General features: G+C 36.9%; 1 protein-coding gene and 1 non-coding gene across 7 annotated transcripts; both read right to left on the reverse strand.

The window, feature by feature from the left end:
* Window positions 1–35,282: 35,282 nt before the first annotated feature.
* On the reverse strand, window positions 35,283–112,045 carry LOC131064111 (diacylglycerol kinase 1). Of its 6 annotated transcripts, none has more exons than XM_057998135.2 (11): window positions 111,888–112,031; window positions 111,527–111,583; window positions 111,333–111,452; window positions 110,673–110,860; window positions 107,583–109,190; window positions 75,787–76,165; window positions 75,608–75,684; window positions 70,345–70,464; window positions 70,092–70,256; window positions 61,339–61,476; window positions 35,283–35,812 (listed from the first exon to the last, which is right to left on the reverse strand). In XM_057998135.2, the coding sequence occupies exons 5-11, from the start codon at window positions 108,729–108,731 to the stop codon at window positions 35,663–35,665; spliced, it is 2,178 nt and encodes a 725-aa protein (XP_057854118.2). In that variant the 5' UTR covers window positions 108,732–109,190; window positions 110,673–110,860; window positions 111,333–111,452; window positions 111,527–111,583; window positions 111,888–112,031; the 3' UTR covers window positions 35,283–35,662. The 6 variants fall into 6 exon arrangements, with proteins under 6 accessions (XP_057854118.2, XP_057854121.2, XP_057854116.2 ...); XM_057998138.2 differs by lacking the exon at window positions 111,888–112,031 and adding an exon at window positions 111,720–111,870; XM_057998133.2 differs by lacking the exon at window positions 111,333–111,452.
* TRNAV-AAC (transfer RNA valine (anticodon AAC)) lies at window positions 103,731–103,802 on the reverse strand. Its single transcript has one exon. It is a non-coding gene; the product is annotated as a tRNA-Val (tRNA).
* Window positions 112,046–144,179: the final 32,134 nt, after the last annotated feature.

Consider the following 144,179-nt stretch of genomic DNA (forward strand, 5'->3'; position numbering starts at 1 on the left):
ATCCCACACAATGCAAGATTGGATTCTAAATGTGTGTCAAGGGTTAAGACAGCAAGGCTACCCTCTTTTGTAAAGAATGTGGATAGAATGATTAAGCTAGGAATGCATAGAAAGTGAGAAAGATTCGCTTATAAACTGAGATAGGGATATAGGATGAAGCTGCGGACCTAGAATTAGCAGTAAAATGTCGATACGACGCTATCCTGCAAATTTGAGCAAAAGTTGACGGGACGATGGCGCCCGGCGTGCACACGGTCCTCCGAAAAATCCACGAAATGAAGGGGGATCTGTTCATCTCTGCACAAGGATTCCAAATCTTCAATTTCAGCCGCGTACCTGCAACCTACACATAGAAAAGCGAAGACGGTTGGGGGGTTAGGGATTAGGGGTTTGCCTTTAGGTCAAACCCCGGTTTTGGAATTAACCAAGAAATGAGAAATGTTGTAAATGTAAATGTCTGTAATGTAAAACAAGTACTAATACCTTGTTGTAAGGATGTTTGTATCCTTATGTGCGAAGGTATAGATGTTGTTGTATGTTGTATGTTGTAGTAGTATGTAGTAAGTGATCTCCTCTTCAATGGTTGAATCCTTGTCTTGAATGCAACACTTAGCCTTGAATGGAGACTTAGAATGATCAATTGCTTGAAAGAATGCTTGAATGCTTGAATGTTTGAATATCGCTTTCCATGTCTTGTACACATATGTCCTTCCTCTTTTCATCTTTTCAAATGAGAGAGGAAAATGTAGTTTATATACTTATCAATTAGGGCTAAAAGACTGATTTTCCCGACCTTAAGCCGACCAGGAAACAATATTTTCCAATTTGCAAACAAAAAGACCCGAAGTCCCATAAGAGACCGGGCCCAAAATAGGGTCAGGGACCAGGGCGCTGGGCGCCATGGTCCTGGGGGACCAGGGCACTCGGCGCCCTGGTCCTGAAGGACCAGGGCGCTAGGCGCTCTGGTCCCACCTCCCGGGACAGCAGGGTGCAAAGGAGGTTCAGGCCAGGGTGCTTGAAAAATGCAGTTTTTGGTGTCGTGGACAAGTTTTGGGGTCTCCATTTAGGTTCCGTGTTGCGTCGCCATCATGAAGACCGAAATGCAGTCGAAATTGCAAGTGTCACAATTTTAGGACGCTACATTTAGCCCCCACTTTAGCGGGAGTATGTATGCTCATACTTCCGGTAAAGTACAAGGAAACAACATTGAAAGACTTTTACCACGTCAAGGAGGCAAGACACACCAAGCCCCCAGTGGACTAAGGATCTTACGACTTTGATTGACAAAGTAAAAGGGAGGATCACGAGGGAGAACCATGACTGTCAATAGTAAGGTTCCCTCACTATGAGTCATGCAAGAAAAATACCAAAAATTTTCAAGGCAAAGCTACGTTCGCCAAGAAATTTTCAAGTATCCTGAAGGGATAGACAGGGTGTATGATCCCTATGTTAAAGTGATCGTACACGCCTCAATGGGGGTGATTGTTTTAATGTAGTGATACACATAAGAAATGAGAAAGGAGCATGTTATCACAAAGATTTAGCCCCCAAGTGTGAGATAAACCCAAGGATAATAGACACAAAACACAAAGCACGAGGTGACTTCACTTTCCTCGGGGTCAGCATGCTGTATGATAATTCATGTATATATATCATATGTATGTATGCATAATTGTTCTTCATTCCCCAATCAAGGAAGGTCACCTAGAAGAAGGGAACACATGTGTCTTTTGATTCAACATGAGAGAGACCAAAGAGATCTCAATGCTTTGCATCATCCTCAAGTAGACAACACTAAGGACAGCAAATAGAAGAATGAGAATAACATATAGAAGAAGTAACACAAGAGGAGGAGAGAATCTACTATGCTAATGTAACTAGTCTAGCACGTCATCTACCCCCCGATCTTGCTAATCAATGTTTTGGGAAGGCAGGGAACACGCTAGAGGAGGAACATCCAACATAGCAGATGGAGCTATCACAAGATCCAAACAAGGGCTATGTTCATGTTCCAAGCAACATTGTTCTTGTCTAGGAGCTAGGATAAGTGCTTTAGAAAATTCGTTAGATAAATGGTTATCAATATCAACAAGTTCATATTCACTATCAAAAGCAAGAGGAGTAACATGTTCATCATGAATAACATTTTCATCTATAGCATCATCAAGATTTATAAAAATAGGATCTTTAACCCGTATAGGATCAAGACCATCATGCATCTTATGTTTAGGGGATTTTGGAGAAAATGGCATAATGCTTGTTGAAGGTGTTTTTGGAGATTGCAAAGTTTGAGAAGTAGCTGCTTGAGCTCTAAGACGACGCTTTCGTCGACGTTCACGTGCAGAATGATTTCATCTAGTCTTAGTAGGAAGTGGAGAAGATTGAGGAGGAGGAATGTTCTCATCCTTATCACTTGGGTGTTTAGGTTGTGGTCTCTTAGGCTAGATAATAGGAGAAGAAGAAGGTCTCTTCTCTCTATAAAAGGAAGGAGGAGGAACTGCTCCATATAAAGGAGGAATTCTTGGTTTAGGAAGAAGACCAAGTCCATCATGACGAGGAGGTATAGGTCTATTTTTAGAAGATTTATTAGGCATAGACATAGTCACATCCATAGGGATGGGTTGGGAATCTTCTTGAGGAAAGATATTAGTTTTATCTTTCAAAGGAAGAACTTCCTTCTCAAGAACGATAGGAATATCAAGTTTGGGTGTTCTAGGTTCACTTAAAGATAGGATCATATCTGTTTTCCACTTTTGATAAGATTTGAAAGATGATCACTTCGTGGAGGAAGGGATTGGAATTGTTTAGGCCAAAAGTAATCAATAGGAACGCTAGAAGTTCTTTCAGCTGGTTTAAAGAGACTATGATTGACAGTAACAACTTCACCATTATGGGGAAATTTCAAACACTTATGTATAGGAGAAGCAATAGCTTTCATGGAAGATAGCCAAGGATAGCCAAGCTTCACACGAAATTGTTCGGATGAAGGAATAATAGCAAAGTTCACATCAAGGGATTTGTTATGGACCTCAATAGGTAATGTAATAGAACCAATTGCAAGAGAAGAAAATGCATCAAATAATTTCACAACCACATCTATTTTTTCATAGATCACTTGATTCAATTGCAAAGTAAAAAGAAATTCTTCAGTAATAACATTAACCATGCACGAAGGATCAATAAGCACTCCATGGCAAGGTGTATTCTTAACTTTTGCAACTATGTATAAAGGACCATCGGGTGCCCTGATAGTTTCACTAGAATCAAATGTGATGGAAGGTTCTTTAGGGTTTTCTTGTTGCTCTACAAAGTTAATCACATTCGGAGTCATAGACACAAGACCATCACATGAGAGAGAGGAATCATTAGTCTCAATCGCATTGGAGGTATGAGAAGGTAATGGATCAGTAAAAATCTGAAGATTTTGGTTAGGAGGAGCTACAGATGTATTGCCTTTATCATTCACTCCAGAGACAGAGATAGTATTATTATCAATCAAATCTTGAATTTTACCCTTTAAAGAAAAACATTTTTCAGTATCATGCCCAGGCTGACGATGAAATTGACAAAAAGATTTTTTATCAAAATAAGGTGAAGTAATCTTTGCAGGATCTATTTGCCTTATAGGAGGAAGAGTAAGCACATTTTGTTCCAATAACTTATTCATAATACTATGCAATGATTCATTCAACGGAGTATACTTTCTTTCTTTCTTGAAAAACTTAGAAATAGGAGGCACACCTGATGCTGCATTCACAATGTATTTGATGATGTTTTCATTGAATTTGATGGAATCTCTGTTTGGTTTAAACTTTCCAAATAGTTGTTGACTGCTATCACCCTTATCACTCGGAGCCATAGGATGTGATTGTTCCATTTGACTCACAGTCAGTTGATAATTGTGAAGAGTTGCACACAACTGTTGGAAAGAATTAAACTCAGAAAACAGAAGTTTGTCTCGAATATCTTTTTGTAAATTAGAAATAAAGATTCTTTGAATATCATTGTCAGGCACTGGAAAAGAAATTTGAGCATACAAATGCTTATATCTACCAATGAAATCAGTCACTTTTTCTTTAACACCTTGTTTACAATGCATTAAATCAATCAAAGTAACTTTAGGACTTATATTGTTTTGAAATTGTTGAATGAAAGCATTTGCAAGTTGTTCAAAAGAAGTAATAGAATAAGAAGGCAACGAGCAATACCATTGTAGGGCTTTGTCTCTTAATGTTCTAGTAAACAGTTTTGCAAGCAAACTTTGGTCATAAGCAAAATCAGTACATATTGTTTGAAAAGTCTTAACATGTGTTAGAGGATCACCTTTACCATTATAAAGCTCCAAATGCGGGATTTCAACATGTTTAGGAGGGATAGCTCGAACAATGTCAAGAGAAAGTGGGCTCGCAACATCAAATGTGGGCACACTAAACTTAGATTGATTCATAGAGGCAATTTGTTGCTGTAAAGAAGAGACAGTTTGTGCAAGATTGTTAATGGTCGCTTCAGTCGAAGAATTCATATTGGATGTGTTAGATTGAGATGGAGGTGTTATGTTATTGAAAGAAGGTAAAGAGTAAGGTGGCGGGACACTATGATAGTTAGTCATAGGAGATGATTGGACAGGAGGAACACTACAAGGAGGAATGGAATGGTTGAATGAATTGCCCCCTTGCGTCATGTTCATTTGTGGAGATATAATAGGAACACTCATTGAAGGAATGAATGAAGAAGTTGGATTGAATGAAGGAAGAGGGTTAATTGAAGAGGAAGGATTGCCCCCATGACTGGTAATCATAGGCAGAATGTCTTGTATAGAAGTAGTCATTATGTTTGATGTAAAAGTAGGTATGCTAGCAATAGAAGTTGTCAAAGGAATAGAATGATTAACTTGTGTAGGAGGTTGTGTATAACCTAAAGTTTCAGCACAACTCTTCATAGGCATCACATTCGAATCCACAATGTGTGCAATACCACGCAAAATATCAATTCCATTCTTATCACTTTGAAGCATATGTTTTAGACCCTCAATTAAAGGAAGAGCTTGACTATCGGGGTATTCTTGAGACATCCATTGTCGAAAATTGTCAAATTGATTATCCAATTTCGCAAGTTGTTCTACAGAAACCTCATGGAGAGCTTCTTCATCATTAGGAGGATTAGAGGAATTACCCATGTCCTCGTTAAAAAGGCTATTCAAATTAGGTTCCATCTCCTCAGTAATTAAACCTTGGAATGACTTAATTCTAAGGCTTCGTCTAACAGGAATGGTGTAAGTAGGGCTTATTGTTGTAAAACTCATGCACTAGAAAGGGAGAGAAGATTTTGAATTTAGAGGTAGCAAATTTCAGTAAAATCAGCCAATCTCCTAGATTTAAGCTGTTAAATGCAATTACGACAGTCTCCCGAAATTTCAAAAAAAATGTTTGGGACCGTGGCGCTCGGAGTGCACACGGTCCCTACAAATTTTTTTGAAATTTGCAGGGATGAAAGTTATGATGATTTTAGAGCTAATCTGAAAAAATTGAGTGATTTTACAATCTGTAGATAGGCCAAATTAAAGTTGCAATTTCAAAATTGAACCCTACCAAGATTGTCGAAAAATGCAAAATTTGAATTTTGAAAAAGAGAGGGAAACTGAAATTTTGAATTTTATGATTTTAGAGGGAATACCAAAGGCAATGCAAGTTTTGAAATTTAAAAGTTGACTCAATTTCACGCAAAATTCAATTTTGAAAGCGGAAATCAAAGTTGTTGTAATTAAGCACTTAATTTCAAAAGTCACAAATTGCAAGAATTTGAATAAAGCACTGAAATTTCGAATGAATGCAAACACACTTTTCAGATTTATGATAGTAAGAACACAATTTTGACACAAAATTTCAATTTCAACAATTTTTGAATGATTAGAAGCCCTAAACCAAGCAATCACAAGACCAACTTTGACTGTAATTTTGAAAGTGTTATAATTGATAAAATCAGCCAAAATTCTGGATTTTAGCAGAAAAATACAGTAAGATCTAGCTCCCGAAATTTCGGAAAAAAATGTCGGGGACGATGGCGCTCGGAGTGCACACGGTCCTCGCAACTTTTTTCCAAATTTTCAGGGATGAAAGATATTGTGATTTTATTGCGGAATCCAAAGTTACAGCTGATTTGGAGATCTTTTGATCAGTGAAATTGTCGGACAAAGGTTGAATCAAGAGGGTTTCAAAAATTAGGGTTTTGACACTTAACCACTTAATTTTCAAAATTAAAGCGCAAATATGAATTGATAATTTGTAATAAAAGGGCAGATCTGAAGCAAGCATTAACAATTAAACATTTCACAAGTTCAATTTTCAAAAAGAAAATTTAGGATTTTTATGCAATTTAACCTCTAAAATTTTGCAAAAGATCAAACATGGAAATGTAATCAAGGAATCAAATTTTCAAATCTAACCATGAATAATCAGAAAGGATGTTCATGTCGGGTTCACCAAAATGTAAAGCGGAAAATAATCGAACCCTAGTTGCTCTCCCCTCTTCTAACTCCAAGGAGAGAGAAGGGAGGTTGCTAGGGTTGATGGTTTTCACTTAAGGAGACTTTACATTCAAAAGAGGGGTTGAAACCCACAAGATCCAATCCCACACAATGCAAGATTGGATTCTAAATGTGTTTCAAGGGTTAAGACAGCAAGGCTACCCTCTTTTGTAAAGAATGTGGATAGAATGATTAAGCTAGGAATGCATAGAAAGTGAGAAAGATTCGCTTATAAACTGAGATAGGGATATAGGATGAAGCTGCAAACCTGGAATTAGCAGTAAAATGTCGATACGGCGCTGTCCTGCAAATTTGAGCAAAAGTTGACGGGACGATGGCGCCCGGCGTGCACACGGTCCTCCGAAAAATCCACGAAACGAAGGGGGATCTGTTCGTCTCTGCACAAGGATTCCAAATCTTCAATTTCAGCCGCGTACCTGCAACCTACACATAGAAAAGCGAAGACGATTGGGGGGTTAGGGATTAGGGGTTTGCCTTTAGGTCAAACCCCGGTTTTGGAATTAACCAAGAAATGAGAAATGCTGTAAATGTAAATGTCTGTAATGTAAAACAAGTACTAATACCTTGTTGTAAGGATGTTTGTATCCTTATGTGCGAAGGTATAGATGTTGTTGTATGTTGTATGTTGTAGTAGTATGTAGTAAGTGATCTCCTCTTCAATGGTTGAATCCTTGTCTTGAATGCAACACTTAGCCTTGAATGGAGACTTAGAATGATCAATTGCTTGAAAGAATGCTTGAATGCTTGAATGTTTGAATATCACTTTCCACATCTTGTACACATATGTCCTTCCTCTTTTCATCTTTTCAAATGAGAGAGGAAAATGTAGTTTATATACTTATCAATTAGGGCTAAAAGACTGATTTTCCCGACCTTAAGCCGATCGGGAAACAATATTTTCCAATTTGCAAACAAAAAGACCCGAAGTCCCATAAGAGACCGGGCCCAAAATAGGTCCAGGGACCAGGGCGCTGGGCGCTCTGGTCCCACCTCCCGGGACAGCAGGGTGCAAAGGAGGTTCAGGCCAGGGTGCTTGAAAAATGCTGTTTTTGGTGTCGTGGACAAGTTTCAGGGTCTCCATTCAGGTTCCGTGTTGCGTCGCCATCGTGAAGACCGAAATGCAATCGAAATTGCAAGTGTCACAATTTTAGGACGCTACACCTCCTTTGTTTTTGTGATAACTCAAAGCTCTATACTGAGTAAAAGCTCTGTTGTTAAAAGGATCTTTATCGAACTCATTGGATTTTTCTTGAAGATATAGACGCATATGATGCAAGAAGGCTCTATGTGAGACAAGAATTTGTCTATTGAGATAGAAAAATTTCCTTCTTTTGATAAAAGCCTTTGAACTCAATGGTCTTCTCTTCAAATTGACATGTTGATGAAGATTCCTTTTTCTCAATATTTGAAGGATGGTCATAGAATTTGATATTTTGTTTGCACTTTGTTTGATGTTTATTTGTTGGTCAAATGTTTGATGGAAAATTGTGTTGGATGAATACTTGGTTTGAATTGGTCTTGAATTTCTTTGACAAGAAAACAGAGCAAGCACACAAACACAATAATTTTGCCTCAAAAGGCACAAATAGGTGTGGGTCTAAATCAACCCAATCTTTGAAATTTTTGACCCCTTTTCAAAAAAAATTGTATGTTTTTTCCAAAAGCCTGAAGTCGGCTCAATTTATCACTAGTCTGACACAAAACAAAGACACTTCAAACACACTTTATCCCTAAGGTCAAATGGCCAGTTGCAATAAATTCACCCCACATCTTGATATTTCTTCAACTTTGGTACTACATATCTTATGAATCTCATCATAGTAGGTAAGAATGTGATATACTAAGTCTTGTGCAAGCATAATAGATAGATGATCCCTATGATGGGGGAGTCACCACTTTTATCAAGCTACAAGTAGCCTTTCAAAAAGACTTGTTTCTACTCAAGGAAATATGTATGGTGAGTATCTTGGGAGCAAAACCATCTATCCTCTTGCATTGAACTTCTCGCAAATATCCTCAATCAATAGAACGGGTGGGCTTCTATATAAAAAAGTGTCTAGTAATGTTCGATGTTTTTGGATATAAGTTCATTCTGTGGTGACTCACTTAAGAGCCTTGTAACTTGCGGTGGGGCCCATATGTCCTTTCGACAAGTTACACTATAGGAATAGCTATACCCAAGGCTACAGCTTGTGCTCACACCTAATTTCTATAGCGGCTCGAAGGATTTACCACACGAGTTCGTTCCCAAGAGTGATGTGTCTCTTGCCAGGCCTCTCTTAAAAAGATAGAATTTTGAGTGTTACTCACTTTTTTCTTGAACCTAGGACCATGAAAACCAAGGGAGAGGATAGTGTGTGTTAGAATTAGGACCACTCGACAAACTTTTTTTTGCACAAGTATGTCAAACACTAAAAACACTTGTTCATTTTAACCAAATTATAGCAATGTGATCTAAAAGCTATTTGGAGATGTTGCTCCAACAAAAATGGTGTTCTTTTTAACTTCAAGGCAAAATGTTATGTAATCTAGGAACTTGAAATCCATGTCAACTGAATTTGAAACACATTTTGCTGTGAAGTAAATCGCTTTGAAAACAAAAACTTTAACAAATTGGGGGTTCTTTTTAACTTGCACAAATGAAGTGTTGATTGTGAATTTTAGCTTGATGCAAGAAATAAAATTTGTTGTCTTTTTTTAAAACCCAAAACGAAATGAATCCTAACTTGCAAGAAAAAAAAAGTAAATTTGTTGGGTTTGAGTTTGTGGTTCTTTTTATTTTGACAAGTGAGATTCCTTTTAAACCCAAATTTAAAAGATGTGATTCATTTTAGGACCCAAAAGGAAATGTGAAGTTAATTATTTTAAGCTAAAATAGAAAGTGAATTCATTTTAAACCCAACTTTAAAATACAAAGTTAGTAAAAAATAATTTTGCTTCCTAATCTAACTCTTAAAAATCTTGCAATGGGGTTAGTCAAAAACCTACACAAAAAAGCAATTAATCAATGAAAAAGGATTTTTTGGTGGGCTTCTACAAGCCTAAATGTTTTTAACTTTTCAGTTACAAAAAGGATTTTACAACTCTCTATTACAATAGTGCCACTCTGTGTGAAAACAGAAGTGCTATTTAACACAAAAGCGCTATATTAATGACAAAAGCGCTAAACTAAATACAAATGCACTACAAGAAAGATAAACGTACTAAAAGACTTATTGGAGTTGACAAAATACAACACCACAGGAGCCCAAATGATCTCTACAAGCTGAAAAACCTATTACAAGGAGAAGCAAGGAAGCAAATCACAGAAGAAAGAAATACACAGAAAATATGCTAAAAAAGAGAGCTCAATATTCACAAAAAGTGTAATGTAATAATCCTTCTTCTTACAATGAAAAGAAAGAACTCAACCTTTAATAGGTCAAGAAACCCTAAAAGGGAAAACCTAGGTTTGCACATAATAATTAATAAAAGAATTAATTATTATGCACCTAAAGTTAGCTTAAGTGTAAAAGAGATAAAGGGAAGTTAAATAATTAAACAAATATTATTTAATTAATCAAGTAAATACCCGAATACTCTAACACCCCCCCTTAAGCTACACTTGGGGAGAATCTAAAACCTATAACAGCTACTGAAAGCAGGAAAGATGGGTCCCAGCAACAAGGCCTAATCAAGTACCCAAACACAATGAAATCTCTATGAACTAGAGAAATAGAGAAAACCACATGGGAAAAAACTCTACTCCAAAAAGAGATGGAAAAGAACATCACTGAAGCATGAATAACCTAGAAACACTATCGAAGAATAACTATTGATCTGAAGAACCTCCACTGAAATAGAACAAGACCAGGTAGAGAAGATTGTAATCTGTATGAGTGCCCTCAAATGACACTACTCGAATCAGAAGGCAAACAAGGCAAACAATTGAAATCAAAGATACAGATGGCATGAAAACATCAAAGCCTGAAGAGCTGATCAATCAAACCATGGAAGCATTAGAACCAACAGGACAAACCTCCCCATAATATTGAAGAGGGAGAGGGACAGGTACACTGAAAAGAACAACCAACAAGAACTGCACAACGAAGAACCAGGAATATCAAGGGTGCAAAGAAAGTACATAGTGTCGTGGAAGGAACACTCACTTGACACACATCCTGAGGCGAATTTCATGGAAGGAACACTCACTGGACAACGGGAGATGGAAAAAAAGGAAAACATCAACCCCCTCATGGCACTTTATAAGCAGTGCATGTACAATAAGGCACAAGATATGCATGATCCCAAGTAAACAATGCATGATGGCACTTTATCTCAGTGTGTTTGCATAAATACAATGCTACAATGATACTAAGACTGGAAAGAGAAAGGAGAACCAAAATAGAGACATCCTACTCAAAGAAGAGATCTCAAGACCTAAAACAACCAAGATATCCACCAGAGTGTTGAAAAGAAAAAAAAATTGAATAAAACATTCTTGGAGCAGAATCTAGAAATAAAACTCATATGGTTGGAAAGTACAGTACAAGCTTTCCAACGATATCAAGTTTTTGAAAAGCGGAGTTCGGATGCTCATTCTATGGCTCCCGGAATGCAAAAATGAGACCCTACTTTGACTGAAAAAAAACACAGTCAAACAGCAAAATTGGAAAAAAAATACCAACCTGACGAGGTCCGGCTCAGAACCAGCTTTCCGACTCCTATTCATTTTCAAAAAAAATGACTTCGTATGCCCAAGATATGACCCAAAAACCAAACCCCCCTTCAAAACAAAAGGAAGGGGTAGTCTGGTGGCTGGGCGGGCAGAGGTTGCCAGTGGGGGCGGCCTGGTGGAGCCCCGGTGGCCGGGTGGTGGGTTTCGGTGATCAGGAGGTGGAGCTAGGGCAGCCGGCGGGCTGGGTGGCGATTACCAGCGGCGGCAAGGAGCTGCGAAGAGCGATGACCGACTGGGAGCTACAGACAGCAGAGGCCAGAGCCGACGACGACCACAGGAAGGCCGATGGCGGCGGGGAGCAGCAGGGAGGCCGGCGGGAGGCGTGGTGGCAAGGGCCGCAAGGAGGCCAGCGGGGGCCGGAGGGGGCCGAAAGGCAAGGGCCGACAGGGGCAGGGGGTCGGAGGACGGTGGTACAGGGCCCAAGGCAGTCGGATCTGCGGCAGCGGCAGGATCAGGGGGCCCCACGGTACCCTACATACCATAGGGAACCCCCCCAAAATGTTTTTTGACAAAAAAAAATTGTGAAAACCCTTGCTTTTTTTTCCCTTGTGCTTTTGATTTTTTTTCTTAAGATTTTTGTAAAAAATCAAAATCCAACCTGCATGTCATAAAAAGGCAAAAAAAATTTCTTGGATTGCATGCCAAGGTCATACAGCGTGGATCTGGAGAAAAAATACTCCCAGAGGCTCAGGAACCAAGAAAAGGTCAAGTTTTATATGATTATAGGGTTTTTCAGGCCTTCTGAGCACGACGGTGAGGTCCGTTTAGGCCCAAAGTGCTTAGAAAAAAAGGCCTATTCCTAAGTACAAAAAAAACTTCCTGAAACCCCAGATCTGCTTCCAATGCAAAAATTGTCAAAACAAGAACAAGTAGCTACAGATATGAAGCTCTGATACCATATTGGAGTTGAGAAATGCAACACCACAGGAGCCCAAATGATCTCTGCAAGCTGAAAAACCTGTTACAAGGAGAAGCAAGGAAGAAAATCATAGAAGAAAGAAATACATAGAAAATATGCTCAAAAAGAGAGTGTTCAATATTCACAAAAAGTGTAATGTAATAATCCTTCTTCTTACAATGAAAAGAAAGAACTCAACCTTTAATAGGTCAAGAAACCCTAAAAGGGAAAACCTAGGTTTGCACATAATAATTAATAAAAGAATTAATTATTATGCACCTAAAGTTAGCTTAAGTGTAAAAGAGATAAAGGGAATTTAAATAGTTAAACAAATATTATTTAATTAATCAAGTAAATACCCAAATACTCTAACAAGACTTTGTCAAACAGAATAAAATTATGTCAAACAGAGAGATCAAAAGTACTAAAACTAGGTACAATAGTGCTATTTAATGGTCAATAGTGCCATTTGGAAGACAATAGCGCTATTCTGGTGAACAATAGCACTAAATCACCAACTTTTGAAGGCACTAGAGCATAATCAATAGCGCTAAAGCACGACCTGTGTGTCAATTAAAACAAAAAAGTTAGTAGTTTATCAAAATCGATCAAAAGGTTGCGTGTTCGATTCATGTCGGGTTCACCAAATGATGCTCTACAAAAAGGATGATAGTAAGACACACAAACACAAGGAGCAATTCAAACGTTAGTGTTAGTGTCAGAAATCATAAATGAAAGACTATCATAAACAACCATATCAAGAGAGATACCAAACATAAAATGGAAAGCTTAACAAAAAGAAGGAATGCAATGAAACATCCTCAAATGCCCTCCAACATAATTGTAGTTGCTCCTCCCTTGTTCCTCTCCTCTCCAAGTTCCAAATGAGTCTAGCTCTTAGTAGATTTTTGCACTATTCTAGATGTCTTATGGAGATTCAAGATTGAAAATGATTAATTATGCCAATGCAAGTGTAAAACAAGCTAAATATGAGATGTTATTTAATTAACTAATGTTAATTTTAGCCAAAAGACAAATGTAGATTATGCTAAAATGCTCTCCTAAATTCACTATAACTTAGATACATGCAATATTTATGTATCTAGATTATGAAGAAATGAGCTCCTATTTATAGGAAAAATGGAGCAATGGATGGTTGAGATTGAGTAATCTCAACAAGGGTCAGGATTCATGGGTTTATGATCCATGTGAGGGCTTTCAATCCAATCCTAAGATGACAAATATCAACATGAGATGACTTGAGAGGAGATGGAAGAATCATTAAATACTTGAGATGACTTGAGGGTTACCTTAGGAGTTAAGGTTTAAGTTGGGTTGAATGAATAAAGCCTTTATCCAATGAATAATGTCTTTATCCAATGGATAAAATCTTGTGCAAGAGTTAGTGGGAATAACCATGGTCAAAGCAATGAATGCTTGAGGAGACACATGGGTTACATGGAGGTTGAGTTAGAGGTTAAGCCTCTAACCATTTGGGCAAGTGGAATTAACCATAAATGGTTATGTAAGAGCCATTAATGGTCATGTAAGAGCCATTAGTGGTTTGGAAGACTTTAGGGGTTAGCTTGTTGAACACATAAAGCATTAAATGTTTTTCAAAGACTTTGGAGGCTTTGAGAAGTGACTTCAAGTTGCTTAGGAATGTGACAATATTTAGGAGATGGATTAGGCTAATTAGAAAGGGTTAGAAGAACTTAGAAAGTGGTTAGAAGAGTCTAGAAGGGGATTTAGGATTGCAAGTGGGTTTGAGTGTGGCTTAATGAATTAATTTAAATAAATTGAATAATTTATTTAACTAATAGGAGAAGGGGTTGGAGATGAATTAATTTTAAATATTAATTAAATTAACTGATTATTGAAGGTTAAATAATCAAATAAATAGTAAATATTCATTTAATTAAGTGGACAGAATTATGTGACTACACAAACATTTATTTTGTTACACCATAAATATAAAAAAACACTAGATAAGGATAACACATGTGTAGGCTTAATCTCCATTCAAATTTCAGGACATAACTCCTAAGCACTAGCAAATGCAAATTATTGCCAATTACTAAAATAATCTCACTATCAAGGTAGATACACCAAACACTCTTAAACAAACTTTGGAATATTTCCATCAACTTGAATAGATGCATCATGATACTATAGACTTATCCCAAATAATTTTGTAGTCATATCAATTAATCGTATTGCTACAACTTAAATTGTTCCAACATGACAAGATGGTAACATAATTTTTTCATCATTCCAAATGCTACAAAAGTAATCAACATGTCTAATAACCAATGTCCAACAATCTCCCTCAATGATAACACTACTTTGACATCAATGACAACACATGTGCAAAAATCTCCCCCTTTGTCATTCATGGCAAACAACAAAATATTATTGGCACATTTACACAAATTTGATAAATCTGATATGTCAAGATTAGGAAATCCCTCTAATTGAAACAACTTGAATTCTACTTACTCTCACTCATATTCAAATAATTTATAGCATTTTGAGTTCATTTCTCCCCCTTTGACATCAATGCCAAAGCCCAACTCAAGTATGTTGGTGATGGATGAATTATGAATAAACATGATATGTAGAAAAATATAGAGCACGTGTAATTTGGAATCCTTTAGCAACTGTTCTTGATTCTATTGAACTTAAACATAAATCATCGCAACTCCATAAACCTTGAATGCTACATCATTCTCATCCTCTTCTTCATGATCACTTTATCATATATTAATTAGTTAAACACTTGGTGATAAACCTATTACAAATGTCTGTTTATCTTGAAGTCTTTGACATTACAAGGATGACCCTATATCTTAGGTTGACTTTGTTAAATTACAAAACTCATTAATAGATATTTAATATTTTTTAACTTGTTAGGGCACACAACAAATACCAAATATTATTTATTCAAATTATGAAGTTTAACAACCCTAACGAACTATAAGTCACAATGTAGATCAAATAAAGAAACATATGCTACTTGAATCAAAAGAAACAAGAGAGCAATATAAACAAGAAAAAATATTCAACTTTAAGAATTTATTTTTCTCATTCATCTGCATTCTACTATGAAAATTATACCATTTTTTTCATTATCTGGTACTTAGCATTCTATAAGAAACTTATATATGAAAAAAATTATTAGCGAGAGATAAATAAAGGTAAATGTTAAAGCTAATAAGATTTGTACAAAATAATTAGGATATACATATACTTCATCACATAGTAAACGTATTTACAAAATTATAATTCGATGGGTTAAAAATGTGATATAACTCCAACAAAAAATAATTAAGGAAAACTATTTCCAAGAAAATATCTCAAATAATCTAAATCTTCATATATTTTTTTTGATTTGGGATCAACTAAGCTTTGAGAGTAGGTCAACATTGATCCCATGCCCCAATACATTTATCAAGGGGATCCACCCCCACTTAAAAAATGTAAATAATCATAACTATTATGTTGGTTTTGTGTACTACATTTTGTTGTTATTGCTAAAAGTTGTTAATTGTTTATTATTTAGCCTAGTTCATTCACACACACTTCACAATCTCAAGGTCATTGCAACAAATGAACATTAGTCAAAGTGTTTAGCTCTCCTATTAGGGTTATAGCTAAACCTTATTCATGTTCCAATGATATGCCATGGATATTTAAGATCTTAGTTTGTATTCTTAAGTTGGAATCCCAAATTCAACATATGAGATAGTACTTATACTCTTACAATTAATTAATTGTGTTTCAACTAGCTTAGAAAGGAATATATATAATACAAACTCAAGAGCACTAAAAGAAAAAGGAAAAATTGACTTATTTATACAATATATGGATATAGAAACTAACGTAAATAATGTTTGCCAACATAAATAATGTTTGCCATTTTGTCATTGATGTCACTGGTCGGTTGTTGAAATTCAAAGTTATTGAAGCTTCAATTGTATTGCTTGTCTACCTTGTTGCTTGAGTTGCTTGAGCTCCTTGTTTTTTTACTTAAGTTGATCAGTTTCTTAGGCATGTTTATGTTGGTTGTTGGTGACAAATTTAAGTTGATCGGTTTCATAGGCATGTTTATGTTGGTTGTTGGTGACAAATTTAAGTTCTTAGTAATATTATTGCCAAGTCTTGTATGCTTTGTTTTGGAGTTGTAATTTTTTTGGGATGTTTCTACATAGGTGGCAAGTGGTATCGTAGCATATGCAATAGAGTCTTGCCTTCCAGTAGTTGTTTGTCACATGGTTCAATTTAAATGTATGTTTTTCTCTCTACGTGAAATTTTCTTGGCAGTTATCTCTTCTCAATCTGAGAAAGTTCAACTCTCCTAACATGTTCTAGAGTTTGTGACACATATTAAACTTCAAGATATTTTTAACACATGGTTCTCTAATTTATTCTTTTTGCTGAGAGAGTCGTGGGAGTTACGACATTCCTGGATGATTGTGTCTCATCTTCTCTACTCAGACTTGATTCATTTTAGCTTCATTTTTTGGGAGACTTCTTTATATGTTCGTTGGGAGTGTTATCATTTTTCTTCTTCACTGTTTTTATTTGGTCGAAATTTATTTCTTGAGTCGGTATGATTCTATTATATTATAAATCATTTCTTAATGATTGTTTTGCATGGTGTTTTTTACAGGATAGAAATTATCTTTGCATTATCGGTGGGAAGAGTGATAGTTTTCTTTGTTGGAGTATCGCTTCTTTTCTTGCAGATGTTGGTTGTAAAAAACATATCTTCAAATGATATGTGTTGATTGTATTTTGTGAAGATTTTTTAACGTTTGCTGAAATTATTCTCTCTTTATCATTTTTATTTATGATGTATTTTTTTGAAAAGTATATGAGAGAGTTGAGGTGTTTTCTTGTTTTTTTTAAATGAAGAAGATGACAGTGAACGGGTTTTTGGTTCATATAGATGGATATCTTTTGGGGGATGTGATGAATTTGGATATATATCTTCTTCACTTTTGTTTTGGACCTGGATCTAGGACATTTTTTGAGTTGTGTAAGAATGAGGATGGAAACAGTTTTCAATGAGCAGTTGTACATGAAGAATACTAGATGTGAAAGTTGGTATACCGCTTATAATAATTAGTCATTGGTGTGCTGAAAAAGAAAGATAGTTTGCATTACTTCAAAATGATATAGTTATAGTTCATTTGAAATATGGGATTGATAAGATTTTTCTAAGAAGTTTTGGAGTATATATACTGAAGGGTAGTAAATGACATTTTTGAGTATAAACTTGATTCGGAATAGCAGTAATAATTGGTCTTGTGTTCATGGCTAGACTGAGGTTGGTGCCTTAGCTTATTGGAGTTGGTGCTTTTGTCATACAGAGTTGGTGCTCTATTTTGTAATTCAAGTCGGTGCATATTGGGTTGGTACCCTTTTGTTTGAATGAAATCTCTTGATGACATAATTTTTTACCTGAAAAGGGTTTTCCACAAGATAGTCTATGTATCTTTGTAATTTGTGTTCATCTCTTTTCAATTGGCTCAATTTGTTTAAAAAAAAAAAATTGAAATGTTGATTCACCACTCCCCTCCCCCCACTCTCAGTATTTTTGTATTGGTTTTCAATTGGTATCAAAGCATGATACCTTCTATTAAATCCTAAAATTTTGAAGGATTGGTCTTATTAAAAAGATGAGTGCTCTTAAAGGGCTTGCAACAAATAGAGCTCCTTTGTTCAATGGCTTGAACTTTTCTTTTTGGATTGTTCAAATGAAGACCTATCTTATGTCGTTTGGCTTTGATGTTTGGATGAGTGTAATAAATGGTTACATTGTTCCTTCTAGACCTCCTACGAATGCAAATGGAAAGGAGTTTGAGAGTAATGCTAAAGTCATGAATGCAATACTATGTGGCTTATCTAAATCTGAATTTGTGAAGGTTATGCACTATGAAACAACACATACTATGTGGCAAAAACTTCAAAATGCTTTTGAAGGAGATGAAAAAGTTAAGAATACTAAACTTCAAACCCACAGAATGCAATTTGAAAGTCTTAGAATGCGGGAAGAAGAAAATGTAGTTGGTTATTTTTTAAGAGTTGATGAAGTGGTAAACTCTTTAAAGGGTTTAGGAGAAGAGATTGAAAATAAGATTGTTGTACCAAATATTTTGTGTTCGCTACCTCTTAGATTTGATGCTAAAGTTTGAGCTATTGAAGAAATAGCTAAATTTGATAAGTTGATAGTTGGCAAGCTATATGGTATGCTAACTGCTTATGAAATGAGAGCAAATGTTTAAATTGTCTTCAAAGCTTCAAAGAAGGGTAAAGAAAAAGAACATGTATCCTATGAAAGCTCTAAAGAAGAATCAAATTGTGAAGTGGCCCATTTTGTGTGAAAAAAAAAGAAGTTATGGGAAGTATAAGGGCAAACTGCCCTTAAAATGTTTTAACTAAGGAAATATAGGACACTTTGCATCAAAGTGTCCATATGAGAAGGAAGAGGACAATAACTATGAGAAAAAATTTAAATATAAAAATAAGAAGTATGTGTGGAAAGGAAAGAAATCTCAAATTTTGAAAGGGAGTTGTTGTTCTAAAGAGGGAAGTAGTTCATCTGATGCAAGTGGAGAAAATTCCTTGAATGATAATATTCATTTCATGGCTCTTGAAGACACCCTTCTTGAAAATAAAGAAGAAGAAGATTTCTTTGATGAAGAAGAGGTTGAAGTTGATTTGGAACAAGAACTTACAAGTGCTCTAAATGAGATTAAGAAGTTGAGAAAGAAAAATCAAAATTTAAAGTTACTGCTACAAAAAGAAGGTAACAAAACTATTGAAAAATCTCTTGCATTAGAGGTTGTTGAAAAGATGATTGTTGATTTGAATGTTTAGATTGCAGAAGCAAAAAAATAGAAGAAGATCTTAGAAGATAGCTTAAAGATAAAGAACAAAATTGCTAGAAGCTCGAAGCTGAAGTTGTTTCTTTGAAAAAGCTAGATAAATCTACAAAGTTGTTGAATCATGAAAACGCTTATCAAGAGTGTACTATGTCTTTGGATTGCTTGTTAAATTCACAAAAGCAATCTCTTGATAAAAGTGGAGTTGGCCATGAAGAAGGTCAATGCTCAAAATCTACAAAAATAGAACATCATAAGTTTGATGCTAATAACACAAGAGATTCAATCTCTAAAAACAAAAATATTGTCTTTTATTTTGGTCGTAAAGCCATAAAATGTAGAGTGTTTGTTAGGAGAGATTTTAGTTTTGTAAACAAAAATTCATTTTCTCCTCTAAAGAACTATAATGTTATTTGTTATATATGCAATAACTTTGGTCATACTGCAAAAGTGTGTAAAAGTGGCATGGCAGATTTCTCTAAGAAGGATGATACAAAGGAAAAAGAAAAGGAGAGCACTAAAGCGTGGAGGAAAAAGGAGAAGCAAAGTACATAAACGTCCTTGGTTGTCCAAATTTCTTTCTTGCTGTAAAGCGGAAAATCGCGATCGAACCCTAGTTGCTCTCCCCTCTTCCAACTCCAAGGAGAGAGAAGGGAGATTCACTAGGGTTGATGGTTTTCACTTAGGGGAGAGACTTTACATTCAAAAGAGGGGTTGAAACCCACAAGATCCAATCCCACACAATGCAAGATTGGATGCTAAATGTGTTTCAAGGGTTAAGAAAGCAAGGCTACCCTCTTTTGTAAAGAATGTGCATAGAAGAATTAAGCTAGGAATGCATAGAAAGTGAGAAAGATTCACTTATAAACTGAGATAGGGATATAGGATGAAGATGCGGACCTGGAATTAGCAGTAAAATGTCGATACGGCGCTGTCCTGCAAATTTGAGCAAAAGTTGTCGAGACGGTGGTGCCCGAGCGCCACGGTCCTCCGAAAAATCCGCGAAACGAAGGGGGATCTGTTCGTCTCTGTACAAGGATTTCAGATCTTCAATTTCAGCCGCATACCTGCAACCTACACACAGAAAAACGAAGACGATTAGGGGGTTAGGGATTAGGGGTTTGCCTTTAGGTCAAACCCCGGTTTTGGAATTAACCAAGAAATGAGCAATGTTGTAAATGTAAATGTCTGTAATGTAAAACAAGTACTAATACCTTGTTGTAAGGATGTTTGTATCCTTATGTGCGAAGGTATAGATGTTGTATGTTGTATGTTGTAGTAGTATGTAGTAAGTGATCTCCTCTTCAATGGTTGAATCCTTGTCTTGAATGCAACACTTAGCCTTGAATGGAGACTTAGAAGGAATGCTTGAATGCTTGAATGCTTGAATGCTTGAATGTTTGAATCTTGCTTTCGCCTTTTTCCATCTACCCACATGAGAGAGGAAAATGTAGTTTATATACTTGTCAATTAGGGTTAATAGACTGATTTTCCCGACCTTAGGCCGACCAGTAAAGATAATTTTCCAATTTGCAAACATAAAGACCCGAAGTCCAAAAGAGACCGGGCCCAAAATAGGACCCAGGGACCAGGGCGTTGGGCGCCATGGTCCTGGGGGACCAGGATGCTGGGCGCCCTAGTCCTGAAGGACCAGGGCGATGGGCGCTCTGGTCCCACCTCCCGAGACAGCAGGGTGCAAAGGAGGTTCAGGCCAGGGTGCAAGAAAATGCAGTTTTTGGTGTCATAAGCAAGTTTCGGGGTCTCCATTCAGGTTGCGTGTTGCGTCGCCATCGTGAAGACCGAAATGCAGTCGAAATTGCAAGTGTCGCAATTTTAAGACGCTACATTTAGCCCCCACTTTAGCGGGAGTATGTATGCTCATACTTCCGGTAAAGTACAAGGAAACAACATTGAAAAACTTTCACCACGTCAAGGAGGCAAGACACACCAAGCCCCCAGTGGACTAAGGATCTTACGACTTCGATTGACAAAGTAAAAGGGAAGATCACGAGGGAGAACCATGACTGTCAGTAGTAAGGTTCCCTCACTATGAGTCATGCAAGAAAGATATCAAAAATTTTCAAGGCAAGGCTAAATTTGTCAAGAAATTTTCAAGTATCTTGAAAGGATAGACAGCGTGTATGCCCCCCTACGTTAAAGCGATCGCACACGCCTCAACGGAGGTGATTGTTTTAACGTAGTGATACACATAAGAAATGAGAAAGGAAAGGAGCACGTTATCGCAAGGATTTAGCCCCCAAGTGTGAGATAAACCCAAGGATAATAGACACAAAACACAAAGCACAAGGTAACTTCGCTTTCCTCGGGGTCAGTATGTTGTATGATAATTCATGTATATCATATGTATGTATGCATAATTGTTCTTCATTCCCCAATCAAGGAAGGTCACCTAGAAGAAGGGAACACATGTGTCTTTTGAGTCAACATGAGAGAGACCAAAAGAGATCTCAATGCTTTGCATCGTCCTCAAGTAGACAACACTAAGGACAACAAATAGAAGAATGAGAATAACATATAGAAGAAGTAACACAAGAGAGGAGGAGAGAATCTGCTATGCTAATGTAACTAGTCTAGCACGTCATCTACCCCCCGATCTTGCTGATCAATGTTTCGGGAAGGCAGGGAACATGCTAGAGGAGGAACATTCAACACAGCAGATGGAGCTATCACAAGATCCAAACAAGGGCTATGTTCATGTTCCGAGCCACATTGTTCTTGTCTAGGAGCTAGGATAAGTGCTTTAGAAAATTTATTAGATAAATGGTTATCAATATCAACAAGTTCATATTCACTATCAGAAGCAAGAGAAGTAACATTTTCATCATGAATAACATTTTCATCTATAGCATCATCAAGATTTATAAAAATAGGGTCTTTAATTCGCACAGGATCAAGACCATCATGCATCTTATGTTTTGGAGATTTCGGAGAAAATGGAATAATGCTTGTTGAAGGTGTTTTTGGAGATTGCAAAGTTTGAGAAGCAGCTGTCTGAGCTCTAAGACGATGCTTTCGTTGGCGTTCACGTGCAGAACGATTTCGTCTAGTCTTAGTAGGAAGATTAGGAGATTGAGGAGGAGGAATGTTCTCATCCTTATCACTTGGGTGTTTAGGTTGTGGTCTCTTAGGCTGGATAATAGGAGAAGAAGAAGGTCTCTTCTCTCTATAGAAGGAAGGAGGAGGGACTGCTCGATACAAAGGAGGAATATTTGGTTTAGGAAGAAGACCATGTCCATCATGACGAGGAGGTATAGGTCTACTCTTAGAAGGTTTATTAGGCATAGACATAATCACATCCATGGGAACGGGTTGGGAATCTTCTTGAGGAAAGATATTAGTTTTATCTTTCAAAGGAAAAACTTCCTTCTCAAGAATGATAGGAATATCAAGTTTAGGTGTTCTAGGTTCACTTAGAGATAAGATCATATCTGTTTTCCACTTTTGATAAGATTTGAAAAGATGATCACTTTGCGGAGGAAGAGATTGGAATTGTTTAGGCCAAAAGTAATAAAGAGGAACACTAGAGGTTCTTTCAGCTGGTTTAAAGAGACTATGATTGACAGTAACAACTTCACCATTACGGGGAAATTTCAAACACTTATGAATAGGAGAAGCAATAGCTTTCATGGAAGATAGCCCAGGATAGCCAAGCTTCACACGAAATTGTTCGGAAGATGGAATAATAGCAAAGTTCACATCAAGGGATTTGTTATGGACCTCAATAGGCAATGTAATAGAACCAATTGTAGGAGAAGCAAATGCATCAAATAGTTTCACAACCACATTTGTTTTGTCATAAATCACTTGATTCAATTGCAAAGTAAAAAGAAATTCTTCAGTAATAACATTAACCATGCACGAAGGATCAATAAGCACTCCACGGCAAGTTGTATTCTTGACTTTTGCAACTATGTATAAAGGACCATCAGGTGCCCTAATGGTTTCACTGGAATCAAATGTGATGGAAGGTTCTTTAGGGTTTTCTTGCTGCTCTACAAAGTTAATCACATTCGGAGTCATAGACACAAGACCATCAGATGAGAGAGAGGAATCATTAGCCTCAATTGCATTAGAGGTATGAGAAGGTAATGGATCAATGAAAATCTGAAGATTTTGATTAGGAGGAGCTACAGATGTATTGCCTTTATCATTCACTCCAGAAACAGAAATAGTATTGTTATCAATCAAATCTTGAATTTTACCCTTTAAAGAAAAACATTTTTCAGTATCATGCCCAGGCTGACGATGAAATTGACAAAAAGATTTGTTATCAAAATAAGGTGAAGTAATCTTTGCAGGATCAATTTGCCTTATAGGAGGAAGAGTAAGCACATTTTGTTCCAATAACTTATTCATAATACTATGCAATGATTCATTAAAAGGAGTAAACTTTCTTTCTTTCTTGAAAAACTTAGAAATAGGAGACACACCTGATGCTGCATTCACATTGTTGTTGATGATGTTTTCATTGAATTTGATGGAATCTCTGTTCGGTTTAAACTTCCCAAATGGTTGTTGACTGCTATCACCCTTATCACTCGGAGCCATAGGATGTGATTGTTCCATTTGACTCACAGTCAGTTGATAATTGTGAAGAGTTGCACACAACTGTTGGAAAGAAGTAAACTCAGAAAACAGAAGTTTGTCTCGAATATCTTTTTGTAAATTAAAATAAAGATTCTTTGAATATCATTGTCAGGCACTGGAAAAGAAATTTGAGCATACAAATGCTTATATCTACCCATGAAATTAGTCACTTTTTCTTTAACACCTTGTTTACAATGCATTAAATCAATCAAAGTAACTTTAGGACTTATATTGTTTTGAAATTGTTGAATGAAAGCATTTGCAAGTTGTTCGAAAGAAGTAATAGAATAAGAAGGCAACGAGCAATACCATTGTAGGGCTTTGTCTCTTAGTGTTCTAGTGAACAGTTTTGCAAGCAACCTTTGGTCATAGGCAAAATCAGTACATATTGTTTGAAAAGTTTTAACATGTGTTAGAGGATCACCTTTACCATTATAAAGCTCCAAATGCGGGATTTCAACATGTTTAGGAGGGATAGCTCGAACAATGTCAAGAGAAAGTGGGCTCGCAACATCAAATGTGGGCACACTAAACTTAGATTGATTCATAGAGGCAATTTGTTGCTGTAAAGAAGAGACAGTTTGTGCAAGATTGTTAATGGTCGCTTCAATCGAAGAATTCATATTAGATGTGTTAGATTGAGATGGAGGTGTTATGTTATTGAAAGAAGGTAAAGAGTAAGGTGGTGGGACTCTATGATAATTAGTCATAGGAGATGATTGGACAGGAGGAACACTACAAGGAGGAATGGAATGATTGAATGAATTGCCCCCTTGCATCATGTTCATTTGTGGAGATATAATAGGGACACTCATTGAAGGAATGAATGAAGAAGTCGGATTAAATGAAGGAAGAGGGTTAATTGAAGAAGAAGGGTTGCCCCCATGACTGGTGATCACAGGAGGAATGTCTTGTGTAGAAGTAGCCATTATGTTTGATGTAAAGGTAGGTATGCTAGCAATAGAAGTCATCAAAGGAATAGAATGATTGACTTGAGTAGGAGGTTGTGTATAACCCAAATTTTCAGCACAACTCTTCATAGGCATCACATTCGAATCCATAATGTGTGCAATACCATGCAAAATATCAATTCCCTTCTTATCACTTTGAAGCATACGTTTTAGACCCTCAATTAAAGGAAGAGCTTGACTATCAGGGTATTCTTGAGACATCCATTGTCGAAAATCGTCAAATTGGTTATCCAATTTCGAAAGTTGTTCTTCAGAAACCTCATGGAGAGCTTCTTCATCATTAGGAGGATTAGAGGAATTACCCATGTCCTCATTAAAAAGGCTATTCAAATTAGGTTCCATCTCCTCAGTAGTTAAACCTCGAAAAGACTTAATTCTACGGCTTCGTCTAACGGGAATAGTGTAAGTAGGGCTTATTGTTGTAAAACTCATGCACTAGAGAGAGAGAGAGAAAGTTTTGAATTTAGAGGTAGCAATTTTCAATAAAATCAGCCAATCTTCTGGATTTAAGCTGTTAAATACAATCAGGACAATCTCCCGAAATTTCAGAAAAAATGTCAGGGACCGTGGCGCTTCGGAGTGCACACGGTCCCAGCAACTTTTTTCGAAATTCGCAGGGATGAAAGTTATGATGATTTTAGAGCTAATCTGAAAAAATTGAGTGATTTTACGATCTATAGATAGGCCAAATTAAAGTTGCAATCTCGAAATTGAACCCTACCAAGATTGTCGAAAAATGCAAAAATTTGAATTTTGAAAAAGAGAGGGAAACTGAAATTTTGAATGTTATGATTTTAGAGGGAATGTCAAGAGCAATGCAAATTTTGAAATTTAAAAATTGACTTCAATTTTGAAAGCAGAAATTAAAGTTGTTGTAATTAAGCACCTAATTTCAAAAGTCACAAATTGCAAAAATTTGAATAAAGCACTGAAATTTCAAATGAATGCAAACACACTTTTCAGATTTAGGACAGTAAGAACACAATTTTGACAGAAAATTTCAATTTCGATGATTTTTGAATGTTTAGAAGCCTTAATCCAAGCAATCACAAGACCAACTTTGACTGTAATTTTGAAGATGTTAAAATTGATAAAATCAGCCAAAATTCTGGATTTAGCAGGAAAATACAGTAAGATCTAGCTCCCAAAATTTTGGAAAAAATGTCGGGGACGATGGCGCTCGGAGTGCACACGATCCTCGCAACTTTTTTCCAAATTTTCAGGGATGAAAGATATTGTGATTTTATTGCGGAATCCAAAGTTACAGCTGATTTGGAAATGTTTTGATCAGTGAAATTGTCGGACAAAGGTTGAATCAAGAGGGTTTCAAAAATTAGGGTTTTGACACTTAACCACTTAATTTTCAAAATCAAAGCACAAATATGAATTGACAATTTGTAATAGAAGGGCAGATCTGAAACAAGCATTAACAATTAAACATTTCACAAGTTTAATTACTTAAAAAGAAAATTTAGGGTTTTTATGCAATTAACCTCTAAAATTTTGCAAAAGATCAAAAATGGAAATGTAATCAAGGAATCCAATTTTCAGATCTAACTATGAATAATCAGAAAGGATGTTCACGTCGGGTTCACCAAAATGTAAAGCGAAAAATCGCGATCGAACCCTAGTTGCTCTCCCCTCTTCCAACTCCAAGGAGAGAGAAGGGAGATTCACTAGGGTTGATGGTTTTCACTTAGGGGAGAGACTTTACATTCAAAAGAGGGGTTGAAACCCACAAGATCCAATCCCACACAATGCAAGATTGGATGCTAAATGTGTTTCAAGGGTTAAGAAAGCAAGGCTACCCTCTTTTGTAAAGAATGTGCATAGAAGAATTAAGCTAGGAATGCATAGAAAGTGAGAAAGAATCACTTATAAACTGAGATAGGGATATAGGATGAAGCTGCGGACCTGGAATTAGCAGTAAAATGTCGATACGGCGCTGTCCTACAAATTTGAGCAAAAGTCACCGGGACAGTGGCGCCCGAGCGCCACGGTCCTCCGAAAAATCAGCGAAACGAAGGGGGATCTGTTCGTCTCTGTACAAGGATTCCAGATCTTCAATTTCAGCCGCGTACCTGCAACCTACACATAGAAAAGCGAAGACGATTGGGGGGTTAGGGATTAGGGGTTTGCCTTTAGGTCAAACCCCGGTTTTGGAATTAACCAAGAAATGAGCAATGTTGTAAATGTAAATGTCTGTAATGTAAAACAAGTACTAATACCTTGCTGTAAGGATGTTTGTATCCTTATGTGCGAAGGTATAGATGTTGTATGTTGTATGTTGTAGTAGTATGTAGTAAGTGATCTCCTCTTCAATGGTTGAATCCTTGTCTTGAATGCAACACTTAGCCTTGAATGGAGACTTAGAAGGAATGCTTGAATGCTTGAATGCTTGAATGTTTGAATCTTGCTTTCGCCTTTTTTCCATCTACCCAAATGAGAGAGGAAAATGTAGTTTATATACTTGTCAATTAGGGTTAATAGACTGATTTTCCCGACCTTAGGCCGACCAGGAAAGATAATTTTCCAATTTGCAAACATAAAGACCCGAAGTCCAAAAGAGACCGGGCCCAAAATAGGACCCAGGGACCAGGGCGCTGGGCGCCATGGTCCTGGGGGACCAGGGCGCTGGGCGCCCTAGTCCTGAAGGACCAGGGCGTTGGGCGCTCTGGTCCCACCTCCCGGGACAGCAGGGTGCAAAGGAGGTTCAGGCCAGGGTGCAAGAAAATGCAGTTTTTGGTGTCATAAGCAAGTTTCGGGGTCTCCATTCAGGTTGCGTGTTGCGTCGCCATCGTGAAGACCGAAATGCAGTCGAAATTGCAAGTGTCACAATTTTAAGACGCTACACTTGCATAGAATGAAAAGGATATATGGCATGTTGATAGTGGTTGTTCCAGACATATGACTAGAGATAAGAGAAAAAATTATCTCTTAAAAGGATAAATGGAGGTAAAGTTAGATTTGGTGGTAATTCTTCTGCAAGAGTTGTGGATTAAGGTACACTTGTTTGAAATGATGGTAAAACCAAGGGTGAAAATATTTTGTATGTTGAAGGGTTAAAGCATAATATTTTGAGTGTTAGCCAACTGTGTGATTAAAGATATAACTTGGTTTTCAATTCAAACTGTTGTGTCATTAGTAAAAATGGAAAGCATGTTGCTAATGCAAGTAGAGCTGCTAATAATTTGTATATTCTTGGTGTTACTAATGGTGAGCAGTGTTGTTTGAGTCATTTAAATGAAGTCTGGTTATGGCATAGATGATTTGGGCATATGAACTTTGACAATCTGATTCAAATCAGCAAAAAGGAAGCTATTAGAGACATGCCACCACTTGCAAAGCCTTTAGATATTGTCTACAAAGATTGTCAGATGGGTAAAAAAACTAGAGCAAGTTTCAAGTCCAAGGAATTATCCAGTACTAGACCTCTAGAGCTCATACATAAGATTTGTGTGGTCTTAGAAGGATTGAAAGTCTACAAAGTGAGAAATACTACATGCTTTTGATTGATAACTATTCATGTATGACATGGGTGACTTTATTTAAAGAAAAAGAAGAGGCATTAGAGAAGTTTAAATCTTTCAAATCTCTAGTTGAAAATTAATTAGACTTGAAAATAAAATGCTATGTTCTGATAGTGGAGAAGAATTTAATTCTAATGAGTTTATCATTTTTTGTGAGAAAAGTGGTATTAAAAGATAGTTCTCAACAACTAGAACACCTCAACAAAATGGTGTTGTTGATAGAGAAAATAGATTAGTCCAAGAAATGGCTCGAAGTATGATGAATGAGTCAAAGGTAAGAGACACTTTTTGGAGAGAAGCAATTCATACTGTTGTCTACATTTAGAACAAAAGAATGATAAGAGCAAAGGACAATAAAACACCATATGAAATGTGGAAAGGTAAGCCTACTACTATAAATTACTTTAGAGTTTTTGGTAGTCCATGTTATATCAAAAGAGAAGAAGACAGCCTAGGTAAATTTGATGCTAGGGCAGATGAAGGTATCTTTTTGGTCTATTCTTCTAAAAGCAAGACTTATAAATGCTTCAATAAGAGGTTACATAAAACTGTAGAAAGTGTCAATGTAAAAATTCATGAGATTACTAACACTTGTGACAAGCATGAGAATGGTGATAATAGTGTGTGTGGGAAATGTGGGTGACATAAACATAAAAGTCCGATTCCAAAGTGTCCACACACCAATGGGACTCTTGGTACAAGTTATGGGAGCTATATTGAATAGGTCAACTTCCCAAGGGGTGTTCCATTGTTCTCTATCTCATAGGATCCCTGAAATGTCTTTGCTCTCAGATCACTGAGCAAAGTGACTTAGGAATGACAAATCCAAGAACGAGTGATGTTTGCTTATAAGTATGAATGCATTCCTACAACATATATGATATTTGAAACTGGAATGATTCAAACTAGTATGAATATGATGCTATGATAAAGATTAGTAATCCTATTCTAATAATATATACTAGTCTAACATGGATATGCTTATGACATTAAAATGCTTCTAATGTTTAATGTGTTTTAACAAAGAGAGGCTTGATGCTTAGTAAAATGACTGTAAATTAGATGCATGAAACTTGGATATCTCAAAATGAGAGAATGAGAGCTCTATTTATAGGAAAAATAGGGCAATGGATAGTCAAGATTGGATAATCTTAACAAGGGCCAGGATTGAAAGTTATCAATCCATGTTCACAATTCTCACCAATGAAATGGTGACAATTTTCAACAAGAGGTTGCTTGAGAGGAGATGAAAGAAACATTAAATGCTTGAGAAGACATGAAGGTTACCTTAGGAGGTAAGGGTTAAGGTTAGGTTAGGGTCTTCCATTGGATAAAGCATTTACCCAAGGGGTAAACTCTTGTGCAAGGGTTAATAGGATAACCAAGGTTAAAGCCATAAATGATTGATGAGACCGTTGGGTTAGATGGGGGTTGAGTTAGAGAGAAAGTCTCTAATCATGCAAGAAGGTTGAGTTAACCATTAATGGTTATGTAAGAGTCTTTAATGGTTTGGAAGACTTTGAGGGTTAACTTGTTGAGGACATAAAGCCTTTAATGGTTATTGAAGACTTTGAGGGTTTGAGAAGTGACTTCCCTTTGCTTAGGGATGTGACAATAATTAGGAGATGGATTAGGCTAAATTGGAAGGGATTAGAAGAATTTACAAGGGGATTTAGGAGGCAAGTGGGAGATGTAGGAAAATGCAAGTGGATGAAGGAGGATTTTAATTAAAATAAATTCCTTTATTTCAACAAAAATAGAAGCAACTTGCATAAATACAAGGGATTAAAATAAATAAATTAGATTTATTTATTTGCAAGGATCAATTTAATTAAATGTAAATTTAATTAAAAAGGGAGAAAGGGGAATTAATTAAATAAAGTGATTTATTTTATCAAAGGTTAGGAAAGTCTTAGGTGAACTTAATTACATAAATTGAGTAATTCATTTAATTAAATAGAGGAATGAGGTTAAAATGAATATTAAATATTCACTTACGAAAGTGGTCAAATTTATACGTCTACAAATAGTACTCAAAAGGAAATAATAGATGGTGTTGTTAAACCTTCTTTCTCTCATGTACAAAATGGGACAGCAAGTGGTAATGCAAAGAATACTTCAAAAAATGATCAATCAGAGGTAATGTAAACACCTCTTGTCCAAGTATTAAGCTTGGGACAGCAAGTACTCTTTCTGAAAATGAATCTGAAATTGATCATGGTAAGACTACTTCAAATACTCCTAAGTTTGTGCAAAGGAATCATCTTGTTGATCAAATCTTACCTGAGATTAGAAATATAGCAACTAGAAGAAATGTAAATTATTATGAAGATGGGGATATTTCTTTGTTGTCCATGTTTAAACCTAAGTGTTTTGAAGATGCAACTGAAGATAAATTTTGGGTAACTGCCATGAAAGAAGAGGTTGATCAAATACAGAAGAGTGAAACATGGGAACTTGTGCCTAGACCCGAGGATAAGAACATAATAGGCACAAAATGGGTTTTTAGAAACAAATTAAATGAAGAAGGTCAAGTAGTAAGGAACAAAGCAAGACTTGTTTGCAAAGGGAATGCATAGGTGGAAGGTAATGATTTTGATGAGACCTTTTCTCTAGTTCCGCATCTAGAGGAAATTAGAATGCTTTTTAGCTTTTGCTTCTTTCAAAGGTCTCAAAACTTTTCAAATGGATGTCAAATCTTCTTTTCTTAATGGAAATCTGAATGAAGAGGTGCATATAGAACAACCTGATGGATTTGTTTTGTCAGAAAATCATGACTATGTGTGTAAACTGAAAAAGGCACTTTATGGGCTTAAACAAGCCCTATGTGCTTGGTATGACAGGTTAGATAAGAATCTACAACAACAAGACTTTAAAAGAGGAATGGTAGAAAGCAACCTTTATGTGAAAGAAGAAGGTAAACATATTTTGGTTGTAGCGGTCTATGTAGATGATCTAATTTTTTATAGTGAATGTGTAGATATGTGCAAAGATTTTCTTGCTAACATGAAGAAGGAATTTGAAATGTCAATGTTGAGTGAGTTATCCTTCTTTCTGAGACTACAAATTCTCCAATCTGAAAAATGTATCTTTCTCTCTCAAACCAAGTATATTAGGGAGATGTTGAAGAGATTTAGAATGGAAGATTGAAATCCTGTAAGTACACCTATGGTAACAAGTTGCAAACTTAGTAAAGATAATAAGCCTCCTAATGTGAATCAAACTTATTATAGACATATGGTAGGCGGTATGTTATATATTACAGCCACTAGACCTGACATTATGCAAGTTGTTGGCTATGTTGCTAGAATTTAGGCTACACCAAAGGATAATCATGTTCAATATATAAAGAGGATCTTTAAATATCTTAAGGGTACAATGGATTTTGGTTTATGGTACCCTAAAGGTAGAGACTTTACACTCATAGCTTTTACTGATGTAGATTGGAGAGGTTCAATTGATGGCAGAAAGAGCACAAGTGGCGGTGCTTTCTTCCTTGGAAGTTGTCTGGTTGCTTGGTTAAGTAAAAAAAACCTTATATTTCTTTACCCACAATAGAAGCGGAGTATATTGTAGCTATATCATGTTGCACTTAAATACTTTGGATGAAGAAAACATTAAAAGATATAAAGGTTGAGTATGCACCCCATTTCCATTTTTGTGATAATACGAGTGCTAAAAATATTTCAAAAAATCCAATTTTGCACTCTAGGACTAAGCATATTCCTCTGAAATATCATTTTTTAAGAGAACAAGTTACTAATCAACAAGTCAAGTTGGAAAATGTAACCTCTAAATAACAGATTGTAGATGTGTTTACTAAGCCACTACCAAAAGAGACATTTGTGTTCTTAAGGCAGAAGCTCGGCGTTCTTTCACTCCATCACTAAATTGCAGATTGAAATCAAGGGGAGTGCTTATTCTTACATTTTATGTCCTGATTCAGGTTTTCTGATTGGTTTCAGATATGCAGATTTGTCTTAGTCATTGATGTCAAAGGGAGAGTGTTAAGACGGGGAGTTTTTTTTGTTCAGTTTGGGTTGCCATCAATGATAAAGGGGGAGATTGTTGTTATTTTGTCATTGATGTCACTAGTCAGTTGTTGAAATTCAGAGTTATTGAAGCTTCAATTGTGTTGCTTGTCTACCTGGTTGTTTGAGCTGCTTGAGCTCCTTGTTTGTTTACTTAAGTTGGTTGGCTACTTAGGCCTGTTTATTTTGGCTATCAGTGACAAATCTGACTAAGTGCTTAGTCATGGTATTTGCCAAGTCTTGTTTGCTTTGTTTGCTTTGTTTTGGAGCTATAATTTTTTGGATGTTTCTACATAGGTCGCTTGGTATCGTGGCATATGCAATAGAGTTTTACCTTTCCGCAGGTGTTTGTCACATGGTTCAATTGAAACATATGTTTTCTCTCTACGTGAAGTTTTCTTGGTAGTTAACTCTTCTCAATCTAAGAAAGTTCGACTTTCCTAGCATGTTTTGAAAGTTTGTGACACGTATTTATTTTCAAGATGTTTTTAATGCATGGTTCTCTGATTTATTCCTTTTGTTGAGAGAGCCATCGGAGTTATGGCATTCCTGGATGATTGTCTCGTCTTCTCTACTCAGACGTGATTCATTTTACCTTCATTTTTCTTGGGACTTCTTTATATGTTCATTGGGAGTCTTATCGTTTTTTTTCTTCATTGTTCTTATTGGGCTGAAATTTATTTATGGAGCCAGCATGATTCTATTCAATTTTTTCTCGGCAAGGTGGCTCTGCATAAGACGTTTCTTAATGATTGTTATGTATGGGCTTTTCTAAAGGATAGAAGTTATCTTTGCATTGTCGTTGGTGGGAAGAGTGACGATTTTCTTTGTTGGAGTATCACTTCCTTTCTTGCATATGTTGGTTGTAAAAAACGTATCTTCAGATGATATGCTTGTTGATTGTATTTTGTAAAGATTTTTTAAAGCTGCTATAAAAATTATGATCTCTCTCTCATTTTTATTTACGGTATATTTTTCTGAAAAACGTATGAGAGAGTTGTGGCGTTTTCTTGTTTTCTAAAAAAACAAAGAAGATGACAATGGACAGTTTTTTGGTTCATATAAAGATGGATATCTTTTTGGGTATGTGATGAAGTCGGATATATGTTTTCTTCTCTTTTGTTTTGGAGCTGGATCTGGGTCGTTTTTTGAGTTGTGTAAGAACGAGGATGCAAACAATTTTGAATTATCAAGTGTGCATGAAGAATACTAGATGTGAAAGTTGATATACTGGTTATAATAATTAGTCATTGGTGTACTGAAAAAGAAAGACGGTTTGTATTACTTCAAAATGATATAGTTACAGTTCATTTGAAATATGGGATTGATTAGGTATCTTTGAGAATCTATGAATGCATGTACTGGAGTATATATTGTGAAGGGTAGCAGATGACCTTTTTAAGTATAAGCTTGATTCAGATTAGTAGTAATGATTTGTTTTGTGTTCATGGCTAGATTGAGGTTGGTGCCTTAAAGTCTTTCAAATACTGATTCACCTCCCTTCCCCTTTCAATATTTCTGTATTGGTTTTCAAATAAATTATTTGTATTTTTCAAATGATTTTTAAATTTTAGTTGTATACATAATTTGGATTTTTGTATATCTATTTGTAACCTCATGTTATATTTGCTACAAATTTTGATATGATGATTGCTCTTTAAAAAATTTAAAACATATACAGATTTCTTATTCCAAATAATATCTACTAGTTTCAAACTATAATCTCGCACATCAAACAAAAAATAATATATCTTATATCAAAATTAAATTTAAAAAATAATAGATAATTTAATATTCTTAAAACAAAATTAATAATTAATAAATTTTATTTAAAATTAATTTTAAACAACAAAATAAATAACCTCTAATTTTAAATTAGAGCTTAAAATGCATTCACTTCAACACACATAATCAAAATTAAAAAGTTAAAACTTTCGATCATTTGACGAGAATATATATTATAGAATTACAATGATAGTTATACTAAAACATGAAATGTGAAAAGTTTATTTTTTGGACTGGTACTTCTAGTGATATATCGTACGTGCCAATTCAATTATTTGATCAACTATATAAAGTAAAACATGTATGAATAAAACATTTGAATTTCAAATATAATTATAATTATATAAAAACAAAAAGATTTTTTCTTTGTTAATTTTTATTTGATTAAATGTTTTATTATAGTAACAATTACCATTGTAAATGATGTAAATATTTGGAAATGTTTTCTTATCGTATATTATTAGATCGCAACTTTTAATTGCAAGAAGAAATCACACTTAGAATTAATTGATAATGAAAGGATTACAATCAATAGTGTCTTAATGCATAGTTTGTAACTGTTTATTGAAATTTTAAATGTTGCCTTGTTTCCTCATAGGGGAAAGATCCTCATTTTTGGTTACTTCTAAAGATGCCCCTCATAATTGTGCAATCTCTATCAGTATATCCAATCTAGATGCCTATGATGTTCTATCAAGTTGCTAAACATACAACATTGTAAGTTTTTGCCAAGGACAAGAGTCTGGAGAGATCGAACATCATTTATCTTCCTCTCATTTATTATGTTGGTTGGTTGATGTTCTTTTGATTATCATTATTGGAAAACTTCAACTTGCACAATTCATTTTTCTAATCAATGTTGAGGTTTGTTAATCGTGTGGAGGTAAAGTCATATTAAACCCGTGTCTAATTAAATAAAAAAATATTGTTTCAAAATCACTTTCTTTATTTTATAATCAATAGTATTTGTAATAAGCTCAAAAAGTGTGAAGATTACTATTATTTTGAGCTAATTATATGGTATATTAAATATTTGCAAATACTTTACTAATAATGGATTCAATAGTGTTGGATATCAATTGATACTATGCATATATCAATAATGTTTTGTAACATATTGTTTACAAATTCAAAATGAGTTGGATTCAATAGCCCTGCATTATAATGTAAAGCATATAGTATGTGCATAAGGATTTGCAGCATTGAATAAAGCAATCGAAGAAACTCAGAAATGTATGCCTACCTTCTTGCTTGTGCTATCACATGGCATTGAATTCTACCAAATTGAATGCTGAAGTAAAATTAAGATTTGTTCAAGTGACTTACATTTGAGATTTAATAATAACTGTTTACAAATATCAAAATTGCTTTTAAAAGTGGCTTCTAGTTCTGAAGCTGGATGTAGAATATGCAGTTCAGATACAATGGCTTTATAAAGCCTGAACTCTAATGATATTGTCACTGCTATACAGTCACGTATATTCCCATATACATAGTTTAAAAAATCATTCTGGCCAATAACAATTACATCTTTCTCAAAATTAAGATTGCAAAACTTCTATAAACTCTGACAAATAAATGAGCACCTTTTCAGTCAAAAATGTGTAACGGGCATGATGGATCTTCAAAAACAATTTCTGGGACTAACATCACAATAAAATTGCCATCAAACATCAGCACCATATCAGCTATGTTAAACGCAGAGCCATTTCTTGGAGAAGAACTCTTTTTTGTGCAGCATTAATTACACCTCCACATTCAGCATTCTCAAGCACCTCCGCCACAATTGCTGCCGCATGACCCAGAGGCTCCTCAGCAATCCTTTTCAACATGAAAGCCTTCACAAAATTAAACAAACGAAATCAACCTTCTGTTGTAGCCCAGAATACATGCATTAAAAAACATTAAATACATAATAGATGTGTAAAAACCTTTACAAACAGTAACAACTAAAAATGCCAATAAAATGGGGGTTCTTCCCATTGTGTGTTGGTTAAGCGGTGGTGTTGTTCTGACCACCAAGGTTCAAACCCCTACTGGGCTATTGTGATTGCATGACTTGTGCCTTCACCAATCCAATGTGCCCGCGGGTTTGAGCCTTTACATTGTTATATGGAGATGAGGTCCCCCGTTTGTGACCAATTGGTTCATAGCTCCGGGTCAAAAGCACTTCACGTGGAGCCAGAGGGCCCCTGTTTGTGACCTCATTGATTCATAGCTCCGGGTCAAAGTGTTTCACATGGAGCCAGATGGTGTGTCATGCCAGTGTCACTGGTCACATTAAAAAGTTTACCGGGCACTTGTTTAAAAAAAATGTCAATAAAACAACCCTTAATGTTTAATGTCATTAATGAGTCAGAGAAGAATTGGAATCCTTGGGGTGATCGATGGGGGCAAAAAATAGATTTTAAACTTCTGTTAGAAACCTTGAATTTGCTGAGCTTTGCAGCCCTTTACAAAGCTACATTTCACCGTAAGTACAGGCATTTTATCCTCTTCTATAGCTGTAAACTCTGCTCTTATCAGAGTGAAGAACCAATGATTAAATTGAAATTAAAAATTATCTCTTGCTTTCAGTACTGATGCTAAAAAAGGTAGTTCTTTGTGTTATGGTAAATCGATGTTGTATTAAACAATGGGGTCTCCTTAAATAGAAAAATACAATAAACGAAATAATCGTTAACTGAAGCCAGAAATAGAAACTAACTAATCTAACTAAGACAACTAGATGACCATTAACGAAACAATACATTATTCTAATACTTTGTTACACTTCCCTATCAATGAAGCTTCTTCAAGCCACAAGAAAGACTTTGAAAACCAATTAATCTAGAAGGCGGTAATTCTGCACTTTACTTCAATGCTGCTTAGAATCTTACAAATGATTAGCACTGCCTCTGAAGGCTGCTTCAAATCAGTTGTTCTCCTGCAATAAGGGCCCTGGCACTGACATTTGGTCCTCTTTTAAAGATTTCTGCACCTGGTGGAACTGAATCCTCCTCTTATGTAGTTATTAGTGCTCATGCTCATGCTCCACTATCAGGACTCCAACAGCACATTTTGTGTGTTAAAAACCTCAAATCACCTCAAAAGACAATCGCTGACTCTAGAGGATATCAATAAATTCCAATCTCCCTAATGCTGCAATTTATTAATGTGCTTCAGCCAAACAAACTTGGAAAAGGTCATCAGATTGAAATTAGGCCTTCTATCTTGTCTCTTGAAGCTTCTTTGTTGTAGAGTTTAATTCTGGGAAAAAGAAAACGAAAATCCATAATGAAACACCCTTGATTTTTTTTAAGTTACCAGATTAATCATGATATCATGGTCTTCTAAAATTTATTCAGCTACTTGTTCTAAATTCAATCCCAGTACCGACTAGAGTTGTTAAAACTCCATTTTGTTTTTAGAGGAAAAGACACCTAAATCTCATTTGAAGTCACAGAGAAAATTTACCTCCATAGTGGAGTTCTAGGAGTAATACTATATCCAAAAGTATTGAAAGGAATTTAAACGAAGCGAGTTATGAAGGAGATAATCCTTGGCTTGTTTTAAAACCAGCCCATGAAATACTGGAATACCTTCTTCAGGTGTGTAAAGTGCAGAACCTATGAATATATTGCTGCCACCTTTCCATCAAGGTAGTTAGGCTCGCATACACCTAAAGTCTAGCATGAGGTAAGAAGACCTTAGGATTCAGATTTGATTTGAACAAAGAAAAAGGATAAAGAAAGCTTCCAAAAAGGTAAATGAAGGGATGGGCAATCAATATTCAAGAAGACCAAAAAGATTTGTTGTTTCAACACCAGCGTTAAATCTACAGGAATGTGAAATTAAAGGACTCTGATCCAACTAACATCTAGCATGAGGTAAGAAGGCCTGAGGATTCGGATTTGATTTGAACGAAGAAAAAGGATAAAGAAAGCTTTCAAAAATGTAAATGAAGGGATGAGCAATCACCATTCAAGAAGATATAAAAGAATTGTTGTTTCAACACCAGCGTTAAATCTACAGGAATGTGAATTTAAAGGACTTTGATCCAACTAACAAGGAATGATGACAGCTAAGAAGGAATCAGAATAAAAAAAGATGAGAGAAAACTTTCACTTGTCATGACTACTACTTATCAAAAGCTTCTGTTCAACATGATAAGACTAATGTTTGCTCCTCAAAGGCAAATGCCAATTTTCTTTTTTTTTAAATGTAACTCAATTGATGAGGATGTTGCTATATTCCTTAATTCGCCATCCACAAAGGTTCAAATCCCCTCATGGTGCAATTATAAGGGATGAGACCAAGATCATGCCCAAGTGATTTCGGTGAAATGGATGCCTCTCAGTCCTCTCTTAGCCAGAGACATATCAGCTTAGACTCATTCTCACAATACCAACCAGTTGCAAGGATAAATTAACGTTACCTAGCAAAACAATATGGAGAAACATTTTGAAAGCCAATAGTTTTTACTTTCTCTTTTTTTATTGAGAAATGTGAGAGGATTGCAAGGAGTCTATCAGAAAAGGCAGAATTGATAGCATCTGAACCTGTGCTCCATGAAGCATGACTTCACATCTTTATCTAAGTGCTGAATTCAGATTAAAACCAGCAGAAAACATCTCAGCAAAAGGACATTGAAAATTAAAAATGTGAATCACTTGGCATTACCAATTATGTAAAAACCTATGTTACCCCGAGTTTTTGGGATGGGGATGGCAGGACGAGTTTCTGGGACGGCAATTTTTTTTGTCAATTTTGGGGACAGTGGGGGGACGGCAAAAGGGACGGCCATATAAAATATAGGGAAAATTTAAATTTTCATATGAAAAATAGATAAAGCATGTATATACACATTATATTCATATGAAAACATGGATAAAGCAGCTATATGTACATTATAAACCTTAATATACCACATTTGTGTTCAGAATTCATTGTCAATACTCGTTATACATTCATGATTCAGAATTCATTGTCAATACTCAATATGCATTCATAATTGAAAATTCATTGTCAATATGCCAGCATTTATTTGATTTGCTGAAAATTTGATTGCTTTGCTTAAACAATTATCGCCGGAAATAATTGTTTTTATTGCCAGTATCGCATATCCTTCCCTTTTAAATATATGAATATCATATGGTAAGAGATGAAATATTTATATCTTTCCCTTTTAAAGTTTTAAATATATCATATAGTCAAACATGAAATATGGCAACGATATGAATTATCACATAGTCAAGACTTATACTAATAATTTAATATCGTTGCCTTTTAAATTTTTAATAATGTTGTTATATGGAGCCTAATTAGACTTGGAAGTTAAATTTTCCCCACTTTTATTGGTGCAATCTATTAGCCATTTGGTGGAATTGATTATGTGTTGCATTGATGTTTTGTCATTGATGTCAACACTAGCCGTTTGGATGCTTTACCGGCACCCTTCTGGTCCCGGTAGGTTGAGTGGTTTCTCGTTAAAAAGGATCCGGCATGATCCGCTAGACTCCGGTATAGTTTGGTGATAGAATTGGCTTGTTCATGATACTGATGCTCATATTTGGAAAGTTGGTTTTGATCTGATGATCGGATGCTATCCTGCTTGCCTAGAAGCTTGGTTTATGGTTTCGGCGAGGGTTTCACCAACAGATATTTTGAATATCTTTGATGAATTGCATAAGTGGTGTTGGTGCAGCTTCTGGTGGAGTTTCAGGATGCTGTTGGTGATCATGTTCAAGACATGGCGGATGGAGATCATTGTTGTAGCGTGTGGGCCTATACTGGGTCCCGGTTGATCTAGGTTATGGATCGGCATTAATGTAACTTGTGGATAGGACCTATTGGTGTATTTCTGGGATGTCATATGTGTTGGATATTATTTGTTTGGCCTTAAGCCGACATGGTTTGTAATTATGTAATCGGTTTATTATATGGTGGCCGACCTAATTGTTTATGGTTGAGGGTTTGTATATATAGATGTAAGATCTCATTATAGATCATCATGGTTATTGTTAGAGGTCATGGTCAAGGAATGTAATGTACGAATAATGTAATATCATTCAGGAAGAGGAGTTGGTCGATCATTGGAGATCGAATTGGGTTTATGTAAGAACATTTAGTCCTCTGGTATTAAGCTTAACCGGAACTGTAATCAGGCATAGGAGATGCTATCTTTTGCAGTTCAACACTTCTCCGAATTGTAGTCTGGATTTCTATGTAATCAGTGAAGCTCCTTTTGTGATGAGCAGTGTGCTCTAGGCTGTGGGTAGGCTTCCCACCGTGGTTTTTCCCTTTACCGGGTTTTCTACGTATAAATCTTGGTGTCATGTGGATGGTTTTTATTCTATGATTATTGTTTATGCTTAATTGGTTTATCTGCTATTCCGGTATCAATGTTTTGGGTTCCGGTATTAAAGTTTAAACTGCTAATGGTTCCGGTAATCCGTGACAACTAATTCACCCACCTCCACCCCCCCAATCAGTTGTCTTCCAATTATTTGAACTGTCTAACAATTGGTATCAGAGCTTTGGTCCTCTCTACAGAAAGCTTAACTGCTTGAGGAAGATTCTATCGCTACTAACAATTCAAGTTCATACAGTTCTTCTGGAGCTATCTTTCAAAGGGGTATTCTGAGGCTTGATGGAACAAACTACACAGTATGGAAAATTCGGATGGAGAATCATCTGAGATGTCTTGGCAAGGAGATTTGGGAGATCACACAGAATGGTGTCACACCCTATAATCTGAGATCTAACAATCTTCCTCCGGCAAACCTGGACAAGGAGCTTGAGAATGATTGTAGAGCAAGAGAAGCCCTCTTGTGTGCACTTTCGGATTAGCAAATAATGGGATTAACCAACAAATTATCTGGAAAGGCTATATGGGATAAGTTGGAGACACTTAATGAAGGTGACCCTACAGTGAAGATTGTTAAACTTGATGGTTACCAGGTGAGATATGAAAACCTGAAGATGGAAGAAGATGAAAGAATTACTGCATTCATGGAAAGGGTAAATGAGATTGTTATGAGAATTCAATGTTGCGGTGGAACTCTGAGTGAAAATGAAATTGTTTCTAAAGTCTTGAGAGCCCTACCACCAGCTTACAAAATGAAGGCTACTGCTATTAATGAGTTGAGAACATTGGCTAATACATCTGTCAACAGAGATACTTTGGTTGGGAAACTATCTGTTTTTTAGCTTGAAGAATTTGGACCGTTCTGGAGCTGTGAAGACTGAACCTCTTTTCATGCATCTACATCTGCAACCGGTAAGCAAGACTAGAAAGCTTTGTATGCAAAGGAATTAGAAGATATGAAGAGAGAAGATGATGAGTTTGAGCAACTTGAAGCACTATTTGCTAGAAGAGTACCTAAAGGACCGATAGGAAGTAAGTATGAAGGAAAAGCACCTTTTAAATGTTTTGCATGTAATAAGATCGGTCATTTTGCATCTAGATGTCTTGAAAGAAATTTGAAATTTGGAGAAAGAGTTAGAAGATCATTTAAGCCTAACCTTGGATATCAGAACAAATATAAATACAAGAAAAACAAAAACAAATCATGCTACATAGTGGATGAGGAAGGCATTGATGATTCTGATGATGAACCGTCAGAAGACTCTACTAGTGGATCCGGCAATGGAAAGGAATGGGTGTTCCTGACTATCAAGGAAGATGATTCGGCATTGGAAGACAAGGCACTTGCTGCTAAAATTGAAGACAAGGATGAATGGGTAATTGACAGTGGTTGTTCACATCATATGACTGGAGATAAAGGGAAGTTTCTGTCTTTGCACGAATTTGATGGTGGTCTAGTTAGATTTGGAGATGACAAAGCATGTATGATCAAAGGAAAATGAGCTATATCATTGGATGGTAAGAACAATACTGACAATGTTTATTATGTTGAAGGTTTGAGGCATAATCTTTTGAATGTAGGACAATTGGTAGATAAGGGATTTCAATTACAGTTCAAGGATGGAAAATGCAAATCATTAATAGATTTGGCTTTGGAGATTGCAACTGGTACACAGACAAAAGGTAATATATTTCATTTGAACTCCGGTGAGAAGACATGTTTGATTACATAGATTGATGAGAGTTGGCTATGGCATAAAAGGCTATGTCATGTGAATTTTGATTGCATTGTGAAGATCGGTTCGACTAAGGCGGTTAGGGATATACCTAAGATTATGAAGCCCTATAATCCGGTATGTAAAGAATGTCAAATGGGTAAACAGGTCAGAACCTCTTTTAGGAGTATACAAGATAAATCAAATGATGTTCTTGATCTTATTCATACTGATTTGTGTGGCCCTGCTAGAGTTAAAAGTTTTCAAGGTGATAGACATTTCATGCTACTCATTGATGATTATTCTAAAATGATGTGGGTCACTTTTCTTAAAGAAAAATCTGAACCATTTGAAAAGTTTAAAATCTTTAAGGCTAAAGTGGAAAATAAGAAAGGATTGAAAATTAAATGTATGAGATCAGATCATGGTGGAGAATTCACATCCAGTGAGTTTAATAACTTTGGTGACAAGCATGGTACAAGAAGACAATTTTCTACTCCTTGGACACCTCAGCAAAATGGAGTTGTGGAAAAGAAAAACAGAACTATCTTGGATGCTACTAGAACAATGATGATGGAAGCTAGTCTACCTCATATCTACTAGAGAGAAGCAGTGAGTATAGCGGTTTTTACATTCAACAGAGTACATATCAAAGGAGAAACCGGTAAGACACCTTATGAATTATGGTTTGGCAATACTCCTACAGTTAAGTATTTCAGAATTTTTGGTCGTAAATGTTATATCAAGAGAGATGATATCATTGGGAAATTTGATCCTAGATGTGATGAAAGCATATTTCTTTGTTATTCTAATGAAAGCAAAGCATATAGATGTTATAACAAGAGATTGTTGAGAATTGTGGAGAGTGTTAATGTCAAAGTAGATAAGCAAAACAAAAGTCAAATCAGAGTTTATGGGAAGGAACCGGTAGTGGAAATGATTATATCTGAACCGGTAGCACCTTTACCGGAACAGAGAGTTGAACCAGTTACTCCGACAATATCAGAGAATTCTACAATAACAGAAAAACAGAGAAAAGGAACAGAAAGTCAGAAGATTCCTAGGTATGTGAGATTCAATCATTCAGAAGATCAAATCATTGGGGATAAGAGCAATGGAGTGATGACAAGAAGAAGACTGACAACTAATGAGGTATGTTTAATTTCACAAGTTGAACCGGTATCAATAATTGAGGTATGTAAAGATGAATATTGGTTGAAAGCTATGGAAGAAGAATTAGATCAGATTGAGAAAAATAACACATGGATCTTGGTTCCTTGGCCTAAAAATAAAAATGTTATTGGAACTAAATAGATTTTTAGGAATAAATTGAATAAAGATGGTCAAGTTATAAGGAATAAGGCTAGATTGGTTTGTAAAGGATATTCTCAGAAGGAAGGAATTGATTATGGAGAGACTTTTGCACCTGTAGCTAGGATTGAAGCTATAAGACTATTTCTTGCCTATGCTGCTTATAAAAACTACAAGGTTTATCAGATGGATGTTAAATGTGCATTTTTGAATGGGGATCTTGATGAGAAAGTTTATATTGAACAACTTGATGGTTTTTCACTATCAATTGACACGGATATGGTTTGCAAGTTAAGGAAAGCTTTATATGGATTGAAACAAGCACCTAGAGCTTGGTATGCAAAGTTGGATAAATATCTTTTGAAGCTTGGTTTTACTAAAGGAAGTGTTGACAGTAATTTGGATTACAAAATTACTGATGATGGTATTCTGATTATTGAAGTATTTGTTGATGATATCATTTTTGGAGAAGAAAAATTGTGCATGGAATTTGCTAACAACATGAAGAATGAATTTGAGATGACCACGATTGGTGAAATGAAATTTTTCTTAGGTTTGCAAATTACTCAAACTGACAAAGGTATTTTTATCTATCAAACTAAATATGCTAAGGAATTATTGAAGAAATTTGGTATGGGAAATTCTAAACCGGTAAGTACTCCTATAGTTACAAGTGAGAAATTGACAAGAAAAGATGTTTCTGCACCGGTAAATCCTACAAGGTACAAGTCTATGATTGGAGGTCTGCTTTATTTAACTCAAACTAGGCCTGACATTATGAATGTTGTTTGTATTGTTTCAAGATTTCAGAGTGATCCTAGACAAAATCATGAGACTGCGATGAAAAGGATTTTTAGATACTTGCAAGGTACATCAAAATATGGATTGTGGTACCCTAAGGATGATAACTTTACTTTATGTGCATATACAGATGCTGATTGGGCTGGAGATGTTGATGACGGGAAAAGCACTTCCGATGGAGCTTTCTTTCTTGGAAAGAAGTTGGTTTCATGTATCAGCAAGAAATAGTCATGTACTTCTTTATCTACTGTTGAAGCTGAGTATGTTGTTGTTGCTACTAACTGTACACAAGTTTTATGGATGAAGCAAATGTTAAAGGATATAAAAGTGGATTGTAATGCACCAGTAGTTATTCACTATGATAACTCTATCGCTATTGATATATCAAAGAATCTAGAATTTCATTCTAAAACAAAGCACATATCTATCAAGTATAACTTTTTGAAGGAGAAGGTGGAAGCAAATGAAGTTAGATTGGTTTATGTGAGCACTAAAGAGAAAATTGCAGATATTTTCACTAAACCTTTGCCCAAGGAATCATTTGAGTACCTAAGAGACAGATTGGGAGTTTCTACCCCTCCAGTAGAGACTTGATTGATGCAGTTTGGCATTAGTCTGGCATGCATTATCAGAGATACTATTCATTCTGGCACTGATGTAGGATGCTACTGCTCAGGGGGAGTAGTCAGCTTAGTGATTTAGTGGTTTATGTTTTTGCTTTGATATTTTTGTCAAATTTCTAGCATTGATGTCAAAGGGGGAGTGATATTGATATAAAAAAGAAAGTGAAAAAGAAAAAGTTAAGGGAGAGTGATTGTTGAATTCAGAGCTTTACAGAGATATTATTCATAGGGGGAGTTTGGTCTTTATTTTGTAGAGCTATATGTGGGAGATTGTTGGCTATCTTCCATTGGGGGAGACTTGTTTGGCATTTATTGGTACTTAGATGTTTTCCACATCTAATGTTGCCATCAATGCCAAAAGGAGAGATTGTTGGACATTTGGTGGAATTGATTATGTGTTGCATTGATGTTTTGTCATTGATGCCAACACTAGCTGTTTGGGTAGACTCTGATATAGTTTGGTGATGGAATTGGCTTGTTTATGATACTCATGCTCATATTTGGAGAGTTGGTTTTGATCTGGTGATCGAATGCTATCCTACTTGCCTAGAAGCTTGGTTTCTGGTTCCGACGAGGGTTTCACCGCAGAGCTTTTGGTGGAGATCATTGACGAATTGCATAAGTGGTGTTGGTGCAGCTTCTGGTGGAGTTTCAGGATGTTGTTGGTGATTATGTTCGAGACTTGGCAGATGGAGATCATTGTTGTAGCGTGTGGACCTATACTAGGTACCGGTTGATCTAAGTTATGGACCGGCATTAATGTAACGTGTGGATAGGAACTATTTATGTATTTCCAGGATGTCTTATGCATAGATGACACACTCGCAGAAAACTTGGCGAGTGACAAAAACTCGCCGAGTTTACCTGGCGAGTAGTAATGACTTCTACTCACCAGGAAAACTCACAGAGTTTTTAGCGAAAACTCGCAGAGTTTTTAGCAAAAACTCACCCGCGTTAGCATAACAGCTGAAAACGGCAAAAAATACATGCATTTTTTGTTTTTTGATATGGTTTTGGGCTGAGAAGGGGGAAACTCACTTGGAAGGGCCACGCCGAGAGCCCACTATGCCCTTAAGTAATCGCCGAGTTTTTTGCTCTGTCCGTCAGGATTCATATATGGAATATAACATTTAAGTATAAGAAAGAAGAAACATTTCTTATACTTTAAGTTATATTCCATATATATTGTCAGGATGTTTGAGAGTGGTTTTGGACCTCCAGGAGTTATAATGCAAAATCTAGTTTTTGGAGGATTCTTCAGTTTTCCAGACTTAAGTCAAATTTCAGGATCCTTCGGCGATGCCCCTTGACCCCAACTTGGGGGCGCTGCCCCCAAACCCCCGTCGAAAAATATAGGGGAAAACTACGCTAATGGAAGTAGGGAAAATTTAACCTCTGAATCTAATTAGGCTCCATATAACAACATAATTAGCATTGAAGAAATCTTGGTATTATACATTTTAGAGTTGAAAGTTTGAAACTATGAGTATGAATGATGAAATTTCAAATATGATGAAAGTTTGAAACTAGTTTTCGCTAGAGCTGGGAAGAGGAAGTTGTATTTACTTTTGGTTTTACAAAAACTATTTACTATTTTGCTTCCAGCGATCAGCATTTCTCATGAGGATGCGATTTTGTAGACACTTATTTTTTATTAAAATTAAGCATGTTTTTACGTTGCCGAGTTTTTCGCCGAGTTTTCACCGAGTTCTTTTCTCAGGGGCTTGGCGAATCGAGCCGAGTCGCGAGTAGTTCAACTATGGTCTTATGTGTTGGCTATTATTTGTTTGGCCTTAGGCCGACATGGTTTGTAATTATGTAATCGGTTTATTATCTGGTGGTCGACCTATTTGTTTATGGTCGAGGGTTTGTATATATAGATGTAAGATCTCATTGTAGATCATCATGGTTATTGTTAGAGGTCATGGTCAAGAAATGTAATGTACGAATAATGCAATATCATTCAAGCAAAGGAGTTGCTCGATCATTGGAGATCGAATTGGGTTTATGTAAGAAGATTTAGTCCTCTGGTATTGAGCTTAACCGGAACTGTACTCAAGCATAGGAGATGCTATCTTTTGTAGTTCAACACTTCTTCGGATTGTAGTCTAGATTTCTATGTATTCAGTGAGGCTCCTTTTGTGATGAGCAGTGTGCTCTAGGTTGTTGGCCTTCCTACAAGTGCAGGCCCCTCAATTGTAATTCACATACTACAGAAGTATTATTTGACTGCGGGTAGGGTTCCCACCGTGGTTTTTCCCTTTACCGGGTTTTCCACGTATAAATCTTGGTGTCATGTGGATGGTATTTATTTTGTGATTATTGTTTATGCTTAATTGGTTTATTTGCTATTCCAGTATTAATGTTTTGGGTTCCGGTATTAAAGTTTAAACTGCTAATGGTTCCGGTAATCTGTGACAACTGATTCACCCCCCCTCTCAGTTGTCTTCCGATTATTTGAACTATCTAACACAATCTCCAGCCAAATTATTCAACGAGGTTTTGGGAGCAGCGCCCTTGGCATGCTCCCTGTCACGGTACAAGGCGGGGTCGAGGCGCAGCGCCCCTGTGAGGGTTTTTGGGGGCAGCACCCCCAATAGCTCAAATGACTTATATTATTTTATTTGCATTTAATTGATTCCAGGCAAATAATTTGGGGCCAACATTACGAAAAAGATAATTTAAAAATATGACATTTTTTAATGTTTTTAACTAACCCCAGCCGTCCCCGGGATAGATTGGGGACGTCCCAGCTGTCCCCCATCCCCGGGGCATACGGACGTCCCCCATGGCTGGGGAAAAGGTCCCCCCATTTCCGGGACATCCCCAGCAAATTCCCACATTTTGGGGACGGGGGAGAAACATCTCCTGGGCTGTCCCCAAGTCCCCAACACGTCCCTGAGACCGGAACGGGGGTTTTCAAGCCGGGGACACGTCCCCGTATTACGTAGGTAAAAACGCTTAAAGAGACCCTCGATACTTTGAATGTGAATCTTCTAAGTGAGGGCAAACCTAAAAATGTGGATCACTTAGCAAAACCAATTATATCACAAGGTTCTAAGAAGCCCTGAATCCATTGAATGTGTTTTCAGCAACTTGGATTTGGGGACAGAGAAGAATCTTCAACTACAGATCACCATTCATTGTTCTCACTACCCATTTTCCCACAACTCAGTGCCTTGAGTTATCATGTTAGATTTCACTATACCCTATTAAATCTTGTCATTGTGCAGATATATCAGTTCTAGCCAAAGAATGAATTTCACGGTTCACCCACCTTGCTTGCTCCAACAGAAGCTTTTGAGGACCTTCAGCAATTTAGAGGCCAAATGTGATGGGAAAATGCAGGAGAAAAAGCAAATATACCACACTACAAGAATTTCATTAATAATTGTAACCTTCCAGGTAAAAAGGACATTAGAGCTACAACCTTAAACCTTCTTCTCAACTATAGTCATTATCAACATGCATTAATAATAAAAAGCTGCCTCATAGATGGGATACCAATTAATAAATAATTAGCCCTTGATTTGTAGATTTCCACCTTTGATTTAGCTAACATTGGAGGCCCATCTTGACTGGAAGGAAAACCTCATGTTTTTCTCTATTGAATACCACTCCAATGGTCCCCAAAAACAAGTAAGAGGCTGCAGTACTCTTATAGGTCTGTACAGATACCATAAAGCCCCATACAAGAAAGACACTTGTTTGGTACATATTAGATATTTTCATGTTTGTGAAGCTATTCTTTTATTTTCAAATGTCTGACCCAGAATTTCTTCATCAATTGATCTCCCCTTAAATGGTGTCCTCAGTCTGATTCCTCTGTTTAATAGCTTTAAGTATTCACCTTGTGTTCTCAGTTCTAAGTTCTAACGATGGGAACATTTAGGATTCACTAGGACAGAAATCTCAATCAAATACATAATAAGGACTCCGGCATGTTCAAAATGTATTGTCCCTTCTCAAATGACAGGCCTTAAGAAGTCAAATTCTAGCCTTTATTATTCCAGAGGCTAGAATAAATGAATAATAAGAGGGAATAATTAAAGATTATTAAGAGTAGCCCAAAAAGCTATAGTTGAAATAATAATTATTATAATCTTTTGTTGAGGTTCATTAAAAAGCAGTGAACCACGGGGACGCGTCCCCCGCCTTTTTGGGTGCGTCCCCCCGTCAGAGACGTCTCGGGGACGGGGGGACGGGGACGCGACGTCCCCCATCGTCCCGCCACCGCCACCCAAACGCCGTCGGGACGTGGAGACGTCCCCGCGTCTCCCAGGGAGACGTGGAGACGTCTGGGCGTCTCCGTGGGAGACGCCTAGGCGTCTCCCCGTCCCTCAAGAGACGTCCAGGCGTCTCTCGAGGGACGGGGAGACACCCAGGCGTCTCCCGCGTTCCCATGCGAAAAAAGACAGTTTTTTTATTTTTTTAAGTTTTTTTATAACATGTGCTTTTTTGGGGGGGGTTAAGGGGTAACCCTAATTGGACGTGGGCCCCACCCTACCCCCCAAAACAACACAAAAGCATGTTTATTTTGGATTTCACTCTCATTTTGGAAAACTGATTTTTTTTCCAGCAACTTGAAGAGGAGGAAATACTTGAAGAAGATTGATTGAAGGGGTGAGAAAAGTGACTGCAAGCGTGATAGGAGCTAGAAGAAGCAAGAAGAAGAGGAAGAAGAAGATTCTTCTACATTTTGGAGAGATTTTTCAAGCACAAGGTAGGGTTTTTCAACTTCTTCTTTTTTTTTTTTGTTTTACTTTCTGATTTTCATTGTTCTATGTCATTTTTGGTTTTTTTTTCCCTATTCATCTCAAGACTCAAAATGAGATTTGATGTTGAATCTTGAGGGCAAAATGATTCATCATTTTGCCCTCAAGATTCAACATCAAATCTCATTTTGAGATGAATAGGAAAAAAATTTAAAAATATATTGTTAAACAAGGCTGATTTTATTTTTATTTTTATTTTTATTTTGTGAAATGCAGTGTCAATTTGAAAATTTCACAATGAGCTCCCAAGGGACGAGTGAAGATAACATGGAAATCCATTCTCATAGTGAGAATGATTCAGAATATGAACCTGAAAATGAGGGGGTGACCATGGGGCTGATCCTGGAGCCCAATCTAGTTCTATGGCAAGTGCAGCAGCTAGTACAGGTTGCCCTTCAGAGTTGTTGGCACCATATGCTAGGGGTCATTTTCATCCTAAGTCTCCTCTAAAACAGTTTGCTTCACAAATATCAGTACAAGGCACTGCATCACATTCAAGTGGGGGAACAAGGAAGTGGAAGTGCAATATTTGTGACAGAGAATGGTTCGGTAGCATTAGCAGGGTGAATGCACACTTTCTATTTTGGAGAGGAAAAGGCGTGAAACATTGTAAGTTTTTGGAGGAACCCGAAAATATACAGTACAGAATTGAGTTTAACAGGCTTTGGGGGGTTCCAGATGACACAAATATTTCAATGCCTACTACTTTGTCTGCTAGGGCATCACTTCACGACAGCCAGAATGTGCCAGTGCCACATACTTCTCATGCTTCGCAGGCGGGAGGAATGATGTTTGGATCTCCATCTACTTCCACTTCTACTGCTGCCAGGGCTGGGAAACGTAGGTTGCATACACCACAGAGCAACCTATTGTGACCATTTCACACATCGCCCCATTAAAATGGGGACCCCCTCTTTTTGCTCGGTTTTGCCTGTCCTTCTCTCTGCTTTTAGGGTTTTGGGTAAGTGAGCGAGTCGTCTGGACTAGGGTTAAGCCTTAGGGTTTCCATTTTGATGTTTTTAAGCCAGAGTCCAGTCCATTTTGAATGATTATTTAGCATTCCTCCCGAAGGTTGCAATTTGTGAAATAGGGTGAATCTGTCAGGATGTCGAGTGAGTCTGTCTAGGTTTAGTCGGAATTTTGAAAGCAAGTCCAGATTTTGCCTAAGTGTTAATGATGGAATTTTGAAATTTTGTCCGATTGAATTTTTGACCAAATTTTGGAAGTTTTGATAATTGATCCCTGGCCTTGGAGATAACCTAATTTTGCCTTGTGAAGTGACTGAGAGCCTAAATTCTTGATATTTTGGCCTATAGAGGTAAAATCGCTCCTGTCCCTCTGTCAGGGACCAGGGCGAAATTGGTATTTTATGCATCTTGGTTATTAACTTGTTTCATTTGTCTTGTGCAGGGTCGCCAGGAGATGCAGTTGAACATAAATTGGAGGTTTTGAAGATTTTGAGACTCAAAGATGGCAAGTTTTTCAAGGTTTAAGGTCAAATCGCTCCTATCCCTTAGCCAGGGACCAGGGCGAAATGGCCTACTTAGGGCATTTTTGGCCTTAGTTGATCAAATTGAAGCATCAAGGATGCAATAAGGGATGAAATCAACATAATGGAGCGCTCAGACTTAGTCGTTTGCAATGAAAAGTTGAACATTTGCCCTTAAGGACAAAAATCGCTCCTGTCCCTCACTGAAGGACCAGAGCTTGTTTCTCAAAGTTGCACCGTCTTTGCAGGACCAAGATAATTTTTGGATTGGAAGAGATCAAGGAGGGCATCTTTTGTCCATTGAATATAATTTGAAGTAATTTGCAAACAAGGAAATGTGCTAAAATGACAAAATCGCTCCTGTCCCTCACTAAAGGACCGGAGCTTGAAATCCAAGATCACCTTATCCTTGCAAGATTTGAATGATTTCGCGATGTGAGAAGAACAAGTAGAGTACGCTTTATCCGTTGAATATAACTTGAAAGGGCCACCATGGAGAAAATCGACCCAAGAAGTCAAGTTCGCTCCTGTCCCTCTCCCAGGGACCAGAGCGATTTTCTTAAAAGGCAAGTTTTTGGCAAAGGTGAAGTGAGTTTTAAGTTTGAGGCAAATAAAAGAAGGCGTAACCACTCTATTGAAGATAATTTTGAAGATTGCTAAGAGCAAGTGAAACTTATTTTGCCCAAGGCGCTCCTGTCCCTCACCCAGGGACCAGAGCGATTTCCTCATAAGGCAAATTTCTCGCAAAGTTAAAACGAGTTTCATGTTGGAGATGAGTGAAGGGGAGCATAATGAATCCATTGAAGATAGTTTTAAACGTTGGCAAAGAATGATTGAGCCTATAATTGCCAGATCGCTCCTGTCCTTCAGTCAAGGACCAGGGCGAAATTTAGATTCTCAAGTCTTTTCCTTCGAGTTTAGGTGAATCCAAGCCAAGGCACAAGGTGGCGAAGATGTTGGAAATGCTTCGAAGAAAAGTGAAGTTACAAAGACCACGAAAGGTGATGAGAAATGGCCAGAGCGCTCCTATCCCTCTCCAAGGGACCAGAGCGAAATCTTCAAAAAGACATAAAATGCTTGCATTGCAAAGTACTATTTCTTGCATCCAGGACTCAAGGTGGAAGGGAAAATGATATCCTACGTTTACAAAGCAATTTAAGGTTGATATGATCAAGGATTAGTACAAAGAACAAAAGTTCGCTCCTGTCCTTCAGTCAAGGACCAAGGCGATATTCATTAAAACAATCATTTCCTTCCTAGACCACGCCAAGGCAAAGTTACACAAGATCGAAGATGTCTTTAGGAAGATGGTGAACAAGGAGTTAACGTCAGAAGTCGACAATTTTGAGCTCAAATACAAAGTTCGCTCCTATCCCTCACCAAGGGACCAGGGTGAAAATCACTTGAATATCGAGTTTGCTTTACAAAGGACGAGTTAAACATGCGCAAGACAAACAAGGATGATCACTCCTTACCCTGCAAATTGATTTGATGATTTAAAAGACAAAGACCAAGGAAGAAAAGCAAAAATCGCTCCTGTCCTTCAATCAAGGACCAGGGCGAAAATGGTTCAAAGAGGCATTCGTTCAAAAGATCAAATAGATCAAGCTCAAGGTTCCCAATTAAAATGCCAATTTGGACGTAAAGGAAGTGACTTTGAACGTGAAAATCGATCCAAAATGCATGGGTGCTCCTGTCCCTCTCCCAGGGACCAGAGCGATATTGGTTAATGTCCCAAATTCCTCCAATGGTTAGGCGCCAATATTTTCGAATTGCATTAAATGCTAAAATTCGATAAAACTTGAAATATTTAATTAAATTGGCATTTAAAATAGCACATAAGGCATTTAATTAATTAATTTAGCCTTTTTTAAAATCGAAACTATTAATTATGAAGGCGTTTAAATTAATTAATTATTAAATTAAATAAAAAAGAGAGTGCTTGGGTTCTATTTTAATGTTTATTTCCAAAAGTCGGCCTCCTTTTTATTTAAATTTTGTTATTATTTGCCTTATTTCAAAGTCGGCCTATGGGCAAGTAAAGAGGTGAGCGCCTATATAAGAAGGGGTACCTTGAAGCATTTTAAATCATCATTTAATCATTCATTCACATGCGATTTTGGAGAAGCAATAGAGGGAGCGAATTTTAATCCAAGGAAGAGTGCGAATTTTACTAGTGGTGGGAAGTGGAGCGAATTTTCCCTCAAGCGTTGAAGATCCCAAAGGTGGTGGAGTTAATAAGGAAGGCGCATTTGCTAGAACAAGCTCACGTTGAAGACTTCAATCTTCGTTTTGCCTAGGCGAACTTCCTTAATTTTACGTTCTTTCTTAGAGTTAGCTCTCAAAGTGAGGTATGGCGAAGATTCCCCTTGTCCAATTTTGAATTTTAAAAATCGTCCTAGTCTCAATCTTGAATTTTGAATTTTGAAATTTTGAATTTCCAGTATCTCAATCGTATTTAGGAAATGATAACTCAAAGACTTATCATGAGGTTTCCTAAATTCAATCTTTAATCTAATCTATACTTCTATATTGCAAAATCTATTACTTATTAGTTATTATGAAATGTTGTGTAGGTGTTACGATGGCGACCCCGAAGGCAGGAGCATCTACCAGTCGTCCAGCTCTCTTGAGGGAAGATCAAAAGAATGAAGAATCGGAGACCAAGATCGTGTCGAAATGGAGCAACATTGGAGATACCAACTTAGGAAACTTCAGTACGAAGAAGTTTCGAGAGGTCCCTTACATTGGCAAACCATCACCTGTTGCAAGAAGAATAATTGAAAGTGGCATCATTAAGGCGGCCGGCTTCCCTCCAGCAATCCAGTGCCATGAATTGATGATCGAGTGTGCTTGCCATTATGATCCAGAGTCAAGATCGATCGTGTCCAAGGAGGGAAACACTTTGGCTTACCTTTCAGAGGAGGCTATAAGTGAATCTTTCCATCTTCTGGAGCATAGAGATATGATCTACAAAAGCTTAGAAGGAGCCAGGTCCATGTACGAAGATGATCCAGACACTTGCCTAAGCATCATCAATAAGAATTGGTTACTCAAGAGTCGTCCTCGCCTGAGCAAGATTCCAAACACACCACATAGGATCGACTTCCAGGAGGAGTACAGAGATTTAATAACACTACTCAACCGAGTCACAGGGGCTCCTCAAACCTTCTATTTTGAGAAGTGGATGTTCTACTTCATCCAAGTGATAGTTCAGGGAAAAGGAACAATTCATTGGGCTAGAATGATTAGCCATTGCTTGGACGTACAGTTAAGGAGACTGAAGGCTACCAAGTCCTTCCACATGAGTTCATACATCATATATGCCTTGATCAGGAGCTTTGAATATGCAGGACTACCTCACAGAGGAGTGATTGGAAGAGGGCCCGGGGAGGTCAGAGTTTGTGATTCCTATGTTCACTTGCATCATCCGCCAGGAAGTGACTACAAGTTAGTCAATGATACCTTCACTATGAACATCACTAGGACATTGCAAGGCGGAATTCACAATCGGCTATCTCAGGATGCACAAGAGCTTGTAAAGAGGTACGGTGCTTGGTTTATCCAATTTTCGAAATTTACATATATTAGAGTTCATGGATGTCCTTCACCTCCATACATGTTGCCGAGATATCCGACAGACAAAATAGTGTTACTTGAGGTAACTAGACAGTTGGCAGCTTATGCAAAGGCATTCAGACACAGACATGGAAATGGAGTTCCTATGCCTATCATATTAGGGAATTCAGTTGAGGTATGTCCTAATGCTCTAGCCATGGATGATGCAGAGAAGGAGTTAGCTTTATATTCATTTTCATTCTTTGCCATGAGAGAGAGCTTTGATCCTTATGGGTATATAGAGGAGACAGTCGGTAGAAAATACAAGCATGAGTTTCAGATAGAAGACTTTGTGATGAATCTCTCAGATGATCTTGAAGTGAAAAGAAAGATGCATTCCAGATTGCCTTTAGACTTCATCAGGAAATGCAAAATTTACAGAGTGGCCGACCAAGCTCAGGACAGTGGCAGACATCTCCAATCATCTTATGACCGAGAAAGCAAAGCAGTGAGGCTAGATTGGAATGAACTCGAGATTGTGGATCTAGATGCTTTGATGGCTCCAGTTTTGTCTTGTACTCGCAGATGGGTTGATGTGCAACATCAAAAGTTGAGAGAGCAGGGCATATCTATGACTTTTATTTTGGAGGAAAGACCAGCAGAAGGAGGAGAAAGTGTAAGTGAAGGTAATCCTAATCCCAGAAGCACAAGTGAAGGCAACCTTCGAAGCGTAAGTGAGGGTAATCCTCATCCTAGAGGATCAAAGAGGAAAGAGAGACCTGAGAAAAGAGAGTCCTCCAAGAAGAAGCAAGAGGCCAACCGAGATCGTTCATCCGACACATCTTCTCGACGAGAGAAGAGGGCACTTGAAATGGAGGAGTCTATGGAATCAATGGTACAGAACGATAAACAGGAAGAAGGACAGGCACCTCAAAGATCACCAAGTCGATCTCTCCAAGTTAATGAGCTACATGAAGACAAGAACGATAACGAAGTGACATCTCCTCTCAGAGAAGAAGAAACGTTGCCTAAGGAGATACAGGTTAGAGAAACAAGATCTGCCATCCCAGATTGGTTAAAGGAGAGACTAACAAGGGTGATTGTGATCGAGGACGAAGATAAAGTGATTGATTTAGAGAGCCTTGTTGGAAATTCTCAGGAAGTGACAGAAAAGAGGAAGGCTACTAAGATGTCCAAGATGATCAGAGATGAGACAGGATCCAGGAAGTTGCAGATAGCTACACCGGCAGTGGACAAGTATGAAGGTGAGATCCTCGCAGAGGAATATGATGTAGAGACATTTGAGCTTGGTCCATTCACAGCCGAGCAGACACTGGATGAGGCCACCGATTCGTTTGAAGCACTAAAAGACAAGCTTAGGGAAAAAATGGAGAAAAATAGAAAGCTTGAGAGAGAGGTCGGTGCATGGAGAGGTTACTTTAGCCATCTCAATCAGCCTTTGGGACGTCAGGATCCAGCAGTATCTCCTGTGCAGGCACTTCCCCTTGAATCAGTTGGTGAGGCAGAGAGAGTCAGGAGTTTGGTCCAGCTTATGAGCTCTTGGATTGACAAATCCCATACAGTTGCTATTGAATTTGCAACAAGAATGATGCAGACCATTCACCGAGCTATCCAGGTTCTTGAGATCATCCACAACCTAATGATAACGGTAGCTGCCTTTGCTCATACTAAAGATGTTATCATTCCTGTCCTGCAAGTAATCAGACAAACATCAAGGAAGGTCCTAGCACAAGAAAAGATAGTGGATGGAGGACCGCATAGTTTACTTCAGTGGTCAACCTTACCCCAGATGAAGGAGGTTCTCTTCGAGGACATTAGTACCAAATGCAATCATGTTGAGGAGGTCATCCATCCGATCCAGGATAGAGTGTTTGAGGTATTATGTACTATTCTTGGCAGGAGGATCGAAGTTGAGACAGATGTGGATTTACAAGAATTGGAAGAAAGGGTCAAGGTCATCTTTTGCAAAGATGCGAATGTTATCACAGATGAGCAACAGGACCAGATGTTTGCTACTATGCCCCTGATCGAGAAGATCAAAGAACTTGAACCTGAATGGGACGCTGCTCTTCTCAAGGCTTTCGATCAGGTCATCCACTTGGAGGAACGAATGAGGAATCTTCCCGAGATTCCAATTGCTGAGATCGAAGGAATCGTATCTAGATTCATTGCATATGCTAAAAAGGAGCATTGGAAAGGGAATAAGATTCTAGAAGAAAGGTTGTTATAGATGACATGGCACCTTAATTGTCATTGGTCTATGTTTCCTAGATTTTTGTGCCAAATTTAATATTTGGCTATGCATTTAATATTGTTCAATAAAAGGGGAACTATTTGTAATAAACCCTAATTAGGGTTTAGGTGTCATAATCTTGGCCATTGATCTTCTTTCTGATCTGGACCGTTCATTGTAATTGAGGATGCTATATATACCCTCACTCCTTTTCCTTTTGTCATGAGATATTAGAGAATTAGAGAGAGATTAGAGATTAGCAATTAGATAAGAGCAAATTACTTTGTAGCAAGATTGAGCTTTGAAGAAGGAATTTCAAACAATTGTTGTTTATGATGGCTTTGAGATCAATAAAATATTGAAGTTATGGTGTTTTATTGCAATTCTTGTGGTTATCTTCATGGTTGTTTACTTTCTTGAATCATTCTCAGTCAAAGTAATGTTTAAGTTTGAAGGACTAAGTGTTGGGCTTGATCTTTGGTGAGATTCACTTTCCAAACCACTAGCTTCTTGCTGATTGTAGGAACGCCTTGCGTGGTCAACTGGAGAAACTTGAATAACCTAAACCTTCAATCGTCATTGAACTTTGGATATGTGCCTTTGTGGTAGTATCTATGATCCTTGATGAATTGAAAGATCATTTGTTACCTTAGAAGATCGCATCAATTTCAGTTGAGTTGTTATTTTATGGCAATATTGAAGTTGGTAGAATCTTGCCAAGTCCTGTCCACATTAAGTCATTCTTAGGATTAGATTAGAATTTATCTCTTGCAAGCCCTACTCTTTTGATCTTTTTTGAGAATTTGTTAGTATAGGAAATTCTATTTCGGAAACGTAAGGCCCCTTGATGAAACAGCAATCACAACGACCACTGGTGCTTATCCACACGTAGAGACCCTACATAAAAGAACATTGGAGTCACCCTAATTGATCCTTTTTTGCGACATCTTCAGCAATCAGAGACTTTATTCAAAAGAGGATAAGGTACCCTTGGGTATTTTATTCTGTGTATGATTGCGTACAAAATACACGTCAACACAACCCCATTGCTGATATGTTTAATGTGCAGCTGAGAGATGAGATAGATGAATCCATTGGCAATTTCTTCTTTGCCAATGGCATTCCATTTCATGTTACACGGTCTCCATATTATAGGAAGATGATGGATATGGTGGCCAAGGGAGGACCATCTTATGTGCCACCAGGGGAGACGAAAATGAGGACCTCGATCTTGGATAAAAGCTATTCCAAGATCAATATTTTGATGGAGAAGATGAAGGCATGTTGGGCGGCATCGGGGTGCAGCATAGTTATGGATGGGTGGACGAACATTAGCCATCGTCCACTCATCAACGTCATGGTCACATGTGCAGAGGGCCCATACTTCCTTAGAGTAGTTGATTGTACAGGGCATCGTAAAGATGCTGATTTCCAGTTTCAGGTCCTCAGGGAGGCTATTGAGGAGGTTGGGCCACAAAATGTGGACCAAGTAGTGACAGATGCAGCCTATGTGTGTAGAGCAGCAGGGAGACTCGTTGAGGCAGCCTATAGACACATTTGGTGGACCCCATGTTGTGTGCATGCCATGAACAATGCACTCAAGGACATGGGGAAGATTGACTGGATTAGAGGAGTGGTCACCGATGCGAGAAATGTGCAGATGTTTATCTGCAACCACCACACTTCACATGCACTCTTCAGGACCTTCGCGAAGGAGGAGTTCTTGAAACCAGTTGAGACTAGATATGCATCCTATTTCATTCTCTTGGAGAGAATGATTGAGTTGCAAGAGGCATTGCAACTCATGGTTATGACTAATGAGTGGAATAGGTGGGCTGAGGCCAAGATAGAGCAGGGGAGAAGGGTGAAGGAGATAGTGAAGAGTGATGTGTTTTGGACTGATGCGAAATACATTGTCTCCATCATTTCTCCAATATTCCAGGTGATCAGATATGGGGATGGGGATGCACCTAACCTTGGAGAGGTGTATGAGTGCATTGACTCTATGCTTGACCAGATGAGGGTTGTTGTGCGAGTGAAGGACCCCTCTCTAGCATTCTACAATGAGCAAATTCGGCCTATCATTCAGAGTAGATGGGACAAGTTGAACACTCCTTTGCATATGGCTGCCTTTGCCTTGAATCCTAAGTGGTACAAGGCTAGACCGGGTGGAATGACACCGATTGAGGATGATGAGGTGAAGGCGGGTTTCTTTAGGTGCATAGAGAAGATGTTTGATTCCAGAGATGCCGACACAATGCGCACTGAGTGGGGAAGATTTGCCACTCTTAGAGGTTATTCAGATGCGGCAAAGATGGATATAGACACTATGGCACAGGAGGACCCACTTTTGTGGTGGACTTGTCATGGCCCGAAATCTTTGACCACCACTCTAGCCATCTGTCTGCTATCCCAGGTTTCCAGTTCTTCAGCTGCTGAGAGGAACTGGTCTACATATAGCTTCATCCACTCTCTTAAGAGGAACAGACTTACCTCTAAGAGAGCAGAGAAGCTTGTGGTTGTACACAGTGCTTTGCGTCTCATTGACCGCAAGACACTTATGTACAAGGAGAGTCCAGCAGCATGATGGGATGTAGAGCCAGAGGAGCCTTCACAGATTGATGAGGATGATCCTACCACTTCAGATGCAGGGCTAGTTGGTGTGAGCTTGAGGGACCTTGATCCTCAGGAGTCCAGCAGTTCCAGTGAGGAGGAGTTCGCAGATGATTAGAGGCCTCCATTAGCTACAGTTTGAGTTTTCACTTTTCAGTTTTGTCATTTTGTATTTGACTCGTCTCTTTTGTAATGCTATTGCTACACGTATTTGTATTTGGCTACTCATTGTAATGATGAATCATGTAATCATCTTTATTATTATAGACTTTGCAATGGCATCAGATATTCATATTTTTCGTTTTCCTTTTTCGATATTCATATGATAGAAATGAGAAATCTCCAATTTGACAATTTCATTTGTCAAATTTTATTTACTTTTAGCAATTAGTTACATATCACTAATCTAAGTAATCTTGGTATTTCCTATAGTTTCATTTGAAATCTAATTCTTATACTGTTATACATCTTTTCAAAACTAGTTTTTCAAGTACTATATGTATATATATGAGCACCACCACCCCACCACCCCCCCGCCGCCGTCCCCCCCGCTGTCCCCCAATTTAGGCCCTTGGTCCCCCCGTCCCGGAAACGCGTCCCCCTCGTCCCCCCGTCCCCAACGCCCGTGGAACACTGTTAAAAAGGGGCTACTTTTAATAACAACATTAAATGACTAGGTGGGCACCATGGTGGGATATTTAATAATTATTAACTATTCATTAAATGCCTAAGTCGACTCAAAAAGAATTATCTAGAAGCATCAATTTCTGGAAGGTTCATTTGCACATTATAAAAAGGGGTTTGATGTTATTGTTCTGCATTATGATGAAGATCTGTTTTCTCCATTGATTAGCAGTGATCTGCAAGTCAGCTTTTGCACAGGACAAAACCCCTGTATTGTCTGGTCTGGACGGAACGCAAGCCCAGTGGAGGCATATTTCATGGTGAAATCAAGCAAGGAAGGCTGTGACTCATGATATAAGGTTAGCGCTGTGAGAATAAGGAGAGTTTACAGCGATTTTGGCATTCATTCCTCAAACCCAGATAATGCATTCCACAGTCTGAGAACAACCATCAGAACGGCAGCAATTATCAGCTTCAATTGCAGATAATCAGACTGGTGCAGGCAGAAATAACTCAATCACAGCTGTAATATTGAGGGTCTGGTATAAATCGCCAGGGATTGAAGTCTTCCAGGGGCTGCGATCTCTTTACCAGCATCATCTGCATGCCTAGGATTGAAATTCTTGAGTGTCTGCAACAGCAACTCTGTCTGGGAGAATATATATATATATATAGCGAAATACTTTTTCTTGTAAGTTTCTGAGTTTGTATTGGGTGGTTTGAAATGATAGGTGGCATGTAATGGTTCAATCCCCAAGCTTAAAATACAATATATATATATATATATAAATCTTGTTAGAAATCTTTAAAAAAAAGTTCCAGTATTACCAGTTCAAGTGTGTTAAATATTGCTTAAAATTCTTCATAAACAAATTCCTTGTTTTCTTAAATAAATTGGCAAAGGATATTGCACAAAAGGGCACAAGTATACAATACTCCCTCATTATTATTCAAATGTAATTTGTAAATGTAATAAACAATGCTGCCTGGCTTTTTTGGAGGCCCTTTGTGAAACTTTAACTAAGTACCAAATATATTTACGGGTTTGCAATAAATTCTTACAAAAAATTTATGAACCCAAAAGTAGGACCAACTCTAAGTGGGCATCATATATATGATGCCCAGCTATTGATTCAGTTTGTTTTTGCATTTTTCAGGAGCAAATATGGGTTATAAAACATCAATCTTTGGTTATACAGTATGTGATACCCCAAAATAAGGGATATAAAATCTTTTAAAAAGAAAGATATACCTGTCCATGATGTGCTATTTCTAAAATACAGGGTGGTTGAACCCATGGCTCTCCATCAATCTGCACAGGAAAAGAAGAAAATGTGTGGATCCTGATCAGCCGCCCCTGTGCAAGCCTCCGTGCACGAGAAAGACCCACCTGTGACATAAACATCGATATTTTTTATATAAGACCAAAACCTTCATCATCAGATGTGAGTGCACATCACTGATCAATCAAAATCAAGTAACAAAAGTAACATGCAGCAGATTACCAGACATTAAGCAATTGCGTCATGTCCCCTTTTCAAAGTGAAATTATCTAGGAGACCCAAATTTATCTAAGAGACCCATAACCCATTTCCTATTTACCATAGGCTAAGGGTTAAAGCTAGGGAAATAAATTAATAATAATATTTGAGTGGTCCAGTAACACTATTTTATAATTTTAATAAAGGGACGACTTAGTTACTATTAAGGGAATTATATTTGAGTGGTCCAGTAACATTATTTTATAATAAAGGGTCGACTTAAGTACTATTATTATTTCTTGAATGTGGGCCTAATGAAATATTAAATTAAAGAAGTATTTTTGACCACCTTCAGAAATTATTTTAGGTGGGAAAGCATAAATGAAATTTAAAGGGGTAAATATTTAATTTTTAAGGAAAAAAGGTATCCATTTTGTTATTGTTATCAAACCCTATCTTAGAGCTTGGGCATTTTGTTCATTTCCACACTGGAGGATGAAAATCCTTTTGGTTTCCAGTTGACGTAGTTGCACTCAAGATTCATATTTGTGTAGAAAGGTTATAGCATAGTTGACTACTCTCCAAAAAGAGTCATATTTGTGCAGAAAGGTTATCCGTTATAGTATTCCAGTTACAGATTATAGTTGGGATTTTCAATAAGCTTGAAGATTTCATATATTTAGTTCAGAGAGATTTCAGAAGATTAAATTCTCTTACTATTTTGGAGGCAAATTCGAATGTTATTGTTGGCTGTACCAATCAATACTCCTAGCCGTACAAGCTCGTTGCTGCAGCTGTACCAAATGTTGTTGCTTATATCTTCTATAAAGGGACTACAATATATTTTAGAGTTTACTTCCTTAAATCTTGCTTTGCTGTACAGCATAGGGAAATAGTATTATTGCTGTATTTGGCTGGCGTACACATCAAGGGATCTATTAGTGTGTCTTGACCACCATACTCTGTAAAGAAAGACGATACCTTCATAAGAAGTTGATGATATGTAATGAGCAACCATACCTTATTGCTTGCTAGCTGTCATACCAATTTGGGATAAAAAGGGGGTCGCCACTTATTTAGACCTCCTTTCATTGGTTGTTGATTTCATCTTCTTAAATGGTCATAGGCCAAACTGAAACCTTGGCAGATATCTTAATCCTGTATGTGTATTCAGACTCATAGTAGCTCATTATCAACAATATATATATATATATATATATATATAGATTGATTTGATAAAATAACATAGTCAAAAAGCATAAGATAGAAAAGAGGGTGGAACCAGGATTCCAACACAACAAATGGCATGAAAATTAGAAATCGCAAGACCAAGTTGAAAAGATTTGAATAAGTACTTAAAAATGAGGGTAAAATATTTTACTAAATTTAGCTTTCAAAATTTGCGCAGGTAAAATATTTTACTAAATTTAGCTTTCAAAATTTGGGCAATCAAACATGACGTTGATATTGCTGGTGGAAAATTGATATATATATTACAACCTTTATAAAAGCATTTTTTTTCCCACATTATCAACCTATTTGGAGCCATTGCAAGCAAGTAATCAACTAAAGACACACAGTTTTCATCAGTTGGTTGATAAGTTGGCTTAAAGTTGAAAAGCTTTTGGAGAGAAAATAATCTAACCATGGGGGAGAAAACATTGACTACATCTGTGTGTGTGTGTAGAGAGAGAGAGAGAAGAGAGAGAGAGAGAGATTGGAGTGGATCAAGTTTCCACTATAAAACATTTATTGCCATTTGCCTAATTCCTAGAAAGGATTGGAGTGTTGCTTAAATTATATGCAGCCTTAATCTATTTCAAGAATATCATTATGGGATTTCTCCCAGGGCAGCAGCGAACATGTTTTGTCATTTTGGTTCAGGGTATTTGACCATTTTATGCAATTAAAATTTAAGAGCATATGGGCTGAGAGGATTTGTTCCACTGTTGGCGATTATTGAGGGCTTGTTGTTATATTGCAGCTCATGGGAAGTATTTTATGGCCAACCATCTAGGAGTTTTATATCTTAAGTTGAGCTTGCAGGTAATGATTGTTTTAGAGCAATGGTGGCTTCAGGTGTAAGAAATAGTCTTTTCTGCTGTTGGGTTGTCTTCTTCTAGTTACAGTGTTGATTATGGCTAATTGAAGCTCAAGGAAAGGAATTTTTGCAGATCATTGTCTAAAGAAATATAATATTTGCCTATTATCATCTAGAGACAATTTTTGCTGCTTAATTCTGTAGCACCACTAATGCTTGTTAAAGAGGTGATGGGTACATGAAAACCTCAACCAAAAATATCTCCAAACATGCTAATCCACGAGCACATACTGCAGAAAATATGAACAGCAAATACCCTGTATTGAACTCAAAACCTGCAACCAGATGTCTTCTCATTAAATCTGAAAAGAATACACTGAACTAGCTCAAAACTAAAATGTGAGGGAATTACAAAATATGCGCACTCTAAATAGACAAGTTAACTAAGAGAAATTAGATGAGGTGCCAAATTAAGCTTAAACTCACTAGAGTAACACTCAATTTGTCTTACAACTCACTGGAGTGACACCCAGTTTGACTGATCAATCAACCAATTTGACTAATTGATAAACCCAGCCTAACAACTCCCAATCAAATTGGTTGAGACTAAGTTACATCAACAACTCAATCAAGTCTCAAATAGTTAAATGGTTGCTAATGTCAAAGAAGACTAGCATGTCCTACAAAACTGGCCATTCTTTTTGTACATAACTATGTCTACTCCACGCTGATCTCTATACTTGCACAGGTTTAGATCTAATGCTGTCACAGCTGTGCAAGCACTGTGAGAACACTGGCCAAGTAAATCAAAGTAAAACGTCTAACAATATTGGAAAATCGATCCTTGTTCTCCTTCAGTAGATTTCTTTGACAAGGGATTTCCTCTCACAATTAATGCTTTTGTACATACTACATACAAGCTTGTTTAGAGTCGACCCACTTAATTTATTTAGCTTTCCTTCTAGTTTAAGTTTTGACGCATTACTTCTTATTTTATGTTTTATTTAACACGATTAGCTAATGTACCTTACTTGAGCCCTGCCTGGGTCTTGTTGACATGTTTTTTATGACTACATCGAACACAGAATAAAGTTGCCTAACTATCACTTCACTCACAATCGACTCCAAGGTTCCTTTATGATATGGGTGTGACTCAGTTGGCTGATGTGATTGCTGGTAATCCAAGGGGCCTTACATTTGGATCATTTTTTCACTTCTTGACTGTGGCTGGAACTTCATCATCAGATATAGCAATTTGATGATGCTTCTGCTTTGAACGAACTAAAATGAACTGAAAATAAAGGGGAAAGGTTTAGAAAGGCCTAAATCTACTCCTAAGGGCAGTGATATCATCAGTTAATGCTTTGGTGGACAAATTCCAAATAAACCAAGCTCTGCTTCGCCAAGTTTAACTACAACTCCGCAAAAACCGGTGCAATCTTTTGAGGATGTTGAAGGATTTTCAAATCGAGAAAGTGCATTTGAATACCCAAAACGACGCAATCCAAACGATAGTCCACAACCGAACTTAGCACAAGTTTTACACTGCAACTTACAATCAGCAAGATGCAAAAAGTATGAACCATGGAAATTCATCAGATGCCATTACATTCTCCATTGAAATCAAAGCACTTTATATAACTACTGAGAAAATAAAATTCTACTCTAAGTGAGGAAGGTGAAACCATGCAAGCTTTGAAAAATAACTTAAGTGGACACCATCAAAGAACAATGTTTCACTGTTATTATCTCAAAAATTATCACAACAATTTCATTCAAGGCTTCCTCTTCTTACAAATGAGGGGGTCACCCCTTTATATAGGCCACGGGCCATGATTACATGCAAAACCCTAATTAGGGTTTCACCTTAGAAGATTCCCCATTCAAGATGCAACAAGGTGGGAATCGGTAATTAATACCTACTAAGTCCATGTACAATTAATTCAAAAGTACCCAAAATAGCATCCATTGCGCAATAAATGCACCACCTCTTTCAAATTCGCCCAACATGCGTTGAATATTCATCCATGCAAAAATCACCCCATTATGTCATAAATGCTCCATCATTTCCACATGCGGCGACTGCATGCAAAAAGAATCTACCATAAATTCAACATGCAATGACTGGGTCGCCATTTGGTCAAATATTCCAGCAATGAATGTGCCACCATACTGCCATGCGTGCAATAGATCCTTGCAATGCAAGTGGACCCCGTCGTCGTATATCCACTCCTACACATCTAGAATTGTTGGAGAGAGAAAATTTGATTCAGGAAGAATTTTCTTGAAGTCTCTTCAACTTTCCTTGCTTGGAGAAGGTTTTCCATCAATTTTCACCATCTCCTATTTTTAGGAATTTTCCACAAATTAGGGTTTCAAGTCAAGGAGGGGGAGAATTCTCCTATCTGTAAAAGATTTTGAAATTTGGATGTGATTTGATGCCCGAGAATGGTTTTTTCAAAAATTTTACCAAGGGAAATTTATTGTTCAATTCATCTTTGATTCCTTCCTCCTTGCCTTGGAATTTTCATCTTCTTCCTTGGGTGGAATTTTCATGTCATTGAGGGATTTCATCTTGGAAGGAAAATTCCTTCCTTACCTTCATTTGGTGCCCATTCATTTCCTAGAGCACATTTTCTCCATGGTGAAGGAATTTTGATGTAGAGGAAAAATTCCTCCACAACCTCAGTTTGACCTTGATTCTACCTTACCCCTTGAGGAAGGAATTCCTTCAAGCCTTAGCCAAATTTCACATTTTCCAAGAATTATGTCCTGAAGGAAGGAATTTCCAACTCTCAGTCAATTTTTCACTTTCCTGGAATTTTATCCTTAAGGAATTTCCAACACTTAGTCATTTTTTTACTTTCATTGAATTCTATCCTAAATGAAGGAATTTCCAACACTTAGTCAATTTTTCCACTTTCTAGAATTCCTCACCTTGGGCGCATTTCCTCCTCGAGGAAGGAGTTTTTGAATACTTGAGGTTTCCTTCCTGAACCTTGATTTTCATGTTCTACTTCCAACCTTGGGCACATTTCGGAACTAGAGAAGAAATTTTTGAAATTTGTTCGAGGAAGAAAAATTGTGCTTTTTGAGTTCATCTTGTCCCGAGGAAGCTTTTTTATCAAATTGCCACATTTCCTTTTTTTAGGAATTTTTTGAAATTTGAGTTCCAAGGTCCAGGAGAGAGAAAATTCTCCTACGAATCCAAATCCATCATCATCTTGAAATTCGAATGATTTTTGATGCCCGAAAATGGATTTTTCAAGGGAAATTTATTTCTCAATTCTTCCTTAACCTTTGATTTCCACGCCTTCGAATTTTTTTACCTTCTAGCCTGGGCGTGGAAATTTCACCTTGATGGAGGAATTTTCATTTTCTTCATTTTTCCATGCTCCTTGCATTTTGGTGCCTTGATTCTTCCTTGGGCAGAATTTCCACTGGTAAGGAATTCATCCTTTTCCGCATTTTCCATTCTTAACTTAATTTGGCACCTCTCCTTGGTCTAGGGCGCAATTCTTCACAAGGCATGGAATTTACCTTTTTTGCAATTCTCCATGACCACCCAAGTTTGTCGCGCCCTTGAGCCTTGTTGGGCGCTAAAATGCTATGAAGGAGGATTTTTATGGTTTTCAATGAATTCCAAGGCACCCTACTTTAGCGCCTATCCTCAGTCTTGGGCGCTAATCTTCACCAGGCAAGGATTTCTTCACTTTAACATATTTCCATGCACCTCTTGTTTTGGCACCAGAACTGTGGCTTGGGGCAGATTTTGAGCATGGCCAAGAAATTCATGATTTTCCAACTTTTCCAAGAGCACTTGGATTTAACGCCCAATTCCATACCTGAGCACTAAAACCACATGATGGAGGATTCTTCATAATTTTATGAATTCCGAATTCGGTTGGATTTGGTGTCTTATTCCAAATTCATGTGTTAATTTCTCCCCAGCATGGAAATTCATCCTTCAATCTTCCAGGCTTAGAAAATTTTGATCTCCTTCAGACTGAAGTGACATTTGTGATTTTGAAGTGTCTCCTGGACTTGGATAATTTTTCGAGCTTTCCACTTCAAGAATGGATGCCAACATATAGCCAGTTTTTTTTTATCCTATCTGCTTTTTGACTTTCCGGAATCAATAGTCGTGAATGCTTGATCTTCATTGCCTGCTTGAATGGTCCTTTCAGAAATAAACTTTCCAAAAATAGAGACTTTCAGAACGTCAGCGTTAGACCCCAAAATAGGACACAGGAATGACTTACTATAAATAGAAACTTACTAAAAATAGAAATTACTAAAAAATAGTAAGTTTGATTTTTGGTATAATGAAGAAATTCCAAGGCTCAGTAAAATCCCTAAAAACTAGGAACTTTCTAAAAATAGAAAGTTGCTCCGTTTTCGCTCAAATTTTATTGGGAGGCTCCTCTAAGGGTCCTGATTCTAGTTCCATGTTCAATTTTCCAAAACCCTAGCTTAAACCCCTAAAATTGACGAAACAGACCCTAGACTTCACCAAAATCACTCAAACGAAACGCAAACTTGACAATTCAACCCCACAAAGACCTGCAAAGCAAAGAGACTGGAGAGACTGTTGCGAAAAGACCCAAAAAACAAAGCCAAAAGACCAAAAGGGCCTAAAAACAAAGGGGTCCCCATTTGTAATGGGGCGAATGTTATGAAAACGTCACAACAGGTCCTTCATGGGCATTAATATAATTCCTTTATTTCTTTATACAAAAAGCACAGCCCATTAATTATTTTTTTGTTTCATCTACTACCATCATGTAGCACAAAGAATAAAATAACTCTTATTAAATACTTAAATTTCCAAATTGTATATTGTACTGAAAAAAGAAAAAACAACTTTCGATCATCAACAATCTAATTTACAATTATGCATAAGTTGCTTACGTATTAAAGACTAATCTCCGATGCATACAATCAAAGAGATTGATGTCTTTTAAACTAAGTTATTAGTTCGGGTTCAAGAGCGGATTCGCCCCGATTCGTGGGTTTGGGGAAAAAATATTTTGCCTTTTGGGTTCATGGGTTGGGTTCGTCCATACATGTGTGTGTGTGTGTGTGTGTGTGTGTGTGTGTCAATGCCAAATGCCCCATATTATACCCATATTATATTTGGGTTTGTTATCATTTGGCATTTGGCATATATATTTTGGGTCTTAAATGCATTTAGCAAGGGCGGATTAGGGTTTTTAGCCCCAAAAAGGCAAAAAAATTAGTTTTTTAATATGAAAAAGTCACTTTTTTGTGACTTGACTGGCCGAGCCTATGGGTTCGCCCGGGTCTGGCCAAGGTTCACCATTTGGACTGTGGGTTCTCTCTGGGTTCCTCATAGTCCAAATAGTGAACCCTGACCGAACCCAGGCGAACCCAACGCGGACCCAGTTCCCATTTGGAGGCCAAAACCGGCAAACCCGGTAACTGAGCTTTTAAGCCTATATGTGTGTGTGTGTGTGTGTGTGTGTGTGTGTGTGTGTGTGTGCGTGTGCGGTCTCTAACAATGAATGTTGAGAGATTTTATCCGTTTGAAATGAGTTTAGTCTCACAAAAAAGTGTATTCATTGACAATATTTATTACTCTTTTCGACAATAAAAACAAAAGGAATTGATGTTGTGATGCTAACTGTGATCATAACATACTTAGATCTCTTGTACAATAATCATTGGAGTTAGATGATTAAACTGAATGGCAGTGCACTTAAATCCGACTCCCACAAATGAATACCATGTGATCTAATTTAAAAAATTTCATTCATGCAATTGTTTTTAAAAAAATATTTTGTATAAACAAAACCTACAGCATATGAGAAAGACAAATGAAATGTTTTTCGATTTCAGCAACCCATTTTTTTGGGTTATCTTCCTACGCAGCTCTACTATTTTTACATATTGTAAATTGTTAAGTCAACTTATAACTACTTATGTAGCAATTATGTGTCTATATTGCTTTTGAAGTAATGAAAATCCTCCTCTAATAACATAAAAAATTGTGTTAAATATATGTGTATGTGTTTTTTATGAATGTAGTATCTAGTTGTATCCATATTGGGGATCATAAAAAATGGCTGTATCCATATCCGATACTGTCTCTATATTTGTATCCGTATCCGTGTCCATGCAACTTTGCTCTAAGTTGTAGTTTATAACTAGATAAATTTCTAGTGTAATCAAAATATACAGAATAAATAGTCCACCTGCATTCAACAGCTATCTGTAGAGCTTTATATTTCATAAGAAAATATTCGAGTGAGAAAATTAAAAAATTTAAAAGGCTTGTTATAATTTTATTGTTATATTTTAAAAAAAAACGCTCTCCCTTGATATTCTAGTATGAACTAGGAAAAAGCATTAATGATATGTGTAATTCACAATATAGAATGTTTATGTAACTCAATGGATGATGACATGTTAAATAATAAATTCAATGCTTAAGTAAATCATTCTTTTAATTCAGAAGATTACCTGGAGTTTTCCAAGGTGCCATGTTCCACAAATACTGACAACTTCAAGCACCCTATCATGCATGGATTGTGGATAAAAATCATCACTATGCTCATCTTCATTCTGCCACAAATCTACACCTCCCATGTAACTTCCAATATTTGTTACAAGGACACCTTCAGAGTCCTGCAAACATATACAATGTATTTATTTCAATAATCACAAAAGCACAAGCAACAAAGCAATGCCGATGTCATATGTCACCAGCATTTACCTCAGGGACCTCTATTTCCACACCATCAACCTCGAGACGAATTTGCCAAGGGAGGTCTGCACATGTCCTATCCATGATGTCCTTTGCACCCTCTTTTGCATACAACATTTTGTTCATAAACTGCATCAACCACTAAAAATTTAGTTTGAAGAACAAAACCTTTGCAGTGCTAGTTTCAAAACTAAAAATAATCATTTGTCACACACCTTTTCTTATCAAAACAAGAAACCATGCAGCAATAACAAAACCTACTTCATAAACTTCATAGAACATATCGAACTTGTTCCCGGTTATGCTTTCACATTTTACAACATGCAATGTAATATTAATCAGATGGAATATGTTGATCTATTTGCAGCAATATTCCATGTCATAAGAGAATAAATCAAGAGGCCTTAAGGTAATGCTTTGATTAGACAGCTTCATCAAGACATCAAGATGAGAATGTCAAAAAAGTTAACAAACATACTCAATTAATCAGATATCCATCACATGGTTATGAAGCTTTATGAGCTACATAAAACCTATTGAAATAAGAAGCATTTAGTTTCTAACATGCTAAAATATTCAAATAAGAAGTAGTAGAACAACAAATTTTGAAATTTGTTTTCTCGAGTCAGTCAACGCAGATATATAACTTTATAATAGGCTAACAAAACCAAAATGCTATATTGCACCAAATTATGAATAAAGTCAAAAAACGAGTCTCTGAAGAAACCAGAGTAAACAAGAAAAGAATAACAAACAAACGAAAAAATCAAGAAAAAGTAAAAACAAATTTACACATGAATGATACAACAAAGTTACATTCAGAATTCCAACTTAGATTGTGATAAAAATGTATGAAGCAAGCACCAGGCACCCAATCCTGTCCTGTACCACTGTGCCCAGTCACATGGCTACTCAGGCATATTAAATTCATTGTCATCAAAAAATGCTCTCCTTTTAACTGCTTGTTTTTCTTGTCATTTTAGTCAAAAGTGTGGCAGGTTCTTGTTTTTGAGTTATTTAATTATACGGCTAATGTTAGAAAGGTGTATTAGGTTAGAAAGCAAGTTAATATTACATAATTAAAACACCAAAAAATAAGAATCGCAGCAATGCAAATTTTTCATAAAATTCTAAAGCCACAATGAAAGAAATGTTTCCTCATTTTAGGAAACATTTTCCAATGGCAGAGGAAACTAGTCCAGCTTAAACAGACATTTCAGAAGCTTTGAAGACAGAAGGGTTCTTGTAGTGCTCCACCAGACTGTCCAAGATCTCAGATTTGACATGTTTATTTTAGAAAGGGAGGATTCAAAAATGTCATTCATACACAAGAACTGTCACAAAAAATGATCATCACATTCTGTTGTATGTACCACATTCTGTTGATACATAATTAAAAAACCACTCCAGATTTTCATATAGTGCAATAACTCGCAAATACTAATTTGCCAGTTTAGAAGGCAAGATTATTGCCCCCATATACAAGAACTCTCACAACAAAAAGATCATCAGATATTGTACCACTTCCATATTGATATGTTAAAAATAAATACTACAGTTATTAAAACAATATTCCAAGTTCTCATATAAAGCAACAACTGACAATTTGAACTGAAAAGCTCTCATGTTGATGAAAGCATAAAAGGATGGAAACAATCAGTTGGGAAGATGATTGAAGACCAATGTTTGAAACCAATAGGCACACCAACACATATATAGTACTTTGCACACTTACGCCTTACCTTTATTGAAGAATAGGAAAAGTCAATAAAAATATAATGAAATTTGGTGTAACAATAACACTATTTAATTAATGAAAGTTTTTTCCTTGTTTTGCAAGCTTTGGTAGCTAAGCATAACATATTTTTACTGTGCCGCTATAAACAATCACTTGAGATTTACTTACAGAAAAAATTCTCAATATCAATGCAGCACAAAAACAGCCATAAACATTTCTTGGGCCACTTCCGATTCTGAAACTCTGTTCAACCATTTTTTAAACAATTCCTACAAAATAGTGTGTCATATTAGAGCATACATCAAAAGCAATAAACGCAAGCAATCAGAACTAGCCCCCTAGCCCAAGTTTTTCTCATTTTGTCAAAAAAATTGAAATATTAGCCCAGCCGCAAAGTTTCACTAAAAAAATTGAGTTAAGCCAACTTAATTGCCTTTAAATTGTAAAACAATGGTTTCAAAATATAAAACTTTGATTGTACCCTTTTTCTCTTCTTTATTTTTAAAAACACACTATCTCATTTTTTGAACACACTAACTCTAAACATATTCTTTCCCAATTAAATTGCACTTTTTTGAGAAAAAACCTTTATCTCTTGGTCTATTGATTTATTCTCAAGAAAGATTATTAATGGTTGTTAGGCATCGTCACATATGGAAACACAATAATTTTATAAAGAAACATATGCCCCCAAAATAATGAGTTTAAAAGAAGGAAACGTTATTATATAACTGATACAGTGGGGAACCCTAAAAAAATTCTATATGAAGTAAACCTCCCTCACATTGATTTTATTATTTTCTAGTTGTATGCCTCCGTCTCATTAATTTTATAATCTAATTGTAACCTAGTAAGCAGCGAATAAAATGTTAAGAGGGTTCCTTTTGCAGGTAAAAGAGAGAATGGGAAAAGTTATAAAAAAAAGGACAGCAGGCATATTGACAGTTCTCCTTAACTCATTCTTCATGTTTCATTATTTTCTATGGAAGCTGCAATAAACTCACTCCAAATCAAATTCCAACTTTTAAGAAACATAATTTGCCTCCTCAGAGGCGTATTGCATTTCACAAGAATCATCAGTATTCAGACAGTCCTTCAGAGGGAAATGCAATATGGTAGTCTTTTAAGTAGCTCTTGTATAAGGAGGATGTAGGCCCACTTTTTGTGCAAATCCAGGCGACCAGTTTGTCTGTGCAAAGACTGAATTTTCCCAATAGATTATTTTGAAAGCTGATAGAAGCAAATGCCAGAAGTTTAAAAGACAAAGCATGGAAAGAAAATTTTCTCTTGACAAAGACAAAATGCATCAACAGCATAGGGTTGCAAAAAAAGAAAAAGGATTGACAAAATCCAGATCATTGATCGATGATAGATATTGATGAAGAGAAGACTCAACAGCTTTGGGGCAAGTGATAGGGAATGATGAGTTTCACCTACAGACAAAAATTCCATTCCAACAAGAAAGGTACTTTTTAGTGGCCAAAGGAGACATCTTGAGGTAGGAATTGAACTTATGGTAATAAATGGACCTGGTATCACTCTTACGTATTGCCATGGGGGCACCGAAAATGTAGAATCTAGCGCAACCATATTATAGACCCATGCCCATACCATGTTTTCTACAAGCCCTAGCCCAATGTTAACTTTAACTTTTAAAGTCAATTGGGAAGAGCTCAAACGGTAAACCGTAAAGGCTTTTCTAAAAAAAACCCAGATTCAAATCCCTAAGATATTGAATAGGATAAACTACCACATCTAATTCTAGGTGTGTTGTATACTTAAGGATAAGACCAGGTACAAGTTCTTGATGAATTTGATAGAGATGCGCTTGAGTCACAGCGTCTAAACCAAAGGTCAACCTGAATGGAAATATATTATACCTATAAAAAATAAAATATTGATTAAGAGAACAAACAGATGCTTTATTGGCATTGTACTTATATGCAAAAAAAAATGATTTTTATAAGCTTCTTTCACCACATTAGAATGACTCTTTGAGAGACAAGTAAGGGGCCCCAAAGCCCAAGTATATAGGAGCTAAAGCAGAAAATATTTGTTTTTTCACCCAGTTTAGGATCATTAAGGAAGAAGATAAAGTGGTCTCATAAAATAATAAGCTTTAAAAAAAAAAAACTGGAGTTATACAACTAGGCTATTAAAAGCAGCACAAGCAATAATTGACAATACATTTGTTCCAAAGATACCGGATTGATTGAGAACAAAATCATATTATAATATATTTTGGAACTCCAAGAGATAAAACTTTTAAGTAACAAGAATATATTTCAAAATTTATTAAAAATATCTCAAGCTTTATTTGACTATTCTCCACGTTGGAATTGCTGAATGTTGCTTGGAGCCTTGGACACGATATGCCTCAAACATTCATAATATTCAAATGCCCTTATTGTCAAAGCTGCTTTGCTGTCTATGGTAAATAGTGACGTGTTAACAATTGGGAAGCAATTTAATTCCAAGGACCTCTCGGTACAAAGCCTAATTATGCATAAGTAATCAGGGTATGGAGTTCAATTTTTACTGTTTAGTTGTATGTTATGTAGAGGCAAGACTTGTTGGCAACTAGTTTGTGGAATATTCCCTAGGTGAGTATTTAAAGATGGAAAGAAAGAAGAACGATACTACATTGATGCATGAGAATGACTGTAGCAAGTTACTGAAACTTTGAAGCATGGCAAGTCATAATAACTAGCAAAGAGTGCCAAATGATATGCAGGGATTGGTTGACTCAAAATTATGTCACAAAACCCAACATGATGCAAGGGAAGAACGTGTACGAGGTCTTAATGACATAAAAATACTTTGTTGGTTGTTCAGGGCTCCAAATACCTTCAAATTGTATAACATTAGAACCCACAGAGATGTTCACGAACACCATAGGGATGTTTTTACATAACCTGCAGGAATGTTTGGCAAACTGTGAAGATGGTTTGGCACAGGAAGGACGGAATTTCAAATGTCATTTAAGACTTCAGGGATCACCAATCATATGATTTCCAAGATTTGGCATGGACAAGCATTAAGTTATCCAGATCAAAATAAATTACACCTTAGAGGTTACCTCAATCTTTCTTAGGTATGTATATAAATCCTCTTTTATCCCTAAATCATATTCTGAAATTCCATATAGAGGTTAATTAAAGCTTCTTTGGAGCTCAGAGCAGCTGGTGGGGTGTGGAAGTGTTACACCTCATTCCCCAAGGGTTTATCTCCTAGTTTCATAGTTTTTCTAATTTGTATCCATGGCTCTTCTCATTAGGGGTTGCATCTTATACATCATTTTCTTAGTAAAAACATCAAATATCTCTTTTAGATTCTCCATTGCCACAAACTTAAACAAGTTCCTTCCTACCCTTGGACTATTCATAGTCGATGTGAAAATTGATTGCAGTCCTCATACTGCCTTAAATTGTTGCTAAGTGAGATCAACATTATGATACTATAGAATGTATATAAAATAACTGAATACAAATAATGGAAGCATTGTAGGCTTCTTCCATGTGAGCTGTCAAATACCTGATTATAAAATTTTTCTGGACTTTCTTCTCGAAGCAAATGAATGTCCAAAGCAACCTTGGCATCACATCCAATTCCTGTTTACAATATACATCATATTTTACAAAATCTGTTTATAGTAAACATTAATTCAGATTACACAAAAGAAAAAGAAAAATAAAGGCATAAAAATAACATACCAAGGTAATTGTTCATAAATTTTACTTTAGTATCAAGGCTCTGCACTTTCTTTGACTTTCTTCCCCTTATAGTTACTCGCCAGCGGTCAAGCATTGTAACAGCTGCCTTTTCTACATGTTGCAAAACCATGCCTAATCCACCCTGTCTTTCTACCGCACCAAGGCCTCCTCCCCAAGACAAGACTCTTGCAAGGTCATTGCCTGTACCTACAGGAAGTATAGCAACAGCTGGAGGAGATTCATAATTTTGTTTGTCAATAGCATCAAGAACCCAACCCACAGTACCATCGCCTCCACAAACAAGAACTCTGAAATGTGGTACTTGCTGAAAGAGGGTCAAACCCACCTCAGGACCCTGAGTTCGACTCAACTCACACACCTGAAATAACATAACATTAAAAAAAAGCAACACTAATCCTCAATCTCAATTAAGATGATTAATATCAAATATATTAATCAAGCTGTTCAATAATAAACAGAAGTATGGCAGTAATACCATTATAAGGTAGATAAAGGAGAATTAGATGCTTTTGGAACAAAAAAACACCTCAAACTGCTAAATTAGCCTATTTTTATGAGATTTCTTTCACAAATAGTTATTCCATTTTCTTTTATAATTTGAATGGTTTTCATATTCTCAGGTAAGGTTTAAAGTTTAAAACAAAACTAGACTTTGGCAAAATTCCATATAACAAACTTGTTAAGTTTATTTAAGTTCTGTGATCAAGAGGATAGAAGAGATGAAGATATAGTCTGGAATTAAATTTGAACTGCAGTAGTGTGAATGAAAGGAAGCACAACACTTATCAATTTCAATATTGTGTTCCTCCTTATTGTATGTGCATTATATATATGTGAAAGAGGGGTTAAGTAGTGAAGAGATATGTCCTCCCATGTGGGAAGACACATCTCTTCCCTATGTGCCACTCATCACCCATTAACAGCCCGTTAACAATATTAATACAGCCCGATAATAACATAGCCTGATAACAATTTAAGATCATCGCTGATCATGAGGAACACGATTATGAATCGCTTATCATAGCCCGTTAACATGAAAGGGTGTGACCGGTCAAACATCATAATTCGGTTTAGATTTTATTATTGATTTGTTAGCATACATACTAATAGTTAACATGTAATCAATGTATCGGAATTATAAAATTGTACGAATGACGTTATATGAATTAACACTCCCTCTTAACTAGGGAGGACACATTTCATGTTAGAGAAAACATCACAATTCATCCTTTGATTGTGACGAGAAGAGATATCACACCATAGTGATATCCAGAGATATGGTTCAACAATGAATATCAAGTCTCATGATACTCACCATAACTCATAGTTATCAAGTAATGTATGTGCACTGGCATCAAGTCACATGATGTCTACCATACTGATAATGATTCATGGCATGTCCATGAATATTATGTCCATAATATTCACCATGAAGATCTCTATCATAATTATAGTTTATTTAATGATACCAACCAACTGATATCTACCATAATGTCTCATAGATATATGCTATCTTGACATGTCCATAGATATCAAGTCACATGATATCCATCAAGATAGATAAATTGATAATTGTAAAATCATCACCTTACAATATCAATTTGAAACAAGTGTTCATTATTGAAGAGTCGTCACCCTTCAATAATGTTCACAGGAGGGCCCATGAAGTCATGGAGTCACACACATGACAAATAAAAGAGTTTACACATTAAACATCTTAAATATATTAGTATATCAAAATAAATGAGACTCTATCTCAAAATTAAATAACTTTTTCAACCATACCAAGTTTATTTCTAAAGTGTTCAATCTTGATCCTGGAGAGAGGCTTGGTAAGAATGTCTGCAATCTGATCACCTGTACTAATATAATTCAGTCGGATCACATTCCTTTCCACCATATCTCGAACATAGTGATAAGGAATCTCAATGTGTTTAGACCTGTCATGAAATACTGGATTCATTGAAAGCTTGATGCAACTCTGATTGTCACAATAGATGACAGTATGATTTAAGGGCTGACCAAACAGTCCAAGCAATTTCCGGAGCCACACTGCTTCTCTTGCTCCCATGGAAGCTGCAATGTATTCAACTTCTATATAACTCTGAGCAACTAAAGACTGTTTTCTACATATCCATGAGATCATTCTTGGTCCTAAACTGAAGCAACATCCTGTTGTGCTTTTCCTGTCAACTATGCTTCCAGCCCAATTAGAATTAGTGAATCCATGTAGGTCAAGGTCTGCATGTTTAGATTTCAGACTAAAACCAATAATTCCCCAAAGATATCTCAAAATATGCATTGCAACAACAAGATGTATTTCCCTAGGTTCACACATGAACTGACTTAGTGTATTAACAACATAACATATATCAGGTCTTATGTTTACCAAATACATCAAAGATCTAATAATTTGTCTATAGAGAGTAGGATCTGCAAACTCTGATTCTACAGTTGCTTCCTTTAGCTTGTGCAGATTTGTCTCCATAAGTGTGGTCATGGATCTACAATCCATCATTCCAAATCTCGAGTATATCAATGGTGTATTTTCCTTGATTAAGGATTATACCTTCTGCCTGCTGCCAAACTTCCAATCCAAGGAAGTAGTGAAGAATTCCTAAATCCTTCATATCAAACTCAGAGGCTAATTCTTTCTTACACCAAAAAATACGATTATGCTCTCCTATGATTAGTAGATCATCAACATAAAGAATAAGAATTAATAATTCACCATTGATTACCTTGTAGTAGAGATTTGGATCTACTTCATTCTTGGAAAACCCTAATTCCAAGAGATAGTGATCAATTCTTTCATACCATGCTCTGGGGGCCTGTTTCAGTCCATATGGGGCTTTCTTTAATCTGCAGACATGTGATTCAGCCTTATGAATCACAAAAACTTCAGGTTGCTCCAAATAAACTTTTTCTTCAATCTTACCATTCAGAAAAGCAGTATTAACATCCATTTGATGGACTTTCCATCCGTTAGATGCTACAATAGCCAAAACTGCTCGGACAAAAGTGTATATGGCAACAGGAGCAAATGTCTCTTCATAGTCAATACCTTATTTCTATGAGAGACATCTGGCAACAAACCTTGCTTTGTGCTTCTCAATGCTGCCATCTACTGCATGTTTGATTTTGAAGAGCCATTTAGAAGATACCACAGATATGCCTTTAGGCCTAGGCACAATATCCCAGAGATTATTTTTTAGAATTGACTGATACTCTTCTGACATAGCATCTTTCCAAACTTGATTCTTGAGTGCATCTCCAACACAAGAAGGTTTTGCATCAATGGTCTCACTCACCAAGGTAGCATAACTGGAAAATAGGTTAGGTCTCTTACTTTCTATGAAGGTCCCCTTTGGAGCAACATAATTTTCAGCTTCTTGAAGCATCTTCTTAGCCCAAAGTGGTCTCTTCCTAGTTTCGGGATAATGTTCTTCCAAAGGTAAGTCTTGAACTTCATGCTCAATGTTTTCAAGGGTCTCCCTTTGAATCTCAGGGGTGGGATCCTCATCCATGCTTGTAGGAGGATCTTGGTTTTCTAATTCATTAGAGCTTTTGGACCTCCTGAATGCTATGTCTTCTTCAAAGATGACGGCTCTGCTTAGTTCAATTTGCCTTTGTCCAGGTATGTATACTTTGTAAGACTTAGAAGTTTCACTGTACCCAACAAATGCCCCTTTCTTTCCAGAAGGTTCTAATTTTGATCTCTTTTCTTTGGGAACATGAATATAGACTAGACACCCAAAGATCGGGAGATGACTTATGTCAGGTTTGTTACCAGTAAAGGCTTCTTCAGGGGTTTTATTATCAAGAAGAGAATGAGGACATCTATTTTGAATGTACACAGCTGTCCTAGATGCTTCAGCCCAAAATGAGGTTTCTATATTTTGGTCAAACAACATAGCCCTAGCAGCTTCTACTATAGTCCTATTCTTTCTTTCAGCTACCCCATTTTGTTGTGAGTTATAAGGTACAGTTAACTCCCTCTTAGTCCCAACATTTATACAATAATATTTAAACATATCAAAAGTGTATTCCCCCCCATTGTCTGTTCTTAAGGATATGATTTTCTTACCTGTCATGTTTTCTGCAAGAGCTTTGAATTCCTTAAATTTAGAAAGGATTTCTTCAGACTCTTTATACCTCAAAAAATATATCCAAGTCTTCCTAGAATAATCATCTACAAATATTACATAATATAAAAATCCTTCTAAGGAAGGTACAGACATGGGTCCACATAAATCAAAATGAACTAATTCTAATACATTTTTTTATTTACTATTGCTAGAATTGAAAGACCCTTAGTATTCTTTCCCAAGGCACACCCCTTGCATGCTCCTTTAGAACCGTGACTTAACTTGGGTAGGCCAATCACCATCTTCTCTATCTTAGGTAGGGCATGGAAATGAAGGTGCCCCTAATCTTTCGTGCCAAAGTTCATTCAAATCTGGAGTCTCATGAATCAAGGCTTGAGGTGGAGTGGTGCAAAGTCTATAGAGGCTCCCTTGCCTTACTCCAATGGTGTGGGCTTTCTTGATGGTGGAGTTCTTTGGCCAAGCAAGTACCTTTCCTTCAATAAAAGTTAATCTATAACCCTTATCTTCAAGTGCAGAAACTGAGACAAGGTTTCTCTTTATACCAGGTACAAATAGAACTCCAGTCAGCTGTAGGGATATGCCTGACTTTGGATTGATATTGCAGGTTCCTATTCCCATAACTGGATAATTTGAGTCATCACCAATTGTCACTTCTTCATTTGAATTTCCACAAGTGTATCTGTAGCGTCCTAAAATTGCGACACTTGCAATTTCGACCGCATTTGGGTCTTCACGATGGCGACGCAACACGAAACCTGAATGGAGACCCCAAAACTCGTCCATGATATCAAAAACTGCATTTTCTTGCACCCTGGCCTGATCCTCCTTGCACCCTGCTGTCCCGGGAGGTGGGACCAGAGCGCCCAGCGCCCTGGTCCTTCAGGACCAGGGCGCCCAGCGCCCTGGTCCCTGGCCCTATTTTTGGGCCCGGTCTCTTATGGGGCTTCGGGTCTTTTAGTTTGCAAATTGGAAAATATTGTTTCCTGGTCAGCCTAAGGTCAAAAAAATCAGTCTATCAACCCTAATTGGCAAGTATATAAACTACATTTCCTCTCCCATTTTAGAAGATGGAAAAAAGGCGGAAGCAACTTCAAACATTCAAGCATTCAAGCATTCAAGCATTTCTTCAAGCAATTGAGCATTCTAAGTCTCCATTCAAGGCTAAGTGTTGCATTCAAGACAAGGATTCAACCATTGAAGAGGAGATCATATACTACAACATACAACATACAACATAAAACAACATCTACACCTTCGCATGTAAGAATACAAACATTCTTACAACAAGGTACTAGTACTTGTTTTACATTTACAGCATTTCTCATTTCTTGGTTAATTCCAAAACCGAGGTTTGACCTAAGGGCAAACCCCTAATCCCTAACCCCCCAATCGTCTTCGCTTTTGTGTGTAGGTTGCAGGTACGCGGTTGTAATTGAAGATCTGGAATCCTTGTGCAGAGACGAACAGATCCCCCTTCGTTTCGCGGATTTTTCGGAGGACCGTGTGCACGCCGGGCGCCATCGTCCCGTCAATTTTCGCCCAAATTTGCAGGACAGCGCCGTCTCGACATTTTACTACTAATTCCAGGTCCGCAGCTTCATCCTATATCCCTATCTCAGTTTATAAGTGAATCTTTCTCACTTTCTATGCATTCCTAGCTTAATCCTCCTATCCATATTCTTTACAAAAGAGGGTAGCCTTGTTGTCTTAACCCTTGAAACTCATTTAGAATCCAATCTTGCATTGAGTGGGATTGGATCTTGTGGGTTTCAACCCCTCTTTTGAATGTAAAGTCTCTCCTAAGTGAAAACCGTCAACCCTAGCGACCTCCTTCCCCTCTCCTCGGAGTGGTGGGGGGAACACTTGGGGTTCGCTCGCGATTTTCCGCTTTATAGTATCTAGGTGCTCACGAAATCCAGTGATGTGTCGAGATGCTCTGTTGTCTATCACCCATGTGTTGGAACTGGAGGTGACTTAACTAGAGAGGGCTGAGTAGAAGACTAGTCTCTTGGAATCACTCCCTTTCTTAACTTCTACCATTGAAGCCTGTTGCTTGATCCTGTCTGGACACTTCATTGCATAGTGCCCATATTGGTCACATCTAAAACATTGTACTTCAAACATGTCTCTCTTCTTCTTTGAAGAGCTCTTTCCATTTGAGTCATTGTCCCTCTTTCTCTTAACGTTCTTCTTTCCTTTCCTGTGGGAATTAGAGTTTAGAACTTGAATGTCCTCATTACCATTGTTTTGTTTTATTCCTCTTGTGACAAGTCGAGATTCCTCTTGAATGGAATTGGTTTTCAATCTATCAAACTTAGGAAATTTAGAACGAGCATTGATTCCTTGAATGAACGATTTCCACGAGGTAGGAAATCCATTTAGGGCCATCATAGCAAGTTCTTTGTTGTCTACTAGATGTCCAATAGTGGATAGTTGATCCCTAAGCTCAGTGATCCTCAAGAAATAGGATGTAACTGTCTCTCCTTTATTCATCTTTATATGGTGTAGTTGATTCTTCAAGGTGAGAGCCCTGCTAGTGTTGTTAATTTCATAAATGTTAGCTAGGGCTTTGAACATTTGAAAAGTCGTCTCATATTTAGAAATAACTGGCACAATGTGGTCTCTCATTGAATCCACAATCATCTTAAGAGCCTTCGTACTGTCCTTGCTCCAGTGAATTTTCTCCGTATTATCAAAGGGTTCCAAAATTTCAATTTTGACATGGGAGTCAATTTTATTTTCTTTCAAAACAAGCATGATCCTGAATTTCCAAGATACAATATTTGATGCTCCATCTAGTCGATCTTCAAACCTAACTCCGGTTGCCATTAGGATTATAGGAATGTGATCCACTAAGCCAGGTGAATGTCTATAAGATCGTTACAGAATTTAATTTGATCCTCCTTAACTTAGCTCTGATACGATGTTAAGTTTATTTAAATTCTGTGATCAAGAGGATAGAAGAGATGAAGATACAGTCTGGAATTAAATTTGAACTGCAGTAGTGTGAATGAAAGGAAGCACAACACTTATCAATTTCAATATTCTGGTCCTCCTTATTGTATGTGCATTATATATATGTGGAAGAGGGGTTAAGTAGTGAAGAGATATGTCTTCCCATGTGGGAAGACACATCTCTTCCCTACGTGCCACTCATCACCCGTTAACAATATTAACACAGCCCGTTAATAACATAGCCCGATAACAATTTAAGATCATCATTGATCATGAGGAACACGATTATGAATCGCTTATCACAGCCCGTTAACATGAAAGGGTGTGACCGGTCAAACATCATAATTCGGTTTAGATTTTATTATTGATTTGTTAACATACATACTAATAGTTAACATGTAATCAATGTATTGGAATTATGAAATTGTACGAATGACGTTATATGAATTAACAAAACTGCATCAGTTTTAAAAAGCTTAAACTACTCCAGAAATTTTTTTAATAAATTCAGAAGTTTTTAATACCCTTGGTAGTTAGTTTTCATTCCCCTTGATAAGAAAGAGCCAAATAATCGAGTTTAGATGGTAGGAAAATCAATAATTTTAACAAGAAAACAATATATAGAGCTCTATTCTTGAATTCTCTTTATGTAGCCATGAAAATTTCTTTGAAAGAGAAAGCTTCATTCTATATGCCAGGCTTCACTCACACATTCAATGAAAGTTGGGTCTACGATTGCTATGGAAACTAAAAACAGTTTTTGTTGGCATTTGCATGAAGATTGCATTAATGATATGTTATGTTGTCATTGATGTCAATTGAACTGGTAATAATGATGTTGTTATTGTTGATATTGTCTTGTAACTGGTAGAAAGAACTTTGTGATGGTTATTGTAAACCGGTATGTAAGTTTGTGAGTTGAACCGGTAACCGGAGTATAAGGTTAAAACCCTTTCTATGTGATGTAACCGGTAAACCCTATCAGTTGTTTTTGCTAAACCCTAACCGATTAAGGTTGTTGAATTGGTTATGTTGGTTTATGATTTGATGTTGAGCGGTAATGATAGTGACACGTAAGGTCATTGTATGAAGACAAGTTCAAATGTTTTGGCGCGTTTGTTTGTTGGTCTAGGGAATGAGCAAAGTGTATTGCATCTAATGCAAAGCGCATGATGAATTACTAAGCTCGATGAAGCGGTAATCAAGGAGCGGTTGAGGTTTTCTTGATTGATGTGTAGAGATTGCTATGAAATCCAACACTCATGCTTGTATCGACTTGTTTGTAATCTCGATGAGAAGATTAGATCTTTGTTATGTTACCGACCTAATTGATTTGTATTTAAGGTCGATGAAGTTGTTTTATTTTGGTGTTGGCAAGAATTGGCTGAAATCAGTTGAGTGTGTGGTTGCCTAACCGGAGAATGAATCTGCAATTTGAGTAAAGGCAAATAGAAGCTTAAATGGATCTGATCAAGCAAATGTAGTGCTATTCAGACATATCAAGAAACTCCTGTTGTTTTCTAACAATCACAGCAGATTTGAAATCCCCTAACTGGGTAAGCTCTAACAAGCTTGGTTACTTATTAAATCCTCTAGCAAGGTGGTCCATTAGATTGGATTCTCAAATCCTCTACTGAGGTTACTCCTTACAGGGTATTTGCTTCTAACAAGGCATTTGTAGTCAATCCCTTAACCGGGTGATTCCTAACAGGATCAATTCTTAACAAAACTTTTTGTAAAAGCTTTAACAGGCTTGGCTCCTAATAGGGCGAACTTCAGAAAAGTGCAAATATTTTCTTGTGAGTCCCATCTCACCATGGTTTTTACCTATTTGGGTTTTCCACGTATAAATACTTGTGTCAAGTGGTGAATGTTTTATGGTTATGATCTTATTGTTTATTTGATTTAACTATTACTGAGAAGGCATGATAACCGGAAGCATTGAGAAATGAAGTATGTTGACATGATAAATCATTTGGATGTTTACAAGTTTGATGTTATTTACTGTTAAGTTGTTGTAACAATCAATCGGTATTCTTATGAGTATTGATCTTGACAGTGGTATTTCATTGATAAGTTTACTTTGAGTGGTTGAGTTTGAGTTTGGGAAAGTTTGTATCAGTTTTTCTATTTACTGATTTACACCCCCCCCCCCCCTCAGTAATCTACAGGATACTTATTCTTTCATCATACCATCAGTTTCCACATTCAAATACATGTAAACTTATATTAACAAGAAGAATGATGCAAGAATCGAGAAAACTGACTCACTAATTTCCAGACATTTTGTTGTTTTGGAAAAATATTGATGACAGAGAATGGAAAAGTAAACTTTAATTTAGACATTATTTTAATGACTCAAATGTCACTGTAGAAGGAAAAATATGATTTGAAATCTGGCCGATAAGAGTTAAAGAGAGAATTTGCATTGAATATGTTACAAACATGCTTTAATCTTATTTTATTTGAAATAGATTATAGAACTTCTCAAATAATATAAGCTAAGCAGATTATCTTCATACAAAGCTATATCTTTACATTTGCAGATGCAATTGAAATCGTTATAAATGAAGACAAAAGTAGGACAATTTCCCCCTAATAAAGGGGCTGCCAAGAAGAAAGTAAAATAAATGGTGTCGCCCTCTGGCCTTATGGGTCAGAATTAATATGATGAAGCATTCAATGGGAAAGTGAGTGCTGTGGGGGCTGAAGGCTTATCAGGATACAGACAACAATCTTATTTTTTGTTTTCATTTGGCTCTTTATGAGACTACTAACCATGTGGCTGAGATATGACTCTTTGGAAGGGCATAGCTCTTGCTATGTCTCATATTCTCTGTAAGTTGTTTATAGAAACAGATTCTCAAATCTTAGCCATTCCCTTCCTTCTAGCAAGAAGGTGAAGAATTCAAAAATCAAATTAATGTTGACAGCTGCTGGTTCCTTAAATAAGTTTCCAATGCAGAAGGTATTACATGATTATGTAACCCAATTATGTTAACAAAGCAGCAGAACTTCTAGCAAAGAAAGTTACCACTCTTGACAAGGGCCAGAGATAGGTTGGAAAAGTAAAGGATATTCTCAGCATTGAGCTCAGAGTAAACCACCTGTCAATTTTCTATGATGATAGGAATTAACAACAAAAAGAGTCAGGGAATACAACCCTTAGTAACTTTTTTATAGAAATGTTAATTTTCCATGGCTTGAGTTCTTTAGAATTTGGAGCCTATGATATTTTCAAAGCCCATTATTGTGAATTCATTTCAATTATCAACCTCGAGCAAACCACACATCCTCTTATTCCTATCTTTAACTCCAGCCTTATCTTATGAAGTGTTCTAGGTAGTTTACATATGCAAACAGAATGTGGGATCTGGGCAAGGATTGCCTTTAAATCCATTTGTCTCTCACAAATTCAATTCTGTTATTTACCCTATTAGAGTTCATTCAGTTTTGTAAACTTTCTAGTGTGAATCGCATCCTCTCAACCTAGAGATTGTCAAAGTGAAGGAAAATTGGAATTGTCAGGGAGGCAAGGAGGCAATGCAAACAGTGTTACTGATACGGGATAACTGTCCCAGATTAGTTATCTACCCTCCTCTCCTTCTGTTGTGCTCTTTTGTAACTTTGGGCTCTGCTCTTCATCCTTGGATGACTCCTGCAGTCTTCTTTTTGCATGTAGTTCTATGATGGGGAAGAAATCTTCCCAGATCTCTAGGTCAAAAGTTTTCTGAAGCAAAGCTCCTTAAGATTTCTACAAGAGAGCCCATTATAACGCAATTTGCCAAGACAGGCAAGAGATTGAGACCGAACACTAATGATCAACTTCAAGATTGTATGGAAATCCATCCTGCATTCCTTCTATCACTGATAACAAGGTCATCAAAAATACAAAAGTACTTGGTGTGGCTAAAGACTCCAAAAGCTTGCTCGCTGTAGTCTTCACAAAAAAAAGTTGCTAGCAAACAGATTATCAAGCCTTTGATAAGAAGGTTTCCAACTTTCCTCAAGCACATTGGTTAAATGTTAAGAACTTAAAATTTATTCATGGGAACTTAAACCAATTGTTGAGGACCCTAATGTCTTGAGGATGCATATCACTTTGGCCATATTTAAACTACATTTGGTCCCTCTCCTCGACATTTCACTGCTGACCTTACAGGCGATGGTCTGGGTAACACAAAAGCCTCTCAAGAGATTAATTACTACAGATTTTTTTCAGGCATCCCTGTCCCGGGGATGTCCCAGGAATGGCACTCCTAGGGGACGCCCCCATCAATTCTGCATATTGACAGTGAATTCTGACAATGAACTCTATAAGCAATTTGACTTTGACTCTCAATTTAAGACAAATTTGCTAGTTCTTATATGTTAAAGTTCGATAATGTATATGTGCATGCTTTATCCCTGTTTCAATATGAATATTTTAAATTTCCCTACATATTTTAATTTTCCCTATTTTTATATAGCCATCCCCTTTGCTGTCCCCTAGCCGTCCCCAAAACTAGCATAATAAATCACCGTCCCAGAAACGCATACCCTCGTCCCTTACTGTCCCCATCCCGGAAAGTCAGGGTAACATAGGTTAATTCCTCATGAGAGAAACAGAGTATCTCAAAGAAAAAAATTAAAACAGCCCAAACAAATTAGAGCACTCTCTTCCAATCCTACATGCAATAAGAAAGCTCCCATCCACAATCCCCAGCGTCTTAAACCTACCACTAACTTCAATGACTTCAGAATAGATTAAGCTCATTTTGTGGAGCAAATTTATCATTGTGACAATGACATTTGCAGCCAAAGATGAAACTTGTAATGTCCCCTTCCATTGGGCAGCCGGAAGTGTCCCTTTTAGCCTATTTAATTCTTGTAGGTTAATTTTATACTTTATTAAGGAAAAATTAATTAATTATATTTAAAATAGTCCTAAGCTTAAGAGGATTATTATGTTTGATTAATTATAGCTGAGCCTTGGCTATTTTAATAAAGCATCTTTATTTTGTGTCAATGGAGAATTTATAAAGTGGCTCCCTTTATGAGCACGAAAATGAAATTAAATAATTCTCTCAAAGATGGATATAATAGAGTTGAAAACCAAAATGCAATTTACTATTGACTTGTTATTGTTTTGGGGAGCTTTGAGAACTTTTGCTTTCAATAGAAAGCCCTAGGACAAAAAATCTTGGGGTTCTTGGTCGATTGAACAAAAACCCATTTCACCCAACCTTGGTGGATTCACAAAGGATTCACAAGTGCATTAATTGGATTGGTGTTTGGAGTTTTGGTTGTCCTAAGTGATATATCATTTTCACAGATTTAGGGAACTTGCTCTACAAGGAAGATTTCATTATATAATTTGTGGAATTTGTATACAAATACAAATTTATGAAATTTGAATATTAGAATAATATCTTTAATTATTTTGTTAATGGTCAATAAGGTATCCTAATGTACATATTAGTTAGTTTCTATACAATTGTTTTGTTATAGAAACATCCTCTTTGTAATTCTTTATGTGATCATTTGATCATTTCATTAATTCATTAAATTTTTACCAAAACATAATATCAGAGCTAAAATAAAAAATCTGAATTTTTTCAAAGTTTTTTTGAGATTTTCAAGCCTAAAGTCTATAATTCGTAAAATTGTTTTTTTTTTGGCACCTGTGAACAATATCTGCCCATGCGTAGGTTTTTTCAAACCTACGCAAAGTTCTTCTTGTATTTTCGCAACACGGGTGTCGATGTTTGCATCACAGCCTTTTTTTTTTGCTGCTTGAACTCTGTTTTTCCGCCATGAATACTTCTTTTCTGGTCGCACAATGCAATTTTTTGCATTTTTTCTTTTGCGAAGGCGCCGGTTTTTTCCCTACGGATTTTGTAGCAGTTTTTACCCGCGATCTATGGTTTATTCTGCGTCGAGCCTTTGTTTTTCGTGCAATTTCTGAATATTGCAGCTTGTAATTCACAATTTCACGACGGAACCCACGACACTTGCATATTTTCTGCAGCATTTTTGATCCGCAAACCCGTATTTCGGGTCTATGTTTCCGATGGCGGCAATTTGTCTTTTGCTCTCAATTTCTGCTGCCTTCAGATTTTTCAGCGGCTAGGGCACAACATTTTGTGCCTTCACAAATTCGACCTAGGGTTTTACTTTTTGTTGACTAGGGTTTTACAAAAAAAACTCTAATTTTAGGACCGAATTATTTTTCAATAGTAGATTCCTTGTAGGTTTTCCCCATACTTATCTACGTGTTCGTCAGAATTTTCTCGGTTTGTCAAAAATCTGTACCTTGAGATTTGTGCCATTCATACTTTGTTCTATCTTGAAGTTTGTACATGTCTTTGCCTCAGATTCTGCATTGGAACCCGTGCTTTAGGTTTTGTGCTCTTCAAAAATCAGTTTTTTGCCTCTTCAATGATTCTAGTTTTTTGTGCCTTGAAAAGCGTGCAAGATGGCGTCTTTGATCAACATAATGTTAGAAGGCAAACACCGATTTAACAACAAAAATTACAACACATGGAAGTAGCAAATGATGACAATCTTTGAATATCGTCGCCTCCATCTCATTTTGGGTAAAGAGACTCATCCTACTATAGCTAAATAAAATTCAGATAATTTTGACGAGCGCAACTGGGAAGTGGTCATGCTTATCAAACTTTCTATTACTGATGATCAGCTGCCTCAAGTACCATCCAACAAGACAGCTACAAAGATCTAGACTATTTTGAAGGATCTCCATGAGACATCAACTAAGAACCGTGTGTTCTTTCTGAAGAACCAGCTATTTACTATCATGATGGATGAGCATATGTCCTTACAAGAGCATCTGATGAAGACTAAGGACATTCGAGATCAGATGGAAGCAATTGGTCAAAAAATGGAGGAAGAGGATATGGTAGTAATCACCCTGAAGAGTCTACCTAAATCTTATGAGAACTTTATAGAAACACTCAACATTACTGCAACGAATGTTGACTTGAAATTTCCAGAGTTGTGCACCAAACTTCTGCAACAAGATCGTTGGAAAGAACAGTTTGGTAGCAGTGCCACTTCGTCCTCCACAGAACAAGCCTTCACAACAAAATCCTTTCACAAGGATAAAGGCAAATCTCAGTAATCTCAAAAAAAGGCCCCAATCAGTCTTAGAATAGCTCAAAGAAGAAGAAAGTTCAATGTAACTACTGCCACAAATTTGGTCACTTGATAAAGAACCGTTGGAAACAATTGGCTTTCGAACAGCGGAAGCAAGGAGGGTCCCAACCTAAGGCCAATCGTAGAGCACTCTGCACAAGAAGATGCATTTTACACTTTCATGGCGAAACGACCTACAGATCATGTGAAGTCTTCTGGTTGGTACATAGACTCTGGTGCTTCTCGACACTTCACTCATCAACGTTATTGATTCCTAGACTTCTCACCTTTCACCAATTCAGTCATTTTTGGAGGAGGTGAAGAGTATACTGTTGTTGGCAAGTGCAACGTTCAGATACAGTCTAGTGGGAGGAATCTCATATTCCTTAATGTATACTGCATTCCTGGCATGGAACTAAACCTTCTCTCTATGAGCCAAATTATGTGGCATTCTCCTCAACTTGATGTGGTATTTAGTTCACACAAGCGTTTGATTGTAGATCGCACAACTTGCACTATTGTGACCACCGCCATCAAGGATCATGGTCTATACAGACTTGTGGATATGAGTGATTCTCTTGATGTAAGAACTCTTGAAGGTTCTAACTTAAATTTCCAGCTGTAGACACTTAGGAATTCTTGTGCAACCTCTATGTACTCTGATCTGAGTTTTCAGTCCGATTTGTTTGCTTAAATGGGCATGGAATATGATTTGAATGCTTGCAACTAACACTACAATGTCTAAACAAAGAACAAGAGGCAATTGCAAATGCATATATCAGAAATTTTACATGTAAATGTGCACCTACAGCCAATTGTCATTTCCACAAACACTTGGCATGCAACTAACAAATTAAATTATAACTGTAAATACACTATGTATTCCTTCGATTATTTAATTGTTGCTCATAATACACCATACCTGAACAAATTGGATTGCTTGGCAATGGAGACCCTTGTCTTTTCGCTGCTGCTGAAGGTGTACGGTTGCCTTGGAAAAAGTGCCAGCACTCAGATTGAAGTCTATGTACCCTCCAATTGTTGTGCATTGTCTTCCTACACCCCTGCGACCCCTCTCTAATTTTCTTAGAATTTATTGACAGCTGCAAGCATGAAATCGTACTTCTTGAAATGGTATGGCCAGCACAGGGTACGGCTACAGCTGGAAAAGTATGGCTGTTTGGGATTGATGCCACACGTGGTAAATCCCTTCGCAAATTCAGTCTCTCAGATATGCAGATGTAGATTCAATGATCAGCACAAAAACAATGAATTTCTTCACCAATTCGTTCAATGAAAACTTTTGAGTGAAGCTCTCCCTATAGGCTGCAATTCGGTAGATAATTCACTACTTCAAAGCAGCAACGCATTGAAGATTTGCACGTTCTCCAATGGTCTGGCAGTCTGAAACCCTAGGTTTCTTCCTCTTCCGAAGAAATCAACAATTTCACACCATAATAATCATAATAGCTTCAAGTCTCTCGAGGCATTATATATTCTCACAAAAAGTCCGATTTTCCTCCATATATGCATTAATTAATATTAAATGACATTTAATATAAAAAGTGCACCAAGTCATTTAATATTTGTCTTGATAATTGAGCCTATTAATTAATTCAAAATGGCCCCATCTCATGATGCCACGACCCTCACTTAGTTATAATATAAAATTATATTATAACTTAATAATTTTTTAGCGTCATCTAAACTGGGAGCTGACATGATGAAGCTGCATATGACCATACCCCTTTACTAAAAATAGCAGGGATCCATCTCTAACATCTCTGACTTACTCGAAATAGTAAGTAATACATACGGAGTCCAAGTGAAACCAAACGAAAGCCAAACCTACAAAACTCTGACCACTGGAGAAGCTACATCCCTCAAAGGACCCTCTATCCAACCTTATTAGCCTACAAGGGTCAGTAATAGGCTAATCTTATTGAATATCTGATGTCCAACGGGAAGGGGACATCACACTTGAGCGTGCCTTTGCAACTAAATCATCTACTATCAACAATCTCTAGCATCAGCAATGTGGCCACCTGAACATTCACTATCTTGCTCACTCAGCTTGTTCGGGAGGATTTAGTCCTTAACTTACTTGAGATTTAGACTCAAAATCACCGAGTTTGTGGAGCTTGTCAGGCTGGGAAGCAGCACAAGACACCATTCGAGGATGGTGACTCATGGTGAGCCTCAAAGGTACTACAGTTGGTTCACGTTGATGTATGTGGTCCAATGAATACACCTTTTGTTACTAGTTCTAGGTATTTCTTACTTTTTGTCGATGATTTCAGTCGTAAAATGTGGATGTACTTTCTTAGACAGAAATTAGATGTGTTAACTATATTTCAAAAGTTTACGGCCTCAGTAGAAAAAGAATAAGGTTGTCCCATAGTCACTCTTAGGTCAGATAATGGGAGGAGTTTTGTTCTACCGCTTTCTCCAACTTCTATGATACACACGACATCAAACGCTAGTTAATAGCGTTGTAGAACGTTGCAATCACACTATAACTGAAATGGCTGGGTCAATGTTGGAACACAGGAGTGTTCCCAAGAAATTTTGGGTAGAAGCAATATTCACTGCAGTCTATCTCCTTAATTGGTCTCCCACACAGGCTATTAAGGGGAAAACTCCTGAGGAAGAGTGGAATGGTCGCAAACCTAGGATCAGTCATCTAAAAGTCTTTAGCTCTTTAGCATATATGTTTAGACCAGATGCCAAGCACTCCAAGTTAGATTCTAGGAGTCAAAAACTTATGTTCATAAGGTACAATGACAACCACAAGGCTTACCAGTTGATTGATGTAATGTCTTATCTTCAGTCGTGATGTTGTCTTTGATGAAGAACGGGGACCTTTTCAGCTAACCTTGTCGATGCAGAATTCTGAGGATCGGCCTTTGAAGACTATTGATTTGGGGGTGCATCTTGCATTTGGTTCACTTAATGAGAGGGACGATGCAAAATCTGAATTTGAAGATGCACTACCTAAATTTCCTCCGGATGATGTTAATCTTCCTCCTATTGAACCTGTTCATTCCTCCTACATCTAATGTTGGTTCTTCAACTCTCCGACCTAAATGGTGGGCTAAGACTATAAGTGATCTTCATGTTGATGAGCTCATCGAGGGTAGATCTTCTAGAAACAAGAGCAAGCAGCAAAATACAGTCAATTTTAGTCTCACGGCCAACATTCATAGTATTTTTTAGCCTCAAACATATTTTGAGGCTAAAGGAATTCCTAAGTGGGAAAAGAATATGGAAGCTAAACAACATTGTCTTTTGAAGAATAACACTTGGGTCCTTTCTAATCTTCCTCCAAGGAAGAAGCCCATTAGCTGCAAATGGGTGTATAAATTTAAGTACAAAGCTGACAGAACCCTTGCCAAGTACAAAGCTAGTCTAGTTGCTCAGGAGTTCTCACAGAAGGAAGGCATTGACAATAGCCAAGATGAGTACCATTCGGCTTGTCCTTGCCTTAGCAACTCAGTTTGGTTGGAAATTCCATCAGATGGATGTTAAGAGTGCATTCCTCAACGGTGAGTTGCAAGAAGAAGTCTACATGATGCAGCCTCTAAGGTTCAAGGTTGCTAGAAAAGAACATCAGGTGTGCAAATAGGTGAAACCACTATGGCCTGAAACAGGCTCCTCGGGCTTGGCACATCAAAATTGACAGGTACCTGACAGATAATGGCTTCAGAGGAGTCCATCTAATTCTACTTTCTATGTCAAAAACACTGGTAGTGATATTCTTCTATTTGTTGTCTATGTCGATGACCTGATTATCACTGGTAGTTCAACAATTTTGATCCATCAGATCAAATTGACTTTGTGCCAGTCCTTTGACATGATAAACTTGGGCCTTCTACACTATTGCTTAGATTTTGAAGTTTGGTAGATTGAACGTAGTATCTTCATATCTCAATCAAAGTATGCTTGCAATCTTCTGGACAAGTTTCGGATGCAAGACTACAAACCTACATCCACACATATGGAGAAGGGGCTGAAGCTAACAGCCAAATCATATTAACCTGTGGTGAATGAATCAGCATTCAGGCAACTAGTGAGCAGTCTCGTCTATCTTACTGCTACTAGGCCTAATCTCAGTTTTGCAATGAGCTACATTTCATGTTTCATGACAGCCCCCAAGGCTGATTATTGGGTAGCAGTGAAGCCTGTGCTATGTCATTTGAAGGGCACTTTTGATTTTGGTCTTCTATACAGCAAAAGTCACGATCCTAGACTCATTGGTTTTACAGACTCGCATTGGGTAGGTTTCGTTGATGACAGAAAATCAACATCTGAGTATGTTTTCAGTTTAGGATTTGTTGTAGTCACATGGACTACCAAGAAGCAGCAAGTTGTGGCTCTTTCCTCGACAAAAGCAGAGTCTTGAGGAACAATTAAGGCAGCTCGTGAGGCAATTTGGCTTCGGAGGATGCTTTCAGACATGCAAATGTCTCAAGCGAGTCCTTCTCCCCTTTATTCTATGACAATCAAGGGATGCTCAAACTAGCCAAGAATCCGACCTTCCATGAGAGAACCAAGCATGTTGAATTTCACTATCACTTCATTCGAAAGCTAGTTGAAGATGGATTAGTGCAGTTGCTATATGTTTCGATTGCGAATCAAACAATAGATATCCTCACCAAGTCTCTGAGCCATGATAAGTTTGTAAAATTTAGGGGGCAACTTGGTGTAGTTGACAGATTGATCATTGAGAGAGGGTATTAGAATAATATCTTTAATTATTTTGTTAATGGTCAATAATGTATCATAATTTACATATTAGTTAGTTTCTATTTTTACGATTGTTTCATTATAAAAACATCATTTCTGTAATTCTTTAAATGATTGTTTGATCATTTCATTAATTCGTTAAGTTTTTACCGAAACATTGCAGGCAAGATAGTGGACATCAAGGTCTGAGGATTATTGTTCGGCGTGGAAGTTCACTTTGCCAAAGCATGAAACTTTCCTTCCAATGATCCTTCACATTGAAACTTGCCATTTTATGCATTTCAAATTTGGGCAGCAAGTACTCTTGCTTATTTGGAAAACTTCCTTGTAGTTCTCTCTTGCATATGTTGCTGATTTTATATCAGATTTCAAATTTATGTATGTTAACTATGAGGCTGAAAACATTGTAATTTCATAACAGCATTGTATTTTATTTCAAGAAAATCAATAAAAACCAAGAATTATGTCTTGCAAGTTTCTTGTAATTTCATTGTTGTTTTTGTAAGTTTCTTTGTGTTAAGGAGAATATCCCACATAAGTGGTATCAGAGCCAATGGTCCTAAGTGGGCAAGCAAGCACCAATGGAAGCACTTTGCACCAGGACCAGGATTTGATGAGCTAAAGTCCCTGAGGTTGTAAACAGACCACCAAGTGAGGCAGTTTGCAACAGAATTTGTGAGTGTTGGTAAGAGGATATGTAAACAGATTGCTGAGTATGAGGCAATTTACAACAAAACCTGAGGGTTTTGGTAAAAAGATTTGTATTTGTGAGGCCTTGAAAATGGAAAAGAGAGAGCGGAAAATGACATTTGTCATTAAATGGATTCTGAGAATTTCTGTACTTGAGAAAATTGGAGACGTGAGAAAATTAGAGAAACACAAGAAAGCTAAGAAATGACATGAAAGTGATGAAGCAGCAGATAGATGAAATGAGAGTAGAATTGGGAAGGAGAAAAGCGGAGAAGAAAAGAGGTGATGGTAATTGTGATTAGTTTTTCTAATCATGATTTGATTGGAGGAAAGAGGGAAGAAGCAGCAGAGTGTCATGCAAGTGGCACTAAAGAAGAAGAGAATGAATATGAAGAAGTTGATGAATATGAAGCTTAGGCATGTCTATTGGAAGACATGGAGAATGAGAAGATTGCAGAGAAGGAAAGACTTTGTGAAGATTTAAAGGAGACGACAACAGAGGAGAAAGTGAAGAAAGAGTTTCAACAGCGAACAAAACTGAGGTAAAATCTCTGTTTCATTTTTCTAGATATTGTTATTATGATGTATGTAAGCATATTGAAGGTTGCAGCAGAAGAGAGTCCTTTATAGGAAATAGAAGAAAGTGAAGAAAATGATTTACTACTGCAGATTGCAGTAGAAGGAGAAGAATAGAATGCATTGATTGCAGGTAAAGGAGGTGATACAGTTGCACGTCTTGGTAAAAGCATTAAAGAAGAGAACATAACTGAAGTTCCAGCAGGTGATGAGAAGGGAAAATCTTTTCTTATTGAATTTAAAAGATAGTTTTCATGTTGAGATGGACGAGTTGGTAAATGAAGATGAGATGGCTTAGATGGATTTTGTTAGTGTTGATTGATATGCAATGAAAGATTTGTATGATGAAGCAGAGGATGGTACAGATGAATTTTGATGGAGGTGGTTAGATTGTGGTGGGTTGAATCCCACAAGGTTACAAGAGAGTGAGAGTTGCACTTGGGAGAGGTGGTCGGTTTATGGTGGAGTTGAAGATGAGTGCAGAGCAAAGTTGTTGAAAGAGAAGGATGCTTGTTCCGGCAAGGTGCTGGAAGAAAAGGAAGAACTCATTGGAGGTACCAATTTCAGTGATGAAATTTGTTTAAGGTTGTTTACAACCTGAAAAGATGGTTCTACCATTCAACTCCATTTTGTGAAACCATTTTCACATTAAAAATTCTTACCTTGGGTGTCTTATGCAGGAGCATCCACGGGCATAAGGGACCTAAATATTTTATTTAATAATGCCTGGAAAAATATTCTGATGAATAAATATATTGTATTTGGGACCTAAATATTTTATTAAATATTTAGCTATGTTCAAATGTACCAGCTTGCATAGGAGATTGACACATGTCGGCAGCATCTATAAAGAAAATTTTGAGAATCTTCCATTTTGGCATCCAACTTGGGAGTAAAAAGAAACTTTCCTTCCATGATCCTTCATATTGAAACTTGCCATTTTATGCATTTCAAATTTGGGTGCCCAAGAACTCTTGCCCATTTTGGGTCCCCAGAAACTTATCGAAGTTTATAATTTGACTAGTTGAGATGGAGGTGGCAATGTATAGTTCAAGTGGAGCAATTAAAGCAGTTTTCTAAATTTATGGGTAGCTTCCTTATCTTGGCAAGGGATTTTAGAGGTGATTTCCAACTCATGGTCTTGGGAAACAATGGTTGTAAACCTCCATTACTTCTCTATAAATTGGGAGCCAAAGTTAACAATTGAAGATTTTATAGGTTGAAGTTTGGGAAGCTGATTTGAAAAGCAAAATCAGATATGAAGTTGGAAGACTTCCTTGTAGTTCTCTCTTGCATATGTTGCTGATTGTATATCAGATTTCAAATTCATGTATGTTGCCTATGAGGCTGAAAACATTATAATTTCCGAACAGCATTGTATTTAAAACATTTTTCAGAACAGCATTGTATTTTCATTTCAGAAAAATCAATAGAAAGCGAGAATCACGTTCTCTCTTGCATATGTTGCTGATTTTATATCAGATTTCAAATTCATGTATGTTGCCTATGAGGCTGAAAACATTATAATTTCCGAACAGCATTGTATTTAAAACATTTTTCAGAACAGCATTGTATTTTCATTTCATAAAAATCAATAGAAAGAGAGAATCACATTCTCTCTTGCATATGTTGCTGATTTTATATCAGATTTCAAATTCATGTATGTTGCCTATGAGGCTGAAAACATTATAATTTCCGAGCAGCATTGTATTTAAAACATTTTTCAGAACAGCATTGTATTTTCATTTCAGAAAAATCAATAGAAAGTGAGAATCACGTCTCGCATGTTTCCTATAACTTCATTGTTTTTGTGAGTAGGTTTGTGTTAGGAGAGTATCTCACATCAATAAGCATGGGAGGGAAAGACCCCTCAATACAATACTTGTCATGCCCCCATCTCAATAACATTCTCCAAACCGTCCTTAGGATGACTTTAGATGTAGATATTCAGAAAATCAACTTAAAAATAAGACTTCGATATTTTCTTCTAAGGTTGTAGGTCATCAGTTAAGGACTTTAGCATTCTTAATATTCTTTCCCCTTGAGTCTCAACAAATCAGTGAACAAAGCAGTTTCCCTGGGCTGATATATACACAGCAGTAACTTTACAAAACATATATAATTATTGTTAAGGGAGCGATCTTATTATCCAATAAGATAGTGATCTTGTTATTAATTAATACTAGCATCTCACCTTAAAGAAGTCATGATCTCTATTGTGATTACGAATCAAGATAGCAACTCAATAGTTAACAGCCACAATTCATTAGTAAGAGGCCCATGATAGTTGTGAAAAGACGCAGCCTTGGAGGAGAGTGTGTACATAGGACAAAGACATGACCCCTCATTGGGATAGAAGGGTATATAAGGGATCCAGGTTGTATTTGTTCAAATATTCGATATGTTAACAATAGAGACGAAAGTTCTATATAAAGAATTTACAAGGACGACATTTCTAAAAGAAACAATAGTTGACAAAATGCAGAAAAGGAAACTTTCCTAAACTAAGACAACTAGATGACCATTAAAGAAACAATGCATTATCTATACGCTCCCTTAATGATCACTGTTCTAACTACCGAGAGAAAAACAAAGAAGGTTGCCCCCTTCTTCTCAAAACACTCTGGGACAAAACCCTACCACTGACCCTCCCAGAATATGCAGAACTTTTGGATATCATCACAAATCATCCAACCTAACGTTGGGTCACAAAGTTGTCTCTCCCTGTAGTGAGACATCGAGAACAGCGGCATTAATCAAAACCACGATTTTGAGGAAAAAATCGGCAAACCCTCCAAAGAACAATAGACAATTTTAGCCAAAACCCACAAAAACTTTTGCAAATGAGCACTAAGCATTGTTCGCTCCAGCAACCCCAAAATAGACTGCAATAAACCACTGTTGCAGATATTCACCCTGTTGATTGTAATTAGGAAGGAAGAGGCAGATTCCAATTGCCTTAGGCAACATTGGAATCCGCACAAAGGGCTGGCCCCTTCTTCAACGTGTAGGGCTGGGCCCTATACCTCACGGCACTCCTTAAACCTCACGCCACACTCAACGTGTTCCTAAATAGGGCCAACCCTATTCTATCAAAGCAATTTCGCTAAAAGGGAAAATAATAAATAAAAGTTAATCACAAAGTAAAGCCGACTTAACTAAGACTTTGCTCCTCATATAAATAAATGACAACTTCACATTACTATTCACTCACAAGATCCTTCTATGCGAAATATACATCTACCTAAAATGCGAAGTTTGAAGGAGCAATATTAGCGAATTATATCTGTCATTAAAGGTGTGAATTTCAAGTGCAAATACCATCATAAGGAGGGCGAACTGATCTAGGTCCAAGGTGCTAAGGTTGCAGTCCAGTCTCAAGCAAAGGTGCAGACTTAAGATGCAATAAAATACAAATCTAGGGTGTGGACCTGATTGCGGGTTGATGTGTTGAAGGGGGTAGACTTGAAGACTTGATGCTTATGAAAGTACAGACTTGTTGAAGACGTTATCAGCCCTAAGTGCAAACATCTTCAAGTACTCGAGATAAGTGTTGTAATCATTATATGACTATAATCCATAATCAGATCTGAGGATCTTTTCTGGCTAGGTTTTTTCTCCTAGGAGGTTATCCCAGGGTAACCGTGTCTTGTTCTTATTTTTTGTTCATTTCTATGTTATGCCTAAATCTAGAAATCTCTAAATCTTTCAACTAAACAACCTAGTTAGAAACTAAATTCTGATTTCTGAGTTTATATTAATCTGAAAGTATTAAAATCAACACGCCCCAAAGACTCCAAGTGCAACCCAAAACAGACTGCAAGATACAATGTTTTTTGTGGATAAAACCATCAAACCCTAAAACAGAACCATCCAAAAGAGAATTCATGATTTTTGAGGACAAAATCAAAAAAAAACCCATAAATCTAAGGTTACAAATCATCGTTTTTGTGGAAAAACGGTAAAACCCTCGAATAACAAAATCCCACGCGAACATCACGAAATACATGATTTTCGAGGAGAAAAATCCAAAACCAAAAATCAAATAATTTTTGAGGCAAAATTATTAAAAGGCCATCAAATAGGTTTTTTTATGGACAAAAATTATAAAACCCAAAAAACTAGAGAGCCCTCCCAAACTGCGAAAACCCTAACCTTGACATACAAGATTAAACCCTCTATGTGGGTAGCAGAATCAAAATCCCACAAAGAAAAAAACGACACTTGCACAGATGAATTGTGCACAGACAAACCCTCCATCACGCAATTTGGAAAAAACCAAAAAATCAGACACGTGGGCATCGAGGATTTTGTTCACCCAAAAAAAGAGCAAAAAACGCCATCGCAGGAAGACATTGTAAAAAAAGATGTAAATAAACCCATCACGAGTTACAAATTGCAGAAAACACGTGACTTTGAGAGCAAAAAACGACAATTACGAACCTCAAGGTTGTCGCGCCGCAAAAACAGTGGTCGCAAACTTCATAGCGCAGCCAAAATAACACAAAGGAAGATGCAGTCGCGGAAACAAAGCGACAAATATAGACAACCATCACGCAGAGAAATGCAAACAAATAGAGCCGAACATGCTGTAGACAGAGACTAAAAGCTGAGAAGAAACCTACGATTTTAATCTGAAAACGACCTTACACAACTGCAAACCCTTGCATGCAAAGATACAGACGTGGCAAGCACGAAAATATCATGCAATTCCTTCAAAAAAAAAACCTTCGAGTTTGCAGACAAAAAAAGGTTTAAAAACCCTAAAATTTCAGGAAAACAAAACCCCACGAATGTTTTATTAAAAAAAGTTCGCCAAAAAGCAAGAGGCCACGAATTTTTATTTTAAAAAATTTGCCAAATTCTGAAAACTCCATCGAACCACTCTAAGACGAAAGTTAACAATAGAGACGAAAGTTCTATATAAAGAATTTACAAGGACAATGTTTCTAAAAGAAACAATCGTTAACAAAATTTAGAAAAGGAAACTTTTCTAAACTAACTACGACAACTAGATGACCATTAAAGAAACACATTATTCTAATAGTATCAAGGGCAGGAATGAAACAGCACAAAATAAAAAGATAATCAGATACAAAAGGCAAATCTGATTGGAGAGATATTAAGAATAGTCAGCAGTCTTTGTTAATCACAAAGAGTTGGGCATGATGTATATAATCTTTATTATGTTGTGTCACTCATAATGTTATTGTTGAGACATGGACCAGCTAGGACTCGAACCTAGGACCTTCCATACGCTACTGGAGTGTTCTACCACTGAGCTACTGGCCCCTCTTGGACCAGTCCATCGTCAGTCCGGGTGTGGCTTATTTCCAACACCAACACCCCCCCTTAAGCCACGCCTCTCGTGTGCTTGGGGCTCCTAGCCTGGACCTGGCTCTGATACCATGTTGAGACATGGACCAGCTAGGACTCGAACCTAGGACCTTCCATACGCTGCTGGAGTGCTCTACCACTGAGCTACTGGCCCCTCTTGGACCAGTCCATCGTCGGTCCAGGTGTGGCTTATTTCCAACACCAACACCCCCCCTTAAGCCACGCCTCTCGTGTGCTTGGGGCTCCTAGCCTGGACTTGGCTCTGATACCATGTTGAGACATGGACCAACTAGGACTCGAACCTAGGACCTTCCATACGCTGCTGGAGTGCTCTACCACTGAGCTACTGGCCCCTCCTGGACGAGTCCATCGTCAGTCCGGGTGTGGCTTATTTCCAACACCAACATTTTATGCAGACTACAAACAGATATATATGTGTTAGAAGAGAACAGCATAACCCTCTATATCATATACACTAAATTTACATCAGCCTCTCCTATGACGTATATGTCCGATCAGTATTGGTCTCTCACAACCACACGCCTAGCAATTGCCCTCGATAGAAGATAAATACTCGTTCAATTTCGATGAGGGGTTGTGACGTCAATCAGGGTGGCATACCAAATGAGGGGGTGCGATGTGTAATCACAGATAGGCAAACAAGACATAATACGTGCTAACTAAACATAAATAATTAATGAAAGCAATGTGCATATTGGTGATTAGAATGATATATATATTATTAAATGTTGAAGGCCTTAAGGCCAATTTAACATTTAATTTTATCCGACTGAAGCTATAAATCATCAACACTCCCTCTTAGCTAGGGAGGATAAAAGATATTGGGAGCAATATTCATAAATTGTATGATGCTTATCTTGGGACCATAGTTTCAAGATGTGAATTGCCTCTATCGGCGATTCTATTCACAAACTCTTGAGTGGATTGCCTCTGTCGGCAATTCTATCCATAAGCTCTTGTGTGGATTGCCTCTGTCGGCAATTCTATCCACAAGCTCTTGTGTGGATTGCCTCAGTCAGCGATTCTATCCATGAGCTCTCACTTGGATTGCCTCAGTCAGCGATTCTATCCACAAGCTCTTACGTGGATTGCCTCAGTCGGCGATTCTATCCATGAGCTCTCATGTGGATTGCCTCAGTCGGCGATTCTATCCACAAGCTCTTACGTGGATTGCCTCAATCGGCGATTCTATCCATGAGCTCTTGTGTGTGGATTGCCTCAGTCGGCGATTATATCCACAATCTTGAGTTATTGTAAGATTGTCACCTTCCAATAACTTCAAAAAAATACAAGTGGAAATCATTTGGAAGTCGTCACTTCCTCATGATTTACACAGGGCCCATAAAATAATTATTAGTATTAATAATAATAATCAATATTTACAATTTTACCTCAGAAGTGCTCAATCTTTATAAGTAAGCTCCCTCTCAATCACAAGGTATCTTGAGTTTCTTCTAGAGAACATATTTTTCTGAACATACGTCTGAATTTCTGACTTCAGCAAGGGAAGCTTGTAGTTTAAGTTTGAGAAGACATATTCGTCACATATGAAACATTGTACTTTAGAGAAGTTTCTAGGCTTCTTAAATGATCGATTACCATATGTCTTTTTGTCCTTTTTCCTTTTCAAACTAGAGACTAGAACTTGAACATCTTCATCAACGGGTTTCATGATTCCTCTTGATATTAGGTTACACTCTTCTTGAATGCAGTCAGCTTTTAGTCTATTAAATTTGGGAACTTTGGATCGAGCACTAACTCCTTGTCTAAAGTTTTCCCATGAGATAGGGAGCCCATTTAGAGTTATCATAGTTAGCTCCTTATTATCATAAATGTGACCAATTGATGAGAGTTGGTTCCTTAATTCTGTTATCCTCATAAAATATGAAGTGATAGTCTCTTCCTTACTCATTTTAATATTAGAAAGTTGATTTTTAAGTGTGAGAATTCTGCTCGTGTTGTTAATCTCAAACATGTCTTTCAAGGCTTTGAACATGTCATATGCAGAATCTAACCTTGTAATGATAGGTAGTAGATGCTCTTTACTCCATCTACTAATAACTCCATTGCTTTAATATTGTTCTTTTCCCACTGACTCTGTTCATCTTTTCCATCAGGTTTAGAAGGATTCTCTATTATTGTTTTTAACTCATTCTTCCTTAGTACCAACATCATTCATAGTTTCCATGAATCATAGTTTGAGGCACCTTCAAGTCTGTCTCCGAATCTGATTCCATTCGTCATTTTAAAATACAAACTTCCAAGGAGATATCAATCTGATCTTAATCGGATCTTCCTTCAGGCAGTTAGGCTTTATAGAAGGAAACCTGGCTCTGATACCATGTTGAGACATGGACCAGCTAGGACTCGAACCTAGGACCTTCCATATGTTGCTGGAGTGCTCTACCACTGAGCTACTGGCCCCTCTTGGACCAGTCCATTGTCAGTCCAGGTGTGGCTTATTTCCAACACCAACAGTTATTATTTCTACTATTATTAATATATGCATAGTTAATTATGATAAGGTTCCTTTACAAGCTTTCACCCAATCTACCATTCCACTATAGAGGGGAGATGTGGGCATACAAGGAAAGCAAGTAGCCTGGTGGTCCATTCGAGTTAAGTTGGAAGGCCAAATGACAGATGTAATTCCATGCCCCTGAACTTGATGGATAGGCTCAAGGCACCTTGTATGATCTCCCATGGGCTTCATAGCATGGATGGATCATTGGGTTAAGTCTGAAGGGAATACACATGCACATTATGTAAACTACAATGATGATTAATATATTGTTCCTAACCCTAGTACGAAAAATTGATCTTATATCAAGATCTAATTGGTAAAGTTATGCCTCTAACCATCTTACATCTCTTATTTTAAAGGAATTTCTGATTTTAGGCCAAAAACTAGGGCATTTACATAATGGGACATTACAATACTAAGCTAATGAAAACAAATTTGGAGCTAGAGATCAAACTTGCAAACTACCATCATCGCTTTTGGGCTAGAAGGACTAATGTCATCACCATTCACCACAAGAAGCACAAAGCAAGAGATGATAATGTCCATAGGGGCATGTCCATGTCCATGGTGGATTCCAACAAGCTTAACGATTGTAGAAACAAGAAAAGTACTCCTCTTGGAAATTGTCCTAAAATCCAAGATTGATGAACCTCAAGATATTTAGAGAAAATTAGCAATATGTACTTGTCCCTGTGAAACAATTATGAGCAAGGAATATGGTAGCCTTCAATGCCAAACAAAGACGAATGACAATGCCTAAACTAAGATTGAGAAGGTAGGGGCACTCTAGTAGCAGAAAGAAAAGATGGCAAAGAGACTCAAAATAAGCAATAAGAAGAAAACAAGATCGTTACTCAAATTTCACAATAATAAAAAATCAAAGGGAAATGTATCATCGCCATGGAAGAAAAAATGGGAAAACCAGTAGTTAACCACAGCCCAGCAAGTGGAATGTGCTTGTTTGAACCATTTGATGCAGTTTTTTCATTGAAGAGATTTTTTTGTGAAAAACAAAAACTTCATTGGAAAACAGTTTATTCAATAAACCATGGTTTTTATGGTAATTATTTCAAAAAAGTATGTAACTAAGTTACTAAACCTAACTCTAAAAATGCATTTTTTGAAGAATTTGGAGCTTGGTTAATAGCAGTTAAATTATGCAAACTAGCATGCACCATGATGATTCCTGTCACCTTCAAGGCCTTAATCTAGGCTTCATGATGGGGACTTTGTGCCTCAACCCTGCCCAACATCGCAATAGGGAAAATGCCAATAGTACTGTACCCTAGTCCCAGCGGAATGCTGCCACCAACAGAATCCCACTCTGGATTTAAAAAGCAGCATTTCTTGTACTCTGAGCCTTTAGTTTTTTAGGGTAAACCACACTTGATTGAGAATTTGATACTAGTTAAGAATTTCAGAAACTAGTAATATTAGATATTTATTTATATATTGTCTGAACTTTGTTTCTCTTTCACCCCACACTATAGTTGGCATGAAATAGCATTAACAGTTTGTTTTTTAACATATTTTTATGAGTATTTTAGCTGTTATTAGTTTGTCAGGTTTTTCGCATACATACCCATTTAAAAACAATCATTTAATTATGTTTACACTTTCAGTTTGCTATGCCAATGCCACATAAATGGAATGCTACCTTGTTCTGCAAATTCAAGAACACTATGAATATCTCGAGGAGGTGCATAAGCATTCTTCACTACAACATTGAAACACTACCTAACTATTTAATACAATAGATGAACCTAAAAATGCTAGTAAAAGCAAACCTACAGTCATATGGAGTCATTTCTGCTTTCTGCAAATGATGCCAGAAGTAAATGTCAGCAGAGGGATGATAAGAAACATAAGTGTTATTGTGATGATTGAAGGGCATTTCCTTATGAATCAAAATAGGCCCAAAAAAAATAAGTACATATGATTAATACCTATGAAATTAATGGCATAGGATGCTACCCATTTAAACTAGAAAGGAACGGAACACATACAGCTCCAATTGAACTTTGTGAGCATAAAACTGAGATTTACTCCATGAATGCATGGGGCTATAACACTGAACAGCAGATTAGACTAGATATATTTAGGATTGATTTTACATTGGTTGCATCTACTTTTACAGAATTATTTTCCCGTACAAACCTCCCAAACCAATTAACTCTCTACTGGAAGCTTCAAAACATCTAACTTACAAACTAATACAAAACATTTAATAACTCACGTTTGTAATGTTTATATGTTTAATAGTATACTATACTAACCTATAAATGTAATATAATAATTCCAAAACTCCCACCTATTAGAACAATCCAAACAAAGCATGGAACACTGCGTGGACTGAACACAATAGCCCATATGGAATTTTGATCAACCAAGACACACACAGAGCTCACTAAATCTCCCAACTCACCGAGAACACACAAAAACAAACACATCAAAGGATGCCTGATTGTCCAACAATACTCACAATCAAGACACACTCACCTATTCACAAGTTCACCACTCCTCTTGTCAATCACAACATATTCAACTATCCACAAGAACACTACTCCATATGTGAATCAAGACATACTAACGATCAACAATGCAATACTCAAGCTGCAAAGCAAGATCTACTCAACTATATCCAAAACAATAACATTCCTATGGATCGAGACATACTCTACTAACCACAATTACAAATGTCTAAGTCTATGGACTGAAACATACTCAACTAGCAACAACACTTCCAATGGAATGAGAAATTATCAACTATCCACAAAAACATAAAACTTAGAAACTATCAAGCCCCCTTGCACCAAGACAGGACACTAATGAAGAACTAGTGCTTCACATCCAATGTACAATCCTTGAGCAAGAATCTAACTTGTGATGGAAAAGGTTCCTCCAACCTCCTAATGTCCTCTAATCTCCTCTTAAATTCTGCTATACTCTATCCACCTGATCTTGCATTAGAGCCTTTGAAAGCTCAATAAGTTTAGTACGTATATAAAATGCCCTGAAAGAATAAATGCGACATTTAACCATGTCCATATGTAGAAAATAGCAAGTGTCGATTTCAACCAACAATGCACTCATGTAGAGGAAACACATAAGAATCAAACTAAAAATTGGAAACACCTCATATAAATCCATTGCTCATGACACTTCAAAACAAAAACAAAAATAATTGGAAATACACTGCAAAATATTCATTTGGAAAAAGGAAATAACAAAGAATTCTATAAAAGGTCGGGAACAGGGATTGCCCGTCTTCCATCGTCCTTATCATATAGATTGCATACACATTTAGTTTTCCCTTGTAGACATATTTCTACTCAATTTCTTACAACAAATCTTATCCTAATTTTAATTTACAATTTTTGAAATTCAACCACATATCATCATTATATTCCTAGGTTGCAGCATTTTGTTTTGGTAACCAAAAGCTGAGCCTATGTCACCACATGATCCAAACACTGGGTATCATACCATAGTTTTTTTTTTAATAAAATAGCTAAAATGTTTATTAGATTACTAATAAATGTTGCCAAAATAAAATCTTAAATGCAATGGGAAATAAAATTATAAAACTGTACAAGAGATATTTCCATATGCAATCATGAAACCATTTAACAAATCATGACAAAAAACATATGAAAGGGTAAAGATATAGAAATGATCACCTGTATAGGATTGAGGAGGAGGTTTAAGCGCATCCTCAATGAAGCACCATGCTGAGCCCCACTCTTCCTGTTAATGAAAATTAATAGTGGTCTTCCATCTTTAGGAAGATTTAGCAACTCATATCTTGTACCAAGCACCTGGGAAGAAGTATCATTATGACTTAAAGCCGTAGCATTTGATTCTTCTGTTTTGTTTTCAGTTTCCCCATCATTTATATTATTATTAAGATGTGGTTCCTCTCCATCTGTAAACCCATTGCATCTTTCACCCACCTCAGCTAATCCATTGTGTGCTGGCTGTGAATCTCCCGTGCTATCCATACATGTATCCCCAATGTTATCGGTATTGTTGCTGTCAAGGGATGACTCAATTGCACGCTTAGCTTTCCGTGTCCTTTTCCTGATTTTTCCTCGCACAGATGATGCTAATTCATTTGCCCCATGAGTGATCGAGCTCAAAAATCCACCTCCCACACTTTTACTGTCCAAGTCTTTCACACAAAGTGGGGATATAATGAGTCTTTTCAAAGGACCCAAATCACAAATTTCATCTGATTCAATGCTCAAGTTTGCATGGCATTCAATGTGCAGCAAGCGCTGACACCATACACAACGCCAGATTGGAGAAGCCCCAAGAAAAGAACCATTACAAGGTGCTTCACAATATGAGCAACATGCAGTTCTGTCCGGAATATCCTCTATTTCTGTCCATCTTTCTATCCAGTGATGTACTAGATGTTTGGAACCAACCATGGCCACACATTTGCAATCTTTAGGTGCATCCTTTGAACATTCTAAATGTGCTTCTACACCACAAACAACACAGCGGTGTATGAAACTGTTGGAAGCTGTTGCTGGCCCCAAAGACTGTTGTGGTTGAAGTGGCTCCAAACAAACACAACATGTGGAATGCTTTCCAGAAAACCCATTCTCCTGTGTCCATGTATGAGCGGTAGGGATCGTCAACTTTGATTTGGACTTTTGTTTTGCCCTTGCTGCTTTCATCCAATGTAGAGAGTCTTTTCTTTGCAACTGTAGAATTGTATACAGAAGAGCTATAAATCCAAGGAATAACATGGCAAACCATGGCAAAATCAGCATGTCCGATAAATTCCCCATTCTTATAGGATTTCCACTTGCATTTTTCATTGGAACAAAGTTACAGAATTTCTTGAGAAAAGAAAAATTGCAAACAAAATTTGAATTCTTCTTTGATGCTATGAACCCAGAATTGGAAGACTTATTATATCCATTGTGCACTGTAGCAGCATACACTGGCAAACTTATCCCATGAAATTGGTGAGAATCGGTTGAATTATTAATAAAAAATGAGTAATTTTCTTAATGCTCAACTCTTTTCCATATGTATTCCTATAACCCAAACAATGAACCTTGCAATAGCCACCCTGGAGACTGATAAGGTTAATCATTTTGCTAAACAAACACCAGAAAGTTCTTTCGAATCCAGTAAATATTGGTGACTTCAACAAATTAAATCACAGTTTGTTGAATATCTGACCAAATCTTAGCCACCAAATTTGTTGAGTAAAAAGCAAGAAATGATCCCTTTATGTACTTGTGAACAGAACCGATCGAGTTTAATTATATCTGCCAAAACAAGAGAAATGGTTAAATTTAAGATAATTCAACATTTCACTCAAAATGCTGAAATGACTTAATACATGTTAAGATAAAGAAAATACATCTATAGGCAAAAAATTAAAACCCTCCCTTCTTTCACAATACAGCATTATGATGAAATTACAATAACCATAAATTCCACAGTACATTCAAACCAATCCAACATTACAGCAACATTTATGTCTTCAAAAGTCATCAAGCAAAATAAATGCTCACTCTAGAAAGGATTGAATCTCCACAAAACAAAAATGACCTTACCCTCAAAACACCAGCATATAGCCAAAATTTCTAACTGCAAAGCATGGCAATCACCCATAAATTGTTGACAATATTATTTGGTGGTGGTTGTGGGTGTGGGTGTGGGTGTGGGGGGGCTCGCATATAAGGGTAATTTTGCATGCACGATTGCGTTTACCATCCAACAATTCCCCGGTGATTTGAACACAAGTCTTCATTGTGGTAACAATCAGCCTTAACCACACCCAACAGACCGTTAAAGAAACAATTGTTTGTTTCCCAAAAAATCTGCCTTACTAGAGAACCAATTTTACCAAACTTTATAAAATTCAAGATGATGAAAGTTTTGAAGCAGTGGCTACTGTTGTCAAAAAGCAGGAAGATCATAAAAAGTCCAATTTCTAAGTTGCAGCTTGATCTTATGAATGCTGTTAAGAACTTGGACAAAAAGAGTGAATTTGAAGGTCACGGCCAGAATGGAGTAGATGGTGCATGAGATGCAGGTTTGAGCAATGCATGTGTGACGAAACAGTACTGTGCTTCTGCCACCCATATAAATTAATGTGGTCTCAGAAAATTATATATATTTTTGTTGGTCAAGCAGGATTTGGCAGCCGTTTTGGTAGGGCTTCCAGAAATATCATTATTTCTTGCATTCACATGTTTATGGGGTTGGCTGGAATTCTTTTTGATGTCTATGTCCCGTATGAAGCGTGGTGTTAATTCCATTTTTTATTTCACAAAAGTGTTGGGTTTCTTGCTGCAGGGATACGGAAATGCCTTTCTGACAGTATTTTTGTTTGGACCTTCAATTTACATGATAAAATAAGCACTCAGTTATGTTTATTTGGAATTTAGATACACAAGGGAATTAGCCACAATGAGTTTAGTACTTTGGACAGATAGGTGAAAATGTTCCGGTTTGTCTGCAAATTATTCAATGATGTGACCAACCCAGGACAGGAAGGGGGTGCTTAAAACCCAACAGGTTGTATGCCTTGATGTAAACTCTGATAGCAATGGGCATAAGGGCAACTGGTAGATCTATCTCTCGATGCTGATCTTTAGATGGAAATGATGTGGTATTGCTCAATTTTTTACTTTTATGAAAACAATTAGCCATAAACTATTCCAACATAGATAGTTTTTTTAAGGTTATGAAAATATTAAAAAACAATAATAACATCAAGCTAGCCAGATACCCAACAATACCTGAAATTGGCTCCAAAATGGCTGTTGACGTCTAGCTATTCGCTACAAAAGATGTAAATTGAACACTCTGAAGTAACCTGTAGAAAATGTTCTCAATTCTGTATAACAAAGATAAATAGCACTCAATTACCACTGACAAGTTCTCTAAGGCTACCATGAGAAAAATGCCTTCAACATCCCGTCAAATTCTGCCAAATTTCAAAAAGCGGAGAAAACAATAAGCCCTAATAATATGCAATAAAAAATATCTGAAAGCTTAAAAGACGAAAAAACAAACTGCTTTTCGAAAAACAATTTTCCCATCATAAAGACCGCCGCAAGGCGTGCTTCTAGAGTCAATATTGTGCAAAATTGTTTATGAATGACCGTAACAGATGCAAACTTAAATCATATAAATCATTTTGTACATAACAATCATGAAAATTCTATGAAAAAAACCATTTCATATGAAAAGGATGAAATTTATTCGTCAATGAGGTAATTTAAAGCAACAGGCAAAGTTCTAACAAAGACTTCCATTTTCCTGAGAAAACCGCGACTATACACTTGTTAAGCAAGACTGTTCGTGGATAGGTAAACTTATATTTAAATACTTCAATTTGGCTGTAGTTACCCCAAAATACTTCTAAAAGATTCAATTTCGTGTCTAAACATTCATACCTAGCCGTGGAGATATAATTTGCCTAATACACGAAGTTGTAACATTTGTTCCATTGTCGCCACAATACGCACAAATACATATTTCTAGGTCAATTTTATGTAAACTTGTTCGTGGATAAACTGCACAGAGGTTTTAATAGATCAAAATAGTTCAATCTAATCGTAATAACCAAAATTTGCATAAACAAACTCACATCCATTTTAGCCGCACTGACAGATCCACATTCATACAGAAGCGATCGAATTTAACTCTGAAACCATAACATATATATTAAATAAACTTCTGACAAAGTGATTTATTCCCTCCTGTAAATCGTATATACATACTTGTAAATACAAATTTATGCAAAATTGTTCATGTCTAAACTTAAGCAGTATTAAACTTACATCAATATAGTTCAATTACGCGCAATTATAGCAATTTTCTCGAAACAGATCCATATTCATCTAAAACTTCTTAAAATGGCCTAAGAGTGCCAAAATTTTAATAAAAAGGCTCGAAATGCTTCATTTTTGCAGGAGAGGAAAAATTAAGGCCCAAATAATCAACTTTACCTGCATCTTTCAACAATTTTGCCGGTGGTCTCAGAAAAAGAAGTTTCTTTGTCCCGCCTTGTTGTCCTTTGCTTTTTCTTTCTCCGTTTCTTTCGCATTCTTTGCTTCTTTGTGGGGAATGCGCTGGAATGCCGTAACGTCAAATGCCTTGATCGTGGCCGTCGAAGCTGAATCCGAATATTGTCGGCATGATCGGGACCGTTGAGTGCTGACGAAACTTTGGTAGGCCCTTTTTCCGTAGAGCTACAATGTGACCACGTCCTGATGCGCCTCTTCAGCGGGCTCCACGTGGACTATACGTGTTGACGTGGCATGGAGGTTGAGAAAAGCTTTCGTTATGTCGGTTAGAATCTGGACATTTGGACTTTAGTTGCAAGGGTTACATCGCCAATTGCTTATCTGGCTATCGTTGATATAGATTTTGTCTTATTTAATTACTGTGAGGCTGTATTTTGCGAACAGCTGTCATTTGCTGAGTTTTTTAAAAGCTCCCTTTATTGTGGCTGTAGTTGTTATGGTTCCAAAATGGCATGCCATGCCATCATGTGGCTCTCAAAATCGCATGTCCTTTCATGTCATACAACACATTTTGGGATCCATCATCGGGCTTCTGACGTGGAGGCATGTTGTCGTTTTGCAGTTGACAAAAAGCATTCGCACGCAGTTAACATTTGTCGGCCACTCTCCCAGTCACGCCTCATGGGCACAGCTATAGTTTGTAGCCACGTGTGTCCAAAAATTTGAATTTGAATTTTAAAACTCCTCTCCCGCTCCTGCGCAAACATAATTTCAAACATATTTGTTTTGAATTCTATCGCTATTGCTACAATTCCATTTTCATTTTTTGATGCTACGATTTCATTTCCATTTTTTGATGCTAGGTTTGGATGTCGTGGGTTGTTCAATCTGTCGGATGTGGGTTGCCGAGATCTGGTGAGCAATGAGCATGGAGGAGCAGCCGAAGCATTCGTGTGATGGGTCGATTGTAGCAAGGAGAACCGAACTCCCTTTTGAGTTGGAAAGTTGTTATGCAGTTTAGTACTCGCATGCCTGTGTGAACAAACAAAGCAACCACCAACAGTAGTCCATATCTATAATCGATCGCTTTGAAGTAAGTAGTTCAGCTGGCAAACCTTTTTGTTGTGTTTGTTGTATTTATGAAGTCCATCCATCCAGCAAACTCTGGGAAAGCTAAGGTGCCCTTGTATAGTAAGCTGGAGGAAGAAAACGGTCTATTCTCCTAGCTTCTCTTGTGGTTGATGATCTCTTGACAACTAAGCCAATATAATTGCTCACCACAGGAACATCTTGTGCCCTGCGTCTAGAGAGATCGAGCATACCTCTTTCTCTTTCTCTTTATTATTCCTCTCTTTCTTTTTATTCTTCTGTTAAGATTTAGCATTTGTACAGAATGTAATTATGATCACGATTTTCAGTTTCTTTTCTTGAACCGTTTCTGGTAACTCATCGCATTTTGGACAGTGCAAAATTTTGGGCATCTTTTTTGGCTGTGCAATTTGTAGACATTTTCATGTCTTCTTCTTGATCTGTGCTCCAGGTATGTACCCATCATTGTCATTATAGAAATTCCAGTCACAATGTCTCAAAAACTTTATTGGAATTCTTAAGCCATTTGTCTATCCGGGTCGTCTGAAACCAAAATATTTTGCTCTTAATGGATTGACAAACAACACTTGGCATCTAATAATGGCAATAAAGAATTAAACATTGGGACAATTGCCAATTATTTTGATCTGATTTGGTGCAACATTACCACAAGGTATTTTCTCACGCTGGAAAGAAAGACATATGATGGAACAACATCCATAAGGTTCCTAAACAAGTGCTTTCAATTCTTTTCTTCTTCTTTTTTTATCTCTAACAAGTGCTTTCAATTCTTTTCTTTATTTTTTCCCTCTAACAAGTGCTTTCAAATCTTTCCATGCTACTAAAGTGACATTTTTTTAAATGTTTGGAATTATTGATTTATGGATTGGATGTTGTATTTTTTTTTTAAATTATAATTGTTAATCTATGAATTGATAATCTGAAACAGATTGTAGAGGGCAACATGAAAAGCAGAAGAAAGCAAGATATATGCATTGGTTGATGTACTTTTTTAAAAAAATTATAATTGTTTGTCTATGAATTGATATTTGAAAAATAGATTTTAAAGAGTAAAATTTCATCAATAAAAGAGAGAAAGCAAGATAATAGCAAGGATGAGAAGTATTTCACAAGTAGAAAAATGTGTCTATTGTGAAAGATAAGGCTACAGTTAGGGTTTCTCATTAAAAATACATTAATGACAGGAATCATTGTACAAGGCACAGAACAGAGGAAGGAAAATTCCATGTTGACAGGAGAGATAGACCAAAGACAGAACCTACAATAATAAGGGATTAGTGCACAACTCAGTTTACAATTATTATATAATTTTTTTTAATGTTTAGAATTATGTATCATTTTGTGGTGATCTATTAAATTAATGTTGACAATTATTTTATATATATTTTTAATGTTTAAAATTATGCTTTAGAATTAAGCAAAGAGAGTAGAAATAATATATTTTGATGAGCTATTTAGTTAATTTTATAATTATATATTAATTTAATTATCTTTGTTATATATCAATTATATGCATATTGAATGAGAGAAACACTCCATTTAAATAAAATATTACAAAAAATAGTGTATTAGAGTTGTTAGTTTCAATTTCATATCAACAATTTTCTATTTGCATATAGTGATAAAACATGACTTTAAGTATTTTTGTTAAGATATTGACATGCCTACATAGAATGTTTTTTTTTTGTCAATTATTTTTCCCAGAAAAGTTAAGAATAAGAATAATAAAAATAGAAATAATATTTTGACAAGAAAAGGAAGGAAAGAATTTTAATTTTCAATTTAGAAATATCAATAAGAATTTCTATGTTTCTAAATCTTAAACACAAAAATACAATGTTTCTAAATTTGAAAAATCAAAAATACAATTACATACCTACACAAATATTTCAAAAATAATATATAATTTATTATTTTCAATTAAGGAAGACCAAAAAGAATTTTAATGTTTCTAAATTTCAATTATTAAAATATAATATTTTTATATTCAAAAAATCAAATTACATGCCTACAAAAATATTAAATAATATTTAATATATAAAAGTATTTATTATTAAAAGTTTCTAATTTATCATATAAATGTGTTTATTCTATTTATATTCTATTTGCTAATCTACACAAATATTTCAAAAATAATATATAATTTATAAATTTTTATGTTTAATTTAGAAAGATCAATCATAAATTCAAATTGAGCTTATAATTTTATTATAATCCTACCAATATGATAGCTTTGGCTACATTGATCATGCAAGTTAGATTCTATTATAATGTATTTATTATTAAAAGTTTCTAATTTATCATATAGATGTGATTTTTCTATTTATTAGGAGTTAAGAAAATACTTTAAAAATAAAATATAATTTTTAATTTTTAGTTTAGAAAGATGAGTAAGAATTTTTATGTTAATAATTTTAATCACAAATTCAATTTGAGCTTATAGTTTTATTATAATCAATACCAATATGATAGCTTTGGTTGCATTGATCATGTATGTTAGATTCTATTATAATGTATTCATTTAAAATAAAACATATTGGATGTCAAAATTTTGGGTTTCATGATAAATTAAGCAATAAGCCATTTTCGGTTGAGTTGTATTTGAGTCCTACATGGGAAGTATACTTTTATTCTAAATTCTTTTTCCTAAATATATTTTCTATTAAACACAACATATTTAATGTATATTTTTTATATGATGAATTGATATAATAGTTATTAGGGTTACGATCAAATTTTAACACTTACCGAACCTTAACTAATTGAAATCTAATTGAATCATAATAACCATTATTATAACCTAACATTAACCCTAACCATAATATAATCAGAATTGAACCCTAGCAAAAACCTAACCCTAAAATTAATCCTAATCATAATTAAACCCTATCTTGAATTTAAATCTCACTCTTATAATAACTTTAACCCTAAACCCAACCTAACCTTGATTGTATCCATAACCTAAACCTAATTGAACCCTAACCCTAATTAAACCTTTACAGTAATGTAAATTATGCTAACCTTATTTGAATCCTAACACTAAATTTCTAACCTTAATTTAATCCTAAGTGAATTGTGATACTAACTCCAATCCTAATTGATATTGACAATAACCTAGAATAATAACCTTTATCGTAACCTAACCTTAATAGTAACTGTTAGGCCTCATATGGAAAGCTAATGTACTAAGAGGGGAGGGGTGAATCAGTACTTCAAATCCTTTCTTCAACAATAACTTTACTGTTAAGCATAAACCAAAAATTGCTGTAACATAATATAATGCTAAAACAAATAAATAACAATCATACATGATTCACTCCATAACACATATATTTTGGTTATGCAGAAACTCTTGGTTAGAGAGAAAAACTGCGGTGGGGATGGCACCCACAACTTCACTACTGCAATAATAAAGGTCGCTCAGTTAGAGCTACATGTTTAGCTATTTCTGATAGCTTACCCTGTTAGGAGTATCAAGATCTTTAGATCTACCTTGCTAAAGGATTTTACAACACTTAAACTAAAATGTTGCACCTGGTTAAAGGCTTTACAATTTGTAGCGTCCTAAAATTGTGACACTTGCAATTTCGACTGCATTTCGGTCTTCACGATGGCGACGCAACACGCAACCTGAATGGAGACCCTAAAACTTGCTCACGACACTGAAAACTGCATTTTTCAAGTACCCTGGCCTGAACCTCCTTGCACCCTGATGTCTCGGGAGGTGGGACCAGAGCGCCCAGCGCCCTGGTCCCTGGGTCCTATTTTGGGCCCGGTCTCCTAAGGGGCTCGAGTCTTTTTGTTTGCAATTTGGAAATTAACTTTTCCTGGTCGGCCTAGGGTCGGGAAAATTAGTCTATCAGCCCTAAATGACAAGTATATAAACTACATTTTTCTCTCTCATTTGGCATGAAGAGGATATGTGTACAAAGCGTGGAAATTATACTCAAGCGTTCAAGCATTCAAGCATTCTTTCAAGCAATTGATCATTTCAAGTCTCCATTCAAGGCTAAGTGTTGCATTCAAGACAAGGATTCAACCATTGAAGAGGAGATCACATACAACATATTACTACAACATACAACATACAACATCTAAACCTTCGCACATAAGGATACCAACATCCTTAGAACAAGGTATTGGTACTTGTTTTACAGTCATTTACATTTACAGCTCTTGCTCATTTCTTGGTTAATTCCAAAACCGGGGTTTGACCTAAAGGCAAACCCCCAATCCCTAACCCCCCAATCGTCTTCGCTTTTCTGTGTGTAGGTTGCAGGTACACGGCTGAAATTGAAGATCTGGAATCCTTGTGCAGAGACGAACAGATCCCCCTTCGTTTCGCGGATTTTTCGGAGGACCGTGGCACCGGGCGCCATCGTCCCGACAACTTTTGCTCAAATTTGCAGGACAGCGCCGTATCGACATTTTACTGCTAATTCCAGGTCCGCAGCTTCATCCTATAACCCGAACTCAGTTTATAAGCGAATCTTTATGACTTTCTATGCATGCTTAGCTTAATTTCCTTAACAACATTCTTTACAAAAGAGGGTAGCCTTGCTTTTCTAATCCTTGAAATTCATTTAGCATCCAATCTTGCATTGCGTGGGATTGGATCTTATGAGTTTCAACCCCTCTTTTGAATGTAAAGTCTCTCCCCTAAGTGAAAAACCATCAAATCCTAGCGAACCTCCCTTCTCTCTCCTCGGAGTCGGAAGAGGGGAGAACAACTAGGGTTCGATCGCGATTTTTCCGCTTTACATTTTGGTGAACCTGACGTGAACATCCTTTCTGATTTTTCATGCTTAGATCTGAAAAAATTGATTACATTTCCATGTTTGATCTTTTGCAAAATTTTAGAGGTGATTGCATAAAAACCCTAAATTTTCTTTTTGGTAATTGAACTTGCGAAATGTCTAAATGTTAATGCCTGTTTCAGATCTGCCCTTCTATTACAAATTTTCAATTCATATTTGTGCTTTAATTCTAAAAATTAAGTGGTTAAATGTCAAAACCCTAATTTTTGAAACCCTCTTAATTCAACCTTTGTCCGATAATTTGACCAATCAAAACATCTCCAAATCAGCTGTAACTTTGGATTCTGCAATAAAATCACAATATCCTTCATCCCTGAAAATTTGGAAAAAAGTTGCGAGGACCGTGTTGCACTCCGAGCGCCATCGTCCCCGACATTTTTTCCAAAATTTCGGGAGCGAGATCTTGCTGTATTTTCCTGCTAAAATCCAGAATTTTGGCTGATTTTGTCAATTATAACACTTTCAAAATAACAGTCAAAGTTGGTCTTGTGATTGCTTGGTCTGAGGCTTCTAATCATTCAAAAATCATTGAAATTAAAATTTTGTGTCAAAATTGTGTTCTTACTGTCCTAAATCTGAAAAGTGTGTTATCATTCATAAAAAAATTTAGTGCTTTATTCAAATTCTTGCATTTTGTGACTTTTGAAATTAAGTGCTTAATTACAACAACTTTGATTTCCGCTTTCAAAATTGAATTTTGCGTGAAATTGAGTCAATTTTCAAATTTCAAAATTTGCATTGCTCTTGACATTCCCTCTAAAATCATAAAATTCAAAATTTCAGTTTCCCTCTCCTTTTCAAAATTCAAATTTTGCATTTTTCGACAATCTTGATAGGGTTCAATTTTGAATTTGCAACTTTAATTTGGCCTATCTACAGATCGTAAAATCACTCAATTTTTTCAGATTAGCTCTAAAATCATCATACCTTTCATCCCTGCAAATTTCGAAAAAAGTTGCAAGGACCGTGTTGCACTCCGGGCGCCACGGTCCCGGACATTTTTTCTGAAATTTCGGGAGACTGTTGTGATTGCATTTAACAGCTTAAATCCAGAAAATTGGTTGATTTTACTGAAAATTGCTACCTCTAAATTCAAAATCTTCTCTCTCTTTCTAGTGCATGAGTTTTACAACAATAAGCCCTACTTACACTATTCCCGTTAGACGAAGCCTTAGAATTAAGTCCTTCCAAGGTTTAATTACTGAGGAGATGGAACCTAATTTGAATGGTCTTTTTAACGAGGACATGGGTAATTCCTCTAATCCTCTTAATGATGAAGAAGCTCTCCATGAGGTTTCTGTAGAACAACTTTCGAAATTGGATAACCAATTTGACGATTTTCGACAATGGATGTCTCAAGAATACCCTGATAGTCAAGCTCTTCCTTTAATTGAGGGTCTAAAACGTATGCTTCAAAGTGATAAGAATGGAATTGATATTTTGCGTGGTATTGCACACATTGTGGATTCGAATGTGATGCCTATGAAGAGTTGTGCTGAAAATTTAGGTTATACACAACCTCCTACACAAGACAATCATTCTATTCCTTTGACAACTCCTATTGCTAGTATACCTACCTTTACATCAAACATCATGGCTACCTCTATACAAGACATTCCTCCTGTGATCACCAGTCATGGGGGCAACCCTTCTTCTTCAATTAACCCTCTTCCTTCATTCAATCCGACTTCTTCATTCATTCCTTCAATGAGTGTCCCTATTATATCTCCACAAATGAACATGACGCAAGGGGGCAATTCATTTAACCATTCCATCCCTCCTTGTAGTGTTCCTCTTGTCCAATCATCTCCTATGACTAATTATCATAGGGTCCCACCACCTTACTCTCTACCTTCTTTCAATAACATAACACCTCCATCTCAATCTAACACATCCAATATGAATTCTTCGACTGAAGCGACCATTAACAATCTTGCACAAACTGTCTCTTCTTTACAGCAACAAATTGCCTCTATGAATCAATCTAAATTTAGTGTGCCCACATTTGACGTTGCGAGCCCACTTTCTCTTGACATTGTTCGAGCTATCCCTCCTAAACATGTTGAAATCCCGCATTTGGAGCTTTATAATGGTAAAGGAGATCCTCTAACACATGTTAAGACTTTTCAAACAATATGTACCGATTTTGCTTATGACCAAAGGTTGCTTGCAAAACTGTTTACTAGAACATTAAGAGACAAAGCCCTACAATGGTATTGCTTGTTGCCTTCTTATTCTATTACTTCTTTTGAACAACTTGCAAATGCTTTCATTCAACAATTTCAAAACAATATAAGTCCTAAAGTTACTTTGATTGATTTAATGCATTGTAAACAAGGTGTTAAAGAAAAAGTGACTGATTTCATTGGTAGATATAAGCATTTGTATGCTCAAATTTCTTTTCTAGTGCCTGACAATGATATTCAAAGAATCTTTATTTCTAATTTACAAAAAGATATTCGAGACAAACTTCTGTTTTCTGAGTTTACTTCTTTCCAACAGTTGTGCGCCACTCTTCACAATTATCAACTGACTGTGAGTCAAATGGAACAATCACATCCTATGGCTCCGAGTGATAAGGGTGATAGCAGTCAACAACCATTTGGGAAGTTTAAACCGAACAGAGATTCCATCAAATTCAATGAAAACATCATCAACAACAATGTGAATGCAGCATCAGGTGTGCCTCCTATTTCTAAATTTTTCAAGAAAGAAAGAAAGTATACTCCTTTGAATGAATCATTGCATAGTATTATGAATAAGTTATTGGAACAAAATGTGCTTACTCTTCCTCCTATAAGACAAATTGATCCTGCAAAGATTACTTCACCTTATTTTGATAACAAAGCTTTTTGTCAATTTCATCGTCAGCTTGGGCATGATACTGAAAAATGTTTTTCTTTAAAGGGTAAAATTCAAGATTTGATTGATAATAATACTATCTTTGTTTCTGGAGTGAATGATAAAGGCAACACATCTGTAGCTCCTCCTAATCAAAATCTTCAGATTTTCACTGATCCATTGCCTTCTCATACCTCTAATGCGATTGAGACTAATGATTCCTCTCTCTCATCTGATGGTCTTGTGTCTATGACTCCGAATGTGATTAACTTTGTAGAGCAGCAAGAAATCCCTGAAGAACCTTCCATCACATTTGATTCTAGCGAAACCATTAGGGCACCTAATGGTCCTTTATACATAGTTGCAAAAGTCAAGAATACACCTTGCCGTGGAGTGCTTATTGATCCTTCATGCATGATTAATGTTATTACTGAAGAATTTCTTTTTACTTTGCAATTGAATCAAGTGATATATGACAAAACAGATGTGATTATGAAATTATTTGATGCATTTTCTTCTCCTGCAATTGGTTCTATTACATTGCCTATTGAAGTCCATAACAAATCCCTTGATGTGAACTTTGCTATTATTCCATCTTCCGAACAATTTCGTGTGAAGCTTGGCTATCCTTGGCTATCTTCCATGAAAGCTATTGCTTCTCCTATTCACAAGTGTTTGAAATTTCCCCATAATGGTGAAGTTGTTACTGTCAATCATAGTCTCTTTAAACCACCTGAAAGAACCTCTAGTGTTCCTCTTGATTACTTTTGGCCTAAACAATTCCAATCTCTTCCTCCACGAAGTGATCATCTTTTCAAATCTTATCAAAAGTGGAAAACAGATATGATCTTATCTCTAAGTGAACCTAGAACACCTAAACTTGACATCCTATCATTCTTGAGAAGGAAGTTCTTCCTTTGAAAGATAAAACTAATGTCTTTCCTCAAGAATAATCTCAACCCATCCCTATGGATGTGACTATGTCTATACCTAATAAACTTCCTAAGAGTAGACCTATACCTCCTCGTCATGATGGACTTGGTCTTCTCCCTAAACCAAAAATTCCTCCTTTATATGGAGTAGTTCCTCCTCCTTCTTTTTATAGAGAGAAGAGACCTTCTTCTCCTATTATCCAGCCTAAGAGACCACAACCTAAACACCCAAGTGCTAAGGATGAGAACATTCCTCCTCCTCAGTCTTCTCCACTTCCTACTAAGACTAGACGAAATCGTTCTGCACGTGAACGCTGACGAAAGCGTCGTCTTAGAGCTCAGGCAGCTGCTTCTCAAACTTTGCAATCTCCACAAACTCCTTCAACAAGCATTATTCCATTTTCTCCTCAGCTGGAAATTGAGCCGAAATCTCCTAAACATAAGATGTATGATGGTTTTGATCCGATGTGAGTTAAAGATCCTCTTTTTATAAATCTTGATGATGATATAGATGAAAATGTTATTCATGATGAAAATGTTACTCCTCTTGCTTCTGATAGTGAATATGAACTTGTTGATGTTGATAACCATTTATCTAATGAATTTTCTAAAGCACTTATCCTAGCTCCTAGACAAGAACAATGTGGCTCGGAACATGAACATAGCCCTTGTTTGGATCTTGTGATAGCTCCATCTGCTGTGTTGGATGTTCCTCCTCTAGCGTGTTCCCTGCCTTCCCGAAACATTGATCAGCAAGATCGGGGGGTAGATGGCATGCTAGACTAGTTACATTAGCATAGTAGACTCTCTCCCCCTCTCTTTTGTTACTTCTTCTATATGTTATTCTCATTCTTCTATTTGTCGTCCTTAGTGTTGTCTTCTTGAGGACGATGCAAAGCATTGAGATCTCTCGATCTCTCTCATGTTGACTCAAAAGACACATGTGTTCCCTTCTTCTAGGTGACCTTCCTTGATTGGGGAATGAAGAACAATTATGCATACATACATATGATATATATACGTGACTTATCATACAGCATACTGACCCCGAGGAAAGCGAAGTCACCTTGTGCTTTGTGTTTTGTGTCTATTATCCTTGGGTTTATCTCACACTTGGGGGCTAAATCCTTGTGATAACGTGCTCCTTTCCTTTCTCATTTCTTATGTGTATCACTACGTTAAAAAAATCACCCCCGGTGAGGCGTGTGCGATCGCTTTAACGTAGGGGGGCATACATCCCGTTCATATCTTTTCAAGATACTTGAAAATTTCTTAGCAAATTTAGCCTTGCCTTGAAAATTTTTGATATCTTTCTTGCATGACTCATAGTGAGGGAGCCTTACTACTGACAGTCATGGTTCTTCCTCGCGATCTTCCCTTTTACTTTGTCAATCGAAGTTGTAAGATCCTTAGTCCACTAGGGGCTTGGTGTATCTTGCCTCCTTGACATGGTGAAAGTCTTTCAATGTTGTTTCCTTGTACTTTACCGGAAGTATGTGCATACATACTCCCGCTAAAGTGGGGGCTAAATGTAGCGTCCTAAAATTGTGACACTTGCAATTTCGACTGCATTTCGGTCTTCACGATGGCGACGCAACACGCAACCTGAATGGAGACCCTAAAACTTGCTCACGACACTGAAAACTGCATTTTTCAAGTACCCTGGCCTGAACCTCCTTGCACCCTGATGTCCCGAGAGGTGGGACCAGAGCGCCCAGCGCCCTGGTCCCCAGGACCATGGCGCCCAGCGCGCTGGTCCCTGGGTCCTATTTTGGGCCCGGTCTCCGAAGGGGCTCGGGTCTTTTTGTTTGCAATTTGGAAATTAACTTTTCCTGGTTGGCCTAAGGTCGGGAAAATCAGTCTATCAGCCCTAAATGACAAGTATATAAACTACATTTTTCTCTCTCATTTGGCATGAAGAGGATATGTGTACAAAGCGTGGAAATTATACTCAAGCGTTCAAGCATTCTTTCAAGCAATTGATCATTTCAAGTCTCCATTCAAGGCTAAGTGTTGCATTCAAGACAAGGATTCAACCATTGAAGAGGAGATCACATACAACATATTACTACAACATACAACATACAACATCTAAACCTTCGCACATAAGGATACCAACATCCTTAGAACAAGGTATTGGTACTTGTTTTACAGTCATTTACATTTATAGCTCTTGCTCATTTCTTGGTTAATTCCAAAACCGGGGTTTGACCTAAAGGCAAACCCCCAATCCCTAACCCCCCAATCGTCTTCGCTTTTCTGTGTGTAGGTTGCAGGTACGCGGCTGAAATTGAAGATCTGGAATCCTTGTGCAGAGACGAACAGATCCCCCTTCGTTTCGCGGATTTTTCGGAGGACCGTGGCGCCGGGCACCATCGTCCCGACAACTTTTGCTCAAATTTGCAGGACAGCGCCGTATCGACATTTTACTGCTAATTCCAGGTCCGCAGCTTCATCCTATAACCTGAACTCAGTTTATAAGCGAATCTTTATGACTTTCTATGCATGCTTAGCTTAATTTCCTTAACAACATTCTTTACAAAAGAGGGTAGCCTTGCTTTCCTAACCCTTGAAATTCATTTAGCATCCAATCTTGCATTGCGTGGGATTGGATCTTATGAGTTTCAACCCCTCTTTTGAATGTAAAGTCTCTCCCCTAAGTGAAACACCATCGAATCCTAGCGAACCTCCCTTCTCTCTCCTCAGAGTCGGAAGAGGGGAGAACAACTAGGGTTCGATCGCAATTTTTCCGCTTTACACAATTTATAGACTTTGTTAGAGTCTTTTTACCCTGTTAAAGGTTTCTCTTACAACTCAAAATATTAAAATAAAATCTTTACAAATATCTGCAACTTTACATCTGAAATGTTATAGCAGATTCTATGTGCTCAATATAATATTACCTTGCTCATAGCATACCTCGGTAATTGATAAATCAACTTGGTAAACTCTTCTATTTACTTTGTCCCTTAACTGTTCTCTGAAATCTTTCTTGGTGACTTTTGAATATTTCTGACAATCATAACAGTTGCAACACATTGTGCTTTCTCATGATATTGCTTTTCAACTTATCTATCACACATGTCTCATACTCTCTTTCTCATCTCTGATCCTTGAATCATTCTACATATAAATAGATCTCTTAGGACGGTGATCCTATTCATGCATCGATCTTACAAACAAGATTCATTGAATGAATAACTATACAAAATATTTCATTGGATAGATGACCTCAAGATCATACAAAATCTTTAAGGTGCAATTTCCTATGTTTTAACGGTTCTTTGTTCCTTGATCTTGTAACATGTTTCCACACATGTGTCCAGGTTCAATGAATCTGGTAACACATTTTCACTCGGTGTGTGTTCACTCGGTATATCATTTTTGTTGCTTGGTAGACATAGAGTGTTACTCGGTAGACAGCTAGATGTATACTAGACTCTGTGACTTCTATAACCGACTGCTTTAGTGCTTACCGACTGAATGTTCCGATAGTATTAACCGACTAGAGCAACTAATGACAACTTAGTAAATAGTAACAATCTCCCCTTTTTACATAAGTTTTGAAATGTTTGACAAAACTCCTTTCAAAGTCATAACTCAAAATCTATATACTTATAAAATTTGACTAAATTGACAGTATATACATTAGTCAATAAATAGTATACTCAGATATACTCCCCTTATCAATATACTGTACATAATTCTGATTTTGCATGCTCGATAATTAATGTTCTGTGTTTACTGCACTTGTTCTTTTCTCTTTGATCACTGCTTGGTGTACTCCCCCTTTGATACTTTGATACTATACTCCCCCTTTTTGACAAACATCAAAACTAGTTACCATTCGATGGAGGCAACTGGTCAAAAATGGATTTATACTTTGTCCTTGCATCGGTGAGAGCGGTAGAGAGGGCATCCTTGACACTATCCATGAGTGAATTCTAAGTTGTAATGTCAGCTAGGAGTGAGATCAGACCATCTAGTGTGCTTCCCTCTGGTTGAGTGGATAAATGAGTGGCTCAGTTGATCTACTCTTGAACAGATGAAAGATGAGGAATGAATAATGTCTGAAGAGTCATTATATCCATCATGATCTTGTGCTCTTCATTTCAAAGTTCCAACTGTTGAGCCATAAGAGTTTGCAATTTGGTGTAGAAATTCTGAATAGAATTTGGCTCGGTAGTCAATGTATTGGAGAGATTGATGATCTCTTGTTCTATGACTTCGGTTTTATTTTTGATATCCTTAATGAATAAAGAGAATGTACAGAGTTTCTAAAATAAATAAAGAATGTGCTTGAGTTGAGGGGACAACTCAACAATAAATTTGACTAGTTTGACTTTGCCGATAGCAATCGCTTTCTGTACCTCTTCAATCATTTTTGCAGTGAGCTCTTTGTCTTTTAGCTTGCTGAGGTATTCAAATGGGTCTACTCCTGATGCTTCTAATTGAGTGAGGTGTTCATCCAGTTGCATATGGATGGCAACATCTTTATTCACGGTAGCTTCAGGTAGCATGTCTGACAATAATGTCTTAACCTTCTGAAGTACAGGGTTCTTTTTTTGAATAGCCATATGTCTTTCCTGTTCAACTTTGGCTTTGCATAGCTCTCCGAATTCAATGAGTGCTTGCCCTTTCAGTTTAGAAATGTCAACATTTGGCAACATAATGGGCTTAGACAGATCTATCTTGAAACTATGTTTCTTCATTTTCTTGTCTCGAGATGATGAGGCTTTCATCGGTTGAACTAGTACAATGGCTTTGGAGGCTTCATCATCCTTGGTAGGTTGCTTGGTAGAGGCAACACTTTTGTCGGTTCCTGTAGCCTCTGTTGTGTCCTTTGGTGCTTTTGTGCTTGGGGTCTCGGTAGCAACAGTTTCTGTGCTTGCAGGTGCTTGAGAAGTCTGTTCCCCAGTGGTCTGAGAAGTAGATTCTCCTTTGGTAGACTGTTGACCCCCTTTCCCTTGATTAGTATCCTTAGGATGCTTGGTTGGGACTTGTTGAGTGACCGGAGGATATGACTTGACTTGTTCCAAAACTGATTCATTGGATACCAGTTTGGCATAGGCATTGCCTTCTATCATTTCTTGTCCCTGATCCTCAGTAATCATGACATCCTCATCTAATTGAATAGTTTCAGCAGGATCTTGTTCAGTGAGGTCAACTATTTCAACTTCACTTTGAGGTTCAACATGAGGTTCATCATTCTTGAGTCGGAATATTTCTTGCCATTTTTCCTTAGTTTCATTCTCGACTTCAAGATAAAGACCGTTCATCATTTTCAATGCTCTCTACTTTACTTGGAAGTTTGTCTATGAGGTCTTTAAATGTTCTTTAATGTCATCTACCGACATGTCTGGAAAGAGATGTACCAAAACTCTTTCTCTAACCTGTTTCTGCGAGTCCATAGCATATTGCCACCTTGTGTCAATATGTGAATACAATGTTTTAGGAAGGAAATCAGTCACTTCCAATGGGACTATTCAAAATTTAAGTAGTGTACATACTACTGCTTCTTCTATTTGCCTCTTTTCATCTTCATTTCTAGAATCATATTTCAAGTATCTAAAAGCTCCAAATCCACCATATTGTTTCAGGTTAGCACAGAAATTATCAACGCTATGTACATCTTCCTTTTGTCTCTTAACAATATGAAATTTGCTTGCGTCTTCAAATTTTGTGTCACTTGACTCTTTGCTCAAAATGAGTCTCCAAGGCGTTTTCTTACAAGTCCTTGTGACCTTAGGCATTGCGACATTTTTCTGCTTCTTACTTGGTGACACTGCAGATGATCTAGTATTAGGTCACTTTGCTAGAGGAGTCGGTGATACCTATGATGAGTCTTGTTTCTTCCTTTTCAAAATTTTTCCTTTTGGCAACTCGGTGCTCAAAGTAATAGCAGCTTCACGAGCTTCAAATTCTTCCTCAATTGCAAGTAGTTCACTCTTGACATGAGTGGAGGAAGAATCTTCTCCTAATTTCTCAGTTAACACTTTAATCATTTTAGTTGCTTTCCTTGTCGCCTTAAGTACTACAATGCTCATCTTAACTTTTCCTTTAACCTCTTCATAGGTTTTGTACCTGATTTCTGTAGCATGCCTTGGAAGTGCAAGAAAGGCATCTATTTGTTGTTGTGAAATGTCAAAATCAATCTCATAACCCATAGGTGGCAAAGATTGAGTTCTCGGTTCCACCGCATTGACATAGCAGTAGTCGGTGTCTACTTCAAAGCATATATCATCCTTGTATTTCTCCACTAACTTGGGTGGAATCCTATACCCGTTATGCATCCTTTCCTGAAACTTGCTAAAATAATCATCCATAATTTCATTGAAGTTATCACCTAGTTGTTTGATGAAGTCATTGATTTGATGGGTGATTGGTCGGTGTAGCTCCCAAACTACATTACCAATAGATGGAAAGAATTTCTGAAAATAGAAAAACATGCATACCAAGAGTGATCCAAACTTCAGTGTGTTAGCCGAGTTGTTCTTCTTCGGCTTCCTTATGGTGTTTAGGTTTTCAAACAAATTCTTCAACAACACTTCACAAAGATCAATCTTCATTCCCTTCTTCACAATTTTATATGCTAAATCAATAGTTTCAAATGGTACATTGTTTTCCCTTGCCAATTGAAAGAAACAATAACCTATTAGTCTAATGGAAAACTTCAGCTCTGCATCTATGACATTATTCAGTTTTAGACCTCTGCAATCGGATTCAACTCCAGTTAAAGTGATCAATTCCTTTTGTGAAATCATTTTTTGAGCTCGGGCATGGTCATAAATAGGGTATCCGGTTATCAAGTGAATGATTTCCTTGGTGATTTTGAATGGTTACTCCTCTAACCACATGAAATCATCATGAACTCTGCTCAGAACAAACTTGACCCATTGGGGTTTGAAGACACGGGGATAGGTTAGGGCTTCGGTCAATCCCTTGACTTTAATGTGTTCAAACTTGTTATCTAGTTTTCCATCGGTACACAATTCATCATATGTGTCCTTGATCTCAACATGACCTAGTTCCTCAACATGACATTTGGTGAAAAATCTAATATCCTCAACCAACAGAACCCTATCCGGAATGAGTGAAAATGTCATTTTATCATCCAGTTCAGATTCTACTTTGGGAGGTAGGGAATATTTCAATGAGGGCTTCTCAATGGTTTCAACAACAGTGGGTTTCTGAATCTTTGGAGCCATTACAAACTCAGGATATCTACTAACGAAAAAGGCTTAGGGTTTGAAACTTAACCAACAAACGCTTTCACTTAGTAAATATAAAACAGATAATCACACTGATATTTCCTAGTTAGCTAGCTCTTAGAAATGCTTGAGATCGATGTGTAAATACCTTGAAATTCGCTTGGGAGGTGTTTGATCGCCTTTGAATCACTTAGCTCGGCTCTCTGAAAACTTGGTAAGTGTGAAATGACTGTGCAAAGTGCTTTAAGTACACATTTTACCTTGTCAGGCTCCGTGCGATTAGGTAAAAAAACATTAAATGCACTTGGTTCCACTAAACCAATTTACCTTTCTTTTTGTGCTTTTACCGAGTAGCCAAACTTCTTGTATTTACCGACTAGACAGGCTTCCTGCATTCACCGACTTGACTAGTGCTCCAAAAGACTTGATAGAATTTCAAAGTTGCTAATGCATCTTAGCTATGCATATTTTGAATTAAGTACATGATAAAATAGGAACTGTTTAAGATTTAACCTTGAGAGAATGCAGTCCCTTCATACCTTTACCGATTAATTTGGAATAGATGCACCTAACTCGATAGGTAAGGTACTTTCTTCATTTGACATAATTTCCTTCTTTTTCCAAATCCTTTGGAATTTGCTTTTTATTTCTTCAATATCTCCTCCGAGTTGATCTCTGCAATCTCCAGCCAAGTGTCCAACTTTGTGACAATGAAAACATGCCATACCAGGATTTCTCCATGATCTTTGGTTGTTCATTCCAAACCTTATAAAGCATTTGGCACTTATATGTCCATATCTTCCACAACATTCACACCATATCCTTGTATTGTAATCCCATGGTATTGCAACATATTGTCAGTTAGGATCTGTGTGAGTTCGATAGCTTCCAGTATTTGCTTGGTGTGCAGACCACATATAGTTCTTTTGCTTAAACCAACACTTCTCGGTACTATGTCCATATCTATTGCAGTTTTTGCAAAACCCCTTGAATTTTGCCTTCTGATAATTGCTAACGGACTTTGTCCTACATTGATTAGATGTGTGACCATACTTATTGCAATTATAACAATAACCATCAGACCTAGTGACATTCGATTGCTTACCTTTTTTGATTTGGCACATGTTGGCAGTATGACCTTGATTTCCACAGTAATTGCAAATAAGTTTCTTTCCTTTGATGTTCTTCTTGTTTCCAGCTTGCTTTGATGATTCTCCTCTCTGGGTGATGAAGATTCCTTTCTCGGTAGAGTTCTTTCTGTTGTAACCGAGTCCTACATCTTTGTTGGGTCTTCTTATATTCAGTTGCTCATCCAACATCCTTGATGCTTCATAACTTTTCATCGGTGATTCTTTGGCTTTCTTCTCTGCTTCAAGTTCATCAGTCAATCTTGATAATTCAAGTTTCAATGCTTGATTCTCATTATCCTTCATATTTGCTTCATGATGTGCATAACCCAATTGATCAGACATATTGTGTTGAATTCCAGTCATCCTTGTGATTTCATCATTCTTTTCAATCACTAATACTTCAAGTTGATGTTTTTCTCTTTCTGTATCTCTTATCTTATCCTCAGTTGTTCTCAATGTATCTAGATTTTCAGTCATCTGTGTGTTAAAATGCTCATGTTCTCTTTTCATTGCTTTTAGCTGTTCAATCAGTGCTTTGTTCTTTTCTTTCAATTCTCCAATCATCTCTTCAGTCTTTTCAGATATACTATTCTTAGATGATGTCTCAATTTGTTCCACCAGCTCTTGTGATTCCTATAGATCATCAGATAACCTTCTTCTGACTTTCAATGATTTTTGCATTTGTCTTTGCATGTCTGCAATCACTTGATTAGCATGATCCAACTCTTCTTGCAGATACACAATTCTCTGAGATTGTTTATAGCCTTCCATTGATAAGATCTTTTTCTTTAGGCTATTAAACCCTTTTCCAAGATTGAAGCTCTGATACCAATTGTTAGGCCCAATATGGAAAGCTAATGTACTGAGAGGGGAGGGGTGAATCAATACTTCAAATCCTTTCTTCAACAATAACTTTACTATTAAGCATAAACCAAAAACTGTTGTAACATAATAGAATGCTAAAACAAATAAATAACAATCATACATGATTCACTCCATAACACATATATTTTGGTTACGTAGAAACTCTTGGTTAGAGAGAAAAACTGTGGTGGGGATGGCACCCACAACTTCACTACTACAATAATAAAGGTTGCTCGATTAGAGCTACATGTTTAGCTATTTCTGATAGCTTACCTTGTTAGGAGTATCAAGACCTTTAGATCTACCTTGCTAAAGGATTTTACAACACTTAAACTAAAATGTTGCACCTGGTTAAAGGCTTTACAATTTATAGACTTTGTTAAAGTCTTTTTACCCTGTTAAAGGTTTCTCTTACAACTCAAAATATTACAATAAAATCTTTACAAATATCTACAACTTTACATCTGAAATGTTATAGCAGATTCTATGTGCTCAATATAATATTACCTTGCTCATAGCATACCTTTGTAATTGATAAATCAACTCGGTAAACCCTTCTGTTTACTCTGTCCCTTAACTGTTCTCTGAAATCTTTCTCGGTGACCTCTGAATATTTCTGACAGTCATAACAGTCACAACACATTGTGCTTTCTCATGATATTGCTTTTCAACTTATCTATCATACATGTCTTATACTCTCTTTCTCATCTCTGATCCTTGAATAATTCTGCATATAAATAGATCTCTTAGGACGGTGATCTTGTTCATGCATCGATCTTACAAACAATATTCATCGAATGAATAACTATACAAAATATTTCATTGGATAGATGACCTCAAGATCATACAAAATCTTTAAGGTGCAATTTCCTATGTGATAACAGTTCTTTGTTCCTCGATCTTGTTACACGTTTCCACACATGTGTCTAGGTTCAATGAATCTGGTAACACGTTTTCACTCGGTGTGTGTTCACTCGGTATATCATTTTTGCTGCTCGGTAGACATAGAATGTTACTCGGTAGACAACTCGGTGTATACTAGACTCTGTGACTTCTATCTTCTGTAACCGACTACTTTAGTGCTTACCAACTGAATGTTCTGGTAGTATTAACCGACTAGAGTATATAGAATGACTTTGGATATAAAACTAATGACAACTTTGTAAATAGTAACAGTAACCCCAATCTAACCTTATCTTTAGTCCTAATTGAACCCTAATTGAACCCTAACCATAACTCACACAGTGTGTTATGCACATTAACTATTTCGACTAACACAGTGTGTTATGCGCGTTAACAGTTTTGACACTTCACAAGTCAGCTCATTCTTGGGCTCCGCAAAACTGCGATTGCAACTAACACGATGTGTTATGGGCGTTCACAGTTTCACCACTTGACTAGTCAGTTCATTCTCTCACACCGTAAAACTGCGATTGCGACTAACATGGTGTGTTATGCGCGTTCATTGTTTCGACACTTCACAAGTCAGCTCATTCTCAGGCTCTGCGAAACTACGATTGTGACTAACATGATGTGTTATGGGTATTCACAGTTTCACCACTTGACTAGTTAGTTCATTCTCTTGCACCACGAAACTACGATTACGACTAACATGGTGTGTTATGCGCGTTCGCAGTTTCAACACTTCACAGGTCAGCTCATTCTTGGGCTCCACAAAATCGTGATTGCAACTAACACAATGTGTTATGGATGTTTGCAGTTTCACCACTTGACTAGTCAGTTCATTCTCTCACACCGTGAAACTGTGAATGCAACTAACACGATGTGTTATGCGCGTTCGTTGTTTCGACACTTCATGGGTCAGCTCATTCTCAGGCTCCGTGAAACTGTGATTGAGACTAACACGATGTGTTATGGGCATTCACAGTTTCGCCACTTGACTGGTCAATTCATTCTCTCGCACTGCGAAACTGCGATTGTGAATAACACGGTGTGTTATGCGCATTCGTAGTTTCAACACTTCACAGGTCAGCTCATTCTTAGGCTCTGCGAAACTGCGATTAATTATGTTGACAGGCTTAAATTAATTAAATATTGATTTAATTAATGTTAGGTGTTTACAATTAGTTTTGTTTCTCATTCTCCTATCTTTGAATATCATTCATGAAACTTAAAATAATAAACTAATCTCAATGCGAATTTTCCTGCGTTTGGTACATCAAATCGCGCCATGTTAGTCTTTTCTCTAACAAACATACGATTTTTTGGAGCTCGCGCCCTCTTTTTCCTGTTAGGATGTCGTCCAAACGTGGTTTCTTCATTCACTTGCTTTTAATGTGCGTGTTATGCATAATAAACTATCAGTAGCCACGAAGCCAGTCATCCTTCGGCATGTCCACATAATTTCACGTGGGCCCCAAGGAATGACAACGAACTCCATAGGCAACTCCATGTCACATACTATGGGTCCAGGCACCGCGACAAGTTGGCATGGTATGCATGTCTTGAAAATCTATGTCGATGCATGTCGTTGGTACGACAAGTCCCTTTTGGAGCCAGAATAAAAGCGTACCTTTATTGTTTTGGAATGGAGAGTTTCCTTGGATTCCAATATTGTGATGGTGGAATTTATATATTCATCTAATTTTGTTTTATATTTTGAAGAGAGTATTTTTTGTATTTTGAAATATTGGTAGAAACGAAAGGAAAGGATCTTTTATAGTTTGCGATGTCAACAATCTATATATGGGTCTACACAAGGCTTACAACAATATGAGACTACCTCCTACTCCTTGTGGGAGGCATCTAACTGGGCTACAAACAAGGCATACATACCTTAACCCCTTTGGGATTTGAGATTGTGACCTCTCAGAGCACAAGTTCTCCACCACTAGGTAGACAACATAGTTTTGTTTAAAATTTAATCTTTTAGTTTACGTCACTTTCTTATTTGTTATGTATTTTCTTAAATATCTATATTTTCTCATCCACATGCATGTTCATATTAATACATTCATTTTATTCATGTATTTCTTATATATACATGGATATATTTTCATATACCTTGTTATCACTGTTTTAAAATTGGGTTCTTCTTTCCCCATAATTGGCTATGGTACCTTGAAAATATTTGAATAGGGTGTGGTCCCAAGTGCTTCAGCTTTGTTCTAAACCTAGAGGGTTTAAGGGTTATTCAAGTTTTAGACTTTATCTTTTGTGTTAGATCCCCTGGTTTCTATTCTGTCGTTACTTTATTCCACTTAGATCATGGGTCGCGGGGTCGTAGGAAGTGTCCCCCCTTGCTATTTACCTAGGCGGTTATGTTGATTATTTGAAAAAATTTCGCCTTGCATTATTTCCTTCTAAAGTGTCGGGCCCAGTAAACGCCGATCAACTTGAGGAAAGATCCGACGGTCGGCGCTATTTCGCAAGGGTTAAGTGCTCACCCTTTAAAGCCGCGAAATAGCGAGAATGAATATCAACCGTCCATGTGTCATGCGGAGGAAGTAAAGCATGTGGCCGTCAAAGAAGGTAGCCCCCCCCCCCCCAATGGTTTTCTTCTGGCATATTAGAAGGCAGCACGTGGCACAAGTCGCCACAGTCAGCGGGTTAGGATTAAAGGTTCAAAAGTGGGCCCCAAAGATGAGTCAGCTCACAGGTGGAGATGACCTGGCACAGACAGCTCTTACAATCTATTGAGACCCCGTGGCTCCTCCCAGCAAATGACAGAATGACAAGTCAGCTCCGAAAGTGACAAGGTGAGCCAGGTGTCCATGACGTGTCCGCGGGCCCACCTCTTCTGGGAGCTTTTAACAGGGTTTAAATACTGAGCAAGTTGAGATATGATCTAACGGCTAGCGCTATTTCGCAAGGGTAAGATGCCCACTTCTTAAGGCCACGAAATAGCGAGAGTTAACCAGGACCATCCACGTGTCTTGATGACACGTGGTCTAAAAAGAAACTGTGGGTCCATATGGTTCCTGCTTGACAAGTAAAAAATGACAAGTCAGCTCTGAAAGTGATGAGGCGCCAGGTGTCCACGACATGTCCGTGGGCCCACCATCTCTGAGAGCCTTCTCAAGGGGTTAAATACCGATCGACTGCAGAGATGATCTGACGGTCGGCGCTATTTCGCAAGGGTTAAGTGCTCACTCTTTAAGGCCGCGAAATAGCGAGAATGAATATCAGTCGTCCACGTGTCTTGATGATGACATGGCAAAAAGGGAAAAACATGGGCCCGCCACAGTATAAAGGGATACATTCGACCAGTATCAAAATAGAATGCGAAGGGATTTTCTAAGCCAATGGTCGGATGCCGCGTGGTATTACGTAGCCAATAGAAAGACGGGACCCAGACTAAAGACAACGCCGTCAAAATGAAATTAATAGCGAGACACTTGTAGGAAGGCTGCGACCCGTTGGAGCTAAAATATGAATTCTCGTATGAATTCGATTTTGAAGGGACGGCCGAAGCATGCGGAATCAATGTTATAGTTAAGGCCCAGAGTACAAGCATTCGATTTCCTAACAACCAAGTATAGATATCTTTTAAAAGGATTTTGCAGAAGAGTAACGCAGAGTTATCTTTTGCAAATACAGAGAAGGTGAATCAGTTGCAGAGCGAATTCCTTCAAGCAAGCATCAGGTTCTTTCTTATTTTGCAGCTATTATTGTGTGTTGTAATAAGTGGAATTATTCTCGTGTTACAGGGGTGTTTAAGAAGTGATATTCATCTTGTTGCATTTCAAATGGCTCCTAAAAGGGAATTTTCTGGTAAGGTTGATTATTTAGAAAGAAGTGTATGTGATGACTTTTTAGAACAGTTGACGCTGTCAACTAACTAGGCATCTAAGGTCAAAGAGTTAGTACCCAGGGCTCCCCGTCTGAAGATTGGAGAAGGATTATATGACAAGGGTAATTGGTTAAGAGACCCACAGGTTGGACTGTCTGGGTTGGGGTTATTTAGAGTCGGATTTGGGATGAGGAATTCTCCTGCTCCTCAAAATAGCATTTGGGAACTAGATGTTGGGAAATTAGTAGTCCCAGGAGTATTCATGGATACAGACTTGCTAACCCAGATGGCATTGAACTATGATTCAGTTACAAGGTGCATCCGGGATGTAAATGGGAAAACCCTCATGGAGATCAATGCAGAAGAATTGAGAACAACGTTTGGGCTCAGTGAGTTTACAAACTTCTTGGAACCCATAAACTTCACACAATTAGCCCAAGTGTATAGTGCACAGAGGAGTCATCTTAGGAATGGGCCTCTTAAAGAAATTTTTCTGAAAATAGGAGGGTTAGTAGTTGTAGGGCCCAACACACAAGATCCTTTTTCATTGAGTATGTTTACCTTGAGGGTGAAAGGGATGTATTGGGCACTTTGCCAAGTTCTAGGAGAGGATGCTGAATCAAATATGCCAAACCATTATTTGTTAATGATTGTTCAAATTTTGAATCCCTCTCTTGCTATTACATTTGATTATGCTTCTTATATTGCCAATGTTATCCATGGAGGGTTGATAGGGATAAAGAATGGAAAGGTGGATAGGCCATTTGGGTGGTATTCACTCTTGATGCACCTCTTTCTCTTCAAAGGTGGTGATTATTTCGCCAGTGGAATGGACCTGGTAAAAGAAAAGGAGGGAGAGAAGATGCCAGTACAACTATGGAGTACTGCGTTGTCATGGGACAGAGAGGATGCTAGTTTTCTAAAATTCGATAAATATTTTGCATCCAAAATAAGGACTCTCCTTTGCTCTGACAACCCAAGAGTCCCCAAGGTTCTTCTGGAGTTCTTAAGACCAAAAGAATTCGCAGAGAATATCAAGATAGTTCATAACTGGGGTGATATGTACTTATATCCAGTCTCCACAGTTTTCAGAGTCTTTGGTTTCAGAGGCACCCCATTTTTGTTACCATACCAGGTCCCCCTCAAAGTGGGAATAGCTGAGATTCTTAGACAAATTGGTGGCCTACAAGAGGCAGAGCTAACAGGCAGAGGTAAAGGGACTATTTTCCCTGCAGCTACAATAGCCCACCAATTTGTAATCACCAAAGGAGGCTGGAATTGTTTTGAGGATTTCCTCAAACCCTACCATTTGTCCACTGAAGTGTCTAGATGTGCTGATCCAGAGGACTTCTACAATGGTGTGTTCCGGAAGAAGGTAGCATGCAGAGGTAGGCCTCATCAATTCCACTTTCCTGAAGACCTCATTAGGAATGAATTTGATTTAGATGAACAGGAGTTGAGGAAGGAAAAGTGGGTGGCTTACAAGAAGGCCCTAGATTTTGTGCATCAATTTGATGCTAGCTATGACCATTGTCTAGCTTCTTCCCATTGGAAGAGAAGATAAATTTTTTGATTATTTGCTTTGAGGATGTGATGCAAACAATAAAGGAGAAGAGGGAAGCTGTAATTAAGAATAACCCTGAAAAAGCAAGAATGATTTTAGGAAAATCAGCTTCCACTAAAGCAATCCCTCCTGGTGATTATACCCTGCATAAGAAAGCAGGTTACAGTGTGTTGGTGTCTACAACAGGGGAACCCTCTTCATCCAAAGGAAAGAGGAAGGTACAAGATGTCATTGACACCCAGGACAGCCCAAAGAAGCAGAGGGTGGGGAAGGAAGTGCAATCAGATACACCCCTATATTCCCCATCCCAATCCCCTCTCCATATAGAAGATGAGCAAGCCGCAACTGAATACCTCTCTCAGTTGGGCAGCTTAGGGGAGATTGCATATACCTATGATGAAGTGGAAGAAGGGATGCCAGAAGAGCCCACTGAAGCACAGATGGATATCACTTCAACTGAACTTAAAGGCCAGGAGTGGGATCCTGAGATAAAGAAGGCCACTAGTGCCTTTTTAGCCGATGATAGCTTTGTTACATCTGAAGCATTCATGCAATTTATCTGGAAGCAACAAATAGATAAATATAATGCTAGATGTGAAGCAAGAAAGACAGAGCAGCCTAATAAAGATCCAGCCTCAGTGGAGGAAGAAATAAAACAGGAGATGATGGAAGAATTCAAAACCATCACTCCTGAACAGGGAAGGGATCTAGTAGCACAAGCTGGAGTGCTCATTCTACCAGAGTGGAATATTGCTGATGCTCTGGTGCTGGATGCAGTAAGAAAAGAGACCAAACCCATGGAAGGGGTTACATTCAGTAAGGACAATGCTGCACTAGTCATGTGGTCCCTTAAAAGAAATGAGGACAAGAAAGGTAAAGACACCTCAGGGACAAGTCACATTGGTGGACTGATGATTAAAAGAGTAGAGAGTACAGGAGTAGTAGAGGCTGCTAGCACTGTGTTAGAGACTACCAAATTCAGTGTTGCAGTGGCTAAAAAGGAAGCCAAAGAAAAGGAGGCCCTTCAGCTTAAATAGGAAACAGTTCTGAAGGCTTATGATAGTGCTAAGGAGGAGATAAGAGGCAAAGATAGCATTATTGCCAAATTGCAGAGCCAGCTGGTAGGACAATGCCAACAAGGTGAATCTTCAACATTAATGATCGCCTCTTCTCCTGCAAGACCTCCACCTACTAGCCCCATCATTGAGCTCCCACCATCTCCTGCACCTTCCAGCTCTCAAATGATTGAGATAACTCCCCAAGAATTGGAGAACCTAAAGCAGACTCAGGCCTATTATGCAGGGAAGTATGAGGAGAAAATAAAAGCCACAATCTCCAGTTTTGCAGACACTATAAATGCCTCACTGCTTCACAATACTGTAGGAAAGGTCATGGAGATATGGAATGAATTAAGGAGAGATAAGGCCATTTTGACACCCATTTTTGACAGATGGAGGCCTAGGGAGCAAGATTTAGAGTTCATGTGTGTTTCCTGTGATGAAGCAAGGGCCAATCCCATTATAAAATCTACCTCTGATGTTGCTAAAGTTTTGATGCAATTGGCTGCAGATGTAGACAATGTGGACAGGAAGGTCAATTTATGCAAGAAGGAATACACTGATCAGGTTTTTGAATTGCTCCCAGGAATTTTTGCCAATCCAGATCAGCTGAAAGATAAGCAGATATGGCTCAAAGAGATAGAAGCCAAGTTGTCAGCAAGGGTCAAGGGAATCATTGATCTGGATGATACCTCTTTCTTTGTTATAACCATACGGGAAATAGAAAGAATTAAATCACACTATAGCTTTCTTAACTCAGAAGTCAACAAACTGAGGAATTCTTGGAAAAGGTTGACTAAAGTTAAAAATGATGTGATTAGTTTTGCATGGCCGACAGAGGAGACATATAGTGAGTGGGGAGTTAAATATTCCACTCGCGATCTGGAGCAGTTGGAGAGCGTCCCTGAAGAGCCAGAAGAGGTTGCAACTGAACAACCTATTGAACAGACTGCTGGGGAAGCTGAAAAGAGCGCATAACTACTTTACGCAAAAATTGTAACCTCTTCAATTTTTGAAATAATTGTAACAAACTTTCCTCAAGAAGTCCGAAGCTTTGTGCATCCATATTGTTATAAATGGATACCAGGACTAGAGGGAAGGGGATCACAAAATTTTGTAAGAAAACGCTGCAGAAATATTATCTGAGCTTTTCCAAAGTTTAATGGAGAATCAGACTTTTTGTAAAATCTTTTCAAATGAATATCAATATACAGGCCGTCAGTTTTGAGTAAAACTTTGTGTCGTCTTCAAGTTTATTCACAAATTTATTTACTGTTTTCATTCTGAACAATCAAGGATTTTTCTGTTTGAATGGAATTGCAAAGCAATCTCAGTATGAGTGTTTTTAGCTTTTCTCTTTAGGAGGGAAATTAAATATGCATGATCACTCTTACCAGTAAATTATTTGGGAGAAACTTTGAATTTTGAGGACCATAGTTTAGTTTGAAGTGATTGAATTTTTGTAGGTGTTAGGCATTTGCAAGGATTAATGGAAACCAAGCTGATGGGAAGTATAAAGATATTTTGTTTCAGGAGTTTTATTTGAGTTTGAGTGACTCTGTAGCCTTGGATAAAGAACTGGTATTAATCGAAGCTGTTTATTGCATGCTTTGTTGATCGAATATGCTGAAGTTGAGTATTGTTTCATTCTTTGTTTTCAGTTGTTTTCAAGGTGAATAAATCCACTGGTTTTCTGGACTAGTTTGCTGTGGGTTTGTTGCTTAAAAGTGTGAAGTTAATTCACAAAGGGTATACCCACCTGGGCTCAAAGAAAAGCCCGAAGTGTAGAAGGTCTAACCAAACCTTGTCATATGTTGTCTCTAAAATTTCTTTATCCTTGATGTCCTCTCGACACCCATTTTAGATTGTATTATTTTAAGGGCATTGAAGGGGAATCAGATTTTGAGAACAACATACCTAATGTCCACATTAATTTAGCCTTTTTCCTGTCTTGGTCATTTCTACAAACATAGACTTGACTCTTTCAAGCTTAAAATTTAAAATTCAAATTTAGGCTAGCTCCCACCAATATTTTCCCTACAAGGAGCTAATTACATAAATTTGTGGCATGATCTGATGTTATGGCCTTATATTGCAATACATTCATTTTTGGACACATTTGTTACTAACAAGACCTCTTGTATGGTGAGGAGTTGAACATTTGGAGTTGGCACACTAAAAGAAATATAGATCTACATGTTTTTTCTAGAGGCATGTGCATAACTAATGCAATTTTTTTTCAATGATTTCCTCTAACTTTTTTTATGAGTTGACCGAGCAAAACATGTCCCAAGGATTTATAAAATATTGTCAATCCTTGATAATTAAAAATGGTTAAAGAAACAATAGAGGTGAAAAAGGTGAAGCAAAAAGAAATAAAGACATTTTGAGCAAAGAGTGCCTCCAAGGCAACTAATGTAGGTGAAATATATAGTAGTAATGGCTTTTCCTAAATAGCTATTATAAGGACTAAAGGAGATGCATGATATTCTTTAATGTTCTCAAAAGCTTGTTGACAAGAGTTATCCCAAGGGAAGACACTATTTTTGTTCAATGTGTGTGAAAATAGCTAACATGTGTTTGCTAACTAGGCAATGAATCTCTTGATGCCTTATAATTTTCTCAAAATTGTATGCAGTTGTGTAAGATTTTGTGGAGGTGGCATCTCTATGATGGCTTTTACTTTGGCTAGGTCAATCTTGATGCCTCATCCAGAGACATCAAGTCTTAGAAGTTTTTTAGACGTGACACCAAAGACACACTTCTTAGTATTAAGTTGTAACCTATAATCACTCAAGCATTCAAATAATCACTCAAAAAATTGTGGATGCTCTTCTCTTGTTTTTGACTTGGCTAACATGTCATCTACATGGTCTTCTAGGATTTTATGTAACATGTCATGGAATATAACTATCATTGCTCTTTGATAGGTGGCCCCAACATTTTTAAGCCCAAACGGAATGACCTAATAATAGAAAGTGCCCAAGGAGTAGTAAACATTGTTTTATGCTAATCTTCAAAGTTGATTCAAATTCTTATTATATCCTAAAAGTTGTCCATAAGGGATAAGATTTCATGACCTACTATAAGGTTGAAACAATAATGTCTATATTTGGTACTGGAAAATCATCCTTAGGAAAAGTCTTGTTTATGTCCCTAAAGTATGTATATACTCTAATTCTTTTAAGTTTCTTGCTAAGGGGAACTATGTTAGAGATCCATTATGGATAATCAATAGATCGTATGAAGCCAATTTCTAACAATTTATTGAGTTTCTCTTTGACTAGAAGAGCCACCTACAAGTGTATCTTATGAAGCTTTTGCTTGACTAGTTTAGCATTTGGGTGCACAAGTGCTAGACTAAATGATATACGACAAATGCAAGGTCTAGACCTAGCATGTCTACATAAGACCAAGCAAAGTTTTGGAGAACCTTCTTGAGAATTTTATAGTGTTTCCCTTTTCCTTTGTTGACATACTAGTTGCAATTAAAGTATTTTTAGGATTGGTATCAATTTTGAGATTGACTTATTCTAATTTTTCTATTAGGACTATTGACTAGATTTTCTACTTTAGAGATTTCAATGAAAGGCCAAGCTCCTTGTTTAGTGATGCCTCAAAAAGGTTTTCGTTAGTAAACATGTCATTTATTATTATTTTTCTTTTTCATCTGATCTAGCGCTTTAAAGAGGTTTTCATTAAGAGATTTCAATTTTTTATTTTTCCATCTTTTTGAATTTTTTGGACTAAGAAACTCAACATGTCCCCTAAAATAAGTTGTTGGATCTAATTCTATATCAAAACCTTTTTTGTGGACAATGATTAAAAAATCGCCACAAAGTCCCATGAACTTAAACATACCTTCGTTATTTTGTAATATGTCTAAAGACATAGGATCTTGTTAGTCCTAAGAAATGAGGTCTAGATAAACAAGTGAAAGATTAATGGTAGGTGCAAGAGTGCATATGCTTAGCTCATTGGAGAGGGTCACAAAACATATAAAGGATTCTTCAAGATCTTTTTCCTCAACACATTTGTCAACAAGAGAGTCTCCTACCACAATATCACAGGCACTGTTGGTGTCATAGGACTCTTCCACTAGAGGCATATATCCTAAAACAAATATATGATAATTGACCTTGAAAGTGATTGGTTCAAGAAAACCTTATTTTTTACACATTTTTAAAGTTATGAGATATATATCAAGTAAACTAATCGTGGTGCAATTGGGTGAACTCACAATACTGGTTCCCACTTTTTGACCAACTTTGACACTTAGATGAACATTTTGAAAAAATCTTCACTTTCCGACACCTATAACTTTTAAGCCGTTAAGAATTTGAAGATGATGTAAACTAGTGATTTGTAACATCTTGTTTGTAGATTCTAAATATATTTTTTTCATTTTTTTTTTAATAAAATTTTATTGATTTTTTCATCTCCCTAAAAAAGTAGTTTTTTTACAACAAACAACATTTTTTAAGAGTGATGTGAATCCTGAAATGCATAAATTTTTTTCTATAAATGATAAAAACTTAATTCTTTTGAATTTTGGTTTGTAACATCAATACCTAGGGCATGTAGTTGGTTTGATAGTGATATGTTGTATATTTTTCATTTTATTAAGTTTTGGAATCCGACTAATTATCATTTAGATATAGGTGTACGTTTGAACACATAACTTGTTCTATATATATCAAAATTCGAAAAAAAAATTTAGAAAGAAGACATCAATGCCTAGTGCATAGATATTTTTTAGAATTTTTTGAATTAGTTTACTATTTTTCCCAATGCATTGAACAAAGAAGTTCATGTTCGGTGAAAACCTACATTCATAAGAAATAAAATAAAAAATATATTAATGAAATTAAATATATTAAAAATTATACTATTTGGAAAGCTTATAATAAGGACTAAATACTTAAAAAAACAAAAATTCTAAGTGAATTCATTGGACCGCCCAAAAGCTAATGTAAAATTGGTTTTTTATCAACTTTTGATAGATGCAAATGAGACTCCATTGCAAGTATGATTTAGAAGTAGAGAGGTTCTATCCAATAAATTTTGATATAAGAGCCTTTGATCTAATGGGACCTCTCAAAGCTTAAATTGTTATATTTTCTAAAAAATGTATGATTTCAGCAAAAATCAAGATGCACCAAAAAGTGGGAACCAACATTGTGAGTTCCCCCTTTTTCATCATCTCTATATAACCATTTATCTATGCTACTATTTATGATTTCATCCTCAAGAAATCCATTTTGTATAAATTTTGTCATACCATGTTGGATGATTTTGTGATCTATCTTTTCTTTATTATTATGTGGTTTACCATAAAACTTTGGAGACAAAGGTAACTAACCAACATGAAAGGCATTTTGTATCTCATGCTCCCCACAACCTTTATCTATAATACTGACCTTGACTAGGGAATTTGGGTTAGTGGATGATGTTAATGCTAAAGTAGTAGCATCAATGTATGAGGAAGATGGTAATGATGGTGGAGGCATAGCAAGATCCACACTAGGACAATGATGCGACTTAGTCTAGAAAACTTCTCATAATTTGCAATATTGGAAGGGATTAGGATATATAGGAATGGTGACTTCTACATCATTATGCAAAAAAATTGAGATGTTCATGGTCGGTGGAAGGGAGTTCCTACACAACATGGATCCATGGATGACCAAGGAGGATGTGATATGGCAACTCAAGGTCAAGAACATGCATCATTTTTTCTTCTATAATTAGGCCAACTTGAAGGGGAAGCCATATTATGCCATTAGTTTATCCCTTACCTTCATCATATGCTCTTATGATTATCTTCTTTTGGACTTTATGCTATTTTTTTAATATCCCAAATATTTTAGAATCTTGCATACACACAAATTAAAAAAAAACTCGTCATCTATAAGGACTCATTTGACCTTATATAGTTGTTGACAATTTTCTCTTATATAAATTACTTTATTTTGGGACGCACAGGGTTCGATA

The sequence above is a fragment of the Cryptomeria japonica genome, chromosome 5, assembly GCF_030272615.1.
Source record: "Cryptomeria japonica chromosome 5, Sugi_1.0, whole genome shotgun sequence".
NCBI classification, from domain to species: domain Eukaryota; kingdom Viridiplantae; phylum Streptophyta; class Pinopsida; order Cupressales; family Cupressaceae; genus Cryptomeria; species Cryptomeria japonica.

Excerpts from the sequence above, each read along its gene's own strand:
- LOC131064111 (XM_057998134.2), bottom strand. The coding sequence starts at position 108,731 with ATGAAAAATGCAAGTGGAAATCCTATAAGAATGGGGAATTTATCGGAC. Across the intron at positions 70,465-75,607 it reads CAGAAAAATTTTATAATCAG|TTTATGAACAAAATGTTGTA; the intron begins GTATTTGACAGC and ends TGGTTGATGCAG. Across the intron at positions 61,477-70,091 it reads GGCACCTTGGAAAACTCCAG|GTGGGTCTTTCTCGTGCACG; the intron begins GTAATCTTCTGA and ends TTTATGTCACAG.